This window comes from Stegodyphus dumicola, chromosome 1, assembly GCF_044657685.1.
Source record: "Stegodyphus dumicola isolate Sdum_Otavi_A_Nest chromosome 1, ASM4465768v1".
NCBI classification, from domain to species: domain Eukaryota; kingdom Metazoa; phylum Arthropoda; class Arachnida; order Araneae; family Eresidae; genus Stegodyphus; species Stegodyphus dumicola.
Genome location: NC_140768.1, coordinates 245,868,625 through 246,012,803, shown reverse-complemented (window position 1 = coordinate 246,012,803; position 144,179 = coordinate 245,868,625). Strand labels below are relative to the sequence as shown.

The 144,179-nt window shown below is 32.1% G+C and overlaps 2 protein-coding genes across 5 annotated transcripts; one reads left to right on the top strand and one right to left on the bottom strand.

The window, feature by feature from the left end:
• Nucleotides 1-31,781: 31,781 nt before the first annotated feature.
• LOC118195695 (cytochrome b5-like) lies at nucleotides 31,782-66,533 on the bottom strand. Of its 4 annotated transcripts, XM_035367024.2 has the most exons (8): nucleotides 66,382-66,525; nucleotides 65,024-65,067; nucleotides 63,468-63,595; nucleotides 59,143-59,179; nucleotides 48,608-48,699; nucleotides 44,336-44,356; nucleotides 44,190-44,209; nucleotides 31,782-35,449 (listed from the first exon to the last, which is right to left on the bottom strand). In XM_035367024.2, the coding sequence occupies exons 3-8, from the start codon at nucleotides 63,585-63,587 to the stop codon at nucleotides 35,362-35,364; spliced, it is 378 nt and encodes a 125-aa protein (XP_035222915.2). In that variant the 5' UTR covers nucleotides 63,588-63,595; nucleotides 65,024-65,067; nucleotides 66,382-66,525; the 3' UTR covers nucleotides 31,782-35,361. The 4 variants fall into 4 exon arrangements, with proteins under 4 accessions (XP_035222915.2, XP_035222914.2, XP_035222916.2 ...); XM_035367023.2 differs by lacking the exon at nucleotides 65,024-65,067 and having other exon boundaries at nucleotides 66,382-66,533; XM_035367025.2 differs by lacking the exons at nucleotides 65,024-65,067; nucleotides 66,382-66,525 and adding an exon at nucleotides 66,136-66,353.
• Nucleotides 66,534-66,795: 262 nt separating this feature from the next.
• LOC118195694 (dynein axonemal assembly factor 4-like) lies at nucleotides 66,796-143,233 on the top strand. The gene is made up of 10 exons (XM_085827081.1): nucleotides 66,796-66,955; nucleotides 75,838-75,988; nucleotides 78,014-78,147; nucleotides 82,266-82,387; nucleotides 93,855-93,981; nucleotides 98,384-98,484; nucleotides 98,768-98,848; nucleotides 102,053-102,125; nucleotides 106,016-106,121; nucleotides 142,518-143,233. Exons 1-10 carry the CDS (start codon nucleotides 66,827-66,829, stop codon nucleotides 142,616-142,618), a joined length of 1,125 nt encoding a protein of 374 aa, XP_085683207.1. The 5' UTR covers nucleotides 66,796-66,826; the 3' UTR covers nucleotides 142,619-143,233.
• The last annotated feature ends 946 nt before the right edge of the window (nucleotides 143,234-144,179 follow it).

Here is a 144,179-nt window from a genome sequence, read left to right as displayed (position 1 = left end):
CTTTAAATTATGGCGAACAAATTGACTGCCTGGGCATTTTGGTGGTTTTCTTCGTGTGTAACATGGATACAAGACAGTTTCCCTTCAAAAGCCTTCCACAAAAGCATTCCTTTCCTTAGGCACACACCTTCGCGTTCTTAAATATGTTACATTAAATTAAATCTGCTATGCTTGTTAAATTCAAGTAAAGAGGATATTTTCTCTATGACTCCCTGAATATATAAATGTGTTTTTAAATGTTTTATGAGAATTCTTCCTCTTAGAAATGGAGAAAGAATTACCATTACAAAGCCTTACATTCATGTCAGCATCATTCATTCGTAAACTACGACATAATATTTGTACCAGACAGGATGATAATATAAACTGATAATTAAATTTCTCTTACGTTTTAAAAGCCTTTTCTGTCTCAAGGACGTGAATGCTAAACTAATACTATTAGATTTACCACAGCTTCTGTTCTAACAAAGATTTAAAGTCATGATAGCATCAAAATGTTTCTTTTGTTAACAGCTTCTTTCACGGCCAATTTACGTCAACCTATTCATCTGCAAAAGAAAGATAAAATTAAAACTATATATACCAGAATCAAGTGAAAGGATTGCGTGGAAAAACTGGCTAGACTGTTGACTTTAATTCTTCAGAGAAACCTTGGTTCCGAATTTAAGAGTGTAGATTATTTGAAGAAGCCTGTTTGTTTTACACCACTTTCATACGTACTGTTGACTTGTAATAGACAATTGAAGGTCTTTCGTCACAATGGAAGTATGGAATTTCCTACAAAGAACAAAGAAAGTAAACAAAAACTTCTTTGCAATAATGAATAGAACATATTTCTGACAAGGTAAAAAGAGCTAGGAGGTGTTATAGGAGGCAGAACTGTTGTTTTTATATTTTCTTGAAGAAAGACGTCTAGTACCGAATTTATTTACATTGGAAGTTGATTTCAAAACCGATTTCAAAGCCCTGTCTCATTAAATACATTTCGTATCTTGTTTTTAATCCCTTGTTTCTAATCTTTGTTTAAATATAGTTTTCTGTTTTATGTAAAATAAGAATTACGCTATATAAAATTCCCTAGCATACCGCAAGCGCATTTAACAGTGTGGTCCTCAGAACCTATTGCTATGATTCAGGTATAATGAACAAAAAGAGAAGAGGTGCTGCTCAACGGGAAAGTGGTTAGTGACTCTGACCCACCGTACGTAGGTCCCAGGTTCAAATCCCTAAAAAGCCATGGATGTTGTAAATGTATAGTGTCTTTGCGGTATGGAGGCACTATATGACGAGTCGAAAGTCCTCTCGTGTAGCTTGGTGTTACAGAAAGATGGTAGGAGACCCTCTGGATTGGCCCTCGGTTGCTTTTCCTCAAAATTATGGTGGAACTGGGCAAAATCGTACTGTCATCTATGGTGCCTAAGACTTTTGCCAACGACAGACTTAGTCTTGCATTCCTTGGCCAGGTAAAATTCATGGATACTTTCTGCTTAGGCAAGTGAGATTAGCCACAACAACAATAAAAAAGAGGTTGAAGAATTTTTAGTGGATACATGCGTCTTAACTCCTGAAGAAGTAAACTTTACGAGACTACGCGTAGTTTAAAAAATGTTTACCATTATCATCCTTTTGAAGTAAGTTAGCTGAAAGCATCATTAGCTTCATTTGCCCATTAAAACTTTAGCTGCCACCATGTCTGTCAGTCTAGATACAGATGTACCTCTGAAACACAGGCTTAAAGTTCACATTAAAATGTTATGTTCAGAATATTTTCCTAACTTTTTCCTAATATAGTAAAAGTTATATAATCCCGTAATTTCGGTAATGCAGAATTATCGGACTTACCAAAATAATGCGATAAACACAATTTCATAAAGATAATACGTGAGCAACACGGTTAACAAAAAGGCTAAAATCAGTTTGTAAAATTCTAAGAGATGGGAGAAAAACAGCACGAAGGTAAGTTTTGCTGCCAAAAGCTCGGTGTCTAAGTTCAGGAACTCTATTCTATATGCGCGTTAATTAATTTGCATCCTAATGGCAAATGACGAAAGTAAAGATGACAGTAAAGATAAAAATAATAAGATAATGGGTTAACTAATATATAAGCTAACATTTAATCGCTGAAAACATGCCATGAAAATAAATTACAGTTAGTCTAATTATGTTGTTAAAATATCGTTGAAGTGATCATGAAGATTCCTTACTTCTCCACACTGCTTTTTGTTTATTATGCTCTGTAAATTTCCCATTTAATGCGCTCATTAGCCTGCAAAATTCGTCTTGAGAAATTAAATTAGATAACTGATCGAAAGTATGCTTTTTACTGAGTTTTGCAGTTCACAGAGTTGTTAATCCAAAGGCTATCATTGCTTTATTCAACAGACGTTTACATATTTTTAGAAGATTTCAAGGCCGTTTAATTATGTTTAAAATGTAAAAAGTACTTCTTTTAATGTTCAGTCTGATAGCTCTTTTTTTGGACTATAAGTCTGCATCCTGATTCTCATGATAGAACGGCTTTTCGTAAAATTTCTAAGGATATTGATTTCCATTTCTCTTCTACTGTGTTTCAGAGTCCATCAGTCGCGGTGGGTTTGCGATTAGAAAGAGCTCTTTTCAGAAGACCAAAAACACATTAGTCCATACTTGAAACTTCAGAGGACCTCACAGAAGTTCTTTGAAAAACTGTATATTGCCTCAAGATTCCTTTGTTCAAGGAATGCTGTGGTACTTTTCTAAGTATGACTTGTTGCTTTGTCTTGATAAATGTTCACTCTTTGAAAGTCATTGGGATGACAAAATTGAATTTCTTATGTAAATATCGGAAGTAAAGCTTTCTCTTGATAGTACGTTGATATTAAATTTTTTCATACTCTTCTTATTTTAATTTCCCATTGTAAGAGAATCCTGAGACAATGATAAACCCCTTACTGTAACTTTTTTTTTTTTGTACTGATGGAATCAGGTTAGTACATTTTTGACATTAAATAGACCTTTTTCTTTTTGGTGCAGTCATTTGGGTAAACTCGTGCTTTAGGAAGGGTCACAATGTATTGCCATTTAGCTCTGGCTAAGTAGCTTTCATACGCGGTTCTAACAAATTTCTCTACGTTGAGCCACATGCCTCTGCAAAACCTAGTGAATATTATAGTTTTTAGCTTTTTTCTGTTATAAACTTTGGTTTATTATTTTATTTATTGCTGCTACATTTATATTTAAAGCCAATGCAACTGATTTCTGTGTAGGCGAGATTTTTCTTGTTAGCAATGATTTAACTACAGAAAAATTAGATATAGTACGCATCATTTTCAAGTATTCGGCTTGAGTCTTCTTTCCATGTAGAAGTAATGATTTACAGTTTTTCCCTTTCTGATAAATAATGTCGCTTATTTTGCTCTTGGAAATTTTAGTACCATGTATTTCACAAAGTGCCTAAATTATGAAACAGGAATATTTCTCTGTGGAAAGCGCAAATCATGTCCTTCAATACACAGCTTGATTATATGCTACCTTCTGAAAGAAGAATAAATTTAAAATCAGCAGACGACATTCCTTATTTCAAATAATAAACTGTTTCCTAAAATTTTTATTCCAAAACATTTCTTTTTTAATTCTTTTCTCTAATCGTTCTAAAAATGTGTAAACACCCACTGCAAATGCTTAATGCTTCCGATTATTTCAGAATGATACGTTCATAGCCTTGTCACAGAGTACTCATATAGGATATACTCATGCTGGATTATCGTTTTTTTTTTTTTTTTTTTTTTTTTTTTTTTTTCTGAAAATGTCTTTTAAATTAAAACAGAAGGGTGATTTTATCAGAACTAATATTAATGTAAATTATAGCGTGGCGTTTTAAAAAACGTTAAATTATGTATATGGCGTTTGGCTTATTTATGCACGTCTAAGTTGGGTGGGGGGAGGCGCAGCCCTTGATAGGTCTTTGTTAGGCCATTTGGCCTCGAAAATTTAAAAGGTGTGATATTCTCGGTATGCAACAATGGTCGCGACATTATGATGCCCTCTTGTGTGATTGTTATGGCAAGAAAATATTTTGTTTTAGTAAGAATCGGTTTTAATAATTTAAGGAAAATAAGTCGATCTGTTATAAATTATGAGTGGATGGTATGCAGGCAACTATGGACTGTCGTATATTGGTGTAGATTCTACAACGGTCTATGCTATGCAGTGAAGCTTCCTCAACCGCATTGCACATGAAAAATAAAGCGGTTAATCATTTGTCTATTCCGATGCTCTCCTTGGAAAGTACCGGTTAATTTGTTTCAAAGACGAAAGCAAAATGAAAGATAAAGGGGGTCTTGCTTTTGGTGCTTATGAAGGTAAACAAGAAAAAGACTTCAGACAATACAGAATTAAAAATGACTGCTTTATGTTAACGGCGGCTGAGATTGTATACTTAAATCTTGTGGTGAAAATAGATTCATAACTTTTATACTGGTTCGATATCAATACACATTTCAATATATAGTGATTATATTTCCTCCCTACAGTTATTACAGAAAATTAATGTCTCGGAGAAGCTGTTGAAATTTAGGTACTTATTAAAACCTTGAAAGCCCTTAATATCGACACTCATTTGTCGATGCCACAGAACAAATGTTTTAGCGAAGCTAGCTACGGAACTTCATATTGATTTAAATTTCAGTGTTCCAGTTTCTCACTGGAAGCGCTTTTATAGAGAAAAGATGCCATCTGTATCTGGAACAAAGAATACTTTGATTCAGCAAAAGCCCAATGGACAAAAGGCTTTCCCTATAGTTTTTCACAGGATACATGTTGACCAGTTTTCAACATATTTTAAACTTATTTTTTTTTTCGCCTGGAAATGGCAATTTTAAGAGTTTATATTCTCTCGCCTTCCTAGCGTACCTTCCTGGTGTGGTGGTCTGCACGCTGGGCCCCTATTCCAGAGGTCCGTGGTTCGATTCCCGGCGAAGGCGTTGCTAATTTTTCATCTCTCAGGCTTCCAAAAAATACCTAATGTCTCTACAGTGGCGCCCGAACTAAAAGGGTGGTGAATAATAGTTCTCTCCACCCAGGATTTGGCGACTGGGTCCCCTAAAAACCCCAGTCGCCCTTTAAAAGGGGTAGTATATAAGGTATTTCTTGTGCCTTCGTGGTGTGGTGGTCTGCACGCTGGGCCGCTATTCCAAAGATCCGAGGTTCGATTCCCGGCGAAGGCGTTGCTAATTTTTCATCTCTCCGGCTTCCAAAAAATACTTAATGTCTCTAAAAGTTATTTAAAGCGATCTGCACTTGCTCCAAATATGCGCTGTATAGCTGCAGTAGAGGCGATTAAGATGTCCAACAGAGGAAAATAATTTCACACCACTTTAAAAGACCTATGCGTATCTTAGTCACCCATTTTCTTTTTAAAATATTTTACGGATGAGTAAGCTGATTTCCGCTTTTCGAAATTTCCTTCTCATTTTTGATTTTAAAAATAATTATTATTTCATTTTTTCATGCTTCCCCCCCCCCTTGTTACAATGCTTTCTGCCTTTTCTTTTTATTTATAGGCTAGCGTTATAACTTACTATGTGTAAGCCTCGTGGTATGTTTTATGGAATATGATATGATGAGGCTAGAGTAAACAGCAACAACAGCGTTAGAATGTTTGTACAGATTGTGATCTGAAGTTCTCAGATTGAAGTTATTCTCCCCTTTTCTTTTTCACATTTTGAAGGATGCTTTTGTGCCATTTTCGGAACACTTGGTGCAAAACTGAAGAAGCACTTTTCATTATATATTAATCGTGTATTTTTCTGCAATTAAAAATTCATCGTTTTCTTTTTATAGCTTCGATGAAATTTTTCTCGCATAGTCATATGTAAATGCTGCTGCTGCATATAAAGTTTAAGGAAAATCCTGTTTACTGAAATTCAGTTTGTGTAAGCTCCTGAGAAATTACTTTTGAGGAGTTGTTTTGTAGAATGCTGCTTATCATAAACTTCTAATTTATTGATCTTTATGAATTATATCCCCCCAGAGGTCGTTTAAGGTACTGGTAGAGATTTGTACTCTGACAGGCTCCGCACGGATGTATAAAATACCTGACCCTGAGGTACCCAAAAAGGCAGTCTATGCTGTCCCGGAGGGTTATGACGTCAGCCAACCCGAATAGTTTGTGCGTCGACCAGTCTTCTGTTCACCGGTTTCACACAGGCTCTGCACACTGTGTGCTATGATTGAGGTATAAATCCTAGCACCCAGGGATTTGGTCTTCTAAAGATGTTAGAAATTTTAATTCGCTCTCCTGGGATTAGGCGTCCAGGATGGCACGGTGCAGCTGAGTTTGTAAAATTATCCCTCAAAAGGGAGCCCGCTATCCCGCCTAATATATAGAACTGAACCACGAGTGAGCGTCTGCAGTTGCATTTATTTGGAGGAGTGGCGTACCAAATTTGATTGATTTATCAATTACATGTTATTTTTCATCAGACCTAATTAATTTCTCAAATGTTCGATACGCTGCTTTTTACTGATATTTCTGAGTAAAAAAACTAAAACTAAAATCATGAGAAAATAACGTATTCCTGGAACTAAAGCGACTAGTTAAAAAAAAAGCACAATGATTCTATAAATGTCAAAATTTTTCTTACAAAAACAAGTCAGGTTTTTGAAATTTCAAGCGAAGAGATGCTTACCAAATTAATTTTGTATTATGATGAAATTTACAGGTGAGTCAAAACACAGATACACCTATCGTCGCATCGTGTGTTGATAGTATTATAGCAATGGAAAATAAGATAATGGCGCTGCAAAGTTAGTTCTTTAGACTGCAGAGCAATACAAGCAATACCAATTAGAGTCACCTTATTGCTTTTACATTAGTAAACACTTTCACAATTATTAACGATATTGTTGTATCGGTACCACTCCTAAACTTTCTAGGAGCTCTTCTTTCCTAGAATTTGCCTAGAGAAAGCAGTCCTTTCCTCCTTTTTTACAGCCTGCGAAATTTCTCTCCTGCAGTCTAGATAGGTACATCTCCTCTTTTTACGTATCTCTTTTCTTATTTGGGCATAATTTTCTCTTACCTATAATAATCTCTTATTGTCTATGGATAATGTATGCATCTGTCTCCTTTTGTCTCTATATCTCTTTTTTCCTTTTCTTTCTTTCTTTCTTTCTTTTTTTTTTTTTTTTTTTCTATTTACCAGTACTTTTATCTATATATCTCTTATCTTAGCTATGTATAATCTTCTCTTAGTTACGAATCTCCCTTCTTTCCAACAGTCTACATATTCTACGCTTGTTTCATTTATTCACGATCATTCAAGTATACAACTGATCACACTGCAGCTGTAATTAACTTTTCATACTCAGCGCCATCATCTAATGACATATGCTGAAACACATAATACTTATTTGAAATGAAGCAAAAAATTAAGTTTCAAATTTAATAAAAATAATTCACCATTCATTTCTACAGTGTACAGTAATGTACAATATGTATTTCAAAACGTGTAGCCATTAACTACACGTTATTCGCTCCCCCTGTAAAATCCCAGAAGGGGCGAAACAACGAGAAAATAAAAGACCGCGTATACGTACGTGGATAAAATTAGAAATCGACCATGGATACGTTGATGGCGTGGTCTGAAGCTTAAAAGTTAAATTCCATTAATATATTCTGTTATCTGCGATTAAAAGTTTCAGTTTACCAAAGAAGGTACGCGCAATAAAACATGTAATTTTTTTTAAAAATTGCACAATTTTAATAAATGCACTAAAAGGCAAATTTTCTTTCTGTTTTAAACTGTTATAGCATTTTTGGATAAATATGACTAAAAATAAAATGACAAGACTGTTAATAATGGCGGATTTTAAATCAAAAAGAAATTTTACTAAACTGAATGCGATTTATTTCAAGACTATCACTTCTGTTGTTCCTTAAAATTCTGCTGATAAATTTCTACTGTCATCCCCATGCACAATGATCTTCAGAACTATCGAAAGAGAATTAAATATCTCCCTTTTCTTGAAATACTTTACTATTTTCTTTTCTTTCCGTTTCCTTAAAATTCTTTACTATTTCGCTTGACCGATCAGAGCCCATGAGTTTTACTATTTCGCTTAACCGATCAGCTCCAAAATCCACAAACAAATCAATTAGTAAAACGAAAACGACAACTACGGAAACGAATCCGTTTTTTTTTTTTTTTTTTTTTTTTTTTTTTTTTTTAATTTTAGGGGATTTAATAAATTATTAAATTTCCTAAATTTTCATAAAATTCCGTTCATAAAATTTGATTTTATGAATGACTTGAGGAAGTAAACAATTACATGGATATATGGAAAATTTTCAGAACATTGTGCTAAAAGCCAGGGAAGGGAATACGAGAAAGGGGGATATTCGAATAAATAAGGTTGTTCTTTACTTAATATGTTTCACAAACAATAATCAATCAACAAATGGACTGTATTCCTTCACTTTTATTTTATTACACTAATTATAAATAATATGTCAGCGATACGAAATAATTGATACAAAATAAGCGAGCCATTCTACACGGCTGTCACAAACACAATTCTATCAATCAATTATCTTGTTGCCGCACATAAAGTTAAAAACTAAAGGAAGAAAAACAAAAGAAATTTACGCTGTTTGCAACAATAAAATGAAGCAAACGATACTCACATAAACATCCTGGGCCTCGTTGAAATCCCAGGAGATTTCAACAGTTGGAGCATTTTGAAACTTCTTAGTTTGTAGTAAAAGATAAACATAAGCAAAATAATACAAAATATTATATGCGAAGCAGTTCATAGTTTTTAGTCTGAATAGGAAGAGGACACAATTTCACGACTGGTCGTTTTATGACACCATGACCAGTTTTAATACTAACAACTCTGACTCTATGATTTGAGCCCGGATGAACAGCAATTATTCTGCCTAACCTCCATTTAGGAGGTGGAAGATTGTCTTCTTTGATGAGGACTAAGTTATTGACTTCTAAATTGTTTTGACTTTTTTGCCATTTAGGTCTTTGCTGAAGCTGAGACAGGTATTCTCGACTCCATCCTTTCCAGAAGTGCTGAAAAATAAACTGTCTCACATGCCATCTGTCAAGGTGATTGAAGGAACGATAATTTAGGCCTGGTTCAGGTATGGCAGTTAAAGACGTTCCTATTAGGAAATGACCAGGTGTTAATGCAGTTAAATCATTTGGATCAGCTGATGTTGGACACAATGGCCTAGAGTTGAGACAAGCCTCAACCTGCGCTATCAAGGTCTGAAATTCCGGATAGGTCAGCACAGTCATCAACAGTCCTTTTCAGATGTAATTTCATTGACTTTACTGCCGATACCCATAGTCCACCAAAATGGGGAGATGATGGCGGGTTGAATATAGATTTTATTTCCTCTAAAGACAAAAATTTGTGAATTTCTTGATTTTGCTTACATTGCAAAAAACATTTTCTGATTTCTTTGTCTGCTCTTTAAAGTTAGTACCGCAGTCACTATAAATCTCGAATGGTTTCCCTCTTCTTGCAATAAATCGTTTCAATGCACTTAAAAAATGCCTTTATTGACAAATCTTTTACCACTTCAAGATGTACTGCCTTGATTACAAAAGGCACAAATAAGCATACGTAACATTTAAATGATTTTTGTCCACTACCTGCACGATGTTTAATCATGAACGGTCCAGAAAAATCTATTCCAGTTCGATGAAATGGTCGCGATTGTGTTACTCTAGATTCCGGTAGATCAGCCATTATTTGACTTGCTGTTTTAGCTCTAAGTTTGCAACAGATGATACAAGATCTTACTACTTTTCGGATAGCAGATCTAGCAGCTATAATCCAAAATTGCTGTCTAATTAAAGATAGAAGAAGTTCTGGTGCTGCATGCAGATATTTGACATGAAAGTGTCTAATTATGATTTCTGTCGGATTGTGTTTTGAAGGTAATAAGATTGGATGTTTTTCGTTTTCTGATAGTTGCGCATTTTTCAGTCTTCCTCCTACACGTAACACTTTGTTGTCATCTAAAATTGGACACAAGCTAAGGAGGTTGCTGTTTGTAGGTAAGTCCTTTCCCAACTCCAAACATTGAATTTCTTTAAAAAAGTGAAATCGCTGTATTATTCGGACAATACAGAAAGTTGCAGCTCGAATTTAATTACTAGATAAAAAAGGCGTATTTCTTTCTAGATACGCTACTTTAGAATTCGATATGAATCTTAATATCCAAGCAAATATGCGTTGTAACTTTGGAAATGAAGATATATTTGATATAATAGCAAGTTCCTCTACAGGTTCAGAAACTACAAATGAGACTGTTTTACGTGCATCTGGTAATGCTTCTTCATCTATAAGAATATTTTTAGACAAGGAAATCTCACTGCACTTTAACCAAGAAGGACCATTCCTCCACAATTGATGAGATAGTAGTTCTGCAGGAAATAACCCACGTGAAGCACAATCAGCTGGATTTTCCTTTCCATCAACATAACTCCAGTTCTCAGGTGGTAAGATGGATTGTATTTCAGAAACTCTATTGGATACGAATACTTGCCATTTTTTAGGATCTGACCTTAGTCATGACAACACGGTTTGTGAATCACTCCAAGCTTACACTAAATCAAAATTCATAACTAATGTAGCTTTTACAGACTGAATCAAGCGTGCCAATAACACTGCTGCACATAATTCCAGTCTTGGAATCGCAATAGATTTTAATGGTGCTACACGACTTTTAGCTGTTACAAGTTTAACATTAATGTCAGAGTTATTGCAAGTTTTGATATAAATAACTGCTGCATAACCCCTTTCAGATGCATCAGAGAATACGTGAAGTTCACATCGAAAATAATTAGGTAGCAGAATTTTCCAAAATATATTTATAGAATTCAAAAGTTTAACTTCTCTACATAGATTTCTCCAATTTCGATCAATCTCTTCTGTTACAGGATCATCCCATGATAATTGTAATTTCCATAATTGCTGAAGGATCATTTTAGCGAGAATTACAAACGGAGCTATCCACCCCAATGGATCGAATAGCTTTGCTACGAATGACAAAATAATCCTTTTAGTCGGAGCGATAAATTTTAAAGTTCGATAAGTCGAAGCGATAAATTTTAGTCGGAACACTTTGATACTCTATTACACCGACATTACATTTGAATTCATCATTGTCCGGATGCCATTCCAATCGCAGAACTTTCAATGGTTTGTCTTCTATTACACGATGAATATTGTCACTATCTGTGTTTGTTAAGCCAGAGGTTTTTAACAATGACGGTTCACTTGTCGACCATTTGTGAAGCTCAAGGCCACCCCTTTTTAGCAATTGTTGCAATTCGTCTATCAATGCAATACCTTACGAACTATCTTTTACACCAGTTAACATATCATCAACATAAAAATCTCTTAAAACTATCTCTTAAAATTCTTTGCCTTTGGAAAGTTCAATCCTTCATCAATCGCTAACTGACTCAAAACTTTGGTTGAAAGATATGCAGCAGCTGCAGTTCCATATGTAACTGTTTTCAAACGACAAACTTGTATTGGTTTATACGCGCTATCTCTCCATAATATTCTCTGAAATGCTCTATCTTTTTCATGAACCTTTATCTGTCTGTACATCATTTTAATATCAGCGGTTATTGCAATGTTATGAAGTCTAAATCTTAGTAAAATACAAATTAAGTCATCTTGTATTTTTGGGCCTATCATTAGCGTATCATTTAAAAAAACATCTGTTGTTGTTTTAGCACTCGCATCGAAAACAACTCTCAATTTTGTTATTAAGCTAGAGTCCTTCAACACGAAGTGATGTGGGACATAATAGTGTTTATTCTCTAATTCATAATCTGTGTCTGGCACTAATTCTTCGTGTTCTAGTGAAAAGCACTCTTTCATAAACTGAATATACTGGTTGCAAATTTCTTTCATAGATAACAGCCTCTTCTCCAAGTATTGAAATCTTCTGTGCGCCATTTCACGAGAGTCACCTAGAATATCTCTATTATGTTTGCTGCAACTGAATAACGACCTGATGTGTCTCTAAAATGCGAGTTTTTAAAATGTTCTTCAAAGTTTTTCTTCATTTGTTAAAGGTTGTACATTTGGTGACTTTTCTAACTCCCAGAAAGAATTTACTAACTCATCTGCGTTTGTATTCAAATGATTTACATATACTGGCTCAAAATTTGTAGATTCAAAATTTGTAGTACCCGAAATTATCCATCCCAACCTCGAATATAGAGCAAATGTTAGATCAGGACCACGTTTGACAATTTCTCCCGTCATTAAATGCAGAAATACATTTACTCCAAATAAAATGTCAACTGGTTGTAAAATTGTTGACATTGTAAAATAATGGATTAGCTAATTGTAAATCACTGAAGTTATCGAAGATGATTGATGGCAAAGATACATAGGGAACGTTATTTGTCACCTTGTCCAGTACAAACGCTGATGTTGATACAGGAATATCACTTTTAAAATGAGAAGTGAATACTAAATCGACTTCCCCATTACTTATAGTATTAAATTCTCCTAGACATGATACAGAAATGGAATTATCTTTCACTCGTAATCCTAATTTCTTCACACAATCCCTTGAAATAAATGATCTCTGAGATCCAGTGTCACATAAAGATCTACACTGCACAAATTGTTGTTCAGAATTTTGAACTTTTATTAAAGCAGTACACATTAAAATGTGACTGGTTTGATTACTTTTTGCATTCGAATCATAATGAGAGGCACAAACTGTGGCTGAAACATCCTTAGGACTCCTTAATTAGTCTCTTTTAGGGATAGATTGCGTAGGCTGAGATATACTGTTTAACTGAGTTTTATTCTTTGAATTATTTATAATGTGCAAAATACTGTGATGCTTTTTAAAGCAATGTTGACATGTATTTAAACTCTTGCATTTTTTGAGCAAGTGCATATTAGATAAACAATTAAAACAGTAATGATTAGATTTTACAAATTCTATCCTTTGATGAAGCGATAAATTTAGAAATTTCGAACATTTGGCTAAACTATGATCTTCTTTACGATAAGCACAACCCAAAGTAGCAACCAGAACATTATTCTTATTTTGAAACACAGATTTAGGTACCTTATTACTTGTTGATTTGCTATTTTGAAGTGTTCTTGCATAGTTTTTTAGGAATTCAATTAAAGTCGTAAGTTTTGAAATCTCATTACATTTTAACTGACGTTCCCACCATAATTTTGTAGAAGGATCTAATTTTTGCAAAATTAAATAAGTCATTAAAGTGTCACCAAAATTATCAATGGTTTGATTGAATACTTCTAAAGAACGAATTACTTCATTAATATTATCAACTAAATTTAAAATAGCAAATGCTGATTCATTTTGAATAGTTGGTAAGCTTAGAAAACGTTTAATATATGCAAAAATTTGTTCTCTCTTATTTAAATATCTTTCGTCTAACAGATTCCATACTATTTCAATATTACAATCCGAAATTTGAATGGTTTGAATAATGCTATATGCTTCACCTTTCAACGAAGCCTTCAAATACTGCAATTTTTTAGCATTAGATAAATTTGTATTATTTCTTACACAAGCATTGAAAAGATCTTTAAAAGCTATTCATTCTGTAATATTACCATCAAAAGTCGGTAATGTTAACTTGGGTAATTTAATATTGTCAAGAACCTGTTCTGAAATGACACTATTAGAATTATTTTTACTATTTTGATGTTTTAATATTTTTTCACCTTTAAATTTCCACAAATAAATTTTATCTGTGTACTCCTGAACATTATCTATTTCATTTTCTAATTCTTTAGTATCTGTAATTAAGCTTTCGATTTCAGAATCAAGCTTCCTTAACTCAATTTCTTTTTTTTTTTTTTCTTTTTCTTTTTCTTTTTTTTTTTTTTTTTTTCAATAATTCGACACATTCCTCTAGTTCTATTAAATTAATTTCATCTGCAGTTAAGATGGTTTCAATTTTCTTTACATAATTAGTAACATTCCTTGCGTACAACAGTTCTTTTTGTTTTAAAAGTTATAAGTTCACTCATAATTGATCAATTCAAAAACAGAAATTGTTCTTAAATCACTTAACACTATTATTAAAACTAAATCGAAACAGTTTTCTATGCTGTATTACAACATTGTTTTTAAAATCAGTTATAAACGAATTTTTGTTCAAAATCCAAAAAGTGGAGACAAAGTGGAGTAATTTTTCACCAACTATATATATATTTGCGTTGTTACAATGCACTTAGAACAGTCACTATCTTCACTAGCTCTCTGGCTCGACGGACCAATAATAATTTATCTTTAACTTAATATGTTTCACAAACAATAATCAATCAACAAATGGACTGTATTCCTTCACTTTTATTTCATTACACTAATTATAATTATGATGTCAGCGATGCGAAATAATTGATACAAAATAAGCGAGCCATTCTACATGGCTGTCACAAACATAATTCTATCAATCAATTATCTTGTTGCCACACATAAGTTCAAAACTAAAGGAAGAAAAACAAAAGGAATTTAGGCTGTTGCAACAATAAAATGAAGCAAACGATACTCACATAAACAGATATCATCCCTAATATTACAACGGTAAGCTGGGATTTAACTGTATATATGTAAACAGAAATGTTATTTGGACTTCCATAAAGTTTCCGTAAGATTCCTATGGTAGTCAGAGGCCCACTAGCGGCCGAGTGGTAAAGTCGCTGAGCACTGGTATTTCGATCCGAGGTTCGAATCCCGCGACCGGGCTAGCTGCATTGGCGTTTTCATGGTTTACCCCATGTGTAACGTGTCTACAAGCCATTTTCCTTTGGAAAGTCCTCCACGAATACATCCCTCTTAGGCAGATAGCCTTCAAGGATTTGCCATAATCACATAAACCCAAACCCAGAGTCAGATTGGAAAGGAAATCATCTACACCAAACTGAAAAGTAATTGCATTGTGAAATATTTAATAATGCTCCTGGCCACCAGAAGACGTGTCAACGTAAATTAGGCGGTATATAAATTTGCTTGATGGTGGAAATGCATCAGCAATATCAGAATGGGTGAAATCAAAGCGTTCGTTATGAGGCACAAATGTTTTCTTTGGATTGATTTGGTGTAATCAGGTATAAAGAAGACGGCGTTGTAGGACTAGATGTACGGGACAAGTATAAGTTTTTTGGTCGCATGGGTTTCAGGATGGAACCGTCCATTCAGCAAATTAAAAATCTGTCATCTAAAGGTAACAGAAATGCAAACTTCAGACATTATTTCTGCTTATGCTGTATAAAATCTAAAGATTCAAATTTATTCAATGGTTGCAATTTTAAGTAACATTGACAGTCGGCCATTCCAGCTTCTAAATTCATCATCGTTTCGTTCAGCAAATTATATTAATGATTGCAATTTTATGTATATTATGTGTATGTAAATTTGAATTTCACATTATTCCGTTCACTTTATTGAAGTACGGTTAGGATGTTTGAAGAAAGCAAAGCACGCAAGTGCTATGTATACTGCGAAAAAAAAAAAAAAAAAATTGAGACAGTTCTATATCTCCCGTTCTACTGGGCCAATTAACAAAATTCAAGTTGCGTTTTTCATGTCTCGAAAGCGCAACTTAGGATACATATTAGATATATATATATATATAGCATTGTTCTAACATAGGTATTTTGACACAAAATCGGACTTTTTCTTAAATAACGTACCATATTTTTTTTCCATATTTCGATTGTCCGAGTAAAACGGTTGATATAGAACTGTCCTGTCTCTCTCTTTTTTTTTCCAGTGTATCTAAGGATAAGGATACCTTCATGGAGGACTTTCTAAAGAAAACTGACTCGTATTCACCTTACACACGGGGAAAGCCAGCCTGTTGTCGAGTTTTAATCCAGAACAAATTACTAATATTCAGCGGTCTTGACTAATCGATTAGTAGTAGGGCATTATCGAAGTGCAATACAGTCATGAACTAGACGTTTAAAATGCACGCTTTTCGTGAAAAATGCGGTCGCATCGTAACCTGTATATTACTACCATATTATACTCATCATTTTCACGTAAAGTCATTTATAATTTGTTAGCAGCTCATAACTTATTATAAAACATTACTCTTTAAAAATTTATCTGCGAGTAGATACTGCAAAATCATTCTAATGATCTTAAGTTTAAAAATTGTAAGTTGCCTAGAGTTTTCATTTTGAAATAAGGAGCAAGTAAGCTTTTAAGTGGCGCCATCTGTGGACATATCTCTGAATTAGTTAATTTTAGATTAAATACTACGTTTTGTTTTATTTTTCAGTTAAATGACTGGTGGCTAAAACCCGCCGTAGACGCACTGCGGGTAGACAGAAACCTAGTTGCAAGCTCGCGCCAAGCCTAAACCGCGCCGTCGTGCAAATCTCTAGCGAGCGCCTTTATGTAGTGACGATATTAAACAGAAACCGCTTTTCGTTAACATATAAAGTGAAGTTCTATTAACATAACAAAAAAAATTACATTTTCTCTTTTAATTTTTCTAAATGTGAAAACATTTTGTGCTTTCTTAAAACCCGCACTCAAACATATTTATTGAAGAATTATACATTATCAAAAAATAGCATTGCAAGCGAAGCGAAATAATATACTAAACGCATTGGATAACAAGTATACTGCTTAACACTATGTTCTTAAAATTAAAAGAAAAAAAATAATTTACATATATAATAAGTTTGCACCGAATTAAGTTCTTCGCAGCGTCGTTTACGACAAGGTTCGAACTGTGATTACAGTAGGGCACAAAAAATACTCTAGGGTTATGTTCAAAATTTTCTTCTGCCCATTTGTATGTTGTTGATATAGAGTTTAAACCGACGATGCTACATATTTTCCAAAAGTTTGCAAAAACTGCAGTTCATGCACAAGATCTATACTATTTATATCGCTTTCATTTTTATTAGTAAATGCTTTTTGCAATTTTTGACATACATTGAGTTGATCTTGTACTATATATAAACGAAACTTAGCCTTTCGTGCTTTAAGTAACAAATAATTCCAAAGAAATAAAAAAAAAAATTAAAGTGTGTAGAAATGATCGCAAAATTGGCCCCTATCATGTCTACATTAATGAAACTCAAAATAATATGCCTCATTACCTTGGAGATAAAATTAAAAATGAAACAGTTAGGATATTATGAGATAACATAAAACAAATTATTTTAAATAAGAATCAAACAGGCAGAGTATTTTTCTATATTACTTGATTGTACCGCTGATGCCATCATTCATCAAGAGAAGATATCAGTTTCTATGAGGTATCTTAATTTAGAAAATACAGACGTGATTATTAAAGAAACATTTATAGTATTTTGTCTTGCAACAGATACGACAGGTGAAGGATTAACAACATTCTTATTAAAGACTTTAGAGAAAAATAGTTTAGATATTAGTAATTTACGCGGCCAAGGATATGACAATGGTTCAAAAATGAGAGGTAAACATTTTTCGAGTAATTATGCTCAAATCGTTGTTTTTCGGAATTAGAAATCTAACCTAAATTTAACATACTATGTAACTGTGTTTACATTTTGTTATGTAAAATAACAGTAACAACAAGCAATCAGCAAAAGAAAATTTAAAAAAAAAAAAAAAAAAAAAAAAAAAAAAAAAGATAAATGTTGCACAAATTACTACGATTGCAACAGTAGACACAAAATAAGGATTAAGCAATTTATCGAACGCGTCTACGGTGCCGGCGTCTACCCTTACATACGCATCGACATCCCGTATTTTAACTTCCATTAAGACATAAGAGAACACCAGAGACGAACTTCTGCCCTGGTTAAAACCTTTCGTTCAAATAAGGCATTGCGCTAGGAGGAAAGGGCACCCAGACCTAGCAAGCCCGAGGCTGTCTTGACGCAGTTAACGCCCCATCTCCTAGAGGAGATCCAAAGGCCACTAACCTATCGATCAAGCCGACGAACCAAGACTAAGACGAGTCGTCAAGAATACTCAGCAACTCAGATTCCACGTCCCCGTTCTGGAGGGAAGGTAAAAACATCTGCCATCAACAGAGGTCCCAACCCCGGACAGCAGAACGAAGTCACTTACAGACAGGCCAGGCCACTAATCCGGCCTGCTAACCCTACGTCATGGTGGATATAAATATGCAGTTTTGCGGCTCCAGGCGCTCCCTGAAAACCTCAAGCAGTCTAAAGGCTTGCTGAACTCAGCGACTTCACTGACGGCGATGTTTCTTCCTGGAGAACCATGAATATCTGACAATATAGCTCCACCATAAACAACGGAACAAACAAGACAGTACCATATGGTCTCTGCCGAGTCTGAACCAGCCATCGCCAGCAATGACTCTCAGTCCTGTGGAGACCGATTTTGTACCGCCGTGACCGAGACTGCCTAGGTACAGATTATAACCAGTAGCATCCCAGGTTTTACCTGAGTCAACTCCCCGGGGGGGCGTTCAAATAAAACAGTGCACCAGAAAGAAGGGGCATCCAGATCTGGCATGCATAAGACAGCCTTTACACGGTTAAATCGCCCCAGCCCCTGGAGGCCAACTGAAGGAGCGCCTTCTCCCCCCCCCCGGTCTACGCCATGGAGGTAGGAAGTAAGAAGGAGTCGCCCTAAACAAGTTTCTCCGTACCCTGCTCTGAAGCACCGGCGATCCCTACGTGGTGACCAAAACATTGGGTCATTTACCATTGAGTTCTATGGGATTTGACGCGTTCGGGTGTGAATATTTTGTAATTACGTCGCAAATATACATATAAATGTATATATTTTCTTTTTCTACAACACTTCAGAGTCCTAAGTATGTGAAAACAACATATTTTTAAACAACATTTCATTCTGAACGGAATTAAATGCTATACTTTTCTCAGAATGGTTTAATTTGAATGAAATATTTTCACAAGTTTTCGTTAATTACATTAGAAAAAAAAATTAAGGTAATTCGATTTTATTCGGTTAAGGTACAAAAATTAAGATCAAAGTTTATTGTATTATTAATATTAAAATTATGCATTATTTCTTTTCTATTTATAGAGCTTCTTCCTAAAATACTTTCTTAAATATGACATGATTTTTTGGCTTCTTTTAAATCGAAAAATGTAAGTCAATTTATAATTAATGCTCTATTCGGTTCATTTTAAATTACAGAATCATTAGGAAAATAGTATTTGACTTTCTCTGAACATTTCTGAAAGGAAATAAAATAAGTTTTTTTTTTTTTTTTTTTTTTTTTTTTTTTTTTTTAAGTATTATTTAAAACTTGTAACTGAGTTATTATAAAATGTAAAGGGAATAATTCTTTTAATTATACTTATCAGATTTTTTTTTACCCTTCATTTCAACAATACATATTCCAAAACTCTTTATTCCGTTCTTAAGTGCGCATCTCATAGCATTTGCTTTACAATACCTTTTAACAGATTGCTTTCCAATACGAACAATTCTTGCTTAAATAGTTTTATAACGTATTTGTCAACAGGATTTCAATTTATGTTTACAATTCAATATTAAGGTTATTATATATTTAGATAACATTTATAATCATTATAAATTAGATACATTTAATCATTAGATTTCTTCACAGTACTATCACAGTTGTTTATAAGTGAATAAATTCTTCATTTCAAATACATTTATAAATAATTTAATGAATATTTAAGTATTTTGTCAAAGGCAGATACATGCTTTTTGCAAGCATATGCATAAATACCCATACATATTTCCTATTTATCATTTCCGGCATGTGCAAATCTTTAATTTCTGTGCATTCACTATATTTTTCGTGTAAAGTAATTTACACTAATTTAGCATACACCCGAACGTTTTACATAAAAATATATATGAATATAATTTGAATGAAAATTATAAGTATTATTTTTAATACCCACTCAAAGGTCAGTTTTTCTTCAAAATTCCCCCACGATGGCATCTCTCTCTTTAGGCAGATAGCCCTTGCATGCGTTACTCTATTTAATAAAAACTTAATCTGACCTATGTGCCTAATTACAAATATTTTAACATACATAATTTTATTTAATTTATTACATACATAATTTTATTATAACATTTAGCCATCAAGTTTCAAACTTTTCAAATCTTCTAGAAAATAAATTTTGGCAGATCTCTTTTAGCAATTTTCTTAAAATCTATATTTTTGTAGTGCAACAGCTTAGAATTTTATAAAACAAATTCATAATCAAAATCGCTGTTGTTAGTTATCGAAAAATAACCAAGATGTGATTTTTGCGTAAATGTCAGTAAACTATACAAATTGCTATTATCCATCACACTATGAATGTTTCTTTCATGCGAGAGTGTCCCTTTTTCGATTTCTATGGAACTGTCGTGTGTCGAAATACTATCAGAATTTTGTCAAGCGAGCTTCTGAATGTAAACAAAAAACACCCCGTCTGGTGACCCAAGCTTCAAAGCAGTGCTTCACTTCTAGCGCGGAATGGCCCCTCCTCCCTTTCCTACCTCCATGGTCTACGCAGAGGGACAAATGATTCACACAGAACATGGTCATAGTTAGACATCGACAGTCCTCCAGTTTTGACCAACGGGAGCCCATCCCCCAAGGGCAACCTTCGATATCTAACTATGTAACGCCCCCACAACGAAGGGGCAGAAAAGACAGTACCAGTTCGCTCCCCGCCGAGCCTGAACCTGCCACCGAATAAACGATGGTTCTAATCAATGTGAAGACAGTTTATTTATCCCAAAAGTCAAAGCTGTCTAGATATTGATCTAGCCAGTATACTGAGATTGCCAGTCCCAGTTGACCACCAGGAGTAGTCATCCGAACATAGTTGACCAAGGCGAATCTGGTTACCAGCATGGCCACAAGGAGGCCTATGTCGGATAAGATCAGCGACATGCTAGAATTTTCCTGTTCTGACAAGTAGCAAAACGTTCTTCTTATTTTAATTACTGCCCAGCGCCTTTTGACACGGAGCCGTCGTGCGTCGCACGACCCTGCGCCTATTGTCAGCGCAGGCCTGCCTAGTTGGCTCACACTAGTTAGTCCAGAGCTTAATTAAATGTATTTTAATCAACAATGAAAGCGAAATGTATAATAAATAATATTCTTTTTAAATTAAAATAAAATCTTGAAATGTAAAATTGCTGTTAGGTTAGGTTATTTGAATATGACAAAGCCAACCATGCAGCGAGCCCTTTCGCCTTCGATCGAACTCAGTTCGAACTCTCAGTATTCTGCAATCTTATCCACACGGCCGCTAGGTCTAAACTGCTGTTAACACATAGCTGATCTCAATAAATAAATTACAATATATACAATGAATGCTATTTAAATACCATCAATATCTTAAATTGTTCTTTAAATAAAGAAATTCTTTAAAATATTTTAAATGATTGTATAAATTAATTTTACCATTAATAAATAGCCTTTCATAAAACATTAATAATAAAATAATATTGAAAAATTTATCATTATTTGCAGTTACATTAAAAATTATTTAAAATTAATTAATCAATGTTTTTAAAATATATCGGAAAATAAACCCTTGGCAATTACAAGATCTCCAATTAGTTTGAACCAACCCATCTCTTTTAAATCTTTTTCTGTTTAGGAAATAAATAAGACTAATTAGATTAGAAAAATAAATTAAATCGAAAAATTATTCTACATTCGGATAAGTTGTATGTGGTATTAGAAACACGTAAATTGCATTGAAGGTTCAAATATTCATATCAGTTATCAGTTTCATATTCCGTTATAAAAGTTATGCCAATTCGATATATTTAAAACTAAGCAAAACAACAACCCTACGATCTTATTTTGGCATAGATTTTAAATAAAACTCTATCGATTTTGAGAGCATTCACAGATAGGTCTCACTTCTGATTCAGAAAAATTCTGCATTCTGCAAGAGAGATCTGATTCGAAAAGCGAATGCATAATAATCACATGACATTTTTAGGAATCAAAGTCAAACATCTATATTTATATATATAATTATTTATTTAACGGACATATAGCGTATGTTTGTATGTTTTATATAAAAGCTCTTTCTGGGAACATTTCCGAAATCTGTCTTTTATTACAACTACAATTTATTTGTTAACATGCTTTTTCAAATCTTGAAATGAGTTTCGAGTCATTTCTACTTCTGAGAACTTGTTTTCTTGAAACTATGCTCATGAAATATTTGCAATGATAGTATAATATTGCCCTGTTATTTGTCCCAAATTCGATAAAGAATTTTTTTTATTTAAGGTTGAAATGATACTTTAGAGTTTTTACTAACACATGCTTGCTTAACAATCAAAACACCTTTGTTTATGTGAGTATCGTTTGCTTCATTTTATTGTCGCAAACAGCGTAAATTTCTTTTGTTTTTCTTCCTTTAGATTTGAACTTGATTTGAATTGATAGAATTGTGTTTGTGACAGCCATGTAGAATAGCTCGCTTATTTTGTATCAATTATTTCGTATCGCTAACATATTATTTATAATTAGTGTAATGAAATAAAAGTGAAGGAATACAGTCCATTTGTTGATTGATTATTGTTTGTGAAACATATTAAGTAAAGAACATTTATTGTTGGTCCGTCGAGCCGGAGAGCTAGTGAAGATAGTGACTGTTCTAAGTGCATTGTAACAACGCAAATATATATATGGTTGGTGAAAAATTACTCCACTTTGTCTCCACTTTTTGGATTTTGAACAAAAATTCGTTTATAACTGATTTTAAAAACAATGTTGTAATACAGCATAGAAAACTGTTTCGATTTAGTTTTAATAATAGTGCTAAGTGATTTAAGAGCAATTTCTGTTTTTGAATTGATCAATTATGAGTGAATTTATAACTTTTAAAACAAAAAGAACTGTTGTACGCAGGAATGTTACTAAATATGTAAAGAAAATTGAAACTATTTTAACTGCAGATGAAATTAATTTAATAGAACTAGAGGAATGTGTCGAATTATTGAAAAAAAAAAAAAAAAAAAAAAAAAAAAAAAAAAAATTGAGTTAAGGAAGCTTGATTCTGAAATCGAAAGCTTAATTACAGATACTAAATTAGAAAACGAAATAGATAATGTTCAGGAGTACACAGATAAAATTTATTTGTGGAAATTTAAAGGTGAAAAAATATTAAAAAATCAAAATAGTAAAAATAATTCTAATAGTGTCATTTCAGAACAGCTTCTTGACAATATTAAATTACCCAAGTTAACATTACCGACTTTTGGTGGTAATATTACAGAATGGATAGCTTTTAAAGATCTTTTCAGTGCTTGTGTAAGAAATAATACAAATTTATCTAATGCTCAAAAATTGCAGTATTTGAAGGCTTCGTTGAAAGGTGAAGCATATAGCATTATTCAAACCATTCAAATTTCGGATTGTAATTTTGAAATAGCATAGAATCTGTTAGACGAAAGATATTCAAATGAGAGAGAACAAATTTTTGCATATATTAAACGTTTTCTAAGCTTACCAACTATTCAAAATGAATCAGCATTTGCTATTTTAAATTTAGTTGACAATATTAATGAAGTAATTCGTTCTTTAGAAGTATTCAATCAAACCATTGATAATTTTGGTGACACTTTAATGACTTATTTAATTTTGCAAAAATTAGATCTTTCTACAAAATTATGGTGGGAACGTCAGTTAAAATGTAATGAGATTTCAAAACTTGCGACTTTAATTGAATTCCTAAAAAACTATGCAAGAACACTTCAAAATAGCAAATCAACAAGTAATAAGGTACCTAAATCTGTGTTTCAAAATAAGAATAAAGTTCTGGTTGCTACTTTGGGTAGTGCTTATTGTAAAGAAGATCATAGTTTAGCCAAATGTTCGAAATTTCTAAATTTATCGCTTCATCAAAGGATAGAATTTGTAAAATCTAATCGTTACTGTTTTAATTGTTTATCTAATATGCACTTGCTCAAAAAATGCAAGACTTTGAATACATGTCAACATTGCTTTAAAAAGCATCACAGTATTTTGCACATTATAAATAGTTCAAAGAATAAAACACAGTTAAACAGTATATCTCAGCCTACGCAATCTATCCCTAAAAGAGATGAATTAACGAGTCCTAAGGATGTTTCAGCACAGTTTGTGCCTCTCCTTATGATTCGAATGCAAAAAGTAATCAAACCAGTCACATTTTATTGTGCACTGCTTTAATAAAAGTTCAAAATTCTGAACAACAATTTGTGAAGTGTAGATGTTTATGTGACACTGGATCTCAGAGATCATTTATTTCAAGGAATTGTGTGAAGAAATTAGGATTACGAGTGAAAGATAATTCCATTTCTGTATCATGTCTAGGAGAATTTAATACTATAAGTAATGGGGAAGTCGATTTAGTATTCAGTTCTCATTTTAAAAGTGATATGCGTGTATCAACATCAGCGTTTGTACTGGACAAGGTGACAGATAACATTCCCTATGTATCTTTGCCATCAATCATCTTCGATAACTTCAGTGATTTACAATTAGCTGATCCATTATTTTACAATGTCAACAATTTTACAACCAGTTGACATTTTATTTGGAGTAAATGTATTTCTGCATTTAATGACGGGAGAAATTGTCAAACGTGGTCCTGATCTAACATTTGCTCTAAATTCGAGGTTGGGATGGATAATTTCGGGCACTACAAATTTTGAATCTACAAATTTTGAGCCAGTATATGTAAATCATTTGAATACAAATGCAGATGAGTTAGTAAATTCTTTCTGGGAGTTAGAAAAGTCACCAAATGTACAACCTTTAACAAATGAAGAAAAACTTTGAAGAACATTTTAAAAACTCGCATTTTAGAGACACATCAGGTCGTTATTCAGTTGCATTACCATTCAAACATAATAGAGATATTCTAGGTGACTCTCGTGAAATGGCGCACAGAAGATTTCAATATTTGGAGAAGAGGCTGTTATCTATGAAAGAAAATTACAACCAGTATATTCAGTTTATGAAAGAGTGCTTTTCACTAGAACACGAAGAATTAGTGCCAGACACAGATTATGAATTAGAGAATAAACACTATTATATCCCACATCACTTCGTGTTGAAGGACTCTAGCTTAAAAACAAAATTGAGAGTTGTTTTCGATGCGAGTGCTAAAACAACCACAGATGTTTCTTTAAATTATACGATAATGATAGGCCCAAAAATACAAGATGACTTAATTTGTATTTTACTAAGATTTAGACTTCATAACATTGCAATAACCGCTGATATTAAAATGATGTACACACAGATAAAGGTTCATGAAAAAGATAGAGATTTTCAGAGAATAGTATGAAGAGATAGCCCGTATAAACAAATACAAGTTTGTCGTTTGAAAACAGTTTATATGGAACTGCAGCTGCTCCATATCTTGTAACCAAAGTTTTGAGTCAGTTAGCGATTGATGAAGGATTGAACTTTCCAAAGGCAAAGAATTTTAAAAGATAGTTTTAAGAGATTTTTAAGTTAATGATATGTTAACTGGTGTAAAAGGTAGTTCGTAAGGTATTGCATTGATAGACAAATTGCAACAAGTGCTAAAAAGGGGTGGCTTTGAGCTTCACAAATGGTCGACAAGTGAACCGTCATTGTTAAAAACCTCTGGCTTAACAAACACAGATAGCGACAATATTCATCGTGTAATAGAAGACAAACCATTGAAAGTTCTGGGGTTGGAATGGCATCCGGACAATGATGAATTCAAATGTAATGTCGGTGTAATAGAGTATCAAAGTGTTCCGACTAAAAGGATTATTTTGTCATTCGTAGCAAAGCTATTCGATCCATTGGGGTGGATAGCTCTTTTTAATTCTCGCTAAAATGATCCTTCAGCAATTGTGGAGATTACAATTATCATGGGATGATCCTGTAACAGAAGTGATTGATCGAAATTGGAGAAATCTATGTAGAGAAGTTAAACTTTTGAATTCTATAAATATATTTTGGAAAATTCTGCTACCTAATTATTTTCGATGTGAACTTCACGTATTCTCTGATGCATCTGAAAGGGGTTATGCAGCAGTTATTTATATCAAAACTTGCAATAACTCTGACATTAATGTTAAACTTGTAACAGCTAAAACTCGTGTAGCACCATTAAAATCTATTACGATTCCAAGACTGGAATTATGTGCAGCAGTGTTATTGGCACGATTGATTCAGTCTGTAAAAGCTGCATTAGCTATAAATTTTGATTTAGTGCAAGCTTGGAGTGATTCACAAATCGTGTTGTCATGACTAAGGTCAGATCCTAAAAAATGGCAAGTATTCGTATCCAATAGAGTTTCTGAAATACAATCCATCTTACCACCTGAGAACTGGAGTCATGTTGATGGAAAGGAAAATCCAGCTGATTGTGCTTCACGTGGGTTATTTCCTGCAGAACTACTATCTGATCAATTGTGGTGAAATGGTCCTTCTTTGTTAAATTGCAGTGAGATTTCCTTGTCTAAAATATTCTTATAGATGAAGAGGCATTACCAGATGCACGTAAAACAGTCTTATTTGTAGTTTCTGAACCTGTAGAGGAACTTGCTATTATATCAAATATATTTTCATTTCCAAAGTTACAACGCATATTTGCTTGGATATTAAGATTCATATCGAATTCTAAAGTAGCGTATCTAGAAAGAAATACGCCTTTTTTATCTAGTAATTAAATTCGAGCTGCAACTTTCTGTATTGTCCGAATAATACAGCGATTTCACTTTTTTAAAGAAATTCAATGTTTGGAGTTGGGAAAGGACTTACCTACAAACAGCAACCTCCTTAGCTTGTGTCCAATTTTAGATGACAACAAAGTGTTACGTGTAGGAGGAAGACTGAAAAATGCGCAACTATCAGAAAACGAAAAACATCCAATCTTATTACCTTCAAAACACAATCCGACAGAAATCATAATTAGACACTTTCATGTCAAATATCTGCATGCAGCACCAGAACTTCTTCTATCTTTAATTAGACAGCAATTTTGGATTATAGCTGCTAGATCTGCTATCCGAAAAGTAGTAAGATCTTGTATCATCTGTTGCAAACTTAGAGCTAAAACAGCAAGTCAAATAATGGCTGATCTACCGGAATCTAGAGTAACACAATCGCGATCATTTCATCGAACTGGAATAGATTTTTCTGGACCGTTCATGATTAAACATCGTGCAGGACGTGGACAAAAATCATTTAAATGTTACGCATGCTTATTTGTGTGTTTTGTAATTAAGGCAGTATATCTTGATGTGGTAGAAGATTTGTCAACAAAGGCATTTTTTAAGTGCATTGAAACGATTTATTGCAAGAGGGAAACCATTCGAGATTTATAGTGACTGCGGTACTAACTTTAAAGATGCAGACAAAGAAATCAGAAAATGTTTTTTTGCAATGTAAGCAAAATCAAGAAATTCACAAATTTTTGTCTTTAGAGGAAATAAAATCGATATTCAACCCGCCATCATCTCCCCATTTTGGTGGACAATGGGAATCGGCATTAAAGTCAATGAAATTACATCTGAAAAGGACTGTTGATGATACTGTGCTGACCTAACCGGAATTTCAGACCTTGATAGCGCAGGTTGAGGCTTGTCTCAACTCTAGGCCATTGTGTCCAACATCGGCTGATCCAAATGATTTAACTGCATTAACACCTGGTCATTTCCTAACAGGAACGTCTTTAACTGCCATACCTGAACCAGACCTAAATTATAGTTCTTTCAATCACCTTGACAGATGGCACGTGAGACAGTTTATTTTTCAGCACTTCTGGAAAAGATGGAGTCGAGAATACCTGTCTCAGCTTCAGCAAAGACCTAAATGGCAAAAAAGTCAAAACAATTTAGAAGTCAATAACTTAGTCCTCATCAAAGAAGACAATCTTCCGCCTCTTAAATGGAGGTTAGGGAGAATACTCGCTGTTCATCCGGGCTCAAATCATAGAGTCAGAGTTGTTAGTATTAAAACTTGTCATGGTGTCATAAAACGACCATTCGTGAAATTGTATCCTCTTCCTATTCAGACTAAAAACTATGAACTGCTTCGCATATAATATTTTGTATTATTTTTCTTATGTTTATCTTTTATTACAGACTAAGAAGTTTCAAAATGCTCTAACTGTTGAAATCTGCTGGGATTTCAATGAGGGCCAGGATGTTTATGTGAGTATCGTTTGCTTCATTTTATTGTTGTAAACAGCGTAAATTCCTTTTGTTTTTCTTCCTTTAGTTTTGAACTTTATGTGTGGCAACAAGATAATAGATTGATAGAATTGTTTTTGTGACAGCCATGTAGAATGGCTCGCTTATTTTGTATCAATTATTTCGCATCGCTGACATCATAATTATAATTAGTGTAATGAAATAAAAGTGAAGGAATACAGTCCATTTGTTGATTGATTATTGTTTGTGAAACATATTAAGTTAAAGATCAATTATTATCATAATCTTAAGGCAGTTGGAAAAGGGAAAGATAAATAATCCATATTATAACTAATACAAAATTGCTTTCAATAATTGATATGATTTTTCATGTAGTTTCTGGAGAATATGCTCATTTGGTTATGTAAATTAAATTAAGTATTCAAAACAAAAGCATACTGTAAAAAAAATAGAAGAATCAGGGTTCGTACGCTTTTCTGCACACGAAAATTAAGTACTTAGGACCATTAATGAAAAAAATTTAGGGCCTATGAGCATATGAGAACTGAACAAATTCAATTAAAAATATTATCTGTGCCTGAACTTCACTTTTGTAATACCGTCGTAAACATAAAAGTAGGATTCATTACTATTAAACATAACTTAATTAACATAATTATTAATAAGTTATAGAATAAAACTTATGAAATTTATCAAGTAGCATTAAATATTTTACACTTATAATAGTTGGACATATTAGAAAGAAGATAAGTGACATTTTATTTACGTTTTACTAACAGTTAGATTTATTAAGATTGTTGCTTTACTTCTAAATTAATAGTTAGCTTTATGTTGATTTTTTTTATATCTCATTTTGGACAGGAACTAATGCAGCAAGTATGTGGAGAATAAAAATACACTCTGTCTTACACTCCATACACCTCAGTTTAAAAACTATCTAAGCGAATAGCATTCTGGCGAGAAAACATAAATGGGAAATTATAGTAAAGGCTGAAATTATAAACAACTGGGTAATTTACATAATAATAACTGTACATACTAATAGCAGTATATATCTTTGAAGAATCTTTCTTCAGCACGTTTCCTTTTCATTTTAGAATTTAAATTAAAGATTTCTATTATTCTAAAAACACTAAATTTAGAAAGCATAGAAAAAGCTGCTAATTTTATATCTTTAGTAATATGAACATTCAGAAGCAATATGAAATATATATGGTAAGGGCTGGTTACAGAGATGGTGTGGCAGAATTTTTAAAATTTAGTGACACACCAAGCAACAAAATCTAGAAATGGCAAAACTTTTAGAATTTAGAGCAGGCATTGGAAGCAGAATTTAGGATCTGCAGAGATTGCATCAGTTGGGAAAATGCCTAGCGCCAGTCCTGTGTATGATGCATTCAGACATATAATATGAATCATTTAAATTGTCAGTTTTCAATTTCTTTACTAAGAAAAAAATTTTTCTATAATGCCTGTCCTTCTGATAAGAATAAAAGCATTTTTGATATTTTCCATGTCTGTGTCTAGTGAAAATTAGAGAAAATAAAGGAAAGATAAACATGTTAAGAAAAAGATTCTAGTATCAGAAGTAAAACATTCAAATATTATGCTTTCTTTGTTCTTCCAGACCTTCTCCAAAAAGTAAGAAATACATTGTAAACTTTCTGCAAAATACATTTTTTACGTGTTAATAGCATGGAGACATTTTTCTGTAATTTTCTAGAATCTTGGGTCTATAAATTTTGCCTTCAAATCCTTCTAAACTTTCCAAGTTGCAATGTCTAAAATCCTAAAGAAAAATTCTGTAACAGTAAAAAGCCAGAAATATTCTGAGAAAAAATGTCAGAGGGAAAAGGTGTAAAATTAATTTTATAGAGAAAACTGAATATTCTGAGATAATTACATTGGAAAAACTCTTACCATGAAAAAATTTAAAAAGGCATTTTAAATTATTTACATAGCTATTTAGCTTTTGCTAAAACTGTTTCGTTAATTGTTTCGTATACCTTGCTTATTTTGCAGATTCAAAATATTGTATAATAAGTGGCCAAAATGGAACTTTATAATATGAGAGCAAAAATTAAAAACGTTTTATTTTAATGTTATTTTTTAAACATAATTTCAATATTTTCCCACTATTTTAATGAAAATTATCCATGTTACAATGTTTTAAAAAATGTCGAAAAACTCTCAGATCTCGAAATTAAAAATTTTCTACAGAAACTGATCTTAAAATCGCCACAATGCTGATAAGTCGCCGAATTCAGAGCCGTTTAATAAAAGAATTCACATCCCGAAAAGCCAAAAGTTGTTTAAGAGCTCTTCATTAGAAAAAATGAAATCATTTCAAAATACTTATGCTGCACTTCTTTTACTATAAAACTCGAAAATCCCACGATTTATATTAGAAATAGGAACGAATTATAACCCATTCAAAAGATAACCATATCTGTCAGTTGAATCACCAAAAATATTCCTCCAAAATGCTAATTCACGCTATTTCCAATGATTAAAATTAAGGACCTTTTGCCGATTTTGGCCGAAATTAAAGACTTTTAAGGACCAAAAATTGATTCCAAAAAACTTAAGGACTTTTAAGGGCCGTACGAACCCTGAGAATAAATATTACCAGAAATGAAGAAACTAAATTATAAACAGTATTACAGAACAATATTAACAAGAGACTTCAAAATGTCATTAAATTCTAATTTGCATAAAAGAGTCAGAAATTTTGGTTTTATTATTTTAGATTGCTTTTAGATTCTCAATTATGTAGAATTCTGCTTTGGATAAAAATAATTTTCAAAACAAGTTCATGGTTAAAGAGACAGAAGGGAATGATGAAGTTTTTCAGAAGAAAAGTAACACAATAATGTAAAAAAAAAAAAAAAAAAAAAAAAACATAAGTACAAGCTCAGTACTTTGCTAAGCAGGAATGAGAGACAGAAAATGAACAAAAGTCATTTTTCTATGTTAAAATAATGATGAGTTAAGAACTGCATTAGACACCCATAAAAGTGTAAGAATAAAGTGTATAAGAGGAAAAAATTTTAAAATCAGACATAAATCTAATATAATTTGAGTTTATAAAATAAAGCTTTATTTAAAGTAATGTTAATGATTTAATTCTTTGTATCAGAAAATGGAATCCACAAAAAACATTTCTTTACAAACATTTACATAAAAATTGCATTTACATGGATATTTTACTCGAAAATGTACATTCATATTACTTTTTTAGTAATATGGAAAGAAGACAAAATGTTTGTTTTCAGTTGAATTTCAGACATGTTAAATCAGGCGGTGTCAATCTTTTTATGGCTGTGGGCCAAAATCAACCAAAATGTGTTTGCTAAGAAGACGTTTTGGGTCAGCGGTATTTTTATTTTAGAATAGTCTTTCTTGATGAATAATAAGATAAATGTTATTGAAAAAATAATTACAATATGCTCTAAATTTTAAACGTAAAAATTAAAATTATTACAAAAACAAACATATTTTTTTCAATATCAATGGCTACCAATGCTGAATTTGTAACATCAATTTAGTCAAGTCTGGTATACAGTCAGTCATCTTAAGATGAATATTAAGTATCTTAAGCTGCTCCTGTTCATACTTAAAATATTTGCTCACAATTATAAGTTGAACCAAATGCGGACACGATGGCAAAGCCAATTCTTTGGAATTATGGACTACGGATTGGCATTGCCAAACTTATCGATTTCTTCTTAAAATTATGTTACAACTTTTATTTTTTAAAAATGCATGTTTGTTACTGCAACTTTGTAATCAAACAAAAATGTTATTGCTATTATTTATTAAGTATTCATCAAGTGTTCGTTTTATATTTATGTTGGATAATAATTTAATTTTATATATTATACTTAATTTCAGAGTTGAAGTGGGTAACTTGAAATTATGAAATGGGTCACCGCTCGGTGACCACAGGTTAAATAATTCAGCAGAACTGAGAAAGACAATGCCTACTTACATAAACATGAACATATGTGATACATTTATTAGCTATAAAACATACATATTCATGAAAATTCTTCATGATACTTTACTAAAGCACAGAAATAGACTACAGACTATGGATTGGCATTGACAAACTTATCGATTTCATCTTGAAATTATGTTACAGTTTTTACTTTTTAAAAATGCATGTTCGTTACTGCAACTTTATAGTCAAACAAAAATGTAATTGTTAATACTTATTTTTTTAAGTATTCATCAACTGCTCGTTTTATATTTATGTTGGATAATTTATTTTTAGTCCAAAGGGATTTGAATCCCGAAGGACTATTAGTTTCGTTTTGGCAAATGTTAAAAAACGCCCCTTTGGACGTAATTTAAAATCTGAAACATTTCAGATTTTTTTTTTTTTTTTTTTTTTTTAGTCCAAAGGGATTTGAATCCAGAAGGACTATTAGTTTCGTTTTGGCATTTTGCATCGGACTCATAAATGTCGGTTCACTTTTCAAACTGTTGCCATAAAATGTTAGAGTCCTGCATTATATTTGAAGAAATTAAATAATGAAAATCTGCGTAAATGTATGTATATTTCTCACATTGTCATAAAATAATGGTACATAGAGTCATCGAATTTTGAATAACGTAATCCTCCAACGAATATGAGCATGTGGAAGACCAAATTTGAAATTTGAAATTTGTTTTATGATCGATTTCTTATTTTTAAAACTTTGACGAATTTTTGATTAACAAACTCAAGGATTTCAAAGCGAGCAATGGCAACGTTGTGCAGAAAAAACATTTTTATCTCCAGCGCGTGAGTCTCTGTATCAGAAATTCTAAAGATATGCTCGTTTTAAAACTATTTTGCGATATTGCTGTTGCACTGGATCTTATGGTTTAAGTGCGAGGAACATGATATTTAATAAAGAAAGGTAACACATAAAATGTTAAAAAACGCCCCTTTGGACGTAATTTAAAATCTGAAACATTTCAGATTTTTTTTTTTTTTTTTTTAATATATTATACTTAATTTCACAGGTCAAGTGGGTAACTTGAAATTATGAACTGTGTCACTCGGTGACCCTCAGGTCATAGGTTGCTGAGGTCTGAGTTAAATAATTCAGCAAAATTGATCCATATTATGCAGAACTGAGAAAGACAATGCATACTTATATAAACATGTACACATGTGATACATTTATTAGCTATAACACATACATATTCATGAAAATTCATCATGGTATTTTACTAAAGCATACAAAGAGAATATTTATTACCTTATTTTAAGTTATGGATTAATTAAAAATTCAGAGCTGCTTTTTAAGATTGTGTAAATGAAAACAATTCTTCATGTATAAATTCTCTGTACTAATAAAGATTTTAACATAGAAAACTACAAGAAACATTAATTTCATTTCCTAAAATAATTTATTATGAATTCAGTTATATATAAAATACATAAAAATGGACACGACAGTATCTAATGGAATAAAACAAGCTATCATCCAAAACAGTATAAATTCACTTTCTGATTAAGTACATCACAATCAGGCTTATTTTAATCTCCACATGAAAATACTTAATTCATGAAATATTTAACATTTTTAAAGATACAATATAATCAAATATTATATGTCCCAAAATTTTATCTATAAAGATTTCAATTCCTTGCAATAAATGCACATAAAATATTACTGTTGCATTATTTTCATTGAAAGCTTAGTTGGTTAATTGATTAAGAGAATGCACATAGGGCTATTGGCTTACTTTTAAGGAAAAAGCAATATATACATGAAAGGCACATGTATATATCCTATTGTTAATACTCCATAATTATTAATTCATAACAGGAATTTCTGACACAGTGTTACAAACTTAGAGATATTCTATTTCCCAATATATTTCTTTTCAACTTTCAACGCTAACTGCTAAACAATAAAGCAAACTACTTTGGGTTTTTCAGAGAACAGTTCCTTGTAATTTCAGTACCTTGTAATTCAGTAGTTCCTTGTAATTCAGTAGTTATAGTTCAGTACTATATAGTACTGAACTATAACTACATATCCTTTAAAAAAATGCAAATTAAATTTTAATCCTCATAAAAAGATTATAAAAATTAATATCTATGGAGACTTTTTTATAGATAATCTATTGAAGATTAAGAAATTTTAATAGATAAAATTAGTAATTTTAATACTTCATATAATGAATGAGCTTGAAGTTTAGTTTTCAAAAGTTACTATGTTATTCTATAATATTTACATAAAATATTTACATTATAGGTATAAAAGAATGTTTTTGCAAGATGTATGAAAATTTTTATCATCTACTTTTGGTAAAATCATTTGAAAATTTTCATAAAGTTGGGATCAAGAATGAAAATCATAATCTTAAAAAAATTTCTTTTAACAGCAAAACTCAGTCACATCTTGAAAACAACAACAACAAAAAAAACTGCTTTACTCTTGAATTTTTTTAACTATGCAACAAAAATGGAAATAAATTAATAATTTTTTTTAATATTTAAAAATTACATAAGCTACTTTCCTGTTAGAAATATCACAGGTAACATGAACTGTTCTATAACAGCTTATACAGTTCTGTCTACAAGCCTGTTTTTCCTTAAACAGCTTGTAATAAACAAACTTAATAAGGAAGATTAATTAGAAAATTAACATCATAAATATACACATCAAGAAAGTTTACATTTATTAACTTATTTAAGATTTCATTTTCTCCAACAGCATTTCAAACATTCAAACTATATCTTTCACAACCAATTATGTCAAGAAACTTAATACACAAAATATAGACATGGCATACAAGAAGTTCTTAATGTGAACGTACAACTTACATAGTTTAAAGCAACTTGTGCAAAATAATAACATATATATGATTAATGAAATGTAAATAACAAATGCAAGATCTATATATTACTCTACATCATTAAGAATACATGCATGTATTTAAGAATACTAAATTGGATGCATATCAGTTCTTGGGTCTCTTGGCATCACAAATACAGGGAGCAAAGTATATGTAGCTCCTTCATCAAAACATGATACATGGTATATCACTTCCAAACGTTTTGTAATAGAAAAGTTTATTTTACATCATATACATTTGTTTTTTACATCATATACATTTGTAAATGAATATTTTAGAGGATAACACAAAAGACTTATTTTTACAGATAGTTTCACTATGAATTTCTATATAAATTGACACTTTAATCATTTATAATAACGAGAATAAATCTTGAATACCAAAATTCCAGCCAGTATGATTCCAACAGCAGGAAGAAATCTTTGCATGTGATAACTAGAGAGAGAGAGAGAGAGAGAAAAAAAGGAATGCCATCAAAAGTTAGAGAAATGAACGAAAAAAAACCTTTTTTAAACCTCTAAAAAATTAAATTTATTTGATTCTATGCACATTGGTCATATTGTTCCTATTTGCCCTCTTCTAATTTTATTTGCACAGCATGCATGCAGACACAAATAACTGAATCAATGACCTACCAAATAATGAGATTGTTGGGCAATTATAGTTCTTCGAGATGAAGGCCAAAATACAAGAGTAAGAGTATTGCACATAAATGGTACTAGGTTATTGTTCTTGATTTTTGTTCAAACCCTAAATGATTCCTTGCAGCAATCAATTGCCAGAGGGTGCTGCATACATTTTCTCTTGACACATGAGAGGTGAAGGGGGTATCAGATACTACAATGAAAAAAGGTCATGGAAGAATTTGAAGACAGTCATCATTCACTACAAACGTTCTTTTCAAAGCCACATATTCACTCACTTTAAAACTTCTGATACTGTTTACAAACAATACTATCAGTCATGCACATTTTCCACAGATACTATTCAGTCTATAACTGATTTGAAGCAAGATTTTGGCCTTTTGTTTAAGAAACCTATTAATGGCATAATCTCATCCTAGGCAAAAGTATGAGTTAAATTAGAATCTATACAGTCAAAAGTCTTTAATCCGGACTCGTCGGGACTTCGCCGATTCCGGATTATCGATTTTTCCGGATTATAGATCATCAGTTTAAATCTGGTAAGATGTCAAGCAGAAATTATAAAATTAAAAATATGAAACCGTAATTTATAAAATAATGAGCAATTATGATCTAAAGGGTATCAAAATTTACAAAAAAAGAAGCTTAATATTTATTTGTTTACTTTATTAAACATTTCTTTCAACGCGCGCATGCGTAAAGCATACCTTATGCATAGCCGAAATTAGAAAATTGCAACCAGAAAACTATTTGATTTGTATTCGTGATATTTATAATGACGAGGAATTTGATTTAAATCATGTCAAAGACGGAGTACATCGAGATTAAATACTACATTTAGTAAGGAATTATAAGCCGAATAAAATAAAAACATCTGCCCTGCAGATAATGGTAGTGCTGATAGATCAACTTCCAGTTCGTTGCGCGCCGCGACGTCCCCCTCCCCCGCGCAGAGCAGTGTGAAATTGATAAACAGATTTCGGAACGGTTAGATAAATAAAGGATATGCCTTCATCCATTTTTTGTAGCAATTCGTTTTTTGTTTGATGGACATCGAAACATACTTTAGTTTTCTAGATCCTTTGGGAGCTCCAGCATCGGAAATTCTATTTGACATAATCGAAAGTTCAAGCTTACTTTTATAAAATTGCTCTTACAGTCTGCAAAAAATAATAAGCCGGATCCAATTCGAAGATTAAGGCCCAACGCAATCATCAACATTAACTGAAATAGATAATTAGATAATTTTAGCTTATACCGTCCGTTATACATTAAACGCGCACGCGAAAACGTATTCTGCGCTTGCGCAGACGCATATGCGCAGTCGTAAATGTCTTGCGCCCACACGTAAAACGCCTATGCGCATGCGTCAACGCGACGCATGCGCAGAAAGATTTTAGCTTTGAGGTCCGGATTATAGATCATTCTGGATTATGGGTGTCCGAATTAACGACTTTTGACTGTACTACAAATATGGGCTAAATGAATAGCTAGAAAAAATGATGTAGCATAGCATATATCTAACTTTTGCATATATAAAATGCATTTCTTCATTCCTATTTTTATTTCAGAGTTCTTCAGTTAATTAAAAAAAAATTGCATAACCTGAGAAATTTATGCAAATAGTAAAGATAAAGACAAATGCATTCTAATTAGCTAGTTACCACAGTTAAACATAGCTTCTCTTGATACCAACTTACATAGTTCCTAAAAATCACAAATGAAGAATTTTAAAACTAGAGTAAGATTTGAATTATTTGGAACTCATATTATCTGAATTCTTTACTTTTTACAGATAAAAAATAATTAGACTTCCAGTTATTTAATTGGATTTTTTTAAATGTTTTCATTAATTTAAAATACAACAATATTGTCCAAAACATTTTCCAGGTGAAATGCCTCTTCTCTTGCATGATCAAAGTTTGATGATTTGGTGGCTCCTTAATTGAACTTATCCATTGCTTGTGCCATATTTTCATTGTTGTGCTTCTGTTCATAGACCCACACACTAAGCGCTCCTCCAATGTAAATTCACTAGAATCCGCCATTGATTTTATGAAACTTACACTGTTCATGATCAGATAGAAAACAGCCTCGATCTTGCTTTGTGATCATTGGCTGATAGATGATAGATAACTTGCAGCCGTGCTTAATGCTTATTGGAAAATGTGGAGGTATGGAATTTTTATATACATATAATCTCACATTCATAGCCAGACTCTGCCATAAATAAAACAGTTTTGGAGACTTTTTTTAATGAAATATGTAATCTTTTAGATGGAATTTCTAATGTTTCTGAAGCCAGAAAAATCAAATGATTTAAAATGGTGGAAATAGCAATTTAAGGTTCAAATAACAAAATATTAATCAAACTGCATAAAATCCCCATATATAAACTATTCATCAGAATTAGAATTTTAAATAATTTTTTACACATTTATTATTATGTGTTTAGTATAGGTTTTTAAAATATTTACACAAAACTTTAAATTCAGGGAAAACAAAACAAGCACTAGAGCTTACCATTAAAACAACAATTTAGCCTTAAAAGTAAAGAAGAAATGCAATTTTTAATAATGCTTAAACTTTCTTGAAATAGTAATCTGACTCATATTTATTTACCCCCACCCTTTAAAAGCAGTATTTTCATGCCCACAACTAAGATATTACATAAAAGGATGAAATATACATTATGTCAGACGATGTATGGTTGTTGGGGAGAGTAAGCAAGTGATACAAAAATTGTTACTAAGTAACTCATATTCCTAAACAACAAGACTTATTCATCAAAAACAATTTCTACAAATGCACCAAAAAATTACTTAGAAAAAGAATAATTACAGAAAAGTTATTTTTATTTTCCTCCACTGACTTTTTCGAAATAGTATTGAAAAACTGAATAAAGAAAATGATTACAGAAATACATATTTACTATCTACTATACAGCAGATATGTACACTGGTGTACAAAAATTAAGGACAGAGTCGAAAAATTAGCTTATCAGTGGAAAGGAGGCAGAGTGGACTAAAAGAATAATCAGGAGATTGACCAGGGTCAGTACATTAGCACATGCACATATATGCAGCGAGACATAATGGGGATATGCCAGAGGGGTGTAAAGATCACTGGAGGTGAATGCTCAGCATTTTGGGGAAGCTATTATCAGTTTAAATTATGTCGAGTCGGGACAGATGATGTGAAGCCTGCACAGCAGTCAGGGAAGATCATATCCTTACAAAAGGCAGGATGTTTCTTGCTGGACACTTTGTCGCATGGATGTTTTGGCCTTCTGTTGCATTGTGCTCCATGCTGCTCTTTCTATAAAGTTCCTTTCTATCATTTTGATTTCATTTTGGGGAAGTTTTCCTTATATTACTCATGTTCTTACATCTTGGGGATCTTGCAGTATTATTTTTATTGATTTGGAAAGCTTTTGCACAATGTTATATTGAAAAAACTGTCTCGTCCTTAATTTCTGAACACCAGTATATATTTCCAACTACCAGCCATTATTAAACAGAAAATTATAATAGGTATTATGTTACAGCAGCTCCAATCAAAGAAAATTGCGATTTTTGCAATTAATTTATAACTGGAAACTAAACCCTATTAAAATATTCATGTACACAGCTTATTCTTTAAAGAAAGATACCACACATATCCAAGTTAAAAGTACATATTGATCATTCCTTTAGATGCAAAATATGTTATCAGGTTTCAGCTTGAGGAAAATAACTTGGTGCAGTTTAATAGTTTATACATAATAATAGGCTAAAAATTAAACACAATATGTATGTATATATAATACAATATGTATGCATATATAATATATAAAGTAAGAAATTTAGAACTAATTTTTCAGAAAGACCAAAAATTGAAATTCATAATTAATTAGAGTTCTAGCCTAAGTTACAGTAAAGTTTATAGAGGAAACCTTTAACCCTTGTCTTTGTGATGCTAGTTTTAATGATGTTAGAATTTGTGATGTTAGTTTCATAATGACAAAACAATTTTTTTAAAAAACAAAATATAAACATATCTTGTATTTTGTTTAAAAAAAATTGTTTTGTAATTATGGAATACAAATAAGCAGCTATTAGAACTTATACTATTTTAATAGTTTTACAAATTTAAGTATCAGAACTAACATCACAAAGACAAGGGTTAAAGTTTTCCTCTATAAACTTTACTGTAATTTAGGCTAGCACCCTAATTAAATATGAATTTCAATTTTTGGTCTTTGTAAAAAATTAGTTCTAAATTTCTTACTTTATGTCTTTACTGATAAATTTCTAGCAGTTTTATGCGCAAAAATACGAGGCATATTTATATTTTGTTAAAAAATGTTTTGTAATGATATATATATATATATATATATATAAAGCAAGCATGTATTGTTTATATTGTAAAGCAATTTTTCCATGTAGATTTTTCTTGTATTATTTAATACTTTAAATTTTTTTATAATAATAAATACAAAATTACAAAGTAATTTAATAAATAAATGAATAAAATTTTTATAAAAATAAAAATAATAATAAAATTTTTTTTAAATTAAACTTTATAAAAATATTAGTTAAGAATTACGAATTTGTAGATTGGAATTTATTTAGCCTTCAAAGTATAATTCCTTTGCTTACTGGCTTTCTTAATTTTAACTTTAAATATAGGAATTTTAATAGGAGTATTTCCCTTTAATTATGTTTAATTATGTTATTATATATATACAGTCAAAAGTCTTTAATTCGGACTTGTCGGAACTTCGGCGATTCCAGATTATCGGTTTTTCCAGATTATAGATCATCAATTTAAATCTGGTAAGATGGCATGCAAAAATTATAAAATTAAAAATATGAAACCGTAATTTATCAAATAAAGAGCAATTATAATCTAAAGGGTATCAAAATTTACAAAAAAAAAAAAAAGCTTAATATTTATTTGTTTACTTTATTAAACATTTCTTTCAATGCGGGCATGCGTAAGCATACATTACGCATAGTCGAAATAAGAAAATTGCAACCAGAAAACTATTTGATGTGTTTTTGTAATATTTATAATGACGAGGAATTTGATTTAAATCATATCAAAGACAGAGTACATCGAGATGAAATACTACATTTAGTAAGGAATCATAAGCCGAATAAAATAAAAACAACTGTCCTGAAGATGAGGATAGTGCTGACAGATCAACTTCTAGTTCATTGCACGCCGCTACGTCCCCCCCCCCGCAGAGCAGCGAGAAATTGATAAACAGATTTCGGAATGGTTAGAGAAACAAAGGATATGCCTTTATCCATTTTTTGCAGCAATTCCACTTTTTGTTTGATGGGCATCGAAACATGCTTTCGCTTTGTAGATCCTTTGGCAGCTCCAGAATTGGAAATTCTTTTTGACATAATCAAAAGTTCAAGCTTACTTTTATAAAATTGCTCTAACAGTCTGCAAAAAATAATAAGCTGGATCCAATTAGAAGATTAAGGAACAACACAATCTGCAACACTAACTGAAATATATAATTAGATAATTTTAGCTTAGCTTATACCGTCTGTTATACATTAAACGCGCATGTGTAAAGGTATTATGAGCATGCATAAACGCAGAAAGTTTGTAGCTTTGAGGTCCGGATTATAGATCATTCCGGATTAAAGACTTTTGATTGTATATATACATATCTTATACATAAAAGACAAGTTTTTGCATAATAATTAGCACAAAAAAGTAAGACTTTTATGGCTGGTTGCAGTTTCATTGAAGCTTAGTTCAATACTAGTAAGCATCCAGTTCTCTGAAGAATCAAATATGTGAATGTGTGAAACTTGCTGCAGTATTAAGTGCATGTGAATGAAAATGGATGAATTAAAAAGTAAAGAATAAATCTCAACTTTAAAGTTATAAGTAACATTTGAGACTTGGTGATAAGATTAAGTGAAATTAAATAAAAAATAGATAAAGATTAAATGAAGGTAGATTAAAAAAAAGACTAAATGAAGGATCATTTTATTGTTTTACTTTACAATATAACTATACATAACAAAGTCGTAAAGTAATACATAATAATAATTAGTAAAGTCAATAAAATAAATCAATTTATGAAATTAATAAAATCTTCACTGTATATACTGTTTCATGCAAAACATTTTTAAAACAAAATAAACATTAATCAGCTGAGTGTTCATGCTACACACACTTCCCCCCTCTTCCCCTTTTCTAATACAAGATTATCAAAGTGATGTTTGTAAGATGTGGAAGTGTAATACTTGAAGTGAAAGTTGTAGCATATGGCTAAAAAAGAAGAGAGGTGGGGTTCGAAACAGTTTTCTCAATGCCTCAAAAAAAAAAAAAAAAAAAAAAAAAAAAAAAAAAGTTGAAAGAGATGCAAGTCTGGAGAGAATCTTACGTGCAGTGTGAATGAAGTTAGAAGGATAAGCACAAGAAATAATGAATCGTATTATTCAGAGTATTAAGTTCATTTGCCAAAGTAGCACAGCAGCAAAATGAACAATACAGAGGCTGTTCGCATATTTTTTAGACAATATAACTATACATAACAAAGTAGTAAAGTAATACATAATAATAATTAGTAAAGTCAATAAAATAAATCAATTTATGAAATTAATAAAATCTTCACTGTATATACTGTTTCATGCAAAACATTTTTAAAACCAAATAAACATTAATCAGCTGAGTGTAAGCGGTAATAAAAAATCGTTTGCTGCAAAAGAATAATTGTAATTGTACTATGTTTGTACTATGTTTTTAATTGTACTATGTTTATAAAAGTCAAAATTATCGTCTGTGGCTTGAAAGTTTTGTTTTTATTCAAAATGGCGAATTTAACAAAGCAGTGGTTCGAAGGCTACTTTTATGCTCTTTCCGAAGAGAAATAAGCATACTCCGTTGTCCAAAAATGATGTGAGAGTCATGGTTTTGTGATATCTAAAGCATCGATAGGTAATATCATCAACAAGAAAGGAAAAAAAAAAACGTTAAATTGGAGCCTCAAGTGGGACAAAAATTCCAAACAAATATCTAATGAAAAAACGGACATCTTCGACTATTGCAAAGGTACATTGTTTAATGTTAAAAGAAAATCCCCCTAGTCAAAGGACAGTTGCAAAATCATTAAAATGCTCGGTGTCCACTGTAAACAAAATGATAAACGTCGATTTAAATCTTAAGAAAGCAAAAAAACGCAATGTGCATTGTCTTCTTCCAAAGCATATCACTCAATGCAGGACACGCTGCAGAATTCTATATGAGAAACACTTATTCAAAGAAAAATGGAAAACAATTGTCACAATAGATGAAGCATGGGTGTATTTAAATGATTGTAACAAAAAAAAAAAAAAAAAAAAAAAAAAAAAAAAAAAAAAAAAAAAGAGCCATTTATTATCATAAAAAGGGAGAAAAAAATTTAAGTACATGGTTCAAAGAATCGAAAGAAAGTTTTTCTAAGGGATTCATGATTGTTGCTGGTTTTTCTTATAATGGCAAGTTAAAAATAAAAAGAGTGGGAAAAAAAAAAAAAAAAAAAAAAAAAAAAAATGCTCCAAATACTATCAGGAACATATTTTATTGCCAATTTTTCTGAATGAAATACCATCGCTTTACCCACAGTGCCATAAATCTGTGAGACTCCATCAGGACAAAGCTAGCAGTCACACATCAAAATCCACTGTAAATTTCCTAAAAGAAATGGAACAAAAAACTGGTATCAAGGCCATACCCTTCACTGATATCCCTATTAAATCTCCCAATGTGTAACCTATGGATTTTTGTGCTTTCGGACTTTTAAAAACTGCATTAACCTAACGTTGTCCCAAAATCTAACAGGATTCTGGAAAGCTGTTTGGGAGGAATGGGATAGAATACTTCTTCTGCCACTTCAAAAGGCATTATTATCTTGGAAATTGTGGTGTCGAAAGATAGTTCAGAATAAGGGATGCCAAACAGAACATTTAAAACACAAGAATTTTATGTAATTTAGTTTTGTGAATACAATATACATCGTCTAAAAAATGTGTGAACAGCCTCTGTATACTAGTTTTTGAAAAGAAACAAAATAGTTTCTTTAAGAAAAATTCATTTTACTTTGGAATAGAATACACAAAAATGGTTAGAAAATGCACCAAAAGGGACAACTGAATAAAAACAGTGGAACATAAAGCAACAAGGTATGGTTCAGCAACACTTTGATTCTTACTTAGTCAAGTTTATGTGGCACCAGTAATATAAGCAATTGCCTATTGAAGCTGCATGCAAGAAATATATATGCGGATATTTATACAAAAAAAAAAAAAAAAAAAAAAAAAATAAATAAATAAATGAGTAATTTTGATACATTTTACTTCTCAGCCTATTTTTTTTTTTATTTTTTAAAATTTATAAACATTTCCTACATGGAGGTTTTTTTCACACAGCCCATTTTGTGCTTGTTAATTTTCTATCACTCTGGTAACTATAAAATACAAAAATTGCACAAGAAATTTGATATAATCTTTAAGAATAAAACAGGTCTTAAATAAACTTACCACCAACGAGACTTATCAACCTATAAAAAATCAATTATAGAATAAATGCACGTACATAATTTTAATATAAAATTTAAAATACAAAATATAACTATAAATACACTTGTTTGAATGAAATATCAATTTACTTCAAATATATGACTTACCTCATCACTTTTATAATCACCCTAAAAATAAAAACAAAATAGATTAATATAATCATTTAAAAGAGAGAATACATAATTTTATCTCTAATAAAAGTTTAATAATAAATTAAAAATATAATTAGGAATATGTTATAATTTGAAAAACTGATGAAGTCATGATGCTGAAGCACAAAGAATAATTAGAAAAATGACCCTATTCCAATATTATTTTTTATTTTCATTGAGAAGCATTTTTATAACACAAATTGACTGTGCACATGTTTTAGAACTTTTACATTTTTGAGGACAGCAGGCAGTAGTTAAGTTGGCAGAAATGAAGTAGAGATGCAGTGCAATGTAGCCACAATAAAATCTTAGCTCAAAGTAAGTTACCTTCTATTTTGATATAATTTCTGTTGATTAATTTTAAGGGTCTAAAATTATTATAGGCTTATCGCACAAAGTTTAGATATTCTGAGATGGTGGTGTTTGATCTCTGAGCCACTGCTCCATGTCACTCCAAATGTAATCTATAGGGTTAAGATTCAGCGAGTTACGAAGACAGGAAATTAATTGGAATTCATCCTTATGCTCCTTGAACTACTCCAACAATTTGAGCCTTGCGACATGGGACATTGTCATGCTTGAAGATTCCATTTCTAGTTAGAAAGAGACATGCCCTGTAAGGGTGCAACTGATTTGTAATTACTTTCATATAGTCCACAGCTTTCATGGTCTGTTCTACCAGAACTAAAGGTCCCAGAGCCATCCATGAAAACACCTCCCAAAGCATAATACAACCACCACCAGCCTGCATATAACCTGTACAGATGGAGTGAGCAACTGTTCGTCTGGGAGATGAAGTACCCTGACATGACCATCAATGTAACGAATAAGAAATCATGATTCACCCGACCATGGAACTGTCTTCCACTGCCTGCTGAAATCTGTTTTCTAAAACACTTGCACTTGGACCTGTACTGTATTGGTCTGTCAGCTGAACCACTGTCTGGTGCCGATTTAGCTGCACCAAGCAGGACAGTCTCTGAAATCCTTCTTCTTTAATGACGCATGGACATCCAACACCTTGGTGTTTAATGCTGGTTTCATAATTCTTTATCCACTTTGCATAAATATTAACAACTGCAGATCATGAATAACCTACCAGTCATGCAGTTTTGGAGATACCCATTCTGAGTGTTTCAGCCATTACAATATACCCTCTATCAAATTTGCTTAGATCAGCAGCCTTTTCCCATCACTCACAAATGTAAGTGCAACATAAATTCCTTACATTCTCCAAGCAGCAGTTAAATACCATTCCCTCTTAATGATGTGCCCTCCAGATCACCCAGACAAGTTCACTGAAAAATGAGGGGATTGTCAATGTTTTGGCTTGCCAATGTCTATATCTGTATGTGTGCATCATACATATAATTACAAAACAATTTTTTTGAAAACAAAATATAAACATGCTTAGTATTTTCAGGCATTAAGCTGCAGAAAAATTATCATTAAAGACATAAAGTAAGAAATTTCACAAAGACCAGAAATTGAAATTTATAATTTAATAAATTTCAAATAATCATATAAATGCAACAAAGAATTTAAAAACATTAAAACTAAAACATTTTGAACAAACAAAACTCCATTTCAAAAAAATAATGAAATTTAAAGAAAAGTGAACAAAAACAGAAGAGGAATTCAATCAACCTCAATGCCATTTCATCAGGGGGGAGGAACACTGAAATCTCTTTTCTACAAAAATCCCTGCTTTTCTGCCTGGAATCAGCTGACGAACCATTTCAATGTGTTTTAATTACAATAGTTCACCCAAAAATTCTGGCCTTTTCCCAAAGCAAGGAAAAAACAAAGTAAATTCTAATTAGAATAATCTTAAATAAAAAGAATTCTTTTTTATTAAAAGAATTGAAAACAAAAGTGAAAAAAACAAAATGCTTCAGTGAAAAATTTTAAACCAAAATGTTTACTTTTAAACAGATAATCCAATGAATTAAGATGCAAGTAAATTCATAAAACATAGTTGAAAAAAAAACCTAATTAGAACACACAAAAAGTAATTAAGAACTTTGATCACTTTCATTAGACACCAGTCTAAACTATGAGATGCAAAACAGTAAGGGACATACAGGTTTGCCACTTTGGCTTCATTGGTAAAACTAAAAAACCTTGGCTAGAAAGTAATCGCTCAAAAGGCTAAATTGTACGAAATATGTAATTTTAAAACCAAAAGAAAAACTTTTAAATATTTCAATGAAAATTTATTTTTTAGCCAAAGAAAAAGACTGCATATTAATTGAATGATATTTACGTAAATTCTTACTCTTGTAAAATAAAAATGGGAATAAATAATATTATTTAGTGTAAAACTAATTAAATTAAAAAAACTATTAATCCTTAAAAAAAAGCCCCAAAAGTGATCAAATAATTTTTAAAAATTGCTTTGTAGATATGAGTAAAAAATCAATAAAATTGAATTTCAGTTTTTAAATTTTGTAATTTAAAATTACAGAAAAAATTTTAAAAAGGAAGTAAAGGAACTAAGTTAGAAAAGTAAAAAGTCCTCATGTCATAGGCTTCTCATGATGAATATATATAAGGCCATGGATAGTAACAAAAAAAAAAAGAAACCCTATATACCCTTTAAAAATCTTTCTCTTTTGGAGCTTTCAGATAAAAAATTAATACTTTTAAAAAGTATTTTAGGGTGTAGACTACTCTAGATTTCTTTAATATACTACTAATGAATTTTAAAGGAATTTCATTATCTTTTAAAATTTTGATGAGAATTAAAATTTCTTCTTTTTGTGTTTCTATTTCAGTGTATACTTTTTTAATTCTACTAATTTGTTTAAAAATAGTATTTGCAATAACTTTTTTAGATATGTTTAAATTTCAATTAATAAGTTTATTAGTAGTTTATCCAAAAAGTTTAATTTCCTTTAGTTTATGGATACTTAGATCAAGATAAACTATTTCTATTTGGTTTTCATTGGTTTTATTTAGTTTCAGACAATTTGGGTAGATGTTGCTGTTTTCGATAAGATTCAAATTGTTGAAAGTAATAATGTCATCAACGTATCTGTGTGTTCAAATTTAATGAAATCATTATCAGAAAGGCTTTTAAGGAATATAAATTCTTTACACAATAGAAACAGGTTACAAAAATGAGTGGAATATGAACTTCCCATTGAAATTCCTTGTATTTGCAGGTAAAAAAAGTCTGAATGTTTAATATAGTTATTACACAGCGAAAAATGTAGAAATTCTTTCCATTTTTGTAAATCCAGTATATACTTTTGCGGATTTCTTGGAGTGGTAGGGTCGTGTAGAGGTTTTCAAAGTCATAGCCATTAATATTAAATATTTTAAGATTTTTCACTTCTTCAATGATTTTCAAGTTGTCGTAAATAATCCAGCAGAAGTTTTTGTCTTCTTTAATTTGTTCAAAAACTACTTTACAAATAGTGTTAAGTAGGTTGGTAAAAATATTATCAAAATTCTGCTTGAAGTTTCTGGTACTATTACTGATAAATCTAAATTTTACAGGATTTTTATGAAATTTCGGCATAAAGATGGGCAAATCTCTGTTATTTGTAGTGAAGAAAGAAATTCTCCATTTTTTTCTTTTTCTTTTCTTTTTTCTTCTTCTTCTTCTTCTTCTTTTTTTTTTTTTTTTTTGTGCAAAAGTTTTGTTAATAACAGTTCTTTCTTTAAGAATTTGTTAGTTCATTTTCAATCACTCACTCAAGTTTTTTCATAAAATACTGAAATTATTGCTTGCTTTATCAATTTTAGTCATGGAATGCTACAGAAATTTTTTTTTTTTTTTATTTTTGGAAGAAGCACAGTTAAATTTGAATTTTATGATATCAAGTGCTAAATCTTTAATGAGATTATTTCCTTTGAATTTACCTTTGACAAAATTTTGAATGATAATAAGATGTCTGTGAGGTAGGGAATGAAGATAGTTAAGAACATTTTTCTTGAAATGTTGTTCTTCAAATAAATTTTGAAATTTTGACTGTAGAATATTAGTATTAAGAGAAGTTTTAACCATTAGTATTAAGAGAAGTTCATAAATGGTAGCATAAAATTTATTAATTATGAATTTCAATTTCTGGTATTTGTGAAACATTAGTTTTAAATTTCTTACTTTATGTCTTTATATATACATCTGTATATGTCATCATGTTTTATAAGACAAAAAAAAAAAAAAAAAAAAAAAAAAAAAAAAAAAAAGTTTAAAAGTGTCTTTTTTTTACAACATACCTCAGCTAGTTCTCCTACTTTATATGTTTTCATTATGTTTCTTGCATCAGTTGAATGTCCTACATCCTCAAATGCATCTGTTGCATCTTTTCCTGTATTAAAAAGTTGCAAATAATAAATAAGTATTCTAAAAATATATTCAAATATTTATAAGAAACACATGCACATATATAGAGCCTACAATTTAATAACTTAAGAACAGGGTGTCAATTCACCCAGTGGATTAAAAAAATAAGCATGGATTAAAATCAGATGTTCTGCTTTCTTAAACGATAAGAAATATGTTAAAATCAAAGACTAATATTCAAAGCGACTTTAGCAACTGATCCGCCCCCTCCTCCCCCAAAAAATTATCTTAAAGCTTTCAGATTTTAAACTATGCCAGTACAGGGGCTTTTTTTTTAACATTTTGGGTGTTATCTTTATTTATTAAATATAATGTTTTTTAGACTTCAACCATAAAATTCAATTCAACAGCAATATCACAAAATATTTAAGAGAGCATATCTTCAGAATTTCTGATATACCTCATGCACTGGAGATAAAAATGTCCCCCCTCCGGTACAGTGTTGCCATTGCTCACTTTGAAATCGTTGAGCTTCATCATCAAAAACTCATAAATGCATCAAATTTGGGCTTCCAGATGTCCATATTTGGCAGAGACGTACGTTATTCAAAATTTGATGGCTCTAGGTACTCTTGTTTTACCACAATCTGAGAAACATACATACATTTACACAGATTCTTCATTATTTAATTTCTTTAAATATAATACAGGGCTCTAATATTTGGCAGTAACAATTTAAAAAGTGATTCGCTGTTTATAGTGAATCAACGCAAAATGCCAAAACAAAATTAATAGCCCTTCTGGACAAATTGCCTCTTTGAGCTAAAATGCTTTTTAAAGATATAGAATTGTTTGCCTAAAATATTTTAAACACATAATGTTAATACAATGCAAGCGTTGTGTGTGACAATGCTAATACACTTGCATTGTGTGTGGCTAGATGGATGAGAAGCGTGTCACTTTCCTGTACAGCTAGCCTCAAATGTAAATCTGAAGATGAGTACTGTAATATTTTGTTATTTAACAAATAGCTATATTTATTATTGAAGTGGCAAAGCCATATTTGTATGATGTAACCATTGCTGAGCAACATAAGAAATTGTTTAAGATTAGAATTTCTGAAGTTTGACCAGCTAGTAGACGTATGAAAAATTTGTAACTAAAAGAATGGTATTCAAATTATTTATCTCTGTAAACTAAAAATAAAATTCATGTTTTACTAAGAAAAGATTATCTGTTATTTTGTCAATTACTGCAAAATACATTACAGTACACTTACTCAAAACACTTAGTGCATAATCTAAAAAATAGAAACAGAAACACCATCTCAAAAATTTAAATTCGTCAAGTACGATAAATTCTTCATTCTAAAAATTAATCATTTTTTAATGTAGAAAAAGAATTTTTCATAAAATTAATGAACCTCAAATTGCTGTTATTATGAAATAATTCAAATGGCATAATGATTTAAATCAGGTGTCCAGCTTTTACAGATACATGTTACTTATGGATCCAGCTACCTAAAATGCATGCAAAAAAGAAACAAAAAAGTAGGTAGTAATTTTAGTGACTACAACTCATTTATCTTCATGGGTCCAGCTAGTGATTACTAATAACAAAGAAAAAACTGTGTTATTGCTTGTACAGAGCTTATTATGGTAATCAGTAACAGACAGATTAAATTTGAAGTAAAAATTAAATATTTTGTGCTTCACCAAATGGCAACAGACTGGTGAGTAGAAAATCATTCCTTTCAAATTGCTGAGTCTCTGATTGTATTGGAAACATATACATACTATGCTTTACACAGTGACAACTCACTGCTTTTAACTTTCTCCCTGATTCATCTAAGTTACTTTGGGATGAAAAAACTACCAATAACGAATTATCTGAGTACACTCGTGTCCTTAAATGCTTCGCATATGACCAGCCGGAGCATTAGCAGAAAATACCTCTAGATTTCACTACAAAGCATATTTTCTTTCCCTCTATCAAAACAATTGCTAGCAATCAGTGGTACAAAAGATGTAATCACAGGAATTTTCCACTTCAGGAAGTTTTACTGAAGGAAAAAAAATCTTCCGATGTGTAGAGGCTGAAAAAGGATTACTTTTTTGTCCATTTGAACGATCACATGTATTTCTTTCTTTGGACTACAAATGACAAATGTTCAAGACATTATAAATATTATAAAATGAATTACTATGAACTCAAGAATCACATGCTTTTAAATAGTAAAAAAATTCGAAAATCTATCTTTCTGAAACTTGCTATTTGAGATACAACTTATGATTTCATTATAATGAAAACTAAATGTGCTATAGGCATTCATCAAAACACAATTACTAATAACATTATAAAACTTTCTGTACAGAATATTTCCATAACATTTCAAGATGCCATCTTCATAGTGTTGCATAAATAAACATATTCTTCCTAGATATCAACTGTTCTGTTTATTATTTTTGTTTTGGAACATATTTTGTAATTTTTATGGAACTAATAAGAATATATATATATATATATATATACCTAATATATAACCTTATAAGAATATATATACATATATATATATACCTAGTAAAGCTTGAACAATTTTGTAATAAATAGCATGCTTACAGAATGATATAGGTTATTTTTCCAGCCCTTTCTGGATTTTAAAACATTTGTTTCCCTTTTTTAAACCTTGAAATTACCAGCTTTTGCAAAGCAATGAGTATTTACTTTAAAATGAATTTTGAAACAGCTTCTTCTACTTTTTTTTTAATATTCTATTATTTTTATTAACATATATATTCATCAAATATAAAAATTATTACCAATTTTAATTTGTACTGATATAAAAATCAATTATTAAAGCAAAATTCTCAATTCATGGGATATATTACAGCATCTTGATCTGAATCCACGTATACTGTGCCTTGATTTTCCTGCATATATATATAAATTAATGCAACTGAAAAAGAAATCCTAAAATTCAGTTTTATTTTTTGACCATGTTAATTTTTCAAAATATATTTTCAAAACTTAATTATCATCTCTAATTTTCAGAAATTAATTATCATTGCTGTACGGACTCTAATAGGATCTTTTGTCGCACCTACCATACAAACCCTGACATCACTGCTTTGGTTTTCTACCTTTATCACACCTGCAGCTACATCTTGCTGGCACTATCTTCCATTCTGCAAGGGACGTGCGAAATGAGGCTGATCTTTTTTTTGACTCATGGCTACCAAGTTTCTGGGCCGAAGGTTTTGAGAAACTACAAAACCTTGGCAGAAAATCATAAATTTGGGTACCGATACTCACACTAAAGGTACTGCTTTCGTGTTTTTTTCCCCTAACTTTATTAAGAAATATTTTTTGGCAGAAAAGTTGCAGAAATATTTTAGTTAATAAACAAAATATATGTTGCTAGATGGTCTAATATAACCAAAGAAAGAATAATCTGTATATATATATATATATATATATATAATGTTGTATGAACTTAAATCCATTTAGTGCGAATACAAGTTATTATTACTTGCGCAATTGCTGCAAAGTTAGTTAATAATAATTTATTTCCTAAACAGTATTGATTAATTGATTATATTATCTCCTAAGTTTAATTAAAGTAGAATTATTTTAAAAGTGTGCATCCATACTGGTAAGTTATATTTTGAAAGATGTTTTGAAGTAATTTGAAAGCAAAATGTTAATAATGTTTTAACGGAGACTGGAGTTAAATCATCACGAAGAATAATATTACAATTGTAAAAGGAAAAATTAAAACATGTAATTATTGTCATTGATCGGAAATTAGTTGACTTTTCAAGGGGAACAAACCAACTCCCGTTCAATGAACAATAATTGATAAAAATACATAAATATGAAAGTGTTTCGTCTTTACTCGAGTTATAAGTTAAAGCCAAACCGGCAATTCTAGTCAGGCCAAATATTTCCGCGAATAGTTGCTACTCAAAGAACTTATTCTCATGAAGCATTTTAGTCAATTCAATTTGGAGTAAAAATCAATTACTGTAGAGAAATCCTGTAAAACTCGAGTAACCGTCCCCGACACTATCATCTTTATGTATTTGAGTACTATATTATTTGTAGAAATTAAACATTGGAAAATGTCATTATGAAATCGAAATCAAAGTAAAGTTGAAATAAACATAGAAGATTATAAAAAAGATAAATAATGCAAACTTTGTAAAAACAAATTAAAGAAAACATAAAAATAATATAAAAGTAATAATATAGAAAATAATATAAATAAGATCAGTGAATGTACATGAAGATATAAAGGCCAGAAAGGTATTAAGTAACTTACATTCTTTCTAGTGGGAGAGTTGGCAAAGTGTTCTTTTCGTGTCTGACTCAGAAGTGTAGGGTGTCCGAAAATTCTTAGCGGCAGTAGGGGCTTTGAATAATATCAGTCGGTAAGACTTGGGTGAAGTAATTTATGGTAGTGGGTGGGACTTGGAATTCTTGAGGGATGTATTTTGTGGAGTTCTTATCTGAGAGAGACCGTCTGTTAAGATTTTTTCGAAAATACTAGTGAATGGAAATTAATTAATTTCTGGCTAATTGTCAGCAATGACACGACAATTAGTAGACAGTCTAAAGGCAGGAAATAGGCCCATTTTTTTAGTAACAGTATAGTAACAGTATATGTCTCAAAACAATTAGCTTTTTACAATATATACAGCTTTTTACAATAATTACACTATATACAAATCTTTCAACTGACAGTCATCCAACTTATACCGCCTTCTCAGGTTTAGGAATAAATTATCATATCCCTATCAGTTAAATGATTTAGAGTGAGTATTTAACGCCTGCTCTTTTAAGGCAATGGTTGATAAATTGAAAGGGAATTAGATTATTTTTGAGAATTTTGATAAGGATCAAAATTTCGCGTTGTAAATCTATTGTATCTGTGCATATAGTTTTAATTCGTTGTATTTGATTAATTATAGTATTGTTAATTACTTTTTTGGATATGTTGGAGTTCCAATTTATTAATTTGTTAGTATTGAAATTGAAGTTTCTTGTTTTGTCAAAGAGTAAAATTTTTTTGTAGTTAATGATTTGAAGATCTAGAAAGTCTATGCTATTTTGTGAATTATTAGTTTTATTAAGTTTAAGACAATTCGGATAAATGTCGGAGTTTTCAATTTTACCAAAATTATTAATTGCAATAAGGTCATCAATATATCTGTAGGTGTGTTTGTAGTAATTTAACTCTTGTGGTTGTAGATTTTTTTGGAAGTTAAATTCTTTGACAAATAAAAAGATATTACAGATCAAGGTGCTGGAATGTAAGCCCATTGGCAATCCTTTGATTTGTTTAAAAATTTGATTTTGAAACTTGATGTAGTTATGAAAAAGTGTGCATTTTAGGTAGGTTTTCCATTTGTCAAGAGTCATGATATTGAGTATATTAGGGAAAAGTTTTGGTAGATCAAGTAGACTGGTATAGATTTCTTTTAGAGGAAGTGAGGTATATAAGTTTTCAAAATCATAGCAGTTAATGTTTTGGATGTTAATGGTATGAATGGTATTAATGACAGGAGTGTTATTATGAATGATCCAGCAATAGTTATAATTAGTGTTACAATCATTGAAAATAAATTTACAGATTTTATTAAGTTGAATTGAAAAATAATAGTCTATATTTTTCTTGTAATTATTAGTTCCATTAGCTATAAATCTAAATTTTAATGGTGTTTTATGGAATTTGGGAATCGCATAAAGATTAGTAAATCTGTTGTAGTTTGCATTGAAAGTAATATTGAGTTTCTTATGAAAAGTTTTAATCCTGTTTATTATAGATGTTTCTGTAAGGTTGGCTGATTGATAAGTAGTTGCGTTGAGAAGTTCTTTATGAATAATCTCAGTGTAGAATTGTTTTCATATAATGCTAAAGTTATTAGTTGCTTTATCTATTTTTGTAATAGTAAAAAGCTGTTTTAATTTACTAATATCTGATGTAAGTTGCGACCAGTTCAGTGTACTTTTAAATTTGAGGTGACTGATTTCTGTGGATATGCGTTGAAGAATTTTAGCTTTCCATTTTAAGAAGGTATCTATGGGAAAATTCAGTTGATAGCTTGCTTTAACTATAAATTCGTTGATGTTGTTTTCGAAAGTCTTGTAACAGTAATTTGTAGTCATGTTTCTGACTGGTCTAAATTTTGTACCATAACTCATTAGTGTTTTTAGTTGATGGTTTTGTATGATATTCAGGTTGCCAGTAATTATGTGCTGGTGATGAGAATCTACGTAATTGCTGTAAATTGGTGTCTTACAATGTCATTCTGCAGTTTCATCTATTTCATGCATTATTTATCTTTTTTATAATCTTCTATGTTTATTTCAACTTTACTTTGATTTCGATTTCATAATGACATTTTCCAATGTTTAATTTCTACAAATAATATAGTACTCAAATACATAAAGATGATAGTGTCGGGGACGGTTACTCGAGTTTCACAGGATTTCTCTACAGTAATTGATTTTTACTCCAAATTGAATTGACTAAAATGCTTCATGAGAATAAGTTCTTTGAGTAGCAACTATTCGCGGAAATATTTGGCCTGACTAGAATTGCCGGTTTGGCTTTAACTTATAACTCGAGTAAAGACGAAACACTTTCATATTTATGTATTTTTATCAATTATTGTTCATTGAACGGGAGTTGGTTTGTTCCCCTTGAAAAGTCAACTAATTTCCGATCAATGACAATAATTACATGTTTTAATTTTTCCTTTTACAATTGTAATATTATTCTTCGTGATGATTTAACTCCAGTCCCCGTTAAAACATTATTAACATTTTGCTTTCAAATTACTTCAAAACATCTTTCAAAATATAACTTACCAGTATGGATGCACACTTTTAAAATAATTCTACTTTAATTAAACTTAGGAGATAATATAATCAATTAATCAATACTGTTTAGGAAATAAATTATATATATATATATATATATATATATATATATATATATATTTGCACAAAAGATTGAATTGTACATTTAAAGGAAATTATTGTGGCTAATCGAATTTATTTATTTTTGCTGTTGATGCTATTGAAAAGTTGATAAATTTAAATGTAAAATTCACAGTTTTGTATCCAGTACTGCAATAAATATGGCAAAAATGAGAAAAGAATTAGAAAATTTCCAGCTTATACCTAGTGGTTATTCAGCACATATATATTTGATTTAAAAGTCAGAGATTTTATTATATCACATGTTATAGAATCTGTTATTAAAAAAAAAAAAAAAACCTTTTTGAAATTATTAACTTCCCAAGCCAGATTTAATGAATACAATGTACCTGGTATAAATATATCAACTGAAGTACAGTGAAACCTTGGTTAATGAACTTAATTTGTTCTAAAGCTAGTTTGTCATGTAGAATATTTTTAACCTGAAACAATTTCCTCCACATGGACTAATGTAAAAGAATTAATTTATTCCTAGAAACCAAATGATTGCTTAGAAAAAAAGTAATTTGTATGTAAATTCATAATGCCAAACCAATGAAATTCATAAAATCTAACACGTACACAATATTTACATACAGTATGCAATATTTAACACAATACTAAATGTATAAAAAATAGGAAACTGGTTTTGCTAATTATGGCAAAGCACACTAGGGCTAACTGATTAAGGGGAGGGATGCCTTTGTGGAGTAAATTTTGAAGGGAAACAGGCAGATATACATGTTACATAACGGGAAAAACCACGAAAATGCACATGCAGCAAGCCCATTTCTCTGGATTCGAGCCCAGGTCGGAATTACCAGTATTCAGCAATTTTACTTATTGCACTTCTCAGCTGCTCTGTACCCCCACTAAAAGGGGAATTTGAATCAAATTGTACCATATCTCTATAAAGGAAAGTTGATGTCATAGGTGGAAAAAGATGAAGAAGCCAAAGGTACAAAATGTTATTGTTTCAAAAGGAAATCCTGTTCCATAAAAATATCAGGTAGCTGCTATCTTTCCGGGTATTTTCTCCCTTTTCTTATGACACTGCTCACCTCTACTTAAAAATTAATGAGCCCTTTATCCACTTTATCCTACTAAAAATTCGTCCACTGTGATTTTTTTTCCTCTACATGTTTTAAAATATTCTCATTGCAAATACTTATGCTACGGCTTACTACTGCTTTATCAGGGTAATAATGTTCTTACTCCATTTTACACAAATTTCAAAGATAAAAAAACTAGGAACATAATCTTTTCAATTTTCTTCTGAAGACAATTCCTCCATTGCACTAACTGCATTCTGGAATACCATTTGTTGCCAATTTACCGGCTTACTTGTTTTTAAGACACTGTTTGTCATCCAAGATATTTTTCCCTTTAGAAAATTTGCTCAAGGTTCCACAGTATGATGGAACTCAAAATGAGAGTCCCTTGAAAACTACATTAAGAACTTACTAGTTTTCAAGAAAACTGTGGAAGAGAATCAAGATGCAATAGAAAAGTATATTCAACCAAAAGTTCTTTATATGGCATTGAAACAAAGTGTGAACCTTTTACTTTGTTTCAAGCCAGTTTCAGTCACTTTGGATGCAATCCAGAAGAGTAATTACAGCATTCTTAGAGATCTTGAAAATAGTGTAAAAAATCTTGAAAAAGCAAGCTGGCTGTTTAAAACACAATATGAACAATCAGCATATATTTTAGCATATATTTTATAACTAAACTATAAAGTCTTACTAGTAAGTGAAAACGAACATGTACTAGAATCAGTAAAAGAAACATATGCAACCATTTTCAGCAAGATAAACATATGCATATTTCAAGATGTGTATGTATGTATATATATATAAATATGGCCTTGCCAGTCACTGAGTTAAAAATAAGAATAATACGAAACAGAAATGCAATTTGTTGATATAAAGTGCGTCTCAAAAAGAACGCTGGATTTGAAAAGCCCGTTATTTTTATTTGTTGTTGCTGGCAACATTGTTTTTGCATGTTTTGTTATCACTGATCATTAAGGTTATGTTTTGATACTGAGCTTTTGTTTTCCAGGTTAATGTTTGTAGTGTATAGTCATGGAAAGATACCGTATGGAACAGCAAATGTTGATTGTGAAAACTCACTACAAAATGGTGAAAGTTTCGCGGAAACCTTTCAAAAACTCCGTATGATTATGGAACACAACAATGCACCAATGAATTCACTGTTTGTAGGTTTATCAGGAAATTTGAAAAAAAAAAAAAAAAAAAAAAAAATTCAACAGTAGCTATCAAAAGCTCAGGACGCCCTCAAAGTGGCCGGAGTGAGGCAAATGTTGCATATGGGAATCAGAGAATCCAAGAGTAATTCACGAAAAAGACATGCATCTTCAACGAGTTAGTGTGCAATTTGGAGTGGGGGTTTAATCAGTCCTTAATTTTTTGAAGATGACGAAGGAAGGGCTGTCACAGTGAATGGAGTTCGTTATCATGCGATGCTCACTAATTTCCTTTGGCCCTGGTTGGATCAAATAAACATCGAAAATTTCTGGTTCCAACAAGACTATGCAACTTGCCACACTTCAGGAGACACAACTGCTCTGCTACATGAGAAGTTCCCAGACAGACTAATCTTGTTATGAGGAGACCAAACCTATCCACCTTGATCTTGTGACCTGACACCTTGTGACTTTTTCCTATGGGGGTACACTAAGTCACAAGTTTACAAAAACAAACCCTGTAATCTGTTGGAACTCAAACAAGAAAGTCAACGGGTTCTCAATGAAGTTGATGGGGAAATGTGTGAGCGAGTGATTGTTAATTTTATGGATAGAACGATTGCTTGTAGGGCTACTGGGGGGTGGGGGTCTTATGCCCGATATTGTGTTTCTCGTATAATCTCAACATCTTTTGAAGAGAATGGTGTGTTTTGCTTGTTTTTTTTTTCAAATAAATAAATTTGATTTATAGTAGATTCAAATCCGGCATTCTTTTTGAGACACCCTATAGTACATAATACGTTCTAGTCTGACAGCAAAGTTAGATATTTTAGGTCACATAATAAACATTTGATGGTCTCAGTTGGATTATGGAGAAGTGGTCTTAGCAAATAATATTAACAATCCAATGTTTATATGTTCTAAAAAATACTGGTTTAGTCTCAGATACATTATGTTAGGAGCCTAAAAGGGCTCACTGTACAGAAACTTGAGTTGAAGTAGATATAAACTTAAATTTCTATTTCAGTATAAAAACCATAATCTAAATAGAATATTTTTAACAATAATAAACTAATATTCATATGTACATATTGTAATATATAAAACTATTAAAAAATTGTCAATAAAAGAATATCAAAACAGCATTTGTGATTATTCACATCATAAAATAATTATCTTCCAGTAAGTTCACATGTGCTGTGTACAAAAGCCTCATATTCAGGTCTTACAATTATTTAAAAAAATATTCAGCATAAAAATAACAGTATTACATACCAGCCCATTCTAATAAAGGTTCTGGTCCACCAGGATGCTAAAAATAAAATTTTTACTTTAATATTTAATAGAAGAATTCACGAGGCATAAAATAAAATAAATCAATAAATTATAAAATAAAAAATGACTTTACAATTAAAGAAGTGCTAACACAGGAATGGGCAAACATTTTCAGTTGCAGGCCAAAAATCGAAAACAAAAAGTTTGGCGGGCCAAGATAAATTTTTCTAAAATTTTAAAAACAATATACAAGTATTGCAATTTAAATATGTTAATGAGATACATGAAATTGCAATTTCATTTTTAAAAGTTCCTTATATCGAGTTTTGAAGTGAGATGCACAGATTCTAAGGAACGAGGATAAATGCTCATCTGTCAGTCTACTTCTGAAATAATTCTTTCTGCGTTTCATAATTGAAGACATAAGATGAAACAAGCATAGCACTGATTTTCTAGGCATGAGATATTAAATTTGGGAAGCTTACTTTCAATAATGATTTACAAAACTCTAACTTTGGCACATTTAGAAAAAACTGCTTGAGATGATTGTTAGATTGCAACTCAATTAATTCAAGCTGCAAATCTGACCTCACTGCGTCACAGTTTACGTTGAAAGGCATGGTAAAAATATACAGTTCTGTTTGAATCTCACAGAAAACTTGAAATCGTTCAAACTCAAAGTGCAGTTTTCTCAAACAATCTTCATAATTCTTTAGCTGGTCATCATTTACTGAGTGCATTAAATTTAACCTCAGAAAATGAGACAAGCTGTTCTTAGCTAGCTGCCACAGAAACAGATTAAATTTTGTTATTAAATTAATTAAAATTTTTTCTAAGAGGTCTAATTCACCTATATTGAATTCCCATATGTCTGCTCCTCGAGAGAGAGATAATGCTTGTTGGTGCCAATCTACAGCTATAACTAACAAAGAACTTCCACTTTTAACACCCTACCAATTAAAAGCTGTCTGTGCTTGCTATTTCCATCAATTTATGCTCTGTAAAACAAAAACAGAGAAAGTAAAAAGATCATCAGCCCTTTGGGGAAAAAAAAAGGGGGGGGGGAAGAAAAAAAATAATATTTAAAAAAAGTAGAAAAGGAGATGGTATATAATATATAAATACATATTTCTTTTTTATTTGCCTTGGATCGGCAAACTAAAATTCTTTGCTCATCCCTGGCGTAACAGAACATTATTTTCCAGTAAAGCATTTCCCACCCAAACTACAATATAAAGTATTAAATTCACTTGGAGAAAAACTATAATAGTATTAAAATAGGATTTTAATTCAGTATTTGATATTTTTACTAATTAAAATGGGTACTTTTACATTACATTAGCCACCATGAAATATAATCACTACAGTTGATCATAACTAAAAACAATTTCACTTAACCCTATATGCATCTACATACTAAAAATCAGTAATGCCAGGTTATGAGAAAGAATAGGACATCTCATAAGGGACCAGGACAACTAAAGGGAACCCAAGCTTTAAACATTGTCTCATTTACTAACTACAAAATTATATGAAAAGAGAAGCAACTGTATTAAAAGACCTGTCACTCATAACCACTCAGAATAATTACGTTCTAGATTTGCAAGCATGATACCACAATTCAATCATGGAACTTCATTTTCAGACTTTGCAGCTTCAACGAGAAGAGAAATATTTCCATACTTATTTTTACAGATGGCTACATATAGAGAATATGCCAAAAGACCAGTTGCTTGAGTCTCATTCACACTCTCACACAGAATGACTGGTTTAGAAATTACCTGAAACTAGACTCCACAAAAGTACACTCGCTATGTACAAATCACGGTGCAGTTTACAGATTCCTAATGTTTACTAGTCTGCAAAATTTATGGGCCTCACTATCACACAAATATCATCCACAGAGGCAATAACTTCATAACTTTGACAGAGATTAATACAGATTTTCTTGTGATACTATGACTATATGATATAAACTGCACATTCTTATTAAACATGTTCATACATTTCTAGCAGCCATGCACCTGCATACCAATCTTACAGATGATGATATGAAATTTACAGGGCTTATACAGTTTACCGGCATTTAGAATTCAATACCCTAGTTCGCACGGAATAGCACTGAAATCACCCAAATTGAATTCCATCAAGCATGTACAGTACATGCTTGGAAGACATTTAATTTCGTTTTGCGAGTCTTGCTGCACCTCTTTGACTAAGGCATCTGTCTGTTCCATGAATAGGCACAGATATCCCAGACTGCCGGATCTTATTGATGCAAATCGATGTCGTTGGGGTTGTTCTCATTGACAACAAATAGGTGCAAACCCATTTAAAAATTCCCATAAGTATGAAAAACAATGCAATTTCTGTAAAATATAAATTTGGTACTTACAAATTATAACAACCACTTTAGTAGACAAATATTCAGAATTTGTCTAAACTCTGACAATCATGAGCTAAACTATTCTTCAGGTAACCACACTCATAACAATCCTTCAGACATACAGCATTGCCATTTTTGTATGTATTCTTTTTGTTGCATTAGTAGTTCCAACAGATTTTAAAGATAAATCATATTTTTGCCTTAAACTCGCAAGTAAACCTTTTCTACTTCTATACCAGTTTACCATAAGCTCATATATTTTCTGAAAGCTTATGTCACAAGTAGAAAAACGGTGAAATCTTACGGGCAGATGGATAAGCATTTAGGAGCTATAGAACTCACAAAATATCAGCAAAGTCTTGGAAACATGACACCAAAAGTCGCTAAAGTGCTCGTTTCACGTATTTATATGATATAATACTATGGTAAGAAGATGGAGATCTCGATATAAGAAAAGAAATAACTCATTGAAAAAAAAAAAAAAAATATACATTGGGATGTTGAAAATGTGACTAGTTATTGACTTCAAATAAAATTTATTATAAGAGACACTCAATGTGAAATTCATCAAATAAACAGTGAGGCAGGCAGAAAGACGATTTACAATGGGCACATTTTACAAAAGCGATAGCCTCACACTCTGCATACTCAACATTTGTCAATAAGTCAAAGCAGTAATTCCCTGGTGAAATTCACATTCCAGGTTCGCCGTCCAAGTATCCACCTTTATAAAAAGCATACTTAATCAAATTCTTGAAATGAGGAGCACTGAACTATAGATAGGATTGCAGGGCCAGAAAACAATCGCGAAGTCAAATGTGCTCTTGTATCTTAATAATGATAGTGTTCATTATGCAACGAACAAATAATATGTAGTGTCTGAAAAAAAGTGAATATCCAGAGGCTGTATTTTCCCATACATCCTTCAGGTATCAGTTCGTTTTGCAGGACTTTACCATCAGGTACTTTGGAAGCAGACTATACATGAAGATACAAGAAACAGAGAAGTCATTATGGGAATATGTCCATCTGTACACACTTTAATGATACTTTGTGGGTCCTATACCTCCTAAATGCTTGTCCCTCTGCCCCTAAGACTTCATAGTTTTTCTACTTGTGACATAAGCTTTCAGAAAATATATGGGTTTCCGACAAACCAGTATCAAAGGACAGAAGGTTTACTTGTCAGTAAAAATGTTTTACAATAATACAGTATACTTTCCTGCAAAATTGCTAAAGGGAATGAGGATGAGATGTATTTGATAGATAGCCGATGTTCAATTTTCTAATTTTTTTCAGCAAAAGCAGATTGCTATGTACTAAGGAAGAAGGATGCTGCAAAAAAATTTACAAATGGATTTAGTGAAAAAATGCAAGTTTTGTTTTTTAATCTATCATATAATCCTCATTTCATAATTAAAATTTGTATTTTAAATTGCTAAAGCATGTTTTCTTTTAAATGTTCTCCAGCTTACAATAAACAACGATAGTCTGGAAATCTTTTTAAAAAAAAGTTGTGATGATCGCCAACTTGCACCCTAATAAGCAAGTTTGAGCTTTTCATATATAAAATATCACCAAGAAGGGTACTGTTCTATTATTGGGAACGGGTTCAGAAATGTATGTATGCAAGTATTTGTTCATGTATGCATGTATGTGTATACAACATATATACAAACACTTGTTCATAGATTTCTGAGTCCGATCCTGATAACAGAACAGTAACCCCAAGAAGGTTTTGTTAATATGTAACTACCATAAATTTTGATTGAATAATTTCTTGACAAATAAATTTCTTTATGAACCTCTTTATGAATGGTAATAATCTCCTTAAATTTTAAACCAGTATGACAAAAATAATCAAAATGGTGACAAGCTGTAATATTGATCTAAAATTTCAGCTATGTCTTACAAATGTATAAAACAAATTCATTTTTACCTCTTCCAAAAACTTTGTAACATTATAAACTCCATTTTCAATTAGTAGCCATAAAGAATCTTTATTGGAATGCTCAGCAATTTCTTCAAGAGAATAAGTTTTAATCCCTTCTTCAGGCATGTTATTTTCTGTCATATAAAAATAAAAGTTAAATATATTAACTATAAAATGTTCATAAATTAATATAGTTATTATCTAATATTTAAAGTAAAAAATAACAACCTTAAAAATCAAACTATTTTCCAATAAAAATAAATTTTAAAGGCAGGAATATACATTAAAATCAATTACAAAAGGCTGACATTCACATAATAAAAGACAATTCCATCATTAAAGAAGTTGGTATATAAAATTAGAATGTGGATTACAAGCACACTCTTGGCTACATTACATTCAAAACATTACACATGAGAAAACTATAAAAATGCTCATGCAGCAAATGTGTAAATTAGACAATGAATTAAAACAATATCTAAGATAAACTTATAACCAAAATAATAAATTTATTATTATTACATTTAAAGAAAAGGTACTTACTACACTATGGGGGAAAAAAAAAATAATTGCTAAAATGTGAAATAACATGCCAAAGACAGCAAGAATGCAATGAGCTGAGGCATGTCAGTTTTATGAACGAGACAGAAAAATATTCATGTTATGGTTGTAACGTATTTTTAGAGCTGCAGAAAGCATAATTTCATAGATGACTTTCTTCATCTGCATTATTTGACTAAAAGGATGTTTTCTATATAAAAGAAATAGATTTAACAGTCTGAAGGTTAAAGATGAGAAGGAGGCAGGAGGCAGTGAATGTATCGAAAATTTATTAATACCGTTATAATAAAAAGAGAATCTCTCTTTTTTTTTTTTTTTTTTCATGGCACCAGTATACTGTAAAAGTACTCCATTCCCCACACACAAAAAAAAAAAAAAAAAAAAAAAAAAAATTCCATCAATATCATTAGATGAAAAGATTTTAATGTTATCAAAAATCTTTACTGTTTAATTAAAATTTCAGTAGGTATTAATTTGGGCTCTAGTGTAGAATTAGGTGCCCCTTCGATTGGCGACAATTTTTAAAAAATTTTGCCGATGAAGCCTCACTTCTGGTTACCACGACAGTTTTAACTTTGTTTTAGCTACCCGATTTTATTTAAATGAAAATAGATTGATGTGTACATGGACATATTTAAGGTAGTGCGCAATGCCTAGTTTGTGTAATTCTAGGATTTTTTTTAAGTAAAAACAGATCGATGTGTACATGGACACAGATCTTATGCAATTCTTTGACTTCTTATTTTGGTTTTGTATAGCGGCCATCTTGAAATTGTGCATTTCTGGTGCCGATCTTGGCGTCAAAAAAGAATCGTGAATAAACAAGGGGCACCCAATCGTAAACTTTTACCATTAATTTGGTTTACATGAACAAAATACAACAAAAATAATGTTATCAAAAGAGAGATTATGAAAATTTCCAAATGATAATGATAATTTTTTCATAGCAATATTTGATTTTTTTTCTTAATAAAGATAAAAACACACACTTTGTTTTATACCTATCAGCAAGAAAATATCCTTCTGCTTAGGTAGATAGCCTTGTCTAAGTATGAATTCACAATGAGGATATTTCCATTAAATGTATTATAACAGATGCACATTTAACAATTATATGTATAACAAAAAGAAAAGTATCACACAAAGATAAATGTAAAATCCTTTGCAAATCCTACAGCAAAATCTTTTGAAGGCAATAAAGTATAAAATATGATTAAATGAGATGACATTTTAAGTATTGGGATATTCTTTTGACACTTCTCAATATTTCATTGAAAACTAAGAGATTGCTATTTATTAACCTTATAATTTCAGCCATTCATTTTTGGTATGAAATTTTCAAGTAATACCATAATGAGATTGTCGACTTGACAGAAATAAAAAAATATTCTAATGGCATTACAGCCACAAAAGACTTTCTTATGCTGCGCTATGTGAATTAAAATAAGTTATTTTTAGATAGGGTTACCAAGTATCCAAATTGGCTCCTGCAATCCTAGATTCCTAACAATTTCCAATAATTTTAAACATATAGAGTAAAATACGAAAATATTAATTGATACTTATTAAAGCAAGGCAAGTTTTAACTGCCTGATCTGCAACATGAAAATACCTAATATCACCACTTGTGGTGATATTTACAAAGAAGTAACTAGCACAATGTAGGTATTTTCAGATAAAATTATGCAATTTCCACTATCTCAGTAGGTACTTTCACTAACACATCTTTATATCATCTTAAAAGATTTATTCCAAAATGTATGCAATGTTATTTTCAATACTTTATTGAATGAGCTGGTATTTTAAAGTCACTTATCAACTTTTGTTTGCAATGTAGGAAGCAAGGTTGCATAACAGGCATTTTTACCACTAAATTAACTTTTAATAAAGTGTTCTTGATAACCGTTCCTAAAAAATAGGTAATGCTACAGTTAGGCAAATTGAAAAATGATAAATTATTTAAAAATATCCGAAAAATATGTCATAAATTCAAATAAGTTTATCAACAATATTCTGTCATGAAAATTAATGAATGAGGCTTTCAAATCAACAATTTTATGTGTTATGACAACAAATTAAAGAATAAATTGAAAACTAGTCTAATTATAATTACTAGTTCTGCACTTGGATTACATTGAAATAAAAAGGTTATTCAAAGATACAGTAAAATATCCCTCGTTTTCTATAAATTCATTTACGTTTCCCATAAAATAATTAAAAAACTTTTAAGAAAAACAGAATGAAGAGTAAACGCTTTTTAGAAAAGGCGACGAAAATGCAGAAATTTATAGCAATTTCTTCGCGTACAAATTACGAATACTTCTGACAGCTGAAAAGCTCAGTTTAGTTTGTTTCATACCTAATTTTAAATTTATGTACGTTTATAAGTAAGAACAATCGAAGGAAAAGTAATTTTTTTTTTTTTTATTTATTTACTACGCTGATATTCAAACAAGTGCAAAGGCTAATTGCATGCCAATACGAGATTTCTGCTAGATTAGAGTTTAGATGTAGTCTAATATTAAGCCGCCGGTTTATAAAACGTTGCTAATTGAAACTACTTTCTTACAGTATTATTTAGTTAAATTTTAAAATAAATTTTATTTAAAAATTTGAAAAGTTTTCCAAACATCATCAAAAAACATTTTAAGAAATATTAGCAAAAGAATTATATTAGTGCTAGCAAAAAATAAAAGGCAACATTTCATATCCATGACCGTAACTAAGAAATCTCCATAGCAACCATAAAGCGTGAAGATTTTACGTTCTTTTACGTTCTTACGTTACGAGAGGGAGGAAAAATCATGCCGCTAATTATTAATTCAGATGACGTTAAATGGCATGAAACGAAAGAAAGAATTAGCATTGTAGTACCACTATTTTCTCGTGTTGATGTGAAGACTTCTATTCTGACAACAAGCAGGTATTTAAAAGTGAGTTCGCGAAACAATTTTTATTAATTTTATAGTGAATCTAAATTAAATTATAAACTGTTTACTTGCTGTTGCTTTAACGAAATATGATTGCAATACATTTATGAGACTTATTGCTTATGATTTATTTATTGCTTATTTCATTGCAATTTTTATATTATGTTTTAATTATATATAATTTTAATTTTATAAAAACTTTTGCATGATTTTTTTAGGAAACAAAGTTTTTAACTTCCTTTATACCATTTGAATTCTTAAGATTTTGCAACGGGAAGTTGGTTAATTTATTTATTAGGATAATTAGTATTTGTATTAAGGGATATTGTTTATTTCATTGTAATTTTGTTATGTGTAATACATTTTTTATAAATTTGAGGGTTTTTTTTAGATGAAGTTGTACTGAAGACTAAAATTTTGCCGCAGTGTTTAAATTAAACGTTTGGTGTTCCTTTTAGGCATTTTCTCGGTTTATTTAAAAGCCAGACGAAAGCTGACCGCGTAGTTGCTAGTAGATAATAAAACAAATTCAAAATTTAGGCTTCCAGATGTCCATATCCGGGTAGAAACGTAAGTTATTCAAAATTTGATGGTTCTAGGTACCATTGTTTTTTTACAATCTGAGAAACATACATGCATTTATGCAGATTTTTTATTATTTAATTTCTTTAAATATAATACAGGGCTCTAATATTTGGTGGCAGCAATTTGAAAGTGAAACGGACATTTAAAGTTTTTAAAATGTTAAAACGAAATTAATAGGGCTTCTGGGATAACATCCTTTGTGCTTAAGACTTCTCAGGAGGCAAGTTTATAAAACTTGGCACTTTGACATAATTTGAATTGTACAATCGAAACATGAGGGAAAAAAAAGCCAAAATGCCATTTAGAAAAAGTCCGCTTTTTGAGCTAAAATACTTATATTTGAGGAACGCTGTATATAAATCTAATATATATATAAAGTCGTGCTTTCAAAACATGAAAATCCAAATTAAATTTCATCAACTGGACCCAGCAGAACGGGAGATATAAAATTGTCCCCCACCTTTTTTTTTTTTTTTTTTTTTTTTTTTTTTTTTTTTTTTTGTGCAGATTGTACATTCATATATCATTTCCAAAAATTATGCGTTTTTACTTCCTTAAAAAAAAAGGAAGTAAAAAGGAAGTATTGCAATCGCGAAAAGTTTTTGGCAGCATATTTCAACGAAAATATCTATTTTGACCGCTATCGAATGGAATTTAACGATGGTTTTGCTTGGCATCCGTACGTAAAGACAGAATAAAAGACTCTTTTCCTCTAAAAAAATTATAAAGTTGCTTTAAAATGAATTCTGAAGAGAATATTTCGTGGTGTCTGTACGCACGTACGTATGTAGGTATGTATCTCGCATAACTCAAAAACGAATAGCCTCAGCACGTTGAAATTTTGCATATAGGACTGCTATAACATGTAGATGTGTATCTCATATTTTGGTTGCAATCGGCCGCACCAAACGTATATAAATATATTTATATATATATCCACTCTGTTACCCGGCTCAGTGATCTCAGTTTCTTTACTCTTATATCTTTGTAAATCGTGCATTTTTTGCGCTTTAAGAATGATTGAATTATGTTGTTCTTATTTTTCGGTTAATGTTTTTATGTCTTTAGGAAATCTGAAAGCAACATTTGTAGAATTATAAACAGTTTAAAAGCTGTTTAAGTGCGGTTAAGCCTAATCATTAAATAACATGGCTGACATGTTTGTTTACATTTGAAACAGCAGAATAGTAGATTTGTTGCGAATCTAGAGAGACTAAACTTTGCAGCAACAAAGATAACGCCTTCATTTATTATTGCGAATTAAATCATGCTTAATCCTTTCTGGAATTTTTTCGAGGAAATAAGTGAGGAATATTCGAGGAAATGCAAATCCAACAAATTTTTAAGTAATTCAAAATTGCAACAAAATTGTTCATCTCAGTATACAGAATTTTATAACAGGCCAAATAAATACCTACTTCCAATATAATACAATTTTCGGCAAAATATTACTTATAATTTTTCCTTGAGTACATAATATGCGATTATATGCTAACAATCTTCTTTAAATTATGTAATCTTATTTACAATATAGATCATGTTATACGCCGCCCAGACGGTATAGTGGTTAGGGAAACCTACTGAGGTACGGAAGGGTACGGGTTCGAATCCCGGCGAAAGCAAGGATGATTGTAAATGTATAGTGTCTGTGCGGCATGAGGGCACTCTAAATATATGGCGAGCGTAAAGTCGTCTTGTGTGGATTGGTGGTAGGAAAAAGGGGTAGGAGGCTCTCGGACCATTCCCCGAGGTGCTCTCCTTCAAAATTTGAGTCGAAATAAAAGTCCAAACTCCCTAAGGCGCTGGCAACGATTCTTCCATGAAATTCATGGACAAGACAACAACAACAATAACACAACTGTAACAAGCTACATAAAATTTATCTTGTGTTTTCACAATTAGAATGTGTCATAAATTTAAGATCACATAATTTTTGCTTTTCATTTGGAGTCTTTCTCTTTGCATCATTTGCTTTCTTAATTACTCTTTTAATCTTTCTTACTTTTTTTTTTTTTTTTTTATCTTTCTCCTCATTTTGGTAGAAAAAGATAGCCCTGTTTTTCTTCTTCATTATTTTCCAGCACGAGCCGCTATTAAGTTAGAAATATAAAGACGTGAGATTCTGTTTTCAGGCTTTATCACATTATGTTAGATATATGATTTGAATTTTAGTGCATGAAAAATTTTAAGAGTTTAAAGCAAAGAAATGTTATTGTAACTGGAAATTCAACCTGTTTCTTCTAAAAACTATGCATAATGCCATGTCTCTGTAAGATTTAGCCCTCTTAAAATGCGGGTATTGCGGTGCTCTTAGGTCAGCCCTATTTACATTATCAAACTAATCTTACCTTTAAATAATGAAACAACGAGAGAAAGTTGCGGCTTATAGATTTTAAGGTTGGTTCTGCATAATGTTTTGTCATCATTCATATTGTTACGTACATACGGATTCGTAAGACTGAATGCACGCAGAACCGATGATAGCTTCATAGAATTTATTTTTCCAAATTTTCCACTTTACAGTTCTGGAACTTTCCACAAAATGTTCTCGTACAGCTTTTCTTAGGATAATAGATCACAATCAGTAGTTAGCGCTTCAGATTGCTAAGAACGTTAAATAAAACGCAGTAGCTCATCTAAAAAGCAAAGCTAGCATTGAGATCTCTCAGTATTCCGAAGTTGCTCTGAACTGAAAAACTTAGAACTGATGCTCTCAGCGTTCTTATATAGTTCCTCACAGGCTGCCGAGAAATCTCTAGTACCTTCCATTTCTCGAAATGTTTAAAGGTATATACGATTAAAGTTACACATAAGGGTCGGATACGGATACAGTTACATATAAAAATCAATTGCAGCACCAATTACGGTTAGAAGGGGCACGACCAAAATGTAGTCAAATCTATCTCAAGTTTGATGACTTTTGGCTATTTCTCGCAGAATTTGGCGACAAAAATTAGTCCTAGAACAATCGTCAGCTTAAGAATATCTCAAAAGTTTAGTGAGAAAACCATTTACCTCAATGCTAAATAGACTTGCCTGTGTAATATAAGTTTTCCAATACAGCTTCGTTTTTTCAAGCATTTAACGTTACATTATAAAAAAGACACTTCAATTTCACATATGTAGTTTCATTAAAATTATTTACATACATACAAAATGCATAAGGTAGCCTCTCTTTCCCAAGGACTGCACGCCACAGGGAGTAGACCGATACTCTAATTGCTCATATTCGTGTCAAGAATAAACGGCTTATTGAGATGAGGATACGACAAGATTGTCGCAGATGCTAAAGCTCCCATCAGTTTGTTAAATGCATCCTCACATTCTTTTGCCCAGAATAACATTTGTTTGCTGTCTGTCATTTTGTGTATGGTTTTTCGATGGAAAGAAATTTCTTTCACAAACCTTTTATAGTAGGTGAAAAGCCACAGGAAACTTCTCTGTTGATAGACATTTTTGGGGCGTCTTTAATATTTAGCTGGCAACAGTTTTTCTGGATCCTTACTCCCACCTCCGGTAGAGATGACATTTCCGAGGTAAGTCACTTCCTGTCTGAGCAGTTTATATTTGACAGAACGTAACTTTAGATTGGCTTCCTTCAATTTCTGAAGCACCTTCCTAATATTTTCCAAATTTTCTTCAAAACTTTTTCTGACGATAATGATGTTATCCAGTTACATCAGAGAAGCTTCATAGGAAAGACCTCTTAGCGCAGTCTTCGTAAGGTGCTCGAATTTTGTCAGAGCATTGCATACTCCAAACGTCATAACCTTGAACTTTCAAAGTCTCACTTGCCGTCTTTTCTTCGTCATCAGGTTGTATCTTCTACCTGCTAATATCCACTATTTAAATCAAGCATCGAAAACCATTTGCTGCTAGAAAAAGTGTCCAGAATGTCACTCTTATTTCAGACCAGGACAATAGGAAAGGCCAAAGCACTTGCTGAAACCTCAATAACATCGCTTTCTCGCATGTCCTTTAGAAGCTTTCCTATTTCCTCTTGTTTAACAATTCGTAGACTTCTTGGATATTGTTTGATTGGCGGATAATCTCTCGTATCAATTCTATCCTGAGCCAAACTTGTTGGACCTACGTCAGAAGATGAGCGGGAGAAAATATCTTGAAATTCTTGAATGACATGTGCTGGAGTACTCTTCTCTTCATCGCTTTGATGTGCATTCTGCATCCGATCTTAGGCTCTCTGGAGACACTAAAGGGATACTGGTTCTTTTAACGCAGGACAGTGGAGTACAAGCTGCAACCACTTCACCTTTCCTAATAATTTTGTCAGTTTACTATGGCAATTTTCACCGGGATGACGGCCCTCGATAGGTTGACGCGTGTCGAGTCTACTAGTACTTCTTTCGGGTTGTTACAGTTCCTCGGATATACCATTAAACCGCATCGGAAATTTTTGTATTCAACTATAGACCCCGGAAGTAAAAATTCTGCTTTTTCTGGTACTATGATAGCTATTTGGGCTATTATTTGGTGGACGGATTTAACTTCTTTATCTTTAAGACTGAACGGGGTTAAACTCTCGGAGGCAGAACTGCAGTTCGTTGTTTTCAAAGTCCCAAAAATGTCGCGGAATACCATTAAACCGCATCGGAAATTTTTGTATTCAACTATAGACCCCGGAAGTAAAAATTCTGCTTTTTCTGGTACTATGATAGCTATTTGGGCTATTATTTGGTGGACGGATTTAACTTCTTTATCTTTAAGACTGAACGGGGTTAAACTCTCGGAGGCAGAACTGCAGTTCGTTGTTTTCAAAGTCCCAAAAATGTCGCGGAAAAATTATACTACCTTAGAAAGTGTAATCCGAATATGAGGGGGTCAGTAATATTTGCTTCGTATGCCATGTTATGGTAGGTGGAATTTATAAACTTGATGTTAACGTTTAATTTTTCATCAATGTCGATTTTATCTCCGCACATAGTCTGGAGGGTAACGCAGGGCGGCGTCAAGACGAGTTTACCTTCCAACATTTTGAGCCAGATCTTTCCAGATGACAATGACACTGGCTCCTGTATTTTAATGGTCATATTTCAAGGACCTCCGTTATATGGCCTATGATGAAGAGTATATTACTGTCACGACTTATTGCAAAAATCTGAAGCGCTTTAAATGATGCTTTTCAGTGTATGGTAATCTTCGCCCCTCGAAATGGCCACTAATTAGTTTCCCCTCCTTCTTGCTGGAGATTGGTCTTATTTCCGTTGGTTGGGATGTTCTGGAGTTCCTTCGCACGTGGCATTCACCACCGCGGTTTCAGCACTTTAAGACTGGTTTGTTGCCACTCCTGTTCAGCGTCAAAGCATTGACTTTCTTGGTTAAATCGTCTAGACGAGTAGTCAGCAAATCATTGGCCAGCAGCTCTAGCTGAGTGGGATCTTTACGACTTGCTTGATGGGCTGCCTCAAATTTCATGATGTACAATAGAGTGCTTTTTAAATCCTTGACATACGCAATTCGCAGGATAGTATTTCCCTTGTTCCTGTTGGGCAGTCCGAAAACGTAAGATAAAACACACTTTCAGCATCCATACCGAGCTTCTGGAGTATTTTCGTGCGCTTCTGCTGACGAGATTTTAATTGAAGTCTGCTACAGACTTTAAAACTTCTCTAAGGTACAGCTCCAACGCACAAGATAGAGCTTCGAAGTCTAGCCTCTAGTTGTCGGGCAAAGACTAAACGATCTATCACAGAAGCGGCGATATGGCGGGCCTTAGTTTCGGAATTCCATCCATTTGCACTTGTCTCTATATAGAACTTAGTCTTATACACCTGCCAGGAGATCTTTCTATTATAATTAGGTAACATATGAGGGGGTTGTGAAGACATGGGTAAAACTTTAAAACCGTCAGAACTGTTTTGTACTGTAGTTGTGGATTTCTTTAAGCTGTCAACTTTTTTGGCTGCAGCAGAAACATTGCAGTCAATTTGTTGTTCGGCAACAGAATCTTTCTGTTCGATTTTTTTTATTTGACAGAAGGCACTTTTTCTTCAGTTTGTACACGTATTTTCAACTGCGTCTATTCTGCTTTCATAGTTTCGAATTTGTTTTTTATTGAGGTAACTTCTATTTTTATTTATCCTTGACCTGCTTCAGTCTTTTCTTGAAATGATTTGACATCCACTTCCATTTTCTTGAACAGCTTCCATATCTTTCTTAACGTATTCCTGATACGTTTTCGTATTTTCCTTAACAGAATTGTCAGCTCCTTCCATTTTTTCTTGGCCTGCTTTTATCCTTTCTTGGGCCACCTGCATCAATCTTGAACTGCTTTTATCTCTTTTTTGACGGAGTTAAAGCTTTCATCTTTTCTTGGCGTGCAATCACCAGTTGTCAAAATTACTTCTTCATGGCTCTTGCTAACGACATTCAATTACGTTTCTGTAACCAAAAATTGTTGTCTGCATACGGGTTCGCAATAGACTGAGTGCATTCAGAAGAGATGATAGCTTGATAGAATTTATTTTTCCACAAGAAAAATTTAACAGTTCTGGAAATTTCCAGAAAAATATCCGCACAGCTCTTCTTAGTATCACAGAGCATAATCAGTTGTTGCTCATTAAACTACTAATAATGTTAAACACACGGCAATGCAAAGCGAATCTAAAGAGCGAATCTCACAGGGAGATATTTCAATACTCCGTAGTTGACTCTGAACTGAGAAAGTGAGCGCTGATGCTCTGTCTGGTCTTATAAAGTTTTACGCCGGCTGCCGAGAAATCTAGTACCTTCCATTTCGCGAAATTACTGGAAGTTTTATACGGTTATAGTTACACATAGGGATCAATTACTGTTAATCAGTTATAATACCAGTTATTACTGTAAAGGACTGGACCAAAATGTCACCAATTGGTCTCCATGTTTGGCGATTTTTTCATAAATTTGGGAACAAAATTTAGGCGCCAAAAGCCATCTCTAACTCAGCGATATCTCTCCATTTAGGGAGATAACTGTTTACTTCAATTTTAAATACACTTGCCCCTACATCCTTATTTTTCCGTTGAAGCTATTTTTAAAGCATTTCATGTTGTATTATACAAAAGATACTACAATTTCATATGATTTCACTAATTTACATATATGCAAAATTCGTAGCAGTATTATAAACGGAGTTTTATTATGTGAGAAAAGTGCAGATAGTTTAAAGAAATTTGCTATCTTTGAAATGACACATTTGTGATATGATGTTCTTAGAAATTAAACATTTATTTGAGATATAGATTTATTTGAAAAAATTCTTCGTTAGGAACAGATACAAAAAAATTTATACAAATTATTTTTTTATTATCAATTGAATAAAATTGATTTTTAAAATGATTTACTTTCCTAAAATAATACATATTGTTATTTAATGTGAATATTCTACCGTAATTATGGTTGCTCTTGTATTTCCTAAAGTGGAAATGGCAGAAATTAAAAAACTTTGTGCTAATGTCGATAATTGTGAAAAACATTCTCAGAAAGAGTCTCTTTCTCTTCATTTATCCAATTCAAAGCAATGTTTCACTAACGTTTATTACATTTATTAGTCTTGGTGTTCCTCCATGCAAATTTCTTATTGTCTCAATGAAATAATATTCTTTTAGTGCATCTTTCGAGCATAAGAAAAGCGTAAATAGCCCATTGCAGTCTTTATTTTGAAAATTCAGTCTTTTGATAGCCTGTTTAATAACGCAATATCAGTTAATACAATAAAATCATAACTAAATCTTTATTGCATTCTTAATTTATGAGGGAACCACCAACGATGCTTATAACCAATGATACGATTCAGCTGTTTCGCACTACTTCGAAAGAACCACTACCTAAAACATTTTTAGCTCAGAAAACCGGCTGTCAAAATGAATTTATAATAAGCATGTAAGTAATTTATCTCTATTTAATAAGTACAATTAATTATTGTTTATTTAGGCTTAGAATCATAGTTAATTATTTCACTTTCACTACTGTTTACAATCTTATTATAAAGGATTCCAGTCGTTCTTTTTTTCCCAGGAATCAGTAATGAGCAATGAAACTAGATACATATTTTTTCGTGGTATTAAAATTAATCTTCTGATGAAGCAATATGAATGTGAACAGAGGAAGTAATTGAAATTATGTTGTAGATGGGAAAGTAAATAAGCAGTGTGATGGGATGAATTGATCACAATTATTGAGTTTTGTTTGAACAATAATATTTGCAATATTTGCAATATTATTGTTCATAAAATTTCTTTTCGTAATGCAAAATATATTGATTCTATAATTGAAGATGATAAGTATAAAACTAAAATTTACAGGTAAGCTCACCACCTTCGCTTTGGGAATGTTTTTTGGCTGCTGCTGTTGACCCAGCTACAAGCATTGCTAGAATTGGACACAATAATGTTTCTTTTGATCTGCGAAAACAATCTCCAGAGCTCTGGAATGACTTAACAGATAAAAGAGCAGGTAAGTACATTGCTGACTGAATGGTGATATTAACAATAGATACATTTTCAGAAGCTGAAAAATAAAATCATGGAAAGAGTTATATTTCGATTGCATTCGAAATCAAATTTTTTTGCGAATGCTTATTCTACCACTGAATCAACAAAGTCGAAATCAGCTTCGCATAACTTCAACTTGATAATTAATGCTCTAATATAAAAATTATCTTTCTAATTAATGCAAGTTAACTGTGACGATTAAGTTACGAATAATTTGTAGGTATTACAACCTATTTACTATTATGTAAACAATTTATTTAAAACAGAATCAAGAAATAATGTTTTTGTGATGCAAAGACAACGTGCTTTAACACACGAAAATATTAGAACTAAGCACTGAAAAGAGCTGCTTAGGTTGATCGCTTCTATAGCGAGCCAGCAGCACCGTTATCATTACCTGCCGAATCTTGCAAGGGAAACATAATCAAAATGGCTCAAAAATGCATTATCTTATTATTCTTCACCTTAATAGCAATCTGTGCATATTTGTTGTTTCGATCTTTTACTGTAGTTCGGAATTTCACATGTAATGTAGATATAGACACCAAGCGCTACACAATTTTCTTCAGAAAATTATACCTGTCAGTACTACCTGTTGGGCAGTAAATTTATTCTTATTTCTTTAAAGAATATTCTTATTCCAAAAGTAAGTATGGTCAATAAAATGTTTTTAATGCATGATAATTTATTCTTTGTTGTTGTTGTATTGAGTCATCATTTTGGTCTTCAGTCATTGGTATTGATCAGGGTTTTTGGATCAGGGAATTTTGGTATTGATCAGGGGTTGATCAGGTTACGAGGTTTGTGCTTTGCATCCTGCTTACTACATAGTGTCATAGCAAATTACAACATTTCATTAAATACGACAGTATATTGATACTAGTAACCAGGCACAGAAATGAAAACAACTACAATCTGAGGATCATATAGGTATATATTGAACTGATACACAAGAATAGTATATCATTATAATTAATGAAAAATAGAAAAAAAATCAATGGAACGGGTGACCTTGCTGATCTCCACAAAGTTTTTTTAAAGCGAGGGATAAGACTTGACATTGTCACTCTTATTTTTACAGCTACAGCTGAAAAGCTGGTTTTGCATAAGCATGATGTTGCGAAAGGAATAAGAGTCATTAAAGCTTTTGAACTTAGAATTGGATATTCATTTTTGATGATTATCCCAAACTCCACCAAATCGGAACTCGCGAATTTTGTTTTAAGGCAGTTGTCGCAAGAGAGTTCAAGGAGATTCTTTTCTTCTTGTGAAGTGAATTCTGGTGGAGCTTGAGCATGGAAAGGATTTTGAATCCACAAACATTTCTCGATATTTTCTTCTGCAAAGTATTTTGCAAACCATTCACTGAGCTTAGAAAAGTGGTCTTTTAAAAGAGAAAGCAATTTTTGAGAGATAACGAGCTCATTAGAAGACACGTATTTATGTTATTCAAGGAAACAACTTTGACTGCCATCCTCATTAATTTTTCTTATCCACAACTGCAGTTTTCTTCTAAATACCGCAACCTTCTCCAATAGTTTCAAGATGTATTACCGCCTTGGACAGATTCCAGGTATCTAGTTTGTCAAATATATCGCACAAATATGCCAGTTTTAATGAAAAGTCTAGTTTGTCTGGAGTTCTAGTATCTGGAGTTTACATGTTCTTCCTCTTGCAGAAAAGTGGGAATTTTTTTATGTAGCTCGAATGCGGTTACCAGAGTATGGCACAGTCTGAAAATTTGGGGTCTTTTACTTACCGTGAGAAAGGGAAAACGTATAAAGAGCATATATATCGAATACAGAAGCGAAAAACCACATTTCAAATAATTTTACCTGATGTATATAAATGTCAACAAACACGGTGATTAAGGTGATTGTCATATTATTGAAGTCACCATGTACTATTTCATGTAATTTAAGCAAAGTGATATAATTAATATGGAAATGAAATAATGTAACATTACTTCTTATTTTCTATGATGAAGACTGTGAGGAGTATCGTAGGAAAGAAAGAGAAAATGCTTATGAAGAGAATCAAGCGGAACTGCATCAAACTGCAGAAATGAAGTCCAAAAAGCAAAATGAGCTACACCAGGCCAGCGTACGCAAACAGATGCATGTAAGATGCCTTAAATATTTTCGACGATTCAGAACTGTTTTTCAGCTTCAATCTGTAAACAGTTAGGTAAAATAATAAACTTTGGAAGACGGGGGTGGGTGGGGGGGGTAGAGGATTTTTTTCTTATTACAGGCAACAGATGCCAAGCATTTTACTCTACAAAGACATATGTGCCAATCTGAATTTCCAGCAAGAAAACGTATTTTCTTAATCCGCTCAACTCAATTATGTAAATTTCGTAAAAATGAAAACAAGTTCAATGGAACCTCGAGATGCGAGTGTAATTCGTTCCAGCATTGAGCTCGTATAGCGATTTTCTCGTATCTAGAAACAAATTTCCCCATTGAAAATAATGGAAATCCAGTTAATTCGTTCGCACCTACAAAAATATCAACATAAAAATCAGTTTTTCTAATAAATAACACTGATAAATAATATAACCGTCGTTTACCTTTATAATGGCTTCCGATAAATGGTGGCTTCCGACCCCAAATCTCCTTTTAACTGCTTCTCGTTAATCCACACCAACAACAGCTTCTCAACCTTTTCTAGGAGTTTCGGATGGTTCTTGGAAGTAACGGTAACTCCTTTGGCCACATCAAGTTTCTTAATTTCTTCTTTCTTTTTCAGAATAGTGCAGATCGTCGATATCGAACGGCCGTAAGTCTTCGCCCATTCCGTCACTCTTACTGCACTCTTACTGTTTATCTATAATTTCTTTCTAGTTTCAATGGCCATGGCTTCCTTCTTTTTCTTTGCAGCACTATCTGAGACAGCAATCTTTTTGGGAGGCATCCTGAAATAATTATTTTCACGTTAAAATGTAAAAATCAATTAACTCACAATCGCACAAACACGTAGATCAAAGAACACTGAGTGACCTGATAAGGAAATTCCCCGAGTCAAGCCGGATCGGAAAATAGCACCACGCATACCAACAGCGTGGTTCATTGCTGGTTACTCGAGTCAATGCTCGTAGTTAGAGACGAAATTTTCCCTCATACTTTCCTCGTATCTCGAATTTCTCGTATATAGAGGTGCTCGTATCTCGAGGTTCCATTGTACACGATTGTTTAACAGAAAACGAACACATTAAATTTAACGGCGAATAATAGGCAGCCTTGGCGCATGCACTTAGAGAAAATTATGTGGCCCGTAAAAGAAAATATCGAAAAATGATTTTTTATGTATTCATCTTCTGAAGGTAATTTGATTTTATTCATTAGTATTCTTCATTAAATATGGAATGCGATAGATAAAGATAAGACGAAATAAAGGTTGATTAAAAATTTTCTGCTATTGATCCTTTGAAAACGGAAATTCTGTGTAGGTCTTACTGGGTAGGATGCCCAAAATGAGGAAAAAAATTGTTTGTGCAAGAAACTTTATTCATAATTCGCCATTTTTATGAAAAGAGGATGACAGTAATAAATTAAAAACCTCATTTTTTAACTTAATATTACTTATATTTTGGGAACTAGTTTCACATTTATAAAGATCACTTACCAACAAAGCTCCTCTTTTCATTCTAAGCACTGAGTTGCCATTAATACTCTAGTTTTCTGTTCTTTAATATTACAGGAAAAAATTGTGTGCATCTTTTCTGCCATTATTTTTCCTCCTTTCTTTTTATCATCGGAATTTGATCATTACATTTTGCCAAAAGAATAGCATTTATCCGCCCTTAATCCCGTTGAATGAATTAGCTGAATAATCACAAAACACTTGATTTTTTATCACTCTTACAATTATAGAACGAATCAAAGTTTTTTCATTGCACAATTTATAGTATCTAATTCTCTATGGCCACATAAACTAATCTAGATCCTAGTAAGGAACCTGGCGACTTCTCGCACAGGCGTGAAGTAATATCAGTACAAAAGAAGGGAGAAAATATCCATTTATTATTTTCAACTATGAACAGAAAAGGCACATACTTAGTGCTTTGCAAAAACACCGACAACTTGCGGTGGAAACTAAGAATTGCAACACAATAAATCAAAATCTAAAAAAAAAAAAAAAAAAAAAAAAAAAAAGTTATACAATGAAACATCACTACTAGCTTCTTTCATTAAATGTAGCTGCAGATCGAGAGAGAGGGCCTGAGCCCTACCTGTTTGCTGTTCGTCCTCTTTTACAGTCTACTTTCTTTTTTTTTACAAGGAACGGAACATGACCCTCCTCGGCGTATCTTCTTAATGCGGCGCATAGTCTGAGGGTTTACTTTACCATCATGTAACGCAGATATTCAAGGAGAATATGAAGGGCCGTATGGCACAGAGGCTCTTTATCTGACAGACTTGCTATCAAAAAGTTTGACTAAACGTGTAACACTAAAAATTCAAAAATTATAAAAATTGAAAAAAAAAAAAAAAAAAAAAAAAAAAAGAGATGTTTCAGATTTTAAATTACGTCTAAAGGAGCGTTTTTTTAACATTTTGTGTGTTACCTTTATTTATTAAATATCATGCACTTAAGCGATAAAATTCAGTTCAAGACCAACATCGCAAAATAATTTTAAAATGAGCATATCTTTAGAATTTCCGATACACAGTCTCGCGCGCTGGAGATAAAAATTATTTTTATGTACAACATTGCCATTGCTCGCTTTGAAATCCTTGAGTTTATTAATGAAAATTTAGCTAAAGGTTTACAAAACATGAAATCGATAATAAAACAAATTCCAAATTTAAAATTTGGGCTTCCAGACGCCTACATTCGCAGGAGGATTACGTTATTCAAAATTTGATGGCTCTAGGTACCGTTGTTTTATCACAATGCGAGAAGCATACATACATTTATGCAGATTCTTCAGTATTTAATTTCTTTAAATATAATACATGGCGATAATACTTGGTGGCAACAATTTGAAAAGTGAAACAACGCAAAATGCCAAAACGAAATTAATAGTCCTTCTGGGCAAATTACCCCTTTGGACTAATAATGTATTTTGTGTGTTAATTGGAATGTACTCAGGCAACTAATAGTTAAAGCATAAGGAATAAGCCATGTCTATTTCGCGCTATACTAGATGAATTAAAGTTTTTATGTTCAGGGAAGAGATAAATAAGTGAAAAAGAGATCTTCGGCTTATTTCTCACGCTTGTCATCTCCTACTTGAAGTGATTTGTCAATAAACTAAACTTGAAATCCAGATTCAAAGCTTAGAGTGAAAGGTGATCTATCTATGCTTATAGGTAGATCATCCTTAGGTGTATCTTCTGATAAAAATTTATTTTGTTAAAAACAATTACTGAAGTTATAAGGAATTAGGATGATTGCTTCCATGTTTGTCTGTGGTATAATTGCTAGCATGCCCGACTAATAATTTGACAATCGCTTGTTCGAATTTCGTCGAAGGCGAAATTGAATTTTTAAGAATCCTTTTTGAAAAAAGAAAGTAAAACATTTCTTGAAAATTTACTGAACTGGACTTCCTTCAAATTGAGTATCCTTAAAATGTATCCTTAAAATTGAAATTTTTTTAAAAAAACCACAAACGTATTTTAAATTGTTTAAAATTTTTAAATTTATGTTCGCTAAATTTAGAATCATCTGGATTTAATTGTAATTTTCAATCCTTTGTATTCATTAACTGTTTTCACAATACAAACTAGGCGCACTCGTAAAGAAGCTCCGTGATACTGTACAAGATGAAATAAATTTATTAAGCTGCTTTCCTCTTAATCTTATATTGTGACAAAGGTATATTTGTATGGTAGACAGTTACATGTAATTCATTGAGGATTTGAAATCATTGCCTGTTTTATTGTATTTCATTACAGAGCATCAAGGTATCAATTAAGCTGTTCTTAAAAATCTCCATTTCAATTTAAAAGGAAAAATTAAATTAGTTTTCTGAATTATTTGATTTCGATTTACACACATAGGCAGAGAACACTGATTCAGAAATATATGTTTAAATTAAAATTACTCGAAACTCGCATTTTTTAAAAACCAGTAACTTGTAAAACTAGCAACTTTGAAACTTTATGAGATTAGCTTATTTCTACAGCTTCAGAAGCAAGAATCGTTTTCAGTAATTTTTGATAACTATTATTTCTGTTTATGAAGAACTTTTCCTCTGACGTGACTTATTTTCAATCCTGTTTTTTTAGTTAGAAGATCAAGAAAGAAGGCTCATAGAAAAGGAGAAAAGAATGGAAAATGAGAGAGTTACTGCCGCAATCGAGCAAATGAAAAAAGAACAAGCGAGAGTTAATAGAATAATTATGGAAAAGTATACCTTGTCTGAAACATTTATAAATTGTACTATAATTATTTTGCATCTCTTTTATATTAAGTATACGCATATGAATGGATAGCTTGATTCACATTAAATATCTGTATTATATAGCGTATTAAAACCGTCCATCACCATCATTCAGAAAATATCCAACTTAACGTTACGTATTTACAAAAGCAGTTGTAAAATAACCTCTCTGATCTTTTTCCAAAGCTGTCTGTTTATTTGTTTAACTGAATGTGGCAAAGCACACAAGGATTTCCACATAATAAAAACTCATCTAGTCAATAAACACTAGTGGCCTTCAGTTCTACGAAATTAATATAATAGCTCCAAATAATTCTGGATTTCTGCCATGCTTTAATGCGAGGTTCGTTCACGTAGGTGTCACTGTCTATCAAGTTAGTTTACAAATTTATTGAAAATTTGTAATTAACAGTTAGTGTTCAAAGTGTCATGGTGAAAAAATTCACCATTTATAACACGTTTGAACAATGCATGCCATACACCCATGATGATCGACATAAAGAGCACTAGTCCAGCACACACAGGGCTGCGTCATCTTTCCCTCTGCCGTTTTTCGACTGGTCGTTCTTGCAGTTGACCGCCCAGAGGGTGTTCGCGCATTCCTATTAAATGTTTATTTTCTCAACAGAATAACAAGTTAGTAATGCCTGATCACTGCTGTAAATCCAATTAAATTTGGAAAAAGGTCTCCGTCAATGTTTGTAAATTTCCAAAGTATTCTATTAAAAGACAAAAATGTAGTAAAGATGAAAAATTCCTCGAGAATATTTTATTCTGCGTGAAAGCATTGTTATCTTAAAAAAAAAAAAAAAAAAAAAAAAAAAAAAAACCATTAACGGAGAAAATAAACTATTAATTATAATAGAAAGTGAAATATTGATTATGCTAAAACTCAATTTCAGAACTTTCAGATTTTTTTGTTGAAGAGGTAGCTTCTCATTGATTGGTTTTATTTGGTTACGGGAAAAGTTAATTAAAATGTTTTAGAACATTTAGAGATGTGAAAATAAAAGACCAGCTTTCTGTCAACTTATTTTAATGAAATAAGCGGAAAAACATTAAAAATATCTAATTCCAAATACACTTTCCAATGACAACTCTGGACGGAAAGGGTCTCCATGTTTTTCAGTACCATGACCTTCACCTTACGAAGGTCAGGATATTATTATTTATTCTTAGTTATTATTTATTCTTGTTAGTGTTTTACACTTCTAACTAATTAATCAAGGTAAAACAAAACCGCTTACCTTGTCCCAATGGGTTCTGCCAGGGCCACTGGTAGAAACTGATCTCTTCTGTGCATCTCTATCTGCAAAATCTTGAAAGGAATAATCCATAAATGATAAATGCATTCTTTACACAAACATATTTAATGAAGACGCAAACGGGTTACAGAATATTTGCATAATGAAAAGGGTTTTAATTTTGGCACGACGCAGCGTGCGACTTCTCCGTTCCGAGTTCTCGTGCGATCTCTAAGCAAGAGTTCATATTTCGAGATGACGTCACTCAGCCATCAGATCTCAGCATGAGTTGCAACATCCTCCGGCGCAGAAGGACAATTGCTGTAATTGTAATTTACATTCCAGATCCACTGGATATAATAGTTGCACTGGTCTTTTAACCTTATTGCCATTGGGCAAGCGGACAGCACGGGCTCTCACCTTGCCATTTCTTCCAGGAAATACTTCCACTATAATGCCCATCTTCCACATCAGCCTTGGAATTTTATCTTCATGAACTAATAAAATAATTTATTTCTTCAAACAGGTTCCCGTTTTAGCCAGTGTGGAATGATGAGCAGATTTTAAATTCATCAAATAATCCTGTCTCCATTTTCTCCAGATTCTTTCTACCAGTATCTGTTGATGTGTAAATCGACGTGTAAGACTCTCCTTTGTTGAAGTTAATTTAGAGCTTCCTTGCGGCAATGATAGTAACCGTCTTCCTATTAAGAAGTGACCAGGGGTCAAAGATTCTGGCTCTCCTAGATCCGAGAATGTAAATGTTAAAGGTCTGGAGTTCAATATAGCTTCCACTTCTATTATGACTGTCTCTAATTCCCTAAATGTCAAGGATGATTTGCCTAGGATTCTCTTCAGAAGGGCTTTCAGAGATTGAACCATACGCTTCCAAAAGCCTCCCCACCATGCCGCCCTCTCAACTATAAATTTCCATTTGATTCCTTGCTTAGAGAACTCGTCTTGAACTTTATTGTTTTTTATCACCTCGTTCAAAAGCTCTAATTCTTTTTTCGCTCTTTTAAAGGTTTTGGCGTTATTGGTATACACTATTCGGTACAAACCTCTTTCGCTATAAACCGTCTAAATGCAAGCAAAAATTTTTTCGTGGAAAGGTCGGCTGTAAGTTATAAATGCACAGCTCTAGTTACAGCACAGGTAAACAGTAAAAATATGTCTTAGATAACTCTCTCCCATTTTTGACGTACAGTGGATCCGCGTAATCTATTCCGGAGTTCACAAACAGAAAGGCTTCTCGGTATTTGTCTCGAGGGAGAGGTGCCATATCTTGCATGACAGGTTTCGTTCGAAATATTTTGCAGACATTTAAAATTAAAGTACAGAATACTTTTAATTTTCCTACGAGCCTTAAGCAACCAAAATTTATCTCTTATCTGATTTAAAGTATCTGTTATTTCTCCGTGCCCTATCACTTGATGACTGTGAAGAATAATTAGATCAGTCAAATGATCTTTGTCAAGCAACACGATTGGATGTGCTTGTTTGTAATCCAAATTTGAATTTTCTAATCGTCCACCAACACACACGAATTACACCACTTTTGTCTACAAATGGATTGAGAGGGTGTAAATTGCTGTAATTTTGGGCTTTAAATAAATCTTCGGAAGGTTCGGTAACGCATGGATTTACGAAAACTTCCTTCGATGTTTTTCTTAATTCCTTGTTGGAATCTTCAATGTTCTTTGTGGAACATAAATTCGGTTTTGGCCAGTATCTATTTCTTCTTTTAACCACGTGGGCCCATTCCACCATATGCTATATATGCTATTCTGCTTCAGATGTTTGACATTTCCACCTCTAGTTAGCAAATCAGCTGGATTATTTTCACCAAGCGTATATCTCCAGTTCAAGACATCTGAATTCTTCTGTATTTCCTTCACTCTGTTCTGAACGAATGGCTTCCATCTTTTTACATCACTTCGAATCCAGTGTAACGTTGTACTAGAATCAGTCCACATATATACAGTTAAATCACTGTCCTTGAGTTTCTTTTAAATGTATTTTGACAAATGAGAGCCTATCAAAGCACCCATCAATTCCAATCTGGAAGTGATAATTTTTTCAAAAGTGCTACTCGTGATTTTGATGTAATGAAGCTTGTATGAATGACTCCATTTCTCGAATAACGAAAATACAGAACAGTCCCATAGGCCTTCTGACTCGCATCTGTGAAACAGTGTAACTGTAAACTATCCTTTATATTGTTGCGTTCGTACGGGTTCGTTATGAAATGAATGCACAAGTCCAATGAAAACTGAACAAAAATTTATTATTATCACAACAAAAATGCTTAAATTTTCTCAAATTATGTAGTATTACAATATCTCACAGTAGTTATCTTTTAACTACTCAAATGTCCAATAGAACGTAATTCAAAACAGCTAAAGAACGCTAATCCGCGAATTCGCTACAATCAACAAGAGCAGTTTTCTAAACAACAACAAACTAAGCAACTCCTACAAACTGAGATGTTTTCCTCCTTTTATAAGATTTTAAAATCACGCGCTAGAATTTTCCAGTACTTTCTCGAAATCAAAAAGAGATATTTATTTATTTAACGCACGCGCTCTTGTATTTTTAAATTTTCCGGCTTAGCTTTCTTTTAATATTCGTCACGCGCTGCACTGCGCGAGAAATAAAACCATTTAATTTATAATTGAACTAACATTAGCTTTTTAAATACCAAATTCGTAACACTGCCCCCTTTCCAAGGACTGCACGTCCCGGGCAGTACAATCCCTGGACAGGAAGCTAAACTTACAACTGTGGCATAAATGCATTAATAAGCATTACATTACAATAATAAACAACATGAACAATAAATGCAATACATAAAACAAATCAAATGCTATCAAATACAAATCAAATACTCATTTAAAAACAAAATGGACCATGGTCTTATACTATTTACAATTATTTACATTATGTACTATGGCCATAGTAAAGGGCTAACCTGTCGTAATGAACGACTTTAGGTTTAGAGTTCGAAGACTTACGGATCATGACGTCATTCAGTCTCTTCAGGACTGTATATGGACCATCCGAAGGTGACTGTAATTCAGGCCTGACACCTTTTCGCCGAATCGGGTTCCACAACCACACCTTGTCTCTTTTGTTGAATCTATGTCCAGTAGCTCTCGCGTTGTATCTGGTCTTCACTTTCTCCGTCGCGAAGTTCACTCGCTTTCGTGCGGAACGGTGCATCACTTCAAAACGGGCCTTGACATCTTGGATGTGTTCCTCAGGCGATGAAGGCGCATCCGTACGGCGATGAAACAGGCGGTCACAAGGCAGACGAAGGTCTCGACCGAAGAGCATCTGAGACGGAAAATAGCTGGTAGTCTGGTGTTTCTTTTCGACCCTAGCATGATTTCGGCTGTTTCTCGAGCTGGTTCTTTCGGACAAAGCGTCGGCATTTCCAGGTGAGGATCCCTTCTTAGGATGGATAGTCATGTCTTCAGATCCTGAAAGCAGTTTGTTGTTTTTCAAGTCTAAGGAAAAATTGTATTTCCTTAAAAAGTCCAATCCGAGTATGCATGGATCTGTAATATCCGCCACATATGCCGTGTGATGGTAGGCGGCACTTCCAAACGTGATGTTTACGTTTAACTTCCCAGTTATGTCGATCTTGTCACCAGACGCAGTCTGAAGGGTAACACAGGATGGCGTCCAAATAAGTTTATCTTTAAACTGTTCAGCTAAATCTTTCCTAATGATGGTAACATTAGCTCCTGTGTCAATGATCATATTGCAAGGAACTCCATCGATATTCCCATTAATGGACAGTCCGTTACTGTTGCCACTCACTGTATAAATTTTAAGCGCTTTAAAACAAGGTTTTTCATTATCTGGAAACCTCCGTTCCTCGATATGGTCACTAATTTGTTTACTGCGTCGTTGCTGGGAAATGGTCTTATTTTCCGTACCTCGGGGTGTTTTGCAGTTTCTTCGTATGTGGCCTTCAACTCCGCAGTTCCAGCACTTTAGAACTACTTTCTTTTCACTTCTGTTCCGTCTCAAGCCACTGACTTGTCTGGTAAAATCGTCTGCTTTATATTCCGTACCCTGGGGTGTTCTGCAATTCCGTCTTAGGTGACCTTCACTACCACATCTCCAACACCTTAGAGCCACTTTCTTCTCGCTCCTACTCTGTATCAAAGCATCGACTTGTCTGGCTAAATCATCTAAACGAGCCATCAGTTGATCCACTGGCTCATGGACTCGCACAGCTCTGCCTGGGTAGCGATCCCTAAGAGTTGCTTGTTGGGCTGCCTCCAATTTCACGGCGTACAACAGAGCGCTTTTTACATCCTTTACATCTGCCATTCGCAGTGCTTTCTGTATTTCAGGGTCCCGGATGCCATCGATGAAATATTGCAGCGACAGAATTTCCCTCGTTTCTCTCGGGCACTCCGTAAATGCGAGGTGGGACAGCCTTTCAACATCCGTGGCGAGCTCCTGAAGCGTTTCGGTGAGCTTCTGTTGACGAGATTTTAATTGGAGTCTGCTGTAGTCTTTTAAACATTTCTCGCCGAAGCGCAGCTCCAAAGCGCCGGATAGAGCTTCGAAATCTAGCCTTTGATTTTCGGGAAGCGTCTGCAGGATATCCGCTGCGTCTGCTCTTAGAGAAGCGGCGAGATGACAGGCCTTAGCTTGGGAATCCCATCCATTCGCATCCGCAACGATAGAAAATTGTGTCCTATACACCTGCCAGGAGGTCTTCCCATCATATGTAGATAGTTTCAGAACGGAACGAGCAGGCATCGATAAAAATTTGAAACCTTCAGAATTGTTTCCTACCGTCGCGATGCACTTCTTTAGGCTGTCAACTTCTTTGGCGACGGCAGCAGAAACCCTATCATCAATTTGTTGTTCGACGGCAGAAACTCTTTCTTCAATTTGTTGTTGGAAGGCCGAAACTCTTCCTTCGACTCGTTGCTCCACAGCCGACACTCTATCTTCTATTTCATCTTTGACAGAAGAAACCTTTTCTTCAATTTGCCCGACTTTATTTTCGACAGCTCCTATTCTGTCTTCCATAGCCTCAAATTTACTTTCTATTACGCAGGTTATTTCTCTTTTCATTTCGTCTTGACCTGCTTCAGTTCTTTCTTGTACAGCTTTTATGTCTTCTTTAAAAGTTACTTGACCAGCTTCCAACTTTTCGTGAACGGCTTCCATTTCCTTTTTAACGGATCTTATCTCTGCTTTAACAGAGTCTTTCATATCTTCTTTAAATGATGCTTGGCCAGCTTCCATCTTTTCTTGGAATGCAGCAAAAGCACTAATGAGCTGTCTCAATTGTTCTTCCATCGCTCTTGTGATTGGCATTCAAACCCCACTCCTGACACCAAAAATTGTTGCGTTCGTACGGGTTCGTTATGAAATGAATGCACAAGTCCAATGAAAACTGAACAAAAATTTATTATTATCACAACAAAAATGCTTAAATTTTCTCAAATTATCATGTAGTATTACAATATCTCACAGTAGTTATCTTTTAACTACTCAAATGTCCAATAGAACGTAATTCAAAACAGCTAAAGAACGCTAATCCGCGAATTCGCTACAATCAACAAGAGCAGTTTTCTAAACAACAACAAACTAAGCAACTCCTACAAACTGAGATGTTTTCCTCCTTTTATAAGATTTTAAAATCACGCGCTAGAATTTTCCAGTACTTTCTCGAAATCAAAAAGAGATATTTATTTATTTAACGCACGCGCTCTTGTATTTTTAATTTTTACGGCTTAGCTTTCTTTTAATATTCGTCACGCGCTGCACTGCGCGAGAAATAAAACCATTTAATTTATAATTGAACTAACATTAGCTTTTTAAATACCAAATTCGTAACAATATCCATTCTCCCAGCACCTGCAAACTGATGTCTTGGTATTTCCAAACTAGAAATATAAGCTAATTCATCACACCAGCTTTGCCAATTCTTTCTGAGATTTTCTGGTATTTCAGTGTCCCATGCTATCTTTTGTTCCCATAAATATTGCAGTAAAATCCTAGTTCGAATGGTGCAAGGAATTAGAAACCCTAGTGGGTCAAAGGAACGTCCTACAAATCTCAAGATTTCCCTTTTAGTGGGTATGTTATCTATCCTTTTGGCATCTTTTACCAAATCTTCAATTTCTATAAAAAATGTATCATTTGACTTATTCCATAAGTACCCCAATACTTTAGAACAAGTTGAATCCTGTGAAAAATCTTCTTACTTCCATACTTTTTGTAAATTCGTTTCATTTGTTTTCCACTTTCGCAAGTTAAATCCACCTTCTTTCAGTACGCGTCTAATATGCTCCGATTTCTCGAATGCTTCGGATTCTTCATCTGCTTCAGCGATTAAGTCATCAACATACATATTTTCAGTTAGCATGAAAAATGCGTTCGCATACTGTGACTTGCATTTGCCAGCGTGTACATTAAGAGTTGATCTGAAAAGACACGGACTAGACGTTGCTCCAAAAATTACCCTTGTCATACGGAAGAGCCTTTATTTTCGTTCCATTTAATTCACCATCGTTCCATAGAAACTTGAATGCGTTTCTGTCTTCATCAGCAAGAGAAATCTGCAAGAATGCTTGTTCGATGTCAGTTGTAAACGCAATTCGATTTTGAAGGAACTTAAGAAGCAATTCCAGTATGTCTGGACACATCTTGGGACTTGAATGTAAACCATCATTTAATGACAAACAATGCTTCGCATGTGACGAAGCGTCAAAAACCACACGGAGTTTTGCAGTTTCCTTGTTTTTTCTTATAACGGCTTGATGTGGCATAAAATACGTTTTTGGTACAATTTCAATGTTAGTTTCTTCGGCGATTCCTTCCTTTAAGTACTTATCAATTACTTCGCGATAGAACTGTTGATTATTCTGAAATCTACGACTTAAACTCTTAAATCTAATTTTAGTAATCTCCAGATTATCTCCAAGCTCATTTGAATTATGATTCCAGGGAAAGCGGACAACATAACGATTGTTTTCAAATTTCACAGATCTTTTGAAATTATCGAAAACTAAATTATCTTCTAATTCGAGTTCCTTATCTGAATCGTAATTTATCCCCATAGATTCGAGCTCCCAGAGATTCTTCAGCAAACCAGACAGTGATTCGTTCTGTGTATCTTTATTATTATGAACCACAACCTTCATAGTATTCACATTAGTTGGTGAAATTATGTAAGCCCTTTCTGATCTACTAATGGTCCAACCCGATTTTGTTTCAACGGCTACTAAGAAATTAGTCTGTAAACCTTACCCGTAACTATTTTCCAATAAAAATCCGCTCTTATCAGCAAAGAAATTTTCGGCGTTTTATTCCCTTGTCTCCATTCATCGGAAAGTTGCATGCCCTGTTTTTTTAATAAGATTAACTATTTCATTTCTAGGGGAATGAATATGTGATCCATTAATGACAGGAATAATTAAAGCTTCTATTTTGATTTGATTTCATATCGATACTTCGAATTATGTAAAATGAGACTGGTTTTTTTAACATTCTGCGCTTCAGACGTCGTGCAACCGAAAGAGAATATTTTTATTTTTCTTCTCCAATAACCGGACCGGAAGTTTTAATTTGTTACAGATGTCCTCCGTAATAAATGTTCGCTGCGATCCTAAATCAAACAGCGGGTGAACGCTTTGCTGGCGCCATTATCTGCTGCCCCTTGGACGGGCTTCTCGTCTGACGCGTTCTTTGCGACAGAATGTATCAATGTATGATGTCGTCGATCACAAATTCCACCAGTTACTTTCGATTTGCAGTTCCTCGCTAAGTGATACCTTTTGAGACACACGAAACAATTTCCACTTTGCTTTAACGCTTCCTTTTTCTTCTGGCACAGTCTTTTGACATTATTCTGACGTATGATATTCAGAACAGAATAAACAGCTATTAGAAAGTGATGTGTTTAACACTGCCGCTGAAGGAATTCTACCCTTATTATAATACCGATTTCTTTCGTTGTCTCGAAACAGTTCTCGAAACTGCTGCTTATTTTCAAAATGGGATTTCCTTTCAGTGACTTCAGAATCTGTTGGCTTTATTAAAAATCCTGTACGTTCTCGACTTTCTTTTTCTTTTCTTAGAAAATTTAGCAAATTTGTAATTTTTGTCTGGTTATCATCTCATATTTCCTATTAAATTCTAGTGCTAAATCATTCGGAATCATTTTTATTAATTTCGGATACAATAAGTTACTGTTCGAATCTGGTAAAATATTACACGATTCTAATCCTCTAATTTGTACTTCACAACGATCATATAATTTCTGAAGTGCTGTCACATCGCAAGACCTTTTAAGCGGAGTCAGAGTTAATAAATTGTTCATGTGGGTATCTATTATTAGTTCTTTGCGTCCGAAGCGATCTTTTAATATTTTCACAGCCTTCTCGTAATTCTCCGCTGTTAATGTCAACTCTTGTATTGCAGTTTCTGCATCGGAAGTAAGAATTGACTTTAAATAGTTAATTTTATCTACTGCATGTAGACTTTCGTTTTCGTGTACAGCTGTCTCAAATCGTGCCCAAAACCCAGGCCAACTGCACACATCCTTTCCCGAAAACGTTTCCAGGGGCAATTTGGGGAGTTTAATTCTGTTTTGAGATTCCGTGACAGTTCTACATGAAGCAGAATTAGCGCTATGTGGATTAGTATCTAAATATCTTTCCGCGCGCGATTTCCAAACAATAATTTTACTTTTATACTCTTCTCTAGACATTATTTCATATTCTAAATTTGTTACATTAATTAAAGTTTCAATACCAATATACGCTAATATTTGTTCTTTTTCTTTACTAATTAACTGAGTAACCGTTTCTTCAATTACATTGTTATCCCCCTCATTAGCAATTTCTGTTTCTATCTTATTTATCAGCCTCGCAACTACTGCTCTTATAGTAGATAGTTTCTTTTTTAAATTTTCTAAATCCATGTTTTTGTTTTATATTTGCTTTTATTTTTAAAGCAAAATATATTAAATTTCAGTTCAAATTCAACCCAGTGGCCCCACGTTATGACGCCACAATATTATTATTTATTATTATCGTTATCGTTAGTGTTTTACACTTCTAACTAATTAATCAAGGTAAAACAAAACTGCTTACCTTGTCCAAATAGGTTCTGCCAGGGGCACTGGTTAATATTGATCTTTTCTGTGCATCTATATTTGCAAAATCTTGAAGGGAATAATCCATAAATGATAAATGCATTCTTTACACAAACATATTTAATGAAGACGCAAACGGGTTACAGAATATTTGCATAATGAAAAGGGTTTTAATTTTGGCACGACGCAGCGTGCGACTTCTCCGTTCCGAGTTCTCGTGCGATCTCTAAGTAAGAGTTCATAGTTCGAGATGACGTCACTCATCCATCAGATCTTTGCAAGAGTTGCAACACAGGAAAAGCCTCACTGTCAACTGATTTTTTTTTCCTTTTCCAAAATAGAAAGTTATTTTTTTGCATGTTTCACAGTTAGCATTTTTAACAAATTAAAGATGTACGCATTCTCGAGAGTCCCACAGTGAAAAAGTCTGATTATAATTCTAATAGATTGTACTTAATTGTACAAAGTTTTTAATGGCCGGCACTAGCCATTTTTAGGCTTTAGTCACTGCTAAGGCCAGAAGTTGCGGTCATTATATTATGGAGACACCTAATAGGCGGCCAACGTTACCTCTCATGAGGCAACAGACAATTTACATTCATGCCTTCTCCAGGATTCGAACACGGGCCTTTTGATATCGCAGTCGGCTCCCTTAATCACTATACCGTCTTATTATACAAAGAAATCGGTTTATACCAAGGTATCATGGTTGGGAGGTTCGCAACATTTGCTGGTTTTAAAAGTATCTATAAATTGATCAGCTTCTAGACTTCTTGTCAGATTCTCAAATTTCTGTCAGCAAGCATACATATGGTTTGCTGAAATATCAATGAGAGATCATGTTTGCGGGGTTTATAGAAAGAGTAAATGTTTAATGTTTTAGCGCTATTTTCGAGTAAATAACAATTTGAGGGTACATTTGATTCAGAAATACTCGGAGTACTCTAAAATTATTATAGATGCTAAACACGTACAATATAGTTTGTTACTCTTGTCAGATTTTATGAATCGTGAAAAAAAATTTAAAAACTAACTCAAATTTTACTAATTTCAGAAAAGAAGCCATGCAAAAATTACAGAATATGCCTCCGCCCAGGAAGAGTGCTCATATCACAGTGAGTTTTACACCTCGGGTTTTCCCAACAGCTGCTAGGGAATCAATGGAAGCTGAAGAGAATGAGGTATTTGTATAAAACATGAGTTTCTCTGCTCATTTTTGTGTGAATCGCATGAGATGCACTTTCAAAATAATACAGCCGTCTCTACAGTTAAATTTATTATAAATATAAATGTAATTTATGGTTTGGTACTTGTTTGTTATCCGGTATTCTGCGATATTAACTAAAAATATTAGTTGGGGCTTGGATTCTTTGCGAAAATTTAGCAGTATTCTGGATCTTTCTACAAATTTTTCTTCCTTTAAAAAATTTTTTTTGATGGAGTTGACTTCTTTTTACTGCCTTGTACGAAGTAAAAAGGAAGTATCGTAATCGCGAAAAGCTTCAGGCAGCATATTTCAACGAAAATATCCACTTAGAGCGCTTTCGAATGCAATTTAACGATGTTTTTGCGTGATATCTATACGTAAGGACAGAATAAAAGACTCTTTTCCTCCAAAAAAACTAAAAACTGCTTTAAAATGAATTCTGAAGAGAATTTTTCGTGGCGTCTGTACGAACGTATGTACGTACGTGCTTGCGTACGTACGTATCTCGCATAACTCAAAAACGAGTAGCCTCAGAACGTTGAAATTTTGCATATAAGACTACTATAACATCGATGTGCACCTCGTATTTTGGTTTCAATCGGCCGCGCCAAACGTATATAAATATATTTATAAATATATCCACTCTGTTATCCGGCTCAGTGATCTCAGTTTCTTTACTCTTATATGTTTGTAAATTGTACATTTTTTGCTTTAAAAATGATTGAATTATGTTGTTTTTATCTTCCGGTTAAAGTTTTTATGCCTTTCGTAATTCTGGAAGCAATATTTGTACAATTATCAACAATTTAAAAGCTGTTTAAGTGCGGTTAAGTTTTAAATAACATGGCGGACATATTTGTTTACATTTGAAACAGCAGAATTGTAGATTTGTTGCCAATCTAGAGAGACTAAGCTTCGCAACACAAATATAACGCCTTCATTTATTATTGCGAATTAAATCATGCTTAATCCTTTCTGGAATTTTTTCGAGGAAATAAGTATTTAAGATTTACTTCGTAATTTTTAATACAGATATTTTGAGTTTTTATGTATTTTTGCCTTGTCGCGAAGTGAAAACTGAATTAATTGAATGAGAAATACTCAATCGTCTGTGAAAAACTGTTTCTTTTTCGTTTTGTTTGCTTAATTTCTTTTATACATCGTTCTAGCTTTGTTATAGTATTTGAATAGAACATGTGGCAACGATTAGATAATTCTTTAAATGATATAAATTTTGTGCATTCTGAGTTATAATATGAACGAAATATAATACTGTTAAGTAAACCTAGCGCCAGAGTGTCGCTATGGTAAACAAAGTGAATTTAAAAAAATGCATTTATTCTATTGTGGTTTATGCACTGTCGACGAAGTAGGTTTAATTCAATCTAATAAGTTAAATGAAATGCAAGGAAAAATGCGTATAATTTAATATTCCGTACAAGGAAGTCATGTGGTGTACACATCAGATTTTTTTATTTCAATTTTAACATATTTCGAAAGCGGTATCCTTACACAAGCAGCGCCGTCATTACTTGCCTTCCTTATTAGAATTCATATGGAGGCGGATACAAGTTGGTAGATAATAAATATCTATCTGACACACTTTTGAATATGATTACAAAAAAAAAAAAAAAAAAAAAAAAAAAAAAAAAAAAAAAAAAAAACAGATTTCGTTGCGGAGAGAGCTAACAAATTTTTCACGGTGAAACCAACAACTTCTTTTTTCCGTATTCATCACATCTAGTGAAGCAATTATACGTACAAAATCCTAAATGGAAAAAAGTACGTGAATTTATAACTACGCACTAATTTCTTTTTGTGAAATTAATTTATTGTAAATCTTACTCTGCTCTTGTTCACATTTTCCTTCCCGAATATTTCTCTTAACAATGTGATAGTACTTAATTTATTTACATGTACTGAAAATATTTCTCGAAGAAACAATTTTTTTTTTGTTATGATCAGTATAAATTAATTCGTTTGCACATTTAGAAATAATACCCCTCTTTTTTTTAAAACGAAACCATCATCTTTATAAAAATGTTAACAAAGAAGTAGCTTTAGATATCTAAAAACAGATGTTTGATTTAATTCTAAAATTCAGAAGAATTCATTAGTAATTATATTTAAGAATGACTTACATTTCTAATTTATAATCAACTTTAGAAATCCATTTCTTTTTTAAAATTTTTTAATGAAATGTTAAACGAGGGAAAAAAATAAATAAAAAAAACCCTCTAAGAAAAACTTTGCAGATTAATTTTTTTATATACCATTTGATGTTAAATATTATTGTGCACCCCTCAAAAGTCGTTAATAATATCCCCCACCCCCCCAAAAAAAGTTTCAAAAGACAGGAAGGCCTTCACATATATCAGTATTTTCGCATTTTAAAGATGAAAACTCTAAAGTCTAGAAATAATTTCTATTGATGACGCAGGTAATGTAACAGATGTAGGTACGAGGTAATAAGTTTCATGATAATGTATATGTAACAAGGTAGCTGTCTTCATTGAAAGCATGGCTGATAAATATTCCAAAAGCAGGAACAAGTTCTTAATGTTATTTCAAATCAGAAATTAGTAACCTATAAATCAGGAAATCTGAAGGCAAATACGCCCTAAAAAGTATTCCAGTGAATTTTAAAAAGTTAGTTTTAAATGACTGTACTAACATCTTATAGAATATTTAGCTAAGATCGATTGATAATTCAAAAAACATTTTCCTCATTTTCTTACCGAGGGAAGATGAGAATTTAGAATTTTTGACTAATTAACAAAATGGCCAGTTTGGTGGCATATCCAGTAGGGAACATAACTGGCTTATTTTCGAACAGGATGATATGGAAGAACAACGTATCGCTGGGGATTAAAGGCATCATCAATGAAATGGATAAAATTTAGCAGACCTTGTATTTAACATTTTGTTGAATACTGGTGACTTTTCTGGACAGTAAATATTTTTCGGTGCTTCATTATGGGAAATATGGCATTATGCATAACGTTTTTTGCATTACAATATGTACGTACGTAGGGGCAGGCAAAAACTATCGGAATGACAATACTGTGTGCAAATATTTCTTAATCACGGATCATGACACTGGATATTCTTAACATAGGGTTGGGCATTTTCGGGGCTTTCCCATGTGCAACGCGTGTATAAGCCAATTTCCCTCGGAAATACTTCCATGGAGGCATCCCTCCCCTTAAGCAGATAGTCTTATTGTGCTTTGCCTTAATCAAATAAAACCAAAATCAAGCTTAGGATTTTCTATGCCTGTCTGCTAAGTTGTACCAACATGAGTGGAGTGGTTCGTCCTCGGAAGAACGAAAAGTGTGGATGAAATTTTCTTTTCTGTTGAGAGAAATGAATTTGCTATGCTTCAGCAGGTCTTTAAAGGTGATACATTTGTAGGATTTTAATTTAATTAACCAATAGTGTTATCATTTTTGTTATTCAATGCTTCTATTTACGTGAACTTTTACCAGAATGCAAATTAGTTTAAAATACGAAAAACAGTTAGTTTTAAAGTTCGTAAGACAGCATTTGGTGGATCAAGCTGACTCTACTCTGAATTCTTACTCTTGTCACTAGTTTGCCAGTAAACATTTGCTAACCGTGATTCTTCGCGAGTGATTAGTCAGGTGGTGCCAGTGTTTAAATTAGGCCTTTTCTGTTTGTGAATTACCTTCAGTTGGCTTTGAACGCAAGAAGCTCTTATTGTGCCTGCAAATTAGCAGACGTTTCTTTCTGTTAATTTCAGCTTCTGTAAGAGCCAGGTCGACGTGTTTTTTATGACAATTTTTAATTTAAACTTTACGTTAAGTTGTCGTTTAGTGCAACTTTTTTTCATGCCTAAAGATAATTCTTAAAAAGAAGCTCAGTGAATAAAAAATAACAGTTCAGTGATGTGGATGAGTTGAAAGAAAATACGTTGCATCCTTCAATAATATTTTATATCAAGAGTTCCATAACTATTTCTGTTTTCAGCAGCGAGTAATATGCTGCGGAAAGTGTACTGATACTGGTAAAAATACTTCGAAAGGGATTAAAACATGCAAGTATAAAGTACATTATAATTGTCTAAAAATAATTCTTGTTATTTTGCATTGTTAATTCTTGTTATTTTTAGGTATCTTCTCGTACATGCAAGATAAATATTTCCACATATTCTCATAAATTTAAAATAACGTAACAGAAACTCGTGTAGATAATATAGTTTTCTGTTACCAATAAAAATAAAGTTAAACATATTTACTTAGTTATTCGGCTAATTCCCGGACCTTTCCTATGACTGATAATTTACATGCTATTATTTTTAATTGTTGAATAAGCATTAACAGATCCATTTACTGAGAATTTAGTTTCATTGTCAGTGGTTAGAGAAGCAAGCTGAAGCATCGAAAAGTTTAGAACTTGACTGTAAAGATCTATCACCTGAAGAAAAAAATCCAGACTGGTTAAAAGCTAAAGCAAAGTAAGTATTATAGAATAATGGAATTAAAAAAATTACCTACTTAATGTGTAGATTAATTAAATACTACCTACTTAATGTGTAATTAAAAATGCTTTACCTACTTTAATAACATACTTTATTATTTGATATTTATATACTTTATTGTTATTATATATAGTCTACGGCAAACATTTTGATATAGAGAGATTTCGATATAGTTTAGAACACATCCCGTGGTCTCATTTTCCACTGATTCTGAAAAGCCTTTGATTCTGTTTTTTCCTAACTATTTTCTTTGTTTTAGATCTATGTTTAAAAAAGGAGATTATAGATCAGCATTGAATGCCTACAGTCTTGCTATTCGCATGTGTCCCAATCTATACAGGTAGAGTAGGATATGTATAAATTATTTAAAATTAGTTTAAGTGCTTATCTATCTTTTTGTTTATATTTTATTTTTACCCCTTTGATTCAGGGCATATTGCTTTGCTTTTTAAATTTCTTAAAATTTTTATGTTATGCTGTTTTCTAGCAAAAACGCAGCAGTATGGGAAAAATGCTTTAAATAAAGCAAAACTTAGCCTACAGATATAAAAACATAGTCTGGAAAAAATAATTTTAAACAATATAAGGTTTAATAAATAATAGAGGCTCTATTTTGAGTCATTAATCATTATGTCGGCTGCTACTAAGGGAATGAATGCTCAAGTTTTGTCTTAAATAATTTACGCTACATAATATTGATCAAAATATATCTGTTCATCTTTACTGCAATAACAATGGACAGCATTCCCTCAACGACCAATTATACTCCGAAATTTTTGAAGTACACGAGATCTCAGGATCTAAATAACCAAAGAACCACTAGACAATTTGCAAAGAATGCTTGTTGATGCTAGCTTTGCGAAACTATGCGTTATTCTGGAAACTAACATTTGATACGCCCGGAAGGTTTGGTAGTGCAATGGGCTGTGGTACCTTATCAGTGCATAGTCATACATCGTAGGTGGTACACACAATAGAGAGGGTAAGTTGTTGATGCTAATGACACTTCACCTTTAACAAAAGCGTTATGATCAACAGTGAGAGAAGAATCCTCGCTCAGTGATCATTGTTTCATCGAGTTCGGAGTATACAAAGACTCACAGCAAGTCACTAAAACTAAATGGAAGACAAAATTAATTAATTTCCGTTGCTTCGGCAATGCTCTAGCTCCACATGTATAAAGCCTGGTACCACAGTGCAACAACTGCAATAATAGATTAGAGTTAGACGAGCTTCATGATAGCCTTATAAATATCAGTGTATGACCAGTGTTCACTCAGTGTGTGACCAAGTTTTAAAACGCTGCAAAAATTTTACCTGAAGTAAAACACCGTGATGAAACAATCAACTGACAATCGAAAGCAGCAAAGTACGCGCCCTAAGCCGCCAAATGCAAAAATGCTACATTCCTGAGGAAATAGCTATCCTGGCCATGACTTTTAAAAAGTATAGGGCGGCCTATAAGCGCCACTTTAACAAAGCCAAACGTGCCTCATGGCAAAACTTCTGTACCACAGCGCTTAAAAAATATGGTGCCAACTTTAAAATCGCACATGACAAAGTGTTCAAGCCAACCAGCCTCGCCGCCACAATTCAAAATGTCACAAACTCCACCATACAAGTTACTGCCAGCATTCTTAAAAGAATTTTCAAATAAGACACCGTAGTTGACGGCACTCCGGCACAGAAAGAAATTAGACTTAATGTCTCCCAATATTTTCAGTTCAATTTGCCAGATTCAGAGCCATTTTCGACAGAAAAGGAACTCAGCAGTGTTATCAAAGCTCTGAATACTACTAAAGCTCCTGGGCCAGAATATTAATTAATATCTGAATAATATTATATAATATAATTGCCGTCTGAATAATATTACATAATATTATTCAGACGGCATAGATAATGACATAATATTATTCACGCAACATTTAACACTCATCCTGCACTTTTGTTCTCTTATATTACGGCATGCTGGAGGGTGAGACATTTTCCTGCCAGTGCAAATATTTCAGAAGTAGTCCTATTTAGAAGAGCAGAAGAACCCCAATGTAGCATCACCACGCAGGCCAATCTGTTTATTACCCGCACTCGTGAAGTTCTGGAAAGAATTATTCTTCAAAGGCTACAGCATCACATGTCAAGACGAGAATCACTGAACAGCCACCAGTATAATGTCATTGCAGGAAAATCCGTTGACCATGTTTTAAATCACTTTATTAGCATAATCATGCTCAATAAAAGAGAAAGCATGTAACATTCGATTACGGGGCTGGTACTGCACGACACGAGATTGTGACATTTGCTTTGGTACTGAATTTCAAACCTATATTTCACACTATTTTCTTCTCTTAATCGTCATCTCCAAACTGTATTCAGTGTTGTTGCATAACATTGAGTCTATGATTAAGCTTTCAGTTAAATAATAATTTTGATAAAAATATTATAAATGGAGTTTCAGTGCTCTTTTCATCATTAAATTTTCCTCCCGATTGAGTGAAATAGTTGAGAAAAGAAGTTTCAGTTTTATAATAAAAATATTATAAATGGCATTTCAGTCTTTTCATCATTAAAATTTTATCCTGATTGAGTAAAACAATTGAGAAAATAAGTTTTAGTACCACTGAGAGGATCTCAAAAGTAGTCAACAGACTAATTTTCTTTATTCATTGCTCTTTTATCTGACGGAGTTGAGCGGAAGTTGGAAAAGTGAGCATAATTTGTTTCTTTAATACGCTACTGCTGAGCGCCAAGCAAAAATTTATGCTGTTGTACTTTTCCTGAGAGCTTTCATAATTTTTACTAATTTTAACCTATGTACCAAAGCATTTTTTAAAAATTTTGAGTGAAATTGTTTTGATTTACTTTAATTATATTTTATAACTGTCATAGAAAAATTTTAAAGAGCTCAATAGAATCGAAGATTTTACATTTCTTAAGAAATATTTTGGGCTAATGTTTGGAAAAATTTATACTAAAATAATGACGCCTTTTTGTGGAGCCTTCGAAAAGGCCAAAAATTTATTATGGAAGCCATACTAGCCATTCTGATGGAAGCTAAGAAAAAATTTCAAGGATGTTTGCATATCTTATCGGGAAATTTAAAAAGAAGATTAAAGAACTAGACAATCATTTCAAAGCAGATTATTTTGAGTTTTAGCTCACAATATGGGTTTGAGATTTCAATCCAAGGTTTTGAATTCGCAGTACAAATTTTGGATGATAGTGCTTTCGACGATTCACCATTCTTCAGAAGTGAGGTGTACCTAATTCACCTTCTTGTTGCATTTTTGGAACTATTTTGCTATATGCTATTTTCATTTGTTGTACTTTCCTTAAACTAAATTACCTCTGAACAGTTCTAAATACAACGACACCTGGAGGGGTAACAACTTCTGGAAATATCAGTTACTTCTGTCAACGTGCACGATCACTTCCGAAGAAGACCAAAAGCGTTTGGAAACATGTCTGATCAACTTACAGAAAGCTTCATGCATTATTTTTTCACATTACAAGAAATTGTTAATTATAACGTCTTCCTATTTTCTAGCCTCTATTCTGGACGGGCTGCTTGTCATCTTCATCTCCGAAATCTGCATAAATGCATTGAGGATTCTTCAAGGGTATGCTTGGTTTTCTTCCTGCTCTGTTATATTGTTTTACAAAAGCTGGAATTAATTAGTGATTTCAGTATATGTATAATTCAATGCATTTAAATCATAAATAAAAAAATTAAACAAAAATGTAAACATGTTAAACAGGGTTGCAATACACCTTAACATTGCATTTAAATTCAATATTAATATATTGCGGAGTAAGGAACTTTAGGTAAGAAATTACTTTTAAACTTTTGTAATTCAAAATAAACGAAAGAGAAACAGCCCGAGTGAAATAATCCGCGAAAATGTACATGAAAGCAGACTTTAGCAGACTAATTCCATCGACACATGCTTGGGAACACTGACATCAAGAGTCATGTGAAGCATAGAGCCTAATATCTCCATTTTGAGAAAGAAGAAATTATTATTATTTATTTCTTTCCAGTAATGAATATTTTAGTAACATATTTTATTAAAGAATGACGCATGAAGTAAAATTATTAGAAGTAAAAAATAAACAATAAATTTATATGTGATTTAACTAAGGCATAAAAGCTTTCGATAATTTCATTTTATTGACTTCTTGGTCTACTGTTAAATAAAATACGGACTTCCATGTTCTGATTTCCACAGAAGCAAACGGAACCATACCCTTAGTCTCCAAGTTCAAGGGAACCTCCAGGACTTCTTGAAACTTAGTTACTAATTAACCAAATTGATTACCACGAAATTAGGTTCATTTTGTAATAACTAGTTTGATTTGAAGCAGAAGTTTTGAATACATAAATATTTTTTTTTTATTTTGAAAATTTAAAGAATATTCTAGATTTTAAAGATAAATCGTTAAGATATGGTAATTAAAATAGGCAGTCCTTTTACATAAAAGATAATATAATGTAAAACCTGTAAGTAAACCTGTTACAAATTGGACTGAAAAAATTAGATTTAAAAATAACCCATTTAAACTGAAATTTTTTCATTAGAATATTGTACTTTCTGTATACAGAAGCCCTTTTTATTTCATTTAACGATTAGCTAATAACTTCGAAATTAATTATGAAAAAGAGCTTTAATAGATTTTTATTTAAAATTATAGATTATTTATTAGGTTATAATAAGGATTTATAATGAGAAAATGACAAGATTTTTTTAATCCAACTCAGAACTAATTTTTAAGAAGCACAGGATTTAAATATCCCAAGACAACTCATGAAAAGAAAGGATTCCTTTCACATTTCAAAGACACTAAAAGTAAATGTTTTAATTATAATTGCCCTTCCTGTATTTCATTATTAAACAGATAAAATGTTTTATTGCATTCATTTGGTCAGATTTTTAAAAGTTTACTAAAGAATCAGGGAGAACTCTTTTAGATTCTTCTTTCTTTTCCAATTGTTTTCAGGGAAAGGAAAAAAGATACCTTGGTTTAAGCCATGTAAATTTATATTTCATGCAACGCTTACTAAACTGAAACCATGAAAACAAGGCCTAAAAAGTACTTTTCTTAGAAAAAATTTGAATAAAAAACGTTGAATAATGAAGTTACTTTGATACGATGCATAATTTCTTATCGGTGACACCTATTTCGTTGAAGAAAATTAGAGACACTGGATTCTAATAGGTTTTGCCTGGGCTACCAGGCTTGTCAGTCAGGCTCAGTGGGCACTACAAGCTGACAGAGATCAAAACATTTTTGAGAATTTTCTATTAGCTGCATCACACACCGTGAATGAGATTCAGTATACTGGCCCAATATTTCCTGCCACTCACGTACTTCGCTATACCGACGTCCTCTGTAATAAAGGGTATTCTTGATTTTTGATTTCTGCATTTTCTACTTTTAGCTGGCGTTATGCATTTTTTCTCTTCTTTATTTTTCTAGTTCTCTCTCTCATATAACAGAAGACGTAGATGGTATATCATGGTAGCAAAGAATATGAACAATATAAAAGTAAAAGAAAATGCAAGCAAATTAATCATATTTAAGCTTTTTTATAGCTAGTATAAATCTGTGGAACATGTTTTGATCTAATTTTTTTCCTGGTGTCCGTCCTCCATTTATTTGCAGCATAAGAAACAATGGATTGTTATTTATAAGTCGTTGAAATATTTAAAATTTTCATGACAAATAAACTTAACTACGAATACGAAATTTTCAAGCACGGAAATAAAACTGAGCTCATTAAGGTTTAAATAATAATAATAAAAGTGATTATTGTTATTTTTACATTTTTCATGAAAGCTGAGTGCATCTATGTTTATCGAAACGACAGAATATCAATAAGTTGTCGGAAGTTATTGATATTCTGCCATTTACTTAAACAGTTGCACATGTTACAACTAAATAAAAACAGTGTCAGACTGACTAAAACAGTGTCTAAGACCATTTGGACCACAGAGACCAGTACCAAGTTCATTTAGGAAACTTTCTCAGTTTAATTTGTCTCAACGATAGACATAATTTGAAAGAGTATTTCAATCCAAAGTTTGCCATTCAGAAGGATAAGAAGCACACTTTGAAGAGATGACATGCTATTGCGGTGATCATTCTGGTATTCGGAATAATCCCATTATCACGGGTTTTGTTGGAATTTGTCAAGAATACTATATTTCTGTCTCCTTTCTTCTCCAGTATGTAGGATACCGTCACCGTATTGGACGAATTGGCTTATATGGGCGTTTTCAGCATCAAAAGTTGACTGAACATTTGTGAAATTTCTAGGAAAAGTTGATCATGTGATATATATGTTATATTCAGAAACGTATAAGGTCCTCTATTTCTGTATAATAAAATTAAATATCAGTTTGCGTAATTTTCTTGTGATGAGTTTTTGAATTAAGAATAATTCTGTAAAGTGAAATGCCGAAAGCACTTCTAATTTAATTAAACCGTACCTCTGTTTCATGAGTTTGTTTCTCGGATTTTTATTAATGGCATATTTATTAAACAGTTATTTTCATTGAGGAAAATCAGATGTCTATGAAACTTCGTAGTTATGAAATTCAGTTTCTTCAAATAAGCTCTAATATTTTTTTTTATGATTTCTTTTTTATTGCATTATGTGCATTTATCTAAGCATAATTACTCCATGCCATTATTTAGATAAGACTAAAAAATTTTTGTGTCCTCTCATATGTGTTCTTTTAGTGTTTAAAAGTTTCACTTCCAGCTATCGAGTGGAAGATCCGTATTTCGAGCCCCGAGGAAGACAAAGTTAACTTTTCAAGTTCGCTGGCTTCGAGAAACTTAATAGTCTCTAAGGGGCGACAGAGCTAAAATATTATGAACAATAATTCATCACCATTTGGTTGAATGGGTCTCGTGTCTTTACAAGTCGTCCTTTAAATTCGGAAACGTGTAAGGGACATTGTAATTACTTCAATGCCAGCTGTCGTAATGTAAGTGGTTAATACTAGCATTAGAAGGTTCGTGATCCAAATCCTGTATACAGCCATCGAAAAACTGTGAGTATTTACAATACTATAATAAATGTTCCTTATTCATGTTATAAAAATTTGCTTAATTCTTGAAAGTATTAACAACAGAATCAAATCGAATACACATCTTATTTTTTGACAAATTTATATCGTAGTATACACGTTATCTGGTGGCTAAAAGTATTTATTGTACAACTTTGATTATTCAAACTTCGGTATTTCAAAATTTTCAACAAATTAAACTGACCGTTTTCCATAGAAGAAATTTAATTAATGCTAATTTTCTCAGTGAGCCGAATTTCATTAAACCAAAAAGTTCAACAAATTCAAATTTTATTGAATAAATCTCAAATCACAGTTACATTATTACTTTTAAAATTGAAAAAAAAAATTCTTACTGCTTTATTATTTCATTGCTTGTAGTAAATTAAGCATGCCACAAGTTTCTTTCATTGTTTTATGTCTAATTTACGAAGGCCCTTGAGCTGTTAGTGCCACCTGTACCTTCGAATGCAACTGAAAGAGTGAACGCCCATAGAATCCGTGGCACAGCTTTCCATCAATTAGAGCTGCCTGCTGAAGGTAAAAATAATCTCATTATTCTCCTTCTTCCTGATTTAATGCTGTTGCAATTTCTGTTAAGGAAACGAACTGTAGTTTTCAGCAAATAAACATTTGCGACTCTTCTACTGCAAATCAGTAAACAACATTTTGTAGTTATTTATATTTGTAAAATAATTAATAATAATGTTACGGTAGACGAATAAATTTCTTTAAATTTAATTCTTTCTCTAAATTTAATTTCCTTCTTAATCTTGTAGGAATTTAAAACCTTTTTATGATTTGGAAAACCATTTTTATTTATGCAGCATACATACATACTAATATTAACTACAAAAAAAGCTGATTTAAATTTATTATTATAACCCCACATATTTTGAAAAATATTATAATTTTATTATTCATTATAAATTAAAAAGGTCTAACTGTAGCATTGAAATTTTAATTAAAACGTATTAGTTAAAGTCGAAGATTTTAATAAATAGTTGTTAAAATATAGCAATTGTGTTAAATTTTTACATGTATCGAAGATGAATACATATTTACTATATATGTATGCTTAAGACACAATAACACGCCGAGAAAATACTAATTCAGAAGTCAAACAACAAAAATCAGCGTTGTATTTACAAAATTTTCACAGGACTAGTTTCGATGGTTTTACCGAACCACATCTTCAGCTGCAAAACCGCAAATGAACAAGATAGGAAATAATGATTAGATAAGATAAGAAAGCCTGGACAAGAATAAGCAAGTGGCGCCATCTGTTGGTGAAACCAGAACTAAAACATAATTTCTTTAAAGGCCGAAGGCAAATTTGGATTGGAATTAGGATCGTTAACTAGAACAGAAAGATTTTTATGAATGTGAAATGCCTCTAGAAAATCCAGTTCTCCAATGGAAGATGTGTTTTGAATAATTTTGGCAGCAGAAAAAGTGAAAGTGTGGTTTTCGGACCAACAATGTTGAGCAACAGAAGACTTCTGTGTTTCCTTTTTTCTAACATATGCCTCATGTTCCTTGACGCGAAATTTTAAGGCTCTCTTAGTTTGGCCAATGTAAATTAAATCACACTGGGAAGGAATCCTATAAATAACCCCAGGAATTCATATCCGGAATGGGGTCCTTGAGTATGGAACTCGGAATTATATTGATGGGAGAATAAACAACCCGAAAGTTAAATTTCTGCAAAATATGTGCAACTTTATAGCTAATTGATGGAAAGAAGGGAATGACAACAGAATTTTTATAATCTCCTAAAACAAGAGTGTGCCTTTTAGTGTGTTGAGATGAGAATTTTTTAACTGCTTGATTAATAATGTTGGGTGGAAAGCCCCTGTCAATAGCTATTGCTTTTAAATAATTTAGTTCTTCCTCAAGGGCTAGTTTGGAGGAGCAAACTTGAAGAGCACGGAAAACATAGGAATAAAATGAAGCTAACTTTTGTTTAGTCGGATGACATGATTTAAAGTGTGGTGGAAGGCAAACCGATGAAGGTTTACGGTAAACCGTAGTACTGAAGTTGGATGTGTTACGTGTGACCAGAATGTCGAGAAACGGAAGAGAATTGCAAGTCTCAAGTTCAAAAGTGAACTGAATAGCAGGATCAATAGAATTCATTGTTGAAAGAACTTTATTTAAATCATCTTTATTACTTTCAAACAGAGTAAAAGTATCGTCTACGTAGCGGAACCATGCCGGGAAGTTTAAAGTTTCAAACAATTTTGATTCATAATAATGCATGTAGATATCAGCCAAGATGGGACTGAGGGGCTTCCCATGGCTAATCCCTCAGTTTGCTTGTAATATTTATTTTGGAAAACAAAATGTGTTTGTTTCAAACAGAGTTGAGTGTGAGAAATTAGTTCATCAATTTCGATGCAAGAGAAATGAAATTCGCGAAGTCTGGTTTCTAGACATCTTAATGCACCCTCCACTGGGACATTGGTGAATAATGATTTTACATCGAAAGAAACCATGAGTAAATTACTAGGAGAAATGTTTTTAACTTTTTTTACAAACTCTATTGAATTTTTTATGGTGTAAATGTTATTGTCTAATAGAGTTGAAAATCTAGAAACTAAATATTTAGCTAATGGATACGAGGCAGTACCTAAATTTGATACAATAGGGCGGAAAGGAATACCACTTTTATGAATTTTGGGAAGAGCATATAATCTGGCACAATTCGCAGCAGATGGGATAAGTGAATGTTTTAAGTTGCCTGAAATGATTTGCGAAGATTTGATCGCAGTTTTTATTTTTGACAAGTCCGAAGATGAAGGATTTTTAGGGATCGGATTACATGGTCCTCCGTTCAAGAGTTTAGTGACACCATCGATGTAAGTGTTCCTATCCATGACGACTATCTGGCCACCTTTGTCGGCTTTTGAAATAATAATATCCGGGTTAGAATGAATTTCACGCAATGTAGCTCTTTCTCTCGCAGTTAGATTTGGTTTCAAATGTTTATTATTGAATTTCACATTATGAGCGATAAGATGCCTAATCATTTCTTTCTGTGAATCTGAAACTTGATGTAAAATCATTATTCACCAATGTCCCAGTGGAGGGTGCATTAAGATGTCTAGAAACCAGACTTCGCGAATTTCATTTCTCTTGCATCGAAATTGATGAACTAATTTCTCTCACTCAACTCTGTTTGAAACAAACACATTTTGTTTTCCAAAATAAATATTACAAGCAAACGGAGGGATTAGCCATGGGAAGCCCCCTCAGTCCCATCCTGGCTGATATCTACATGCATTATTATGAATCAAAATTGTTTGAAACTTTAAACTTCCCGGCATGGTTCCGCTACGTAGACAATACTTTTACTCTGTTTGAAGGTAATAAAGATGATTTAAATAAAGTTCTTTCAACAATGAATGCTATTGATCCTGCTATTCAGTTCAATTTTGAACTTGAGACTTGCAATTCTCTTCCGTTTCTCGACATTCTGGTCACACGTAACACATCCAACTTCAGTACTACGGTTTACCGTAAACCTTCATCGGTTTGCCTTCCACCACACTTTAAATCATGTCATCCGACTAAACAAAAGTTAGCTTCATTTTATTCCTATGTTTTCCGTGCTCTTCAAGTTTGCTCCTCCAAACTAGCCCTTGAGGAAGAACTAAATTATTTAAAAGCAATAGCTATTGACAGGGGCTTTCCACCCAACATTATTAATCAAGCAGTTAAAAAATTCTCATCTCAACACACTAAAAGGCACACTCTTGTTTTAGGAGATTATAAAAATTCTGTTGTCATTCCCTTCTTTCCATCAATTAGCTATAAAGTTGCACATATTTTGCAGAAATTTAACTTTCGGGTTGTTTATTCTCCCATCAATTAAATTCCGAGTTCCATACTCAAGGACCCCATTCCGGATATGAATTCCTGGGGTATTTATAGGATTCCTTGCCAGTGTGGTTTAATTTACATTGGCCAAACTAAGAGAGCCTTAAAATTTCGCGTCAAGGAACATGAGGCATATGTTAGAAAAAAGGAAACACAAAAGTCTTCTGTTGCTCAACATTGTTGGTCCGAAAACCAACAACACTTTCAGTTTTTCTGCTGCCAAAATTATTCAAAAAACATCTTCCATTGGAGAACTGGATTTTCTAGAGGCACTTCACATTCATAAAAATCTTTCTGTTCTAGTTAACGATCCTAATTCCAATCCAAATTTGCCTTCGGCCTTTAAGGAAATTATGTTTTAGTTCTGGTTTCACCAACAGATGGCGCCACTTGCTTATTCTTGTCCAGGCTTTCTTATCTTATCTAATCATTATTTCCTATCTTGTTCATTTGCGGTTTTGCAGCTGAAGATGGTGGTTCGGTTAAACTATCGAAACTAGTCCTGTGAAAATTTTGTAAATATAACGCTGATTTTTGTTGTTTGACTTCTGAATTAATATGTATGCTTATCTAACCATGCCCTTTATTGATATTTAGCAGGTAATAAAGCCGTTTCTTCTTGTTATTGAACTTATTTACTATAAATTGGATATCAGTATCTTTTGTATGTTGCATTAGAAATATCCGAAAAAAAAAAAAAAAAAAAAAAAAAAGCAGTGCTTTAATCTACGTTTTTTGCATTTCAAATATTGTTGACATTCAATTTCAGAATTTTTCTATAAGTTTTGTTTAGGCATCCAAGAGAGGATACTGAAACATCTATTAAACTTAAGGTTAATTTTATTTAACTTAATACTAATTTAATTTCTCCTTTTAGCTGTAAAAATAATAAAACATTTACAAATTCTGAAATTTTAAAAAGAGTTCGATATAATTAATATTCGATTCTAGACAATGAAAAATATTTTGATAAGTATTATTTGCAGAAACATATTCCGATGCAAAAATTTCAAGTTGTTAAATAATTGTTGTTACTGCTAAATTTGCATGCATTTTTAAGAGAATGATAGACTATTCTTAACAAAATAATAATGAAATCTAACAATGGCATACATATATATACACAAGATGTTTTTCATGGGAAAGAATTTAAGGGGTGATAAAGATGAGTATTAGTAACGTCTTCAAAAGGTACATTTATTCGTGTCACGCTTTGCAGAATGTCCTACAACTTGTGGCGTCCGAACACTCCTGCCACGTGCTGCATCATGCATGCCAGTAACAAAGGATCTCGACTCACACAGGCACCGATGCAATCGCTCAAACATTTTTCGGTCTGCCACGAGTCTTCTCGGGAAACGGTGCCTGTACAGTCTTTCGTCTTCCAAAACACTTCCATTCGCAAGATCATATATAAAATGCATGTTCGTCTTTTCCTGATTATTGTACATCGACATACCTTCTGAAATCTACGCTAGAAATGACGATGTGTAAGAAAACTCATCGTTTATGCTTTCCATTACAGCGCCATCTAGCGATTCACCGCTTACTCTCCACCAATGCATTGTATAGTAAAAATTGCTTGTTTAGATGTTTTCTATTACCCCTTAAATTTTTGACCATGAATTTAGAAGCATCCTATATATATATATATGATGAATAGTAAACGCTTCACTAATTACACGCTTTTTTTAATTTTAGCAATTTTATCAGCGTTCTTTTCATTTCTCAGGCTTAAAAATAGACGTTTATGATATCAATCATATTTTGCATTCTGTTTGTATTAGCATTTTGGGCTCAAAAGGAGTTGGAAAGAAATCAGCGTGTTATTAGCACTTTATGCAGAAGTGGTTCTACAAACTCTTTCCCCCAAAATTTAAACATTTTAGTGTTGAAATAAGTTGAATATTTCGTTTAAAACAATGTGTTACTACATTGTGTGAAAATATCATTAGCCAAATGAAATTGATTTCATGATAATTTTAAAAGCTGTAGCGGTGCAGTATTAGAACTTTCGTCTTCTTTTTTTCTCATTATTATTTGCAATATTCGGCGTGTATGTCATAGATATCTTTTATATTTTGTTTGCAATAGTTCTTCTAAATTAGTATAAATGAAGAGATCATTTATCAGAGTATAGAAGATTATTTCGCTGAAAGACCTTGGGAAACGAGAATGTTTGTTGAATATATATAAATATGAGATATGCGATAAGAACTTACAGAAAGATGCTAAAAGACTATGAGGTTTATTGTATGCAAAGTCTAGATGTCTTTTAATAGTCCATTTGTTTTCCATAATACTCTGTATGCTACCAACAAGTTTTTAAGAAGTTAATGAACCAGCGTGATGTCCATAAGCTACAAAACTGCTGCTTCCAACAATATAGCGTTACATGAAAATCTTACATGAAAGCGTAGTTGGAAAGGAAAAATCTTTTTTGAAGACTCCGAATAACCTGTGATACCAAATGAGTCAAGAGGAAGAGTGCTAACCATCTTACACTATATATTGGAACTGTAAATTGTACGTACGAACGTGACTCAGCGAAGACAACTTGCATGAACGTTTTCAAATACGCAGCATCAAATCTGACTTGATATCTTTACCATCTTTTGCAAACAGACGGGTTTATCACGAATCCAGCTATTTATATATTGCAGCTACTATGCAATTATATATATATATGTAAGATAAAAAATATGAAAGCAAACTTCTAAACTTAATTCACTATAACTTCCATTATTTTCTATTTCATTTTAGAACTTCCTCTATCTGTCCTAAAAATAGCGCTTAAGTCTAAACTGCGTCATTCAAATTAATCATGTGATCTTACTTAACCCATAATGCAGATCCATCTCGACCAATCACCAAATTGCAAACCAAAACTTTTCTCTTCGCGTGCTTCCATCTTTCATAACTACGCACTTCAGCTTTTGCTCGCTACTGTGCTAAGATGTGATTTCGCTGGCTTGCTTTCTATCCCAACAATATCAAAAATGTAAATCTTTTGTGGAAAGGCACGACTAGAGTTCCAAGTGATTGTGGCCACAAATATCAATTGGAAATAAAAATGGAATTAAAATCGCTTCTACTGCCAAGTTTTATTTACGAAGTCAACACATTAGCTTACGACGCAATCAGATTACTTCCTCTTCAATATAGGATAACTACGCATCTACAGTGTTCCGTTTTTTCCTTTGTGCTTTAATATGACAATTAAGCCGGTAGGATAGTTTCCTGCAACCTGAAACCTCAATGGAAAATTTAATTCAGCTCTTCAAATCATCGTTTTGTGATAAATCCAAGATAATGTGAAAGAAGTGAATCATCAAATTTGTTTTTTCAGTGTTTAAAAAATAACAGATCATTCTTCTGCTGTGGTGTTTTGCAAGTGCTTCAAAAAAATAATCTCGTGTAGTGCTTACAGATTGAAAGTAATCTCTCGATAAATTGAGAAGTTCGAATGCCTAGTAAAAAGGAATATTGAATTTGCTTCGCCGATGTCTGCAATATTTAGAAAAAAAAGTGCTTTAAATCATCTGTGAATTCCCGTTTAGGAATTCAGCATTACAGCGAGTTCAAGGTCGATCTGAGTTAGTGTTTGCAAGTATGTGCGACAGAAAATTATTTGCACTTCCGCTTTTTCAACAGCTCAAAAATTATTACATTCGTGTGAACCTAGCTCAGGAACTAAATTATTTAATGTGCTGCGAATTCTATAGTTTTCATTTCAACTTTGGTTAAAATTTCTGCAATTTGTTTTGAGAAAATCTGAAATTCTTGTTCATTAAGTTTTCTAAATTTTCATAATTATGTGTGAGCAAATTAAGTAACGAATTTTAAGGTATTTAAATTATTCATAGAGAAGGATATTAAGATAAGTTTTTATGTTTTTGAAAGTTTGTTGAGAATTTTGAATACGAATTTTATAATTATTCTAAAAATAAAGGTGTAAAAAATAAGTGAAATTAGTACAGATAAATAACATGAAATTATGGTAAATACATGTTAAAATTTGTTGGTTATTGTGTGTTAAGTATAGTATGATGAGGGTGTACTGGTTCCTTCAACAGAGGCCTGTAATTACCTCTGTAGCAGTTTTTTCTTTTACCCTCTTCATGCAAGATAATGTTGGAGGCTCTCATTTTATGAATGCATGTAAATTTTTTATATTATTATTATTATATTTTTTTATTATGGAATGTATTAGTGCAGTTCTCAAAGGCCAGTTACCTTAATGTAAGGAACGGAGGCCTTTTCAATTAACTGTCTAGGCACCCTGAGCCACCAGTGCATAGAACACACTGGTTAGCTCAAGAGGACAGCCCTTTTGATGGATATGTTTGTTTAGTACTGCAAGGCTTCCAGTTTGGTAAAATCAGGAATTGTAAATGAAAGATGATAACGGTGAAACCATAAATTCTGAAAATCCTTATCCTATTATTTATGATGTTAAATTATAATTTATCAGTATGGAAATAAGTATCATAAATATTTATGTGCATTACATTTAATTATAAGAAATGATTATGTAAAAGTTTTTGTGATATTCTGTAATAACAAGAACCTTCCCTGATGAATTATGATTATGTGAACTCTCAAACAAAAAAACTTTTGGACTGAAATGTTGAAAAATTCAATAGGACTCTAAAAATTAAGAATTTATTTAAAAAAAAATTGATATTTTTAAATAATACATTACAGGATCAAAATTTTATTATTTATTTATATTTTTTCTAAATTTGCTAGTGTTTTAACTCTTTTTCTTTAAAAAGGCTTCTCTGTCACTACGCCTTTTTCTTTTTGAAGAGGGGAATATGTAAGATAAAAATGTATGAATCAGAATTATAACTATAAACATTAATTCTTCCTCTCTATTCTAAAATCGTAATAACTTCTCTGCATTGCGTCATTTCTATATCACTCTGTGGCCCGCGCAACTCCGATGACGTAATAATTAAGAACTGAAACTGTCGTTGTAAACCAAAACTTTTCTCTTCCCGTGCTTCCATCTTTCATAACGACGCACTTCAGCTTTTGCCCTCTACTCTGCTAAGATGTAATTTCGCTGGCTTGCTTTCTATCTCAAAAATATCAAAAAGTGCCAAGTGATTGTGGCCACAAATATCAATTGGAAATAGAAATGGAATTAAAACTGCCTCGACTGCCACTTTTAATACTACGCAATCAAAATTCTTCTTCAATATGGATCTAATCACGCATCTATAGTGTTCCGTCATTTTCCTTGTGCTTTTATTATTACATATATATTGTTCAGGAACTTGCACGAACTCAGTTAATACACAATAATTTAATATGTTCATTATAATGTAGATTTTTTGTGGCAACAGTGATGTTTTGTTATATATTACTTTGAGCGTGGTAACGCATGGAATGTTATTTTTTTTGTTACGTTTAGAATGCTAAATAAAATAGTTCGTTGTTAATTAAAAAGGTTTTCTCTGTTAAATATATTACCATTCGTCCGAAGTTATTAAATAAGTCAAGAAATTGATTAATTTCAAACAACTGGCGTCCGTGACAGAACGGAATGGCTATTTGAAGAAAACGAAACATCGATTTCGTATTGGAAATTATCAAGTGAGTTTATGATTTATTTGATTATATCCTTTGTTATTTGAATATATTGGACATATTGAATTTAAAATCATGGAAATTTTATTACGAAAGCGTAAGCCTCTAAGGCAATCGTTTACGATTACTGCCAGTGCTTTAGATGCTGAAATTCTAAAGCCTGACGTGGAGGTTAATCAACTCCCAAGTATTGAACCCACAGTTGGAAGGAAAATTCAATAGATTAGATGAAGTTCAATCACTAATTTCCGAACTTTTGTTGGAAAGTGAAAACGAAAGTGAATATTTAGCTGATTTTGACACGAATGAAACATATCGTGATAAATATATCAGTTTAAAACAAAAGTAGAAAATAGAATGGTGAATTCCACTCCTGTAATTACACCTGGGACTTTAGAAAATTCCACGTAAAGGAACTTTAAATTACCAAAAGTTGGAGCTTCAAAAATTCAATGGGGAGACCGGAAATTGGTTAGGATTTTGGGGACAGTTTAAGAAGATCGACGAAGATGTAAATATACGTAGATGACGATGACAAATTTCAATACCTATTGCAGGCAACGGTCGTTGGAGAGCTCATAGATAGTTATCCTCCCTCTGGCGCGAATTATAAAGACGCTATCAAGCAACTAAAATCTCGATTTGCACGAGACGAGTTACTGGTAGAAATCTATGTTCGCGAATTATTAAAGTTGGTTTTGGCTCAAGCTAGCAAAAAAGGAAATATGACTCTATCCAACTTATATGATAAGTTAGAGACGCAACTCAAAGCTCTGGAGACGTTGTGGGTAAAAAGTGAGGGTGCTACTTTGGTAGACGGTTGCACGGATTTTGGCGATTTTCCTTTGGCGAGTAATACATCTTATGGTAAACCCATTGCTGGATAAGTTATTTATGGTAACCGATATTTTGTTGTCATTTTATTTAAAAAATAATGCGTTTTATTGTGCATAAATTCCGCGTTTAAAATATTATTTATGGCTTTTAAATATTAAAAATCAATTTAATTTTGCATTTTTATTTGAAATAAAAATTTTATTGTTTATCATATTTTATGAAATTTTATGTTGTGGATGATGTAATCAATGACGTCACCTTACTTTAAAAGTAATTCGTTTTAATATGTATAAATTTAATCTAATGTTTTAAACATGATTTATGGCTCTTAAATATTAAAATACAATTTAATTTTGCATTTTTTTAAAAAATGATTTTATTATGTATGAATTTTTAAATAATTTTAATTCTAGCCGTGATGTAATAAGCTCTCTGATTGGTTATAGAATATTTGTGCATTAACGAGCTGTAATCAGCTCCCTGATTGGTTACTGACAATTTGTGCATTTCCGCGCCGTTTTAAAATTTAATTTATATCTTCAAAAATTTCATTCTTCGAATTCCTTCAAAGATGTTTTCAAAGATGTTATCTAAATTATGATTCTGATTTTTTATTGTGGTACTTATCAGTAAACAACAGGTTAAACACTCAAAAAAATGTAAGTACATATTTTTCTTTTATTTTATAATTGTATACTTCAATTTTTGTTAAAAAAATTAATACACTATTTTCAGAAATTGCTGAGATAATTATTGTCCATATGTTTTAATGTTAATTATATTCTATATAACGTATTTTAAAGTATTTGAATTTAATAATATTCTAATTCTTTTAAATGTTGGTATGATGGTTTTTAATTCGATGTTCAATTTCAGTAATATTTTAAACTAAACCTTACTTTAGTACTTTCATATAGCAAAGAAGAGAATAAAAACACCGCTATAAAAACATTGGGCCAACGTTTAATTAGATTAAAATATTACTGAAATTTACACTCATAGTAAATGTATTTATTTACACTTGCCTGCCATCTTAAAAAACGACATTTTTAACAAAAAATTAATCCAGTACTTTTAACGATATTTATTTTTATTTATTTATTTTTTTAAGTTTCGAATACTTTACTAAGCTTTCAAGTTCAGTAAAGTTTCAGATTCACAGAAAGAAATGATTAGACATCTTATCGCTCATAATGTGAAATTCAATAATAAATCTTTGAAACCAAATCTAACTGCGAGAGAAAGAGCTACATTGCATGAAATTCATTCTAACCCGTATATTATTATTTGAAAGGCCGACAAAGGTGGCCAGATAGTCGTCATGGATAGGAACACTTACATCGATGGTGTCACTAAACTCTTAAACGAAGGACCATATAATCCGATCCCTAAAGATCCTTCACCTTCGGACTTGTCAAAAATAAAAACTGCGATCAAATCTCCGCAAATCATTTCAGGCAACTTAAAACATTCACTTATCCCATCTGTTGCGAATTGTGCCAGATTATATGCTCTTCCCAAAATTCATAAAACTGGTATTCCTTTCCGCCCTATTGTATCAAATTTAGGTACTGCTTCGTATCCATTAGCTAAATATTTAGTTTCTAGATTTTCAACTCTATTAGACAATAACATTTACACCATAAAAAATTCAATAGAGTTTGTAAAAAAAGTTAAAAACGTTTCTCCTAGTAATTTACTCATGGTTTCTTTTGATGTAAAATCATTATTCACCAATGTCCCAGTGGAGGGTGCATTAAGATGTCTAGAAACCAGACTTCGCGAATTTCATTTCTCTTGCATCGAAATTGATGAACTAATTTCTCTCACTCAACTCTGTTTGAAACAAACACATTTTGTTTTCCAAAATAAATATTACAAGCAAACTGAGGGATTAGCCATGGGAAGCCCCCTCAGTCCCATCCTGGCTGATATCTACATGCATTATTATGAATCAAAATTGTTTGAAACTTTAAACTTCCCGGCATGGTTCCGCTACGTAGACAATACTTTTACTCTGTTTGAAGGTAATAAAGATGATTTAAATAAAGTTCTTTCAACAATGAATGCTATTGATCCTGCTATTCAGTTCACTTTTGAACTTGAGACTTGCAATTCTCTTCCGTTTCTCGACATTCTGGTCACACGTAACACATCCAACTTCAGTACTACGGTTTACCGTAAACCTTCATCGGTTTGCCTTCCACCACACTTTAAATCATGTCATCCGACTAAACAAAAGTTAGCTTCATTTTATTCCTATGTTTTCCGTGCTCTTCAAGTTTGCTCCTCCAAACTAGCCCTTGAGGAAGAACTAAATTATTTAAAAGCAATAGCTATTGACAGGGGCTTTCCACCCAACATTATTAATCAAGCAGTTAAAAAATTCTCATCTCAACACACTAAAAGGCACACTCTTGTTTTAGGAGATTATAAAAATTCTGTTGTCATTCCCTTCTTTCCATCAATTAGCTATAAAGTTGCACATATTTTGCAGAAATTTAACTTTCGGGTTGTTTATTCTCCCATCAATTAAATTCCGAGTTCCATACTCAAGGACCCTATTCCGGATATGAATTCCTGGGGTATTTATAGGATTCCTTGCCAGTGTGGTTTAATTTACATTGGCCAAACTAAGAGAGCCTTAAAATTTCGCGTCAAGGAACATGAGGCATATGTTAGAAAAAAGGAAACACAAAAGTCTTCTGTTGCTCAACATTGTTGGTCCGAAAACCAACAACACTTTCAGTTTTTCTGCTGCCAAAATTATTCAAAAAACATCTTCCATTGGAGAACTGGATTTTCTAGAGGCACTTCACATTCATAAAAATCTTTCTGTTCTAGTTAACGATCCTAATTCCAATCCAAATTTGCCTTCGGCCTTTAAGGAAATTATGTTTTAGTTCTGGTTTCACCAACAGATGGCGCCACTTGCTTATTCTTGTCCAGGCTTTCTTATCTTATCTAATCATTATTTCCTATCTTGTTCATTTGCGGTTTTGCAGCTGAAGATGGTGGTTCGGTTAAACTATCGAAACTAGTCCTGTGAAAATTTTGTAAATATAACGCTGATTTTTGTTGTTTGACTTCTGAATTAATATGTATGCTTATCTAACCATGCCCTTTATTGATATTTAGCAGGTAATAAAGCCGTTTCTTCTTGTTATTGAACTTATTTACTATAAATTGGATATCAGTATCTTTTGTATGTTGCATTAGAAATATCCGAAAAAAAAAAAAAAAAAAAAGCAGTGCTTTAATCTACGTTTTTTGCATTTCAAATATTGTTGACATTCAATTTCAGAATTTTTCTATAAGTTTTGTTTAGGCATCCAAGAGAGGATACTGAAACATCTATTAAACTTAAGGTTAATTTTATTTAACTTAATACTAATTTAATTTCTCCTTTTAGCTGTAAAAATAATAAAACATTTACAAATTCTGAAATTTTAAAAAGAGTTCGATATAATTAATATTCGATTCTAGACAATGAAAAATATTTTGATAAGTATTATTTGCAGAAACCTATTCCGATGCAAAAATTTCAAGTTGTTAAATAATTGTTGTTACTGCTAAATTTGCATGCATTTTTAAAAGAATGATAGACTATTCTTAACAAAATAATAATGAAATCTAACAATGGCATACATATATATACACAAGATGTTTATCATGGGAAAGAATTTAAGGGGTGATAAAGATGAGTATTAGTAACGTCTTCAAAAGGTACATTTATTCGTGTCACGCTTTGCAGAATGTCCCACAACTTGTGGCGTCCGAACACTCCTGCCACGTGCTGCATCATGCATGCCAGTAACAAAGGATCTCGACTCACACAGGCACCGATGCAATCGCTCAAACATTTTTCGGTCTGCCACGAGTCTTCTCGGGAAATGGTGCCTGTACAGTCTTTCGTCTTCCAAAGCACTTCCATTCGCAAGATCATATATAAAATGCATGTTCGTCTTTTCCTGATTATTGTACATCGACATACCTTCTGAAATCTACGCTAGAAATGACGATGTGTAAGAAAACTCATCGTTTATGCTTTCCATTACAGCGCCATCTAGCGATTCACCGCTTACTCTCCACCAATGCATTGTATAGTAAAAATTGCTTGTTTAGATGTTTTCTATTACCCCTTAAATTTTTGACCATGAATTTAGAAGCATCCTATATATATATATATGATGAATAGTAAACGCTTCACTAATTACACGCTTTTTTTAATTTTAGCAATTTTATCAGCGTTCTTTTCATTTCTCAGGCTTAAAAATAGACGTTTATGATATCAATCATATTTTGCATTCTGTTTGTATTAGCATTTTGGGCTCAAAAGGAGTTGGAAAGAAATCAGCGTGTTATTAGCACTTTATGCAGAAGTGGTTCTACAAACTCTTTCCCCCAAAATTTAAACATTTTAGTGTTGAAATAAGTTGAATATTTCGTTTAAAACAATGTGTTACTACATTGTGTGAAAATATCATTAGCCAAATGAAATTGATTTCATGATAATTTTAAAAGCTGTAGCGGTGCAGTATTAGAACTTTCGTCTTCTTTTTTTCTCATTATTATTTGCAATATTCGGCGTGTATGTCATAGATATCTTTTATATTTTGTTTGCAATAGTTCTTCTAAATTAGTATAAATGAAGAGATCATTTATCAGAGTATAGAAGATTATTTCGCTGAAAGACCTTGGGAAACGAGAATGTTTGTTGAATATATATAAATATGAGATATGCGATAAGAACTTACAGAAAGATGCTAAAAGACTATGAGGTTTATTGTATGCAAAGTCTAGATGTCTTTTAATAGTCCATTTGTTTTCCATAATACTCTGTATGCTACCAACAAGTTTTTAAGAAGTTAATGAACCAGCGTGATGTCCATAAGCTACAAAACTGCTGCTTCCAACAATATAGCGTTACATGAAAATCTTACATGAAAGCGTAGTTGGAAAGGAAAAATCTTTTTTGAAGACTCCGAATAACCTGTGATACCAAATGAGTCAAGAGGAAGAGTGCTAACCATCTTACACTATATATTGGAACTGTAAATTGTACGTACGAACGTGACTCAGCGAAGACAACTTGCATGAACGTTTTCAAATACGCAGCATCAAATCTGACTTGATATCTTTACCATCTTTTGCAAACAGACGGGTTTATCACGAATCCAGCTATTTATATATTGCAGCTACTATGCAATTATATATATATATGTAAGATAAAAAATATGAAAGCAAACTTCTAAACTTAATTCACTATAACTTCCATTATTTTCTATTTCATTTTAGAACTTCCTCTATCTGTCCTAAAAATAGCGCTTAAGTCTAAACTGCGTCATTCAAATTAATCATGTGATCTTACTTAACCCATAATGCAGATCCCTCTCGACCAATCACCAAATTGCAAACCAAAACTTTTCTCTTCGCGTGCTTCCATCTTTCATAACTACGCACTTCAGCTTTTGCTCGCTACTGTGCTAAGATGTGATTTCGCTGGCTTGCTTTCTATCCCAACAATATCAAAAATGTAAATCTTTTGTGGAAAGGCACGACTAGAGTTCCAAGTGATTGTGGCCACAAATATCAATTGGAAATAAAAATGGAATTAAAATCGCTTCTACTGCCAAGTTTTATTTACGAAGTCAACACATTAGCTTACGACGCAATCAGATTACTTCCTCTTCAATATAGGATAACTACGCATCTACAGTGTTCCGTTTTTTCCTTTGTGCTTTAATATGACAATTAAGCCGGTAGGATAGTTTCCTGCAACCTGAAACCTCAATGGAAAATTTAATTCAGCTCTTCAAATCATCGTTTTGTGATAAATCCAAGATAATGTGAAAGAAGTGAATCATCAAATTTGTTTTTTCAGTGTTTAAAAAATAACAGATCATTCTTCTGCTGTGGTGTTTTGCAAGTGCTTCAAAAAATAATCTCGTGTAGTGCTTACAGATTGAAAGTAATCTCTCGATAAATTGAGAAGTTCGAATGCCTAGTAAAAAGGAATATTGAATTTGCTTCGCCGATGTCTGCAATATTTAGAAAAAAAAGTGCTTTAAATCATCTGTGAATTCCCGTTTAGGAATTCAGCATTACAGCGAGTTCAAGGTCGATCTGAGTTAATGTTTGCAAGTATGCGCGACAGAAAATTATTTGCACTCCCGCTTTTTCAACAGCTCAAAAATTATTACATTCGTGTGAACCTAGCTCAGGAACTAAATTATTTAATGTGCTGCGAATTCTATAGTTTTCATTTCAACTTTGGTTAAAATTTCTGCAATTTGTTTTGAGAAAATCTGAAATTCTTGTTCATTAAGTTTTCTAAATTTTCATAATTATGTGTGAGCAAATTAAGTAACGAATTTTAAGGTATTTAAATTATTCATAGAGAAGGATATTAAGATAAGTTTTTATGTTTTTGAAAGTTTGTTGAGAATTTTGAATACGAATTTTATAATTATTCTAAAAATAAAGGTGTAAAAAATAAGTGAAATTAGTACAGATAAGTAATATGAAATTATGGTAAATACATGTTAAAATTTGTTGGTTATTGTGTGTTAAGTATAGTATGATGAGGGTGTACTGGTTCCTTCAACAGAGGCCTGTAATTACCTCTGTAGCAGTTTTTTCTTTTACCCTCTTCATGCAAGATAATGTTGGAGGCTCTCATTTTATGAATGCATGTAAATTTTTTATATTATTATTATAATATTTTTTTATTATGGAATGTATTGGTGCAGTTCTCAAAGGCCAGTTACCTTAATGTAAGGAACGGAGGCCTTTTCAATTAACTGTCTAGGCACCCTGAGCCACCAGTGCATAGAACACACTGGTTAGCTCAAGAGGACAGCCCTTTTGATGGATATGTTTGTTTAGTACTGCAAGGCTTCCAGTTTGGTAAAATCAGGAATTGTAAATGAAAGATGATAACGGTGAAACCATAAATTCTGGAAATCCTTATCCTATTATTTATGATGTTAAATTATAATTTATCAGTATGGAAATAAGTATCATAAATATTTATGTGCATTACATTTAATTATAAGAAATGATTATGTAAAAGTTTTTGTGATATTCTGTAATAACAAGAACCTTCCCTGATGAATTATGATTATGTGAACTCTCAAACAAAAAAACTTTTGGACTGAAATGTTGAAAAATTCAATAGGACTCTAAAAATTAAGAATTTATTTTAAAAAAAATTGATATTTTTAAATAATACATTACAGGATCAAAATTTTATTATTTATTTATATTTTTTCTAAATTTGCTAGTGTTTTAACTCTTTTTCTTTAAAAAGGCTTCTCTGTCACTACGCCTTTTTCTTTTTGAAGAGGGGAATATGTAAGATAAAAATGTATGAATCAGAATTATAACTATAAACATTAATTCTTCCTCTCTATTCTAAAATCGTAATAACTTCTCTGCATTGCGTCATTTCTATATCACTCTGTGGCCCGCGCAACTCCGATGACGTAATAATTAAGAACTGAAACTGTCGTTGTAAACCAAAACTTTTCTCTTCCCGTGCTTCTATCTTTCATAACGACGCACTTCAGCTTTTGCCCTCTACTCTGCTAAGATGTAATCTCGCTGGCTTGCTTTCTATCTCAAAAATATCAAAAAGTGCCAAGTGATTGTGGCCACAAATATCAATTGGAAATAGAAATGGAATTAAAACTGCCTCGACTGCCACTTTTAATACTACGCAATCAAAATTCTTCTTCAATATGGATCTAATCACGCATCTATAGTGTTCCGTCATTTTCCTTGTGCTTTTATTATTACATATATATTGTTCAGGAACTTGCACGAACTCAGTTAATACACAATAATTTAATATGTTCATTATAATGTAGATTTTTTGTGGCAACAGTGATGTTTTGTTATATATTACTTTGAGCGTGGTAACGCATGGAATGTTATTTTTTTTGTTACGTTTAGAATGCTAAATAAAATAGTTCGTTGTTAATTAAAAAGGTTTTCTCTGTTAAATATATTACCATTCGTCCGAAGTTATTAAATAAGTCAAGAAATTGATTAATTTCAAACAACTGGCGTCCGTGACAGAACGGAATGGCTATTTGAAGAAAACGAAACATCGATTTCGTATTGGAAATTATCAAGTGAGTTTATGATTTATTTGATTATATCCTTTGTTATTTGAATATATTGGACATATTGAATTTAAAATCATGGAAATTTTATTACGAAAGCGTAAGCCTCTAAGGCAATCGTTTACGATTACTGCCAGTGCTTTAGATGCTGAAATTCTAAAGCCTGACGTGGAGGTTAATCAACTCCCAAGTATTGAACCCACAGTTGGAAGGAAAATTCAATAGATTAGATGAAGTTCAATCACTAATTTCCGAACTTTTGTTGGAAAGTGAAAACGAAAGTGAATATTTAGCTGATTTTGACACGAATGAAACATATCGTGATAAATATATCAGTTTAAAACAAAAGTAGAAAATAGAATGGTGAATTCCACTCCTGTAATTACACCTGGGACTTTAGAAAATTCCACGTAAAGGAACTTTAAATTACCAAAAGTTGGAGCTTCAAAAATTCAATGGGGAGACCGGAAATTGGTTAGGATTTTGGGGACAGTTTAAGAAGATCGACGAAGATGTAAATATACGTAGATGACGATGACAAATTTCAATACCTATTGCAGGCAACGGTCGTTGGAGAGCTCATAGATAGTTATCCTCCCTCTGGCGCGAATTATAAAGACGCTATCAAGCAACTAAAATCTCGATTTGCACGAGACGAGTTACTGGTAGAAATCTATGTTCGCGAATTATTAAAGTTGGTTTTGGCTCAAGCTAGCAAAAAAGGAAATATGACTCTATCCAACTTATATGATAAGTTAGAGACGCAACTCAAAGCTCTGGAGACGTTGTGGGTAAAAAGTGAGGGTGCTACTTTGGTAGACGGTTGCACGGATTTTGGCGATTTTCCTTTGGCGAGTAATACATCTTATGGTAAACCCATTGCTGGATAAGTTATTTATGGTAACCGATATTTTGTTGTCATTTTATTTAAAAAATAATGCGTTTTATTGTGCATAAATTCCGCGTTTAAAATATTATTTATGGCTTTTAAATATTAAAAATCAATTTAATTTTGCATTTTTATTTGAAATAAAAATTTTATTGTTTATCATATTTTATGAAATTTTATGTTGTGGATGATGTAATCAATGACGTCACCTTACTTTAAAAGTAATTCGTTTTAATATGTATAAATTTAATCTAATGTTTTAAACATGATTTATGGCTCTTAAATATTAAAATACAATTTAATTTTGCATTTTTTTAAAAAATGATTTTATTATGTATGAATTTTTAAATAATTTTAATTCTAGCCGTGATGTAATAAGCTCTCTGATTGGTTATAGAATATTTGTGCATTAACGAGCTGTAATCAGCTCCCTGATTGGTTACTGACAATTTGTGCATTTCCGCGCCGTTTTAAAATTTAATTTATATCTTCAAAAATTTCATTCTTCGAATTCCTTCAAAGATGTCTTCAAAGATGTTATCTAAATTATGATTCTGATTTTTTATTGTGGTACTTATCAGTAAACAACAGGTTAAACACTCAAAAAAATGTAAGTACATATTTTTCTTTTATTTTATAATTGTATACTTCAATTTTTGTTAAAAAAATTAATACACTATTTTCAGAAATTGCTGAGATAATTATTGTCCATATGTTTTAATGTTAATTATATTCTATATAACGTATTTTAAAGTATTTGAATTTAATAATATTCTAATTCTTTTAAATGTTGGTATGATGGTTTTTAATTCGATGTTCAATTTCAGTAATATTTTAAACTAAACCTTACTTTAGTACTTTCATATAGCAAAGAAGAGAATAAAAACACCGCTATAAAAACATTGGGCCAACGTTTAATTAGATTAAAATATTACTGAAATTTACACTCATAGTAAATGTATTTATTTACACTTGCCTGCCATCTTAAAAAACGACATTTTTAACAAAAAATTAATCCAGTACTTTTAACGATATTTATTTTTATTTATTTATTTTTTTAAGTTTCGAATACTTTACTAAGCTTTCAAGTTCAGTAAAGTTTCAGATTCACAGAAAGAAATGATTAGACATCTTATCGCTCATAATGTGAAATTCAATAATAAATCTTTGAAACCAAATCTAACTGCGAGAGAAAGAGCTACATTGCATGAAATTCATTCTAACCCGTATATTATTATTTGAAAGGCCGACAAAGGTGGCCAGATAGTCGTCATGGATAGGAACACTTACATCGATGGTGTCACTAAACTCTTAAACGAAGGACCATATAATCCGATCCCTAAAGATCCTTCACCTTCGGACTTGTCAAAAATAAAAACTGCGATCAAATCTCCGCAAATCATTTCAGGCAACTTAAAACATTCACTTATCCCATCTGTTGCGAATTGTGCCAGATTATATGCTCTTCCCAAAATTCATAAAACTGGTATTCCTTTCCGCCCTATTGTATCAAATTTAGGTACTGCTTCGTATCCATTAGCTAAATATTTAGTTTCTAGATTTTCAACTCTATTAGACAATAACATTTACACCATAAAAAATTCAATAGAGTTTGTAAAAAAAGTTAAAAACGTTTCTCCTAGTAATTTACTCGTGGTTTCTTTTGATGTAAAATCATTATTCACCAATGTCCCAGTGGAGGGTGCATTAAGATGTCTAGAAACCAGACTTCGCGAATTTCATTTCTCTTGCATCGAAATTGATGAACTAATTTCTCTCACTCAACTCTGTTTGAAACAAACACATTTTGTTTTCCAAAATAAATATTACAAGCAAACTGAGGGATTAGCCATGGGAAGCCCCCTCAGTCCCATCCTGGCTGATATCTACATGCATTATTATGAATCAAAATTGTTTGAAACTTTAAACTTCCCGGCATGGTTCCGCTACGTAGACAATACTTTTACTCTGTTTGAAGGTAATAAAGATGATTTAAATAAAGTTCTTTCAACAATGAATGCTATTGATCCTGCTATTCAGTTCACTTTTGAACTTGAGACTTGCAATTCTCTTCCGTTTCTCGACATTCTGGTCACACGTAACACATCCAACTTCAGTACTACGGTTTACCGTAAACCTTCATCGGTTTGCCTTCCACCACACTTTAAATCATGTCATCCGACTAAACAAAAGTTAGCTTCATTTTATTCCTATGTTTTCCGTGCTCTTCAAGTTTGCTCCTCCAAACTAGCCCTTGAGGAAGAACTAAATTATTTAAAAGCAATAGCTATTGACAGGGGCTTTCCACCCAACATTATTAATCAAGCAGTTAAAAAATTCTCATCTCAACACACTAAAAGGCACACTCTTGTTTTAGGAGATTATAAAAATTCTGTTGTCATTCCCTTCTTTCCATCAATTAGCTATAAAGTTGCACATATTTTGCAGAAATTTAACTTTCGGGTTGTTTATTCTCCCATCAATTAAATTCCGAGTTCCATACTCAAGGACCCTATTCCGGATATGAATTCCTGGGGTATTTATAGGATTCCTTGCCAGTGTGGTTTAATTTACATTGGCCAAACTAAGAGAGCCTTAAAATTTCGCGTCAAGGAACATGAGGCATATGTTAGAAAAAAGGAAACACAAAAGTCTTCTGTTGCTCAACATTGTTGGTCCGAAAACCAACAACACTTTCAGTTTTTCTGCTGCCAAAATTATTCAAAAAACATCTTCCATTGGAGAACTGGATTTTCTAGAGGCACTTCACATTCATAAAAATCTTTCTGTTCTAGTTAACGATCCTAATTCCAATCAAAATTTGCCTTCGGAAATTATGTTTTAGTTCTGGTTTCACCAACAGATGGCGCCACTTGCTTATTCTTGTCCAGGCTTTCTTATCTTATCTAATCATTATTTCCTATCTTGTTCATTTGCGGTTTTGCAGCTGAAGATGGTGGTTCGGTTAAACTATCGAAACTAGTCCTGTGAAAATTTTGTAAATATAACGCTGATTTTTGTTGTTTGACTTCTGAATTAATATGTATGCTTATCTAACCATGCCCTTTATTGATATTTAGCAGGTAATAAAGCCGTTTCTTCTTGTTATTGAACTTATTTACTATAAATTGGATATCAGTATCTTTTGTATGTTGCATTAGAAATATCCGAAAAAAAAAAAAAAAAAAAGCAGTGCTTTAACTACGTTTTTTGCATTTCAAATATTGTTGACATTCAATTTCAGAATTTTTCTATAAGTTTTGTTTAGGCATCCAAGAGAGGATACTGAAACATCTATTAAACTTAAGGTTAATTTTATTTAACTTAATACTAATTTAATTTCTCCTTTTAGCTGTAAAAATAATAAAACATTTACAAATTCTGAAATTTTAAAAAGAGTTCGATATAATTAATATTCGATTCTAGACAATGAAAAATATTTTGATAAGTATTATTTGCAGAAACCTATTCCGATGCAAAAATTTCAAGTTGTTAAATAATTGTTGTTACTGCTAAATTTGCATGCATTTTTAAGAGAATGATAGACTATTCTTAACAAAATAATAATGAAATCTAACAATGGCATACATATATATACACAAGATGTTTATCATGGGAAAGAATTTAAGGGGTGATAAAGATGAGTATTAGTAACGTCTTCAAAAGGTACATTTATTCGTGTCACGCTTTGCAGAATGTCCTACAACTTGTGGCGTCCGAACACTCCTGCCACGTGCTGCATCATGCATGCCAGTAACAAAGGATCTCGACTCACACAGGCACCGATGCAATCGCTCAAACATTTTTCGGTCTGCCACGAGTCTTCTCGGGAAACGGTGCCTGTACAGTCTTTCGTCTTCCAAAGCACTTCCATTCGCAAGATCATATATAAAATGCCTGTTCGTCTTTTCCTGATTATTGTACATCGACATACCTTCTGAAATCTACGCTAGAAATGACGATGTGTAAGAAAACTCATCGTTTATGCTTTCCATTACAGCGCCATCTAGCGATTCACCGCTTACTCTCCACCAATGCATTGTATAGTAAAAATTGCTTGTTTAGATGTTTTCTATTACCCCTTAAATTTTTGACCATGAATTTAGAAGCATCCTATATATATATATGATGAATAGTAAACGCTTCACTAATTACACGCTTTTTTTAATTTTAGCAATTTTATCAGCGTTCTTTTCATTTCTCAGGCTTAAAAATAGACGTTTATGATATCAATCATATTTTGCATTCTGTTTGTATTAGCATTTTGGGCTCAAAAGGAGTTGGAAAGAAATCAGCGTGTTCTTAGCACTTTATGCAGAAGTGGTTCTACAAACTCTTTCCCCCAAAATTTAAACATTTTAGTGTTGAAATAAGTTGAATATTTCGTTTAAAACAATGTGTTACTACATTGTGTGAAAATATCATTAGCCAAATGAAATTGATTTCATGATAATTTTAAAAGCTGTAGCGGTGCAGTATTAGAACTTTCGTCTTCTTTTTTTCTCATTATTATTTGCAATATTCGGCGTGTATGTCATAGATATCTTTTATATTTTGTTTGCAATAGTTCTTCTAAATTAGTATAAATGAAGAGATCATTTATCAGAGTATAGAAGATTATTTCGCTGAAAGACCTTGGGAAACGAGAATGTTTGTTGAATATATATAAATATGAGATATGCGATAAGAACTTACAGAAAGATGCTAAAAGACTATGAGGTTTATTGTATGCAAAGTCTAGATGTCTTTTAATAGTCCATTTGTTTTCCATAATACTCTGTATGCTACCAACAAGTTTTTAAGAAGTTAATGAACCAGCGTGATGTCCATAAGCTACAAAACTGCTGCTTCCAACAATATAGCGTTACATGAAAATCTTACATGAAAGCGTAGTTGGAAAGGAAAAATCTTTTTTGAAGACTCCGAATAACCTGTGATACCAAATGAGTCAAGAGGAAGAGTGCTAACCATCTTACACTATATATTGGAACTGTAAATTGTACGTACGAACGTGACTCAGCGAAGACAACTTGCATGAACGTTTTCAAATACGCAGCATCAAATCTGACTTGATATCTTTACCATCTTTTGCAAACAGACGGGTTTATCACGAATCCAGCTATTTATATATTGCAGCTACTATGCAATTATATATATATATGTAAGATAAAAAATATGAAAGCAAACTTCTAAACTTAATTCACTATAACTTCCATTATTTTCTATTTCATTTTAGAACTTCCTCTATCTGTCCTAAAAATAGCGCTTAAGTCTAAACTGCGTCATTCAAATTAATCATGTGATCTTACTTAACCCATAATGCAGATCCCTCTCGACCAATCACCAAATTGCAAACCAAAACTTTTCTCTTCGCGTGCTTCCATCTTTCATAACTACGCACTTCAGCTTTTGCTCGCTACTGTGCTAAGATGTGATTTCGCTGGCTTGCTTTCTATCCCAACAATATCAAAAATGTAAATCTTTTGTGGAAAGGCACGACTAGAGTTCCAAGTGATTGTGGCCACAAATATCAATTGGAAATAAAAATGGAATTAAAATCGCTTCTACTGCCAAGTTTTATTTACGAAGTCAACACGTTAGCTTACGACGCAATCAGATTACTTCCTCTTCAATATAGGATAACTACGCATCTACAGTGTTCCGTTTTTTCCTTTGTGCTTTAATATGACAATTAAGCCGGTAGGATAGTTTCCTGCAACCTGAAACCTCAATGGAAAATTTAATTCAGCTCTTCAAATCATCGTTTTGTGATAAATCCAAGATAATGTGAAAGAAGTGAATCATCAAATTTGTTTTTTCAGTGTTTAAAAAATAACAGATCATTCTTCTGCTGTGGTGTTTTGCAAGTGCTTCAAAAAAATAATCTCGTGTAGTGCTTACAGATTGAAAGTAATCTCTCGATAAATTGAGAAGTTCGAATGCCTAGTAAAAAGGAATATTGAATTTGCTTCGCCGATGTCTGCAATATTTAGAAAAAAAAGTGCTTTAAATCATCTGTGAATTCCCGTTTAGGAATTCAGCATTACAGCGAGTTCAAGGTCGATCTGAGTTAGTGTTTGCAAGTATGTGCGACAGAAAATTATTTGCACTTCCGCTTTTTCAACAGCTCAAAAATTATTACATTCGTGTGAACCTAGCTCAGGAACTAAATTATTTAATGTGCTGCGAATTCTATAGTTTTCATTTCAACTTTGGTTAAAATTTCTGCAATTTGTTTTGAGAAAATCTGAAATTCTTGTTCATTAAGTTTTCTAAATTTTCATAATTATGTGTGAGCAAATTAAGTAACGAATTTTAAGGTATTTAAATTATTCATAGAGAAGGATATTAAGATAAGTTTTTATGTTTTTGAAAGTTTGTTGAGAATTTTGAATACGAATTTTATAATTATTCTAAAAATAAAGGTGTAAAAAATAAGTGAAATTAGTACAGATAAGTAACATGAAATTATGGTAAATACATGTTAAAATTTGTTGGTTATTGTGTGTTAAGTATAGTATGATGAGGGTGTACTGGTTCCTTCAACAGAGGCCTGTAATTACCTCTGTAGCAGTTTTTTCTTTTACCCTCTTCATGCAAGATAATGTTGGAGGCTCTCATTTTATGAATGCATGTAAATTTTTTATATTATTATTATTATATTTTTTATTATGGAATGTATTAGTGCAGTTCTCAAAGGCCAGTTACCTTAATGTAAGGAACGGAGGCCTTTTCAATTAACTGTCTAGGCACCCTGAGCCACCAGTGCATAGAACACACTGGTTAGCTCAAGAGGACAGCCCTTTTGATGGATATGTTTGTTTAGTACTGCAAGGCTTCCAGTTTGGTAAAATCAGGAATTGTAAATGAAAGATGATAACGGTGAAACCATAAATTCTGAAAATCCTTATCCTATTATTTATGATGTTAAATTATAATTTATCAGTATGGAAATAAGTATCATAAATATTTATGTGCATTACATTTAATTATAAGAAATGATTATGTAAAAGTTTTTGTGATATTCTGTAATAACAAGAACCTTCCCTGATGAATTATGATTATGTGAACTCTCAAACAAAAAAACTTTTGGACTGAAATGTTGAAAAATTCAATAGGACTCTAAAAATTAAGAATTTATTTAAAAAAAAATTGATATTTTTAAATAATACATTACAGGATCAAAATTTTATTATTTATTTATATTTTTTCTAAATTTGCTAGTGTTTTAACTCTTTTTCTTTAAAAAGACTTCTCTGTCACTACGCCTTTTTCTTTTTGAAGAGGGGAATATGTAAGATAAAAATGTATGAATCAGAATTATAACTATAAACATTAATTCTTCCTCTCTATTCTAAAATCGTAATAACTTCTCTGCATTGCGTCATTTCTATATCACTCTGTGGCCCGCGCAACTCCGATGACGTAATAATTAAGAACTGAAACTGTCGTTGTAAACCAAAACTTTTCTCTTCCCGTGCTTCCATCTTTCATAACGACGCACTTCAGCTTTTGCCCTCTACTCTGCTAAGATGTAATTTCGCTGGCTTGCTTTCTATCTCAAAAATATCAAAAAGTGCCAAGTGATTGTGGCCACAAATATCAATTGGAAATAGAAATGGAATTAAAACTGCCTCGACTGCCACTTTTAATACTACGCAATCAAAATTCTTCTTCAATATGGATCTAATCACGCATCTATAGTGTTCCGTCATTTTCCTTGTGCTTTTATTATTACATATATATTGTTCAGGAACTTGCACGAACTCAGTTAATACACAATAATTTAATATGTTCATTATAATGTAGATTTTTTGTGGCAACAGTGATGTTTTGTTATATATTACTTTGAGCGTGGTAACGCATGGAATGTTATTTTTTTTGTTACGTTTAGAATGCTAAATAAAATAGTTCGTTGTTAATTAAAAAGGTTTTCTCTGTTAAATATATTACCATTCGTCCGAAGTTATTAAATAAGTCAAGAAATTGATTAATTTCAAACAACTGGCGTCCGTGACAGAACGGAATGGCTATTTGAAGAAAACGAAACATCGATTTCGTATTGGAAATTATCAAGTGAGTTTATGATTTATTTGATTATATCCTTTGTTATTTGAATATATTGGACATATTGAATTTAAAATCATGGAAATTTTATTACGAAAGCGTAAGCCTCTAAGGCAATCGTTTACGATTACTGCCAGTGCTTTAGATGCTGAAATTCTAAAGCCTGACGTGGAGGTTAATCAACTCCCAAGTATTGAACCCACAGTTGGAAGGAAAATTCAATAGATTAGATGAAGTTCAATCACTAATTTCCGAACTTTTGTTGGAAAGTGAAAACGAAAGTGAATATTTAGCTGATTTTGACACGAATGAAACATATCGTGATAAATATATCAGTTTAAAACAAAAGTAGAAAATAGAATGGTGAATTCCACTCCTGTAATTACACCTGGGACTTTAGAAAATTCCACGTAAAGGAACTTTAAATTACCAAAAGTTGGAGCTTCAAAAATTCAATGGGGAGACCGGAAATTGGTTAGGATTTTGGGGACAGTTTAAGAAGATCGACGAAGATGTAAATATACGTAGATGACGATGACAAATTTCAATACCTATTGCAGGCAACGGTCGTTGGAGAGCTCATAGATAGTTATCCTCCCTCTGGCGCGAATTATAAAGACGCTATCAAGCAACTAAAATCTCGATTTGCACGAGACGAGTTACTGGTAGAAATCTATGTTCGCGAATTATTAAAGTTGGTTTTGGCTCAAGCTAGCAAAAAAGGAAATATGACTCTATCCAACTTATATGATAAGTTAGAGACGCAACTCAAAGCTCTGGAGACGTTGTGGGTAAAAAGTGAGGGTGCTACTTTGGTAGACGGTTGCACGGATTTTGGCGATTTTCCTTTGGCGAGTAATACATCTTATGGTAAACCCATTGCTGGATAAGTTATTTATGGTAACCGATATTTTGTTGTCATTTTATTTAAAAAATAATGCGTTTTATTGTGCATAAATTCCGCGTTTAAAATATTATTTATGGCTTTTAAATATTAAAAATCAATTTAATTTTGCATTTTTATTTGAAATAAAAATTTTATTGTTTATCATATTTTATGAAATTTTATGTTGTGGATGATGTAATCAATGACGTCACCTTACTTTAAAAGTAATTCGTTTTAATATGTATAAATTTAATCTAATGTTTTAAACATGATTTATGGCTCTTAAATATTAAAATACAATTTAATTTTGCATTTTTTTAAAAAATGATTTTATTATGTATGAATTTTTAAATAATTTTAATTCTAGCCGTGATGTAATAAGCTCTCTGATTGGTTATAGAATATTTGTGCATTAACGAGCTGTAATCAGCTCCCTGATTGGTTACTGACAATTTGTGCATTTCCGCGCCGTTTTAAAATTTAATTTATATCTTCAAAAATTTCATTCTTCGAATTCCTTCAAAGATGTCTTCAAAGATGTTATCTAAATTATGATTCTGATTTTTTATTGTGGTACTTATCAGTAAACAACAGGTTAAACACTCAAAAAAATGTAAGTACATATTTTTCTTTTATTTTATAATTGTATACTTCAATTTTTGTTAAAAAAATTAATACACTATTTTCAGAAATTGCTGAGATAATTATTGTCCATATGTTTTAATGTTAATTATATTCTATATAACGTATTTTAAAGTATTTGAATTTAATAATATTCTAATTCTTTTAAATGTTGGTATGATGGTTTTTAATTCGATGTTCAATTTCAGTAATATTTTAAACTAAACCTTACTTTAGTACTTTCATATAGCAAAGAAGAGAATAAAAACACCGCTATAAAAACATTGGGCCAACGTTTAATTAGATTAAAATATTACTGAAATTTACACTCATAGTAAATGTATTTATTTACACTTGCCTGCCATCTTAAAAAACGACATTTTTAACAAAAAATTAATCCAGTACTTTTAACGATATTTATTTTTATTTATTTATTTTTTTAAGTTTCGAATACTTTACTAAGCTTTCAAGTTCAGTAAAGTTTCAGATTCACAGAAAGAAATGATTAGACATCTTATCGCTCATAATGTGAAATTCAATAATAAATCTTTGAAACCAAATCTAACTGCGAGAGAAAGAGCTACATTGCATGAAATTCATTCTAACCCGTATATTATTATTTGAAAGGCCGACAAAGGTGGCCAGATAGTCGTCATGGATAGGAACACTTACATCGATGGTGTCACTAAACTCTTAAACGAAGGACCATATAATCCGATCCCTAAAGATCCTTCACCTTCGGACTTGTCAAAAATAAAAACTGCGATCAAATCTCCGCAAATCATTTCAGGCAACTTAAAACATTCACTTATCCCATCTGTTGCGAATTGTGCCAGATTATATGCTCTTCCCAAAATTCATAAAACTGGTATTCCTTTCCGCCCTATTGTATCAAATTTAGGTACTGCTTCGTATCCATTAGCTAAATATTTAGTTTCTAGATTTTCAACTCTATTAGACAATAACATTTACACCATAAAAAATTCAATAGAGTTTGTAAAAAAAGTTAAAAACGTTTCTCCTAGTAATTTACTCATGGTTTCTTTTGATGTAAAATCATTATTCACCAATGTCCCAGTGGAGGGTGCATTAAGATGTCTAGAAACCAGACTTCGCGAATTTCATTTCTCTTGCATCGAAATTGATGAACTAATTTCTCTCACTCAACTCTGTTTGAAACAAACACATTTTGTTTTCCAAAATAAATATTACAAGCAAACTGAGGGATTAGCCATGGGAAGCCCCCTCAGTCCCATCCTGGCTGATATCTACATGCATTATTATGAATCAAAATTGTTTGAAACTTTAAACTTCCCGGCATGGTTCCGCTACGTAGACAATACTTTTACTCTGTTTGAAGGTAATAAAGATGATTTAAATAAAGTTCTTTCAACAATGAATGCTATTGATCCTGCTATTCAGTTCACTTTTGAACTTGAGACTTGCAATTCTCTTCCGTTTCTCGACATTCTGGTCACACGTAACACATCCAACTTCAGTACTACGGTTTACCGTAAACCTTCATCGGTTTGCCTTCCACCACACTTTAAATCATGTCATCCGACTAAACAAAAGTTAGCTTCATTTTATTCCTATGTTTTCCGTGCTCTTCAAGTTTGCTCCTCCAAACTAGCCCTTCAGGAAGAACTAAATTATTTAAAAGCAATAGCTATTGACAGGGGCTTTCCACCCAACATTATTAATCAAGCAGTTAAAAAATTCTCATCTCAACACACTAAAAGGCACACTCTTGTTTTAGGAGATTATAAAAATTCTGTTGTCATTCCCTTCTTTCCATCAATTAGCTATAAAGTTGCACATATTTTGCAGAAATTTAACTTTCGGGTTGTTTATTCTCCCATCAATTAAATTCCGAGTTCCATACTCAAGGACCCCATTCCGGATATGAATTCCTGGGGTATTTATAGGATTCCTTGCCAGTGTGGTTGAATTTACATTGGCCAAACTAAGAGAGCCTTAAAATTTCGCGTCAAGGAACATGAGGCATATGTTAGAAAAAAGGAAACACAAAAGTCTTCTGTTGCTCAACATTGTTGGTCCGAAAACCAACAACACTTTCAGTTTTTCTGCTGCCAAAATTATTCAAAAAACATCTTCCATTGGAGAACTGGATTTTCTAGAGGCACTTCACATTCATAAAAATCTTTCTGTTCTAGTTAACGATCCTAATTCTAATCCAAATTTGCCTTCGGAAATTATGTTTTAGTTCTGGTTTCACCAACAGATGGCGCCACTTGCTTATTCTTGTCCAGGCTTTCTTATCTTATCTAATCATTATTTCCTATCTTGTTCATTTGCGGTTTTGCAGCTGAAGATGGTGGTTCGGTTAAACTATCGAAACTAGTCCTGTGAAAATTTTGTAAATATAACGCTGATTTTTGTTGTTTGACTTCTGAATTAATATGTATGCTTATCTAACCATGCCCTTTATTGATATTTAGCAGGTAATAAAGCCGTTTCTTCTTGTTATTGAACTTATTTACTATAAATTGGATATCAGTATCTTTTGTATGTTGCATTAGAAATATCCGAAAAAAAAAAAAAAAAAAAGCAGTGCTTTAATCTACGTTTTTTGCATTTCAAATATTGTTGACATTCAATTTCAGAATTTTTCTATAAGTTTTGTTTAGGCATCCAAGAGAGGATACTGAAACATCTATTAAACTTAAGGTTAATTTTATTTAACTTAATACTAATTTAATTTCTCCTTTTAGCTGTAAAAATAATAAAACATTTAAAAATTCTGAAATTTTAAAAAGAGTTCGATATAATTAATATTCGATTCTAGACAATGAAAAATATTTTGATAAGTATTATTTGCAAAAACATATTCCGATGCAAAAATTTCAAGTTGTTAAATAATTGTTGTTACTGCTAAATTTGCATGCATTTTTAAGAGAATGATAGACTATTCTTAACAAAATAATAATGAAATCTAACAATGGCATACATATATATACACAAGATGTTTATCATGGGAAAGAATTTAAGGGGTGATAAAGATGAGTATTAGTAACGTCTTCAAAAGGTACATTTATTCGTGTCACGCTTTGCAGAATGTCCTACAACTTGTGGCGTCCGAACACTCCTGCCACGTGCTGCATCATGCATGCCAGTAACAAAGGATCTCGACTCACACAGGCACCGATGCAATCGCTCAAACATTTTTCGGTCTGCCACGAGTCTTCTCGGGAAATGGTGCCTGTACAGTCTTTCGTCTTCCAAAGCACTTCCATTCGCAAGATCATATATAAAATGCATGTTCGTCTTTTCCTGATTATTGTACATCGACATACCTTCTGAAATCTACGCTAGAAATGACGATGTGTAAGAAAACTCATCGTTTATGCTTTCCATTACAGCGCCATCTAGCGATTCACCGCTTACTCTCCACCAATGCATTGTATAGTAAAAATTGCTTGTTTAGATGTTTTCTATTACCCCTTAAATTTTTGACCATGAATTTAGAAGCATCCTATATATATATATGATGAATAGTAAACGCTTCACTAATTACACGCTTTTTTTAATTTTAGCAATTTTATCAGCGTTCTTTTCATTTCTCAGGCTTAAAAATAGACGTTTATGATATCAATCATATTTTGCATTCTGTTTGTATTAGCATTTTGGGCTCAAAAGGAGTTGGAAAGAAATCAGCGTGTTCTTAGCACTTTATGCAGAAGTGGTTCTACAAACTCTTTCCCCCAAAATTTAAACATTTTAGTGTTGAAATAAGTTGAATATTTCGTTTAAAACAATGTGTTACTACATTGTGTGAAAATATCATTAGCCAAATGAAATTGATTTCATGATAATTTTAAAAGCTGTAGCGGTGCAGTATTAGAACTTTCGTCTTCTTTTTTTCTCATTATTATTTGCAATATTCGGCGTGTATGTCATAGATATCTTTTATATTTTGTTTGCAATAGTTCTTCTAAATTAGTATAAATGAAGAGATCATTTATCAGAGTATAGAAGATTATTTCGCTGAAAGACCTTGGGAAACGAGAATGTTTGTTGAATATATATAAATATGAGATATGCGATAAGAACTTACAGAAAGATGCTAAAAGACTATGAGGTTTATTGTATGCAAAGTCTAGATGTCTTTTAATAGTCCATTTGTTTTCCATAATACTCTGTATGCTACCAACAAGTTTTTAAGAAGTTAATGAACCAGCGTGATGTCCATAAGCTACAAAACTGCTGCTTCCAACAATATAGCGTTACATGAAAATCTTACATGAAAGCGTAGTTGGAAAGGAAAAATCTTTTTTGAAGACTCCGAATAACCTGTGATACCAAATGAGTCAAGAGGAAGAGTGCTAACCATCTTACACTATATATTGGAACTGTAAATTGTACGTACGAACGTGACTCAGCGAAGACAACTTGCATGAACGTTTTCAAATACGCAGCATCAAATCTGACTTGATATCTTTACCATCTTTTGCAAACAGGCGGGTTTATCACGAATCCAGCTATTTATATATTGCAGCTACTATGCAATTATATATATATATGTAAGATAAAAAATATGAAAGCAAACTTCTAAACTTAATTCACTATAACTTCCATTATTTTCTATTTCATTTTAGAACTTCCTCTATCTGTCCTAAAAATAGCGCTTAAGTCTAAACTGCGTCATTCAAATTAATCATGTGATCTTACTTAACCCATAATGCAGATCCCTCTCGACCAATCACCAAATTGCAAACCAAAACTTTTCTCTTCGCGTGCTTCCATCTTTCATAACTACGCACTTTGTATGTAAATCTTTTGTGGAAAGGCACGACTAGAGTTCCAAGTGATTGTGGCCACAAATATCAATTGGAAATAAAAATGGAAATTAAATCGCTTCTACTGCCAAGTTTTATTTACGAAGTCCACACATTAGCTTACGACGCAATCAGATTACTTCCTCTTCAATATAGGATAACTACGCATCTACAGTGTTCCGTTTTTTCCTTTGTGCTTTAATATGACAATTAAGCCGGTAGGATAGTTTCCTGCAACCTGAAACCTCAATGGAAAATTTAATTCAGCTCTTCAAATCATCGTTTTGTGATAAATCCAAGATAATGTGAAAGAAGTGAATCATCAAATTTGTTTTTTCAGTGTTTAAAAAATAACAGATCATTCTTCTGCTGTGGTGTTTTGCAAGTGCTTCAAAAAATAATCTCGTGTAGTGCTTACAAATTGAAAGTAATCTCTCGATAAATTGAGAAGTTCGAATGCCTAGTGAAAAGGAATATTGAATTTGCTTCGCCGATCTCTACAATATTTAGAAAAAAAGTGCTGTAAATCATCAGTGAATTACCGTTTAGGAATTCAGCATTACAGCGGGTTCAAGGTCGATCCGAGTTAGTGTTTGCAAGTATGTGCGACAGAAAATTATTTGCACTTTCGCTTTTTCAACAGCTCAAAAATTATTACATTCGTGTGAACCTAGCTCAGGAACTCCATTATTTAATGTGCTGCAAATTCTATAGTTTTCATTTCAACTTTGGTTAAAATTTCTGCAATTTGTTTTGAGAAAATCTGAAATTCTTGTTCATTAATTTTTCTAATTTTTCATAATTATGTGTGAGCAAATTAAGTAATTAATTTTAAGCTATTTAAATTATTCATAGGGAAGGATATTAAGATAAGTTTTTATGTTTTTGAAATTTTGTTGAGAATTTTGAATACGAATTTTATAATTATTCTAAAAATGAAGTAGGTGTAAAAAATAAGTGAAATTATTACAGATATGTAATATGAAGTTATGGTAAATGCATGTTAAAATTTATGGGTTATTGTGTGTTAAGTATAGTATGATGAGGGTGTACTGGTTCCTTCAACAGAGGCCTGTAATTACCTCTGTACAGTTGTTCCTTTTACCCTCTTCGTGCAAGATAATGTTGGAGCCTCTCATTTTATGAATGCATGTAAATTTTTTATATTATTATTATTATTATATTTTTTATTATGGAATGTATTAATGCAGTTCTCAAAGGCCAGTTACCTTAATGCTAGGAACGGAGGCCTTTTCAAGTAACTGTCTAGACACCCTGGGCCACCAGTGCAGAGAACACACTGGTTAGCTCAAGAGGACAGCCCTATTGATGGATATGTTTGTTTAGAAGTATTGCGAGGCCTTCCAGTTTGGTAAAATCAGGAATTGTAAATGAAAGATGATAACGGTGAAACCATAAATACTGAAAATCTTAATCTCATTATTTATGATGTTAAATTAAAATTTATCAGTATAGAAATAAGTATCCTAAATATTTATGTGCATTACATTTAATTATAAGAAATGATTATGTAAAAGTTTTTGTGATATTCTGTAATAACAAGAACCTTCCCTGATGAATTATGATTATGTGAACTCTCAAACAAAAAGACTTTTGGCCTGAAATGCTGAAAAATTCAATAGGACTCTAAAAATTAAAAATTTATTAAAAAAAATTGATATTTATAAATTATACTTTACAGGACAAAAATTTTATGACTTATGCGTTTTGTTTTTTTTCTTTACATTTGCTAGTGCTTTAACTCTTTCTCTTTAAAAAGGCTTCACTGTCGCTACGCCTTTTTCTTTTTGAAGGAAGGATATGTAAGATAAAACATATGAAAGCAAACTTTTAAACTTAATTCACTATAACTTCCATTATTTTCTATTTCATTTTAGAACTTCCTCTATCTGTCCTAAAAATAGCGCTTAAGTCTAAACTGCGTCATTCAAATTAATCATGTGATCTTACTTAACCCATAATGCAGATCCCTCTCGACCAATCACCAAATTGCAAACCAAAACTTTTCTCTTCGCGTGCTTCCATCTTTCATAACTACGCACTTCAGCTTTTGCTCGCTACTGTGCTAAGATGTGATTTCGCTGGCTTGCTTTCTATCCCAACAATATCAAAAATGTAAATCTTCTGTGGAAAGGCACGACTAGAGTTCCAAGTGATTGTGGCCACAAATATCAATTGGAAATAAAAATGGAATTAAAATCGCTTCTACTGCGAAGTTTTATTTACGAAATCAACACGTTAGCTTACGACGCAATCAGATTACTTCCTCTTCAATATAGGATAACTACGCATCTACAGTGTTCCGTTTTTCCCTTTGTGCTTTAATATGACATATAGATATAGATATAATTCAGATATAATTCAGAAACGTGGCTCTGTTCAAAATTCTTCGGGTGCTCCTTGAAAAAGACCAAGGAATTTTCTACAATTTGTTATGTTAATTTTATTGAATTGTTTGTTTTTATTTCGGTTTTGATGTATATACTTCCTGTTAGACAATTAACACCTTTTTTGATTAAGATTTTGAATTAAATATTATTTCTTAATTATTTAATTAATCATTATTTCTTGATTATGTATACAAGATATAAGAATACGAAGAAAAATTTGTTACCAAATTAAATTTAATTGGAACGGTCCTTTAAATTCTTAAATTTAATTGCCTACATCTCCTCTTTAAAGGTCCATATTGCACCATGTTACATTCCGCTTTCCCTGCAGTAACCGAAATGTGACATCCTTTGTACAATCGCTGCTCAGGATTAAAGTAAAGACTTTCCAAGCTTGTAAAGAGCACCGCAACTAACTGCGCATCCTCTTTTACCACTGCTTTGAAAGAAAATCATTGTTTTAATAATGAGCAGCAATTGGGCAAAAAGATTTCGCACTGCGGTTACTGCAGACAAAGCGTGATGCTACATGGTGCAATATGGAGCCTTGAAGAGGAGTTGTACGCAATTAAATTTAAGAATTTAAGAGGCTGTTCCAATTAAGTTTAATATAGTAATAATTTTTTTTCACATTTTGACATCTCTCTCTTTATCACACACACGTATAAATAAAATGAAATAAAATGCCTAACATTTGAGATATGCCAGGTTTCGGGGCTTTTTTTATTGAAAGAATTATGTTATATAGCTGAAGAATGATATTATATTGAAAAAATATGTTGTTTCAGATATATATTAATAGTATTTTTGCTTTTAGGTTTGATGGATTTTGAAGAGGCTTTAAAAATTGATCCTAATGATGAAGATCTGAAACGAAACGCAGAAATTCTTAGACACTTGATAGAAACTGGTGAATAATATATGGCAACATCTTTTAATAAAATGCATTTTAAAATTATGAGATTTAAAAAATATCGGAATGTGTCACTAAGTCGACGTGATGGCCAAATCTTTTGAGAGTGGAAGCTACGTGCACTGTAAGACAGCAGTTCTCCTGGCAACATAATTAATCATCGTATTTAAATAAATATCATTATGACGCATTTCAAAAGGCTCTAAGCACCTTCGAAACAAGACATAATATTTCTTTACAGAATGAGGAGAAAGCATTATTGATTATTTTAGAGGACATAATTCTTAAAGAATAATCCTATATATAAAAGCATTTACAAAGAGGATTTTTACGAGAGTCTATTACTGATCGAAGGTTAAAAAACACTAAACCCTGGCTATATTGTTTTCATGATATCCATAAAGACTGATCGATACGCTAATTTTTCTGCAGTATTTTTCTTTTCAATTTGAAGTAAACATTGCGGAGTTTCCTGAGTGTAATAACGAGGAAAATAAATTCAGGTAAAGTGTCCTCATAAAATAACGTAATTAATAAGAATTATGTAAAACACTTTTGAATATTGAAAAATAAAGAAAGATTTCTGAAAATCTTTAATAGTTTCCACAAATTAATTAAATCAAATCCTAGAATTATAACAGAAATGTTTCATATCTTTGCTATTTATTCTGAATAACTAAATATTAATGCAAACTTTTATACTTTAGTGTATTTGTTTGTGCTTAAGAATAATATTCTTGAGATAATTATACACTGATGTCTTTTGAAAATCATTTGGGTCTTCACATAAGACATTTTGTGGAGAACATTGAAAATATTTTAACATGAAGTAAATTAATAGAAATATCTAGGCGTTATAATTTTGTATTTTATGTGAAAAATTTTATAGTAATTAAACAAGCTATGTTAGTCGTTTGTAAAGCAAAAGCTCAGTAGATGAAAATTGTGGAATAAAGTTCCACGGGAAACTTAAATATGCTGTTATGGTCTACTGCTTATTGCAATGCATGGCTGGTATTGACACTGCATGCTCTGGCCAATATCATACGGGAAATTATGTTGAAAATTCATCATGTCTAACTTCATAACTACATCTATTTAGAATTCGGAGAGATTTGCTTTTTGCAATGCACGCATAAGAACCAATCTGTTACTTTCTATGAGGTTAAGATCAGGAAGATCAGGCTTATTCTTTTAATATATTTCATCCATTTTTGGCAGGTCATCATCACAGTGTAAAAATTTATAATTCAAAAGTGTAAATGAATTACCAGAAACATTATGGAAATTGCTTACATCAGATAGAACAGCCTTTTGATATATCTTTTGATGAACGCTGAACAGTCATGGTTTTTTTTTTCCAAAACAAACAACAGTGTATGTCCGAAATACCATCCCATCCATCATGATTACTTCACTACCTTTGCAATGTAGAATTTACTCGATGTTTTTGGCAGTATAGGTAAGGCCCAACTCACAACGGAAGTATAGCAGACTTTCGACTAACCGGGATAATACGGGGATAACATGCACGGTCAATCCAAATCACGAATGATTCGACAGCAG

What these genes read in the sequence shown, in the direction of transcription:
- LOC118195695 (XM_035367023.2), bottom strand. Translation starts at nt 63,587, where the DNA reads ATGCCTGAAGAAGGGATTAAAACTTATTCTCTTGAAGAAATTGCTGAG. An exon ending in ACCTTTATTAGAATGGGCTG is followed by an intron (nt 48,700 to 59,142) that starts GTATGTAATACT and finishes TTTTTAATACAG; the next exon opens with GAAAAGATGCAACAGATGCA. An exon ending in GTGATTATAAAAGTGATGAG is followed by an intron (nt 44,210 to 44,335) that starts GTAAGTCATATA and finishes GATTTTTTATAG; the next exon opens with GTTGATAAGTCTCGTTGGTG.
- LOC118195694 (XM_085827081.1), top strand. Translation starts at nt 66,827, where the DNA reads ATGCCGCTAATTATTAATTCAGATGACGTTAAATGGCATGAAACGAAA. An exon ending in CAACAAGCAGGTATTTAAAA is followed by an intron (nt 66,956 to 75,837) that starts GTGAGTTCGCGA and finishes TAAAATTTACAG; the next exon opens with GTAAGCTCACCACCTTCGCT. An exon ending in ATGTGTCCCAATCTATACAG is followed by an intron (nt 98,849 to 102,052) that starts GTAGAGTAGGAT and finishes CCTATTTTCTAG; the next exon opens with CCTCTATTCTGGACGGGCTG.